Here is a 125,526-nt window from a genome sequence, read left to right as displayed (position 1 = left end):
ATTCAGCAACTCAACAAATATTTATTGAGCGCCTACTCCGCGCCAGTCACACAAAATCACCCTAGCTATATTTAAAGTGTGTGTGTGTGAAGTCGTGGTGGTGACCAGGTTGGTACAATCAGAATGAATTCCAGGAGTTGGATGGGAGTCGCAAAACCTAGAAAAAGCTCTCTTTTCCTGCAGACTTAAACGCAGGAGGCTGTACCTTTGGAGCTACCGAGAGCCATCCTACTATCTCATATCGCCTGAGAATGATGCTTATTGGAATGGCCCATGGAGTCTGGAGGACTGTGTGCTAGTTAGGGGTAACCTGGCTTTGCAGTGTGGGAGCTTATGGGAACATCCCCAGAACCTGTGACGCTAATCAATCAGAAGAAGCTGAATTCAGAAAGATGAAATAAACCGTTATCCAGCACTTGGAGCTTTCATCCTGAGCTGAGTGTACATTATTTCTCCCTACCCATCACCACGTGATAGAAAGTCAATGAAACCATTATATTCGTTCTTCGCTGGCCCAGTATTCCAAGTTTTTGGCCTATAATGTCATAGCTGTAGCCTATTGAAAAGTCTATCTTTCCTTCTTTGAACTACTTTCGCACCTTTCTCAAAAATTAGTTCAGCCTATTTGTGTGATACTACATAGTCCTGGTTACTCTGCTGCTGCTGCTAAGTGACTTCAGTCGTGTCCGACTCTGTGCGGCCCCATAGACGGCAGCCCACCAGGCTCCCCCATCCCTGGGATTCTCCAGGCAAGAGCACTGGAGTGGGTTGCCATTTCCTTCTCCAATGCATGAAAGTGAAAAGTGAAAGTGAAGTCGCTCAGTCATATCCGACTCTACGTGACCCCATGGACTGCAGCCTACCAGGCTCCTCCATCCATGGGATTTTCCAGGCAAGAGTAGTGGAGTGAGGTGCCATCACCTTCTCCCCTGGTTACTCTAGATATACATTAATAATAAGTTTTAAAACAGTGAACTGACTGCTCCCATTTTATTACTTTTTCAAAGTTGTTTTGGCTATTCTATTTCCCTTATCTTTCCATAAAATTTTAGATTAATCTTGTCTATATCTAGGGGAAAAGGCATACTGGGTTTTGATAGGAATTACATTAAATCTATCAATTTGGGAAGAATTGACATTTTACTATGTTTTGTCTTCAAATTCATGACCATAGCATATCTCTGCATTTATTTAGACCTTTGATTTATTTTATTAATGTTGTAGAGTTTTCAGTATACGAGTCCTGGACATACTTTATTAGATTTACACTTGATTATTTTAATTAGTGATTGTAAACGTATTGTAATTTTTGGCATCCACATGTTCATTGCTAGTATCTAGAAATACTGTTGATGGTTGTGTTTGTTTTGTATCCTGTGACATTATTGAACTCAGTTACTTTTTAATAACTTCTTGTGGCATGAGGTCTGCAATTAGAGTTCTATTGTTTTTTCTCCTTTTTGCTGTACCTCACAGCATATAGGACTTCCCTGGTGGCTCAGCTGGTAAAGAATCCGCCTGCAATGTGGGAGACCTGGGGTTTGATCCCTCGGTTGGGAAGATTCCCTGGAGAAGGGAAAGGCTACCCACCCCAGTATTCCAGCCTGGAGAATCCCATGGACTATACGGCCCATGAGGTCACAAAGAGTCAGACACAACTGAACGACTTTCACTCACTCACTCACTCACTCTCACAGCATACAGGATCTTAGCTCCCTGACCAGGGATCAAACCCATGCCCCCTCCTGTAGAAGCTCAGAGACGTAACCACTGGACTGCCAGGGAAGTCCCAAGATTCAACCTTGAGAGCTGTTTTAACATCTAGTAAAGTTGAGAGGGCCTCAAATGGCTAACTGCAATTCTCCACTCCCTCTTCTCCCACAGGTAAAGTTCCCCTAGCCATATTATCCTTCTTAGCATAAGAACCAGACACAGTGCCTGCTCATTCCCAAGTAGCAGACTTCAGTTCTGTTCAGCCTGCTGAATTATTCAAATAGGCAGGAACCAGGGCCCATCCCCATTCTTTGGTATTACAAAGTCTGCCTCCCAAGCCCCTGCTTGTCCATTCTGTTTCCAAGTGCAACCTCCTGTATGGCCCTGCATGATATGTGGTGTCTTCCCCTGGGCTGTAGGTAAATGTGGCTCATAAATTGCTGTCCATCCCGTCTTTTGGGGTCGAGTGTTGAGTGTCAGCCAACCCCATTAACCTAGGGTTGGAGTTCCTCTTTCCCCATGGATTGAAAAAGTAAAACAATTTGCATCACAAATAGGATAGTCTAACTCAATTAAGGATACCTCGTTAGCTTTAACTATGGGTTCCTTTGCTAGTTAACTGGTTTGCAAGGCAGTAGTTACTATCTTGGATGTAAGTGCCAGTTGCTGGCCAGCTTGGGCTTTAGCTCATGTTCTGTTATCTCAAATGGATTTTGCCATCTCCTTCCACTCTGTGGTCTCATGCTGGCCAACTAGGCAGAAACTATTGTTAATTGACTATGTCCCAGAGTGAGGTGCCATCGAGTGTGGCTTGTGTCTGGCAGGTGGTCGCTGAGGCTCCTACTTGAGATCAGAAACAACATAAAGTCCTAACTGATGGATGCTAGAGTTCCACAGCACTTTGCTTACTGTGTCCAGCCTGATGACCATCACTGGCTGCTTAGGGCAGTCATAGGGACTCTGTTTGGGAAAGTAGCGCCTTCCTGGGGCGCTTGTGTTTGTAGTCTTGGGGATGAACCTTTGTTTTGTTTGTAGAAAGGAAGGAGGCCACGACCTCAGGAAGATTTAAGAATGACCACTTGATTGACTCCTGAGTCACTGCTGTTCAGGCAAAGGTAGTGTCTTTGCCCATCTCCTGTGCTGCAACTTCTCTTGGGATTCTTGTGTGCTCTCCTGACCCCTAAGGATTTGGAGGTGCACATCCATGGCAGTTCATGGTCTGAGAACTGATTAGAAAAAAACAAAAGTAGGGGGAAAGGGGCAGTGATACTCAACTGCTCTCTCAGTGCAAAACCCCCAGTTAACACCTGTGAGTTTTGCTTCCCATTGTTACTTACCAGCACACCAAAGGACTGATCAAGATTAGTCTAGGGCTTGAGGCCCCCACCCAGCCCATAGACAAAATGATCTTACTGGATGTGGATTCTAACACTGTGGAGATGTACTGGCATTCTCTGGAGGAAGGGAATAGCCTTCTATAGGGCCTGCCATCCAGCTTTCTTTCCCCATAACCACCCAGATGCTCTGCACCACCTGTGATTGGACAGAGACAGAAACAAAAACCTGTGACGTTAGACGGTTAGAAATCAAAACTGTCCTGAGACACTGTGCTCCAGGGGTTTGGGGAAACAGTGCACATGGGGGAAGAGGTAGGGTTGCAGCAGAAGATGGTTTTGATCCACCAGCTTCAGGGCTGTGATCTTTTTCTGACTCCCTGCTGCCTACCCTGGTGTGGGACAAAATCCATGTCATCAGGGTTATGAGCAAAAACATTCGTGGTGGCCCTGTGTCACAATGAAGGGATTAATTCAAACATGACTTAAGTCCAGGTTGCTAAACTCTATAACCACTGTCATGAGAGAGGCCCTAATCCTGAAAATACTGATCTGAGAGATTCTTTGTAGGAAAAATAATAATAAATGTGAGCAGGGTAAAAAGACCCCCACCCCACCCCAGGACTTCCCTGATGATCCAGTGGTTAGGACTCTGCCCTCCAGCACCATGGAGGCTTCAATCCCTGGTTGGGAAACAGGTTTTGCATGCTGTGGGGTGTGGCCAAAAATTTTTCAAAACAGACCCTCCCCCGTCAAGTATATCCAGTGACAAAAAAAAAAAAAAAAGAATGAATGAAAGAAACCTAGATACAGGGGGAGGTACCAAAAGATTCAATTAAACAAAAGTTCACCATTTGACCCAAATGGGAAACCAAAATTTACTGAAAATACGTTTTATGGCAAAAACATAAAGGGAGCTGATTGGTTTTTGTGCATCTGCAATATAGGCTTGGGACTAATTTTAACATCTGCCAAAATGCAACAGTTGGCAAGCTTTCATGGACTTTATACTAAAGCATCAAATTACAGTTATACCTAGTGTAATAACCATGCTTTCTAGTTCCTGTATTTAATGCTTTGACATCTGAGGCCTTGCTCCTCTTGGAGAAACTGCCCTGCAAGGGTTAGCTAATCCCTAGAGATAGCAAACAACTCACCTGTGAATGTACCTTTCACATGTAAACTGGCCAACCAGAGCCCACACTCACAACCACCTCCTCTATGGGGCTCTTACAATCTGGACCGCTATCCCTCTGCTCTAATTACCCCAGAGATGGGCACCAGACAACTAGGGACACCACTGTGCCCCAGAGCCCACTGAGGTTATTCAAATTAGCCAATCCTAAACCTGCTTGCCCTGCCTCACCTTCTCCCTCCCATGGAAACCATGAGACAGACTCTTGCCCTCTTCTGTTCCTTGCTCCCTCTGCCTCCTTATGGATCCTTGTGTTTCCCCAAGTGGCCCTCCATGGTGAGCTGGGCCTCCTGTTTCTCAGGATCTGTAGGCATAAAAAGCTTCTTTCATTTCTGTATCTCTGTGTCTTACCATACCTGATTAAAATGAATCTCAGATACCCTTAAAACACCTGCTGCTGCTAAGTCACTTCAGTTGTGTCTCACTCTGTGTGACACTGTGGACTGTGTAGCCTGCCAGGCCCCTCTGTCCATGGGATTCTCCAAGGAAGAATAGTGGAGTGGGTTGCCATGCCCTCCTCCAGGGGATCTTCCCAACCCAGGGATCGAACCAGCATCACTTATATTTCCTGCATTAGCAGGTAGGTTCTTTACCACTAGCGCCACCTGGGAAGTCCTAAAACACCTAAATTTAAATATACTAAATATTTTGCTAATTATAGATGTGGCTGCTAGGTTTCATTCAATGCCGATTTCAACATCCTTTCAGCCAGTTTGCCGTCATCTCCAAAGGAGCACAGTACATTTTCACCTTGTTACCCTCAGGGTCCCGAAACAGCTCTGCTATCACACACAGCCTTTGCAGACAGTCTTAACTGCACCCACCTTTCTCCAGGAGTACAAGTATGACATTACCTGTATTTATTTTATTAGTTTTTATTGCAGTATAGTTACTTTACAATATTGTGTTAGTTTCATTATCAAAATGAACCAGTCATCCACATACATATATCTCTTCCCTTTAGGATTTCCCTCCCATTCAGGTCCCCACAGTACCTGAAGTATGTTCCCATCAGTTGTCTATTTTATACATAGTATCAATATGTGAACCCTGAACTTCCTGATGTTCAAGCTGGTTTTAGAAAGGGCAGAGGAACCAGAGATCAAATTGCCAACATCCACTGGATCATGGAAAAAGCAAGAAAGTTCCGAAAAGCATCTATTTCTGCTTTATTGACTATGCCAAAGCCTTTGACTGTGTGGATCACAATAAACTGTGGAAAATTCTGAAAGAGATGGGAAGACCACCTGATCTGCCTCTTGAGAAATTTGTATGCAGGTCAGGAAGCAACAGTTAGAACTGGACATGGAACAACAGACTGGTTCCAAATAGGAAAAGGAGTACATCAAGGCTGTATATTGTCATCCTGTTTATTTAATTTATATGCAGAGTACATCATGAGAAGTGCTGGACTGGAAGAAACACAAGCTGGAATCAAGATTGCCGGGAGAAATATCAATAACCTCAGATATGCAGCTGACAACACCCTTATGGCAGAAAGTGAAGAGGAACTCAAAAGCCTCTTGATGAAAGTGAAAGTGGAGAGTGAAAAAGTTGGCTTAAAGCTCAACATTCAGAACACGAAGATCATGGCATCTGGTCCCACCACTTCATGGGAAATAGATGGGGAAACAGTGGAAACAGTGTCAGACTTTATTTTGGGGGGCTCCAAAATCACTACAGATGTTAACTGCAGCCATGAAATTAAAAGACGCTTACTCCTTGGAAGGAAAGTTATGACCAACCTAGATAGCATATTCAAAAGCAGAGACATTACTTTGCCAACAAAGGTTCGTCTAGTCAAGGCTATGGTTTTTCCTGTGGTCATGTATAGATATGAGAGTTGGACAGTGAAGGAGGCTGAGCGCCGAAGAATTGATGCTTTTGAACTGTGGTGTTGGAGAAGACGCTTGAGAGTCCCTTGGACTGCAAGGAGATCCAACCAGTCCATTCTGAAGGAGATCAGCCCTGGGATTTCTTGGAAAGGAATGATGCTAAAGCTGAAACTCCAGTACTTTGGCCACCTGATGCGAAGAGTTGACTCATTGGAAAAGACTCTGATGCTGGGAGGGATTGGGGGCAGGAAGAGAAGGGGACGACAGAGGATGAGATGGCTGGATGACATCACTGACTCGATGGACGTGAGTCTGAGTGAACTCCGGGAGTTGGTGATGGACAGGGAGGCCTGGCGTGCTGCGATTCATGGGGTCGCAAAGAGTCGGACACGACTGAGCAACTGATCTGATCTGATCTGATCTGATCAACAGTGTGGGCTTCTTAGGTGGCACTCACGGTTAAAAAAAAAAAACAAAAAACCCACCTGCCAATGCAGAAGACAGAAGAATCGGGTTCAGTCCTGGAATCTGGAAGATCCCCTGGAGGAGGAAATGGCAACTCACTCAGGTATTCTTGCCTGGAGAATTCCATGGACAGAGGAGCCTGGTGGGCTATAGTCCATAGGGTCGCAACACACATGCATGTCAATAGTGTATATGTGAAGGACGACATTACCTTTATGACGTCCTCCTTTGCACACATTTGTTTGACACACTTGTTAAGGACACATGAGTCCAACATCTTTTAGTCCTTTTTGGATTCTTGGGAAAACATATCCCTTGTTTACAAATTTTACTTAAGCCCGTTTATGCTGTTACTTTTAAATGAGCCCACCTTGAGTGGAGACCCCTCCAACAACAGGCTCTAGAACCTAAAATCAACAGGCACTCCCTTTAGTGCCCTCAGAGACTCCTTCAGTGAAGAGGCTTTAGCAACTTCCCCTCCTGCCTCATGGAGTCTCTGGACTGCCCATGTTGTCTATAAGTCATCCTTGGGCTTCTGATGCAAGAAATTGCTCTCTTTGGCCCTGTGTCACATACCATCAGAGCAGGAATCTCTGGCCACACATTGAAAACTGTGTCTCTCCCAGATCCCAGGTTTCCATACCCAGCTGCCCATGATTCCTTGACATAGGAGCAAAGGTATGGGTCCCCAAGCTCAGCATGGGTAGCAAGGCCTCCTTGCTACAGGATGGACCCAAACTTGGGCCATCTGGCACATCTTACTTGTAGGTGGGCGTGGCCTCCAGTCATCAGTCCATTGCCAGATGCCCTGGAGCTAGAAGATGTCACCTTTCCCTCCGGCCCTTTGGGATCAACTGAGTGAATATCAGTGAGTTCAGATACTTTATGTCGTAGAGGACCACCTCTTCCTCTTGGTCAAGCACCAACTTCACTGCCTAGGAAAGGGCTTCACCTACTACCTACAAGTTTCATCGTCAGCAAGGTTTAAACTGACATCAAGGGACTTCCCCAGTGGTCCAGCAGTTAAGACTTCACTTTCTAATGCAGGGAGTATGGGGTCAATGCCTGGCTGGGAAACTAAGATCCCACATGACTCACGGCCAAAAACCAAACATAAAACAGAAGCGATATTCCAACAAATTCAATAAGAACTTTAAAAATAGTCCGTATCAAAAAAAAAAAAAATCTTTAAAAAGCAAACAAACTGATGCCAAGGTATCAAATATTCAATTGTGGTATGAAGCCCTGAAATCAAGTATTAAGGGTTTTGCCTTGACATCTGATCAAATCAGAGGGCTTCAAATGACCTGACTTCAAACTCCCCTCCCTTTCTGCCCCCACAGGTAAGGTCCCCTAGCCAAGTCACTCTCCTTATCACAGGGGCCAGGCACAGTTTATCCCCAAGAGCAGCCTCCAGGTCCCTGCCAGCCTGTGAAGTCAAACAACACTCTAGAGGGGGAATTAAAGATACCTCCAATCTCTTGTTCCTCCAAAGTCCTCCCTCTAAAGCCCCTGCTTGTTTTTCATTTCCCAAGTGCAGCCTCTGTGGCCCTACATGGTGTCAGCACGTCCTTCCCTGGGCTATAAGTATATGTGACCAATAAACTGCTGGAGGGCTTATCTGTTCAATGTCGGGCCCTCACCATAACTCTAGAGTGGGAATGCCCTTCCCCACAATGGGTGGAAAGGAAGCAAATGAGACACTTCTTTGATCTGCACTCTTGGGGAGGCATTATCCTGCTATGATCAAGCTCGTGGGCTTGAAGTTATTTGGGTAATTGTCTGTCTGGGTTTGCAAGAAGTCACATATAGCTGGAGGGCGGCCTGTGGGTGGTTGAGGAGTAGGAAGTAAGGTTACTTTGGTAACCTTTGTTTTGGTTACTTCTTTAAAGTTAGGCTACAGGCAGTGGGAACCCCTAAGGTAATTTAAAGCTGGGAAGTATCATCAGATCTTTATGCTGGAAAGTTCAGTTTTACTGACGTCTGCAAAATGGACTCAAGGAGACCCAGGAGTGGCACCAGCAAGACCAGTGAGGAGCCTACTGTACTAGTTCATGGAAGAGACAGGAAAGGAAGGAATTGAGGGCCCTTTGGTAGTTGACTGGATATGGAGCAGGGGAGACAAAAAGATCAATCATGACTCTGATGCCTCTTGTTTGGGTGACAAGATGGACACGGGTTTTAGGAGATGATAAAAGGAACGGAGGAGGATTCTGAAGGAAGATCCTGAGTTCCCTTTTGGACACGTTGATTTTGAGAAGCCCACGGATGTCCTGACAGAGGTGTCCAGCAGACAATCAGATAAGTCAGTATGGAGTCAGGAGAAGGGGGAGGTCAAATATAGCCATTCAGAAGTCATCATCAGCGTCCAGGTGAAAGTAGAGGGGATGAGCTTGCCCTGAGACCACAGGGAGGTGCAGTTAGCTGAAAGCGGTACCTTAGAGAACAAATCCATCACGAAGTTGTCCGAAGAACCTGCTGTAGAGCACAGGGAACTCTGTTCACTGTTAGGTAGCAGCCTGGATGGGAGGAGAGTTTGCGAGAGACTGAATACGTGTATATGTATGGCTGAGTCCCTTTGCTCTTCACCTGAAGCTATAACATTGTTAATCAGCTATACCCCAATGCAATATAAAAAGTTCAAAAAAAAAAAAGTGATCCAAAGAAGAAGTCACAGAAGAAACAGAGATAGAAGATTCTGATGTTAGGAAAGGATCTTAAGGAGAGTAGCATCTCCAAAAGAAAGAAGGTGGAGAGAACTTTTAAGAATGAAGATGGGGCTAACATTTAGAAGATATTACCAAGAGTTTAGGGAAATAAGAAGACTGCTTACTAATGCATTAGAAAGAAATGGCAAACCACTCCAGTATTCTTGCCTGGAAAATCCCATGGACAGAGGAGCCTGGCAGGCTATAGTCCATGGGATAGCGAGAGTCGGACACAAACTAGCGACTAAACCACCACCACCACTGAGAGTTTAGGGAAATAAGAAGACTACTTTCTAATGCATTAGAAAATACCTGGGACATTGGGACAAGATTCTGTGGTGCTTTCAAAAAGAAGTCCGCGAGGACTTCCCTGGTAGCAGAGTGAATAAGAATCCACCCGCCAATGCAAGGGTCCCAGGTTTGATCCCTGGTCTGGGAAGATGCTACATGCTGCAGAGCAATTAACCCGTGCGCCGCAACTACTGAAACCCGCGTGTCCTAGAGCCCTGCTCTGCAACAAGAGAAGCCACCACAATGAGAAGCTCAGTTCAGTTCAGTTCAGTCACTCAGTCGTGTCTGACTCTTTGCGACCCCATGAATCGCAGCATGCCAGGCCTCCCTGTCCAGAACCAACTCCTGGAGTTCACCCAGACTCATGTCCATTGAGTCAGTGATGCCATCCAGCCATCTCATCCTCTGTCGTCCCCTTCTCCTCCTGCCCCCAATCCCTCCCAGCATCAGAGTCTTTTCCAATGAGTCAATTCTTCGCATGAGGTGGCCAAAGTACTGGAGTTTCAGCTTTAGCATCATTCCTTTCCAAGAAATCCCAGGGCTGATCTCCTTCAGAATGGACTGGTTGGATCTCCTTGCAGTCCAAGGGACTCTCAAGCGTCTTCTCCAACACCACAGTTCAAAAGCATCAATTCTTCGGCGCTCAGCCTTCTTCACAGTCCAACTCTCACATCCATACATGACCACAGGAAAAACCATAGCCTTGACTAGACAAACCTTTGTTGGCAAAGTAATGTCTCTGCTTTTGAACATGCTATCTAGGTTGGTCATAACTTTCCTTCCAAGGACTAAGCATCTTTTAATTTCATGGCTGCAGTCACCATCTGCATCTGTGATTTTGGAGCCCCAAAAATAAAGTCTGACACTGTTTGCACTGTTTCCCCATCTATTTCCCATGAAGTGATGGGACTGGATGCCATGATCTTCGTTTTCTGAATGTTGAGCTTTAAGCCAACTTTTTCACTCTCCACTTTCACTTTCATCAAGAGGCTTTTGAGTTCCTCTTCACTTTCTGCCATAAGGGTGGTGTCAGCTGCAGATCTGAGGTTATTGATATTTCTCCCCGCAATCTTGATTCCAGCTTGTGTTTCTTCCAGTCCAGCACTTCTCATGATGTACTCTGCATAGAAGTTAAATAAGCAGGGTGACAATATACAGCCTTGACATACTCCTTCTCCTATTTGGAACCAGTCTGTTGTTCCATGTCCAGTTCTAACTGTTGCTTCCTGACCTGCATACAGATTTCTCAAGAGGCAGGTCAGGTGGTCTGTTATTCCCATCTCTTTCAGAATTTTCCACAGTTTACTGTGATCCACACAGTCAAAGGCTTTGGCATAGTCAATAAAGCAGAAATAGATGTTTTTCTGGAACTCTCTTGCTTTTTCCATGATCCAGCGGATGTTGGCAATTTGATCTCTGGTTCCTCTGCCTTTTCTAAAACCAGCTTGAACATCAGGAAGTTCACGGTTCACATATTGCTGAAGCCTGGCTTGGAGTATTTTGAGCATTACTTTACTAACGTGTGAGATGAGTGCAATTGTGCGGTAATTTGAGCTGGAGCACCTCAACTAGAGAAAGCCCGCACAGCAACAAAGACCAAGGACAGCCACAAACGAAATAATTTTTTAAAAAGTCAGTGAGAAATGAGATGGTGGGGAGGAGTGAACAATTTTTTTTCAGAACCTTTGTTGTGAAAGGTAGAGAGAGATGGTGGTAGCTGAAAGAGCAGAAAGGTAAGGATTGCTTGCTAGAGTGACTTGGACAGGCTCTGAAGCTTAGGGGAAAGAGACAGGCACAAGATAAGGCCGGAAGGAAAATCAATGGAATGAAATCTTTTAACAAGTCTGAGTGGATAGTTTCCGGGGCATAATGGAGCAATTAGACTTCAACTGCAAAGCTGGATCCCTTGTCCTCTACAACAGAAGGGGAAAAGTAGAAGTGGAGGGAAGTGAGTAGATGATTTAATATAGGAAGGGGGTGTGGGAAATTGGGAGTTCCTGACTGCTGGCCTCTAGTGTCTGCAAGAGGACATAAGGCATACTTCAGGAAAGTGATGACAGTTTGGAGCGGTTCTTAAGGAAATGGGCAAGAGAGTTGGTCATGGCCATGATCATTTTGGGGATACAAACTGCGTAAGTGATGATTAATAGGAGCTAGTTAAAAGAATTAGGGTACATCTACACAGCAAATTAACTGCTGCTTTTTAAAAAGGGTAAGAGGGAATTCATTCACACCTGGAAAGATCTCTAAGGTGTAGTGTTTTGTTTTGTTTTTTTTAAAGTCAGAGAATATACACAAATATGCAAATATTTCTAAAAAGCCTGAGAGAACAGTTTACTAATAGAGTAGTTTCCCAGGCAATGAAAGGTTTTCCAGGTGGTACTAATAGTTAAGAACCCACCTGCTAATGCAGGAAATATAAGGGATGCAGGTTTGATTCCTAAGCCAGGAAGATCCTCTGGAGGGGGGCAAGGCAACCCACTCCAGTACTCTTGTGCAGAGAATCCCATGGACAGAGGAGCCTGGCGGGCTGCAGTCCATAGGGTTGCACAGAGTCAGACACGACTGAAGCGACTTAGCACAATAGCACCAGGAAATGAAAAGAGGAGTGGGACTTAGCCAGGAAAAGTAACCTTTCATTCTTAAAAACTTTATTCGTCTTGTACTTTTGGGCTGTCCATGTTTTTTCTTATACAAAGACTGTGCACTTGTATATTCTATCATTTTGAACATTCTGTGTGTATGTGCTTAGTCTTGTCCGACTCTTTGCAACCCCATGGACTGTAGCCTGCCAGGTTCCTCTGTCCATGGGATTTCCCAGGCAAGAATACTGGAGTGTGTTGCCATTTTCTCCTCCAGGAGATCTTCCCAACCCAGGGATTGAAACTGTGTCTCTTGGGTCTCCTGCATCGGCAGGCAGACTCTTTACCACTAGCACCACATGGGAAGTCCCATTTTGAACGTTAACAAAAGATAATATTTTAATTTCCCAAAGTCTACATAAGTATCTGCTTCTTATAAAAACGTGAAAGCATAACAAACACTATTTGAAGCATCCCTTGGCCACAGCCTCCAATCCCACTCATGCCCTTTCTCATAAAAAGTAACTACTGTTGAAGTCTCATAAAAAGTAATTATCTTTGAAGTCCTTAAAATATACACTTTTTTTTAAAGTATTGATATTTTTATTAAACAAAGTGACTCTGAAAAGTCACGCTCTGGTAAGGCACACACAGTGACGTTGGTTTTTTAAAGTGGCTTAGTTTCTTGTCTCTGAAGAATCATCTATGGCTTTGAAAAGTCTTTTGACGCATCTCCAGCCCTCTTGCCAGGTGACAGCACCAAAGGTGGGTATGTAGGCAAAACATCTGTAACAGCATTTAAAAGAAGATGCCCAGACTCAGCACTTTTAGGTCTGGGTGGGTTAGTCCCAGAGATAGCTGTGAATGTTGATTCACATCTGGTTTTGGGGGTGTGGATTCTGAGATAGTTTTAAGACTTGGTGGTACATTTTTAGTTGGTTTTTTCTTTCCTGGTGAACCCAAAGACTTTGGTTTGAGTGGCTGAAGAGTGAGATGAGATTGTGTTTCTAGAAATTTAACAGATTTCCGAGAAAGAATTCTTCGTCCTTGATTGCTGATTTGGTCTCAGAGGTGTGTTGGGGACACTTTTTGTTCCAAGTCAGCCAGTCATCCATAGGGTACCACTGCCTTGCTCTTCATTCACAATCACATCTATTCCTTCCTTTGTGATACCCAGAGTGTTACGCATTATCTGCAACACTTCATGATGTTGTTTTTGGTGTTTGAAAATACCCTATGAAGAGGTTTCTCACGAGGCTCTCGTCAACTTCTTCTGCATTACTTAGTAACTTCATCAATTTCTTCTGTACCTCACCCAGCACTTCCTGTTGGACCTCATTTTGTCTTTTTCAGATCTTTAACTTGTTCTTCCTTTAGATTCCAGGCAGCATTCACTTTCTCCTGATGTCCTTGTGCCGATGTTAATTTTCCTTCTAGGTTTATCTACCTTCGCCATCCATTCTGCAGCTACCACCTTCAGGTTAGCTAGTGCTTGAGCATCCTCCTTTACTTGTTCTCACGACACAGAAAGCTGTCTCAAAGTGTCATCTCTCTGCATTGGGATGATATTCACTTGTTCCTTCAATGACTCTATCTGCAAACTGGCTTGTTGATTTGCACTCTCCATTGCATTAGAAGACAGAAGGAACTTTTCCTCCAATGCGGTGACTTTCATTCTTAGTTTAGCCACTCTGTCTTCTGCAGCCAAAGCCTTGCAGTTATGAGGCACTTCTGCTTCGACAGCCCATCATGCACTCTCTCCTGCACCTGCTTTAAGCGTAGATCTTTGCTGTGTCAATGTTGAACCTCTGTCTGGAGGGCATGGTTTTCCATTTATTTCTGTTTTAGTACCAGTATGGCTTCATTTCTCTCCTGTCGAAGCGTGTCTTTTCTTGCATTGATGTCACTACATTTAAAAAATGACTTATTTCCCGTTTTGCCTTGTTCTGTTTCTTTTAACAGATGCTCAAAAGCAAGTGCCTTCTCCTCCATTGTAAAGTATTCCAATTTTTTCTCTCTCCACATCATAGACAGCTGCATATTTGTCTCTTGCAATGCTTGATTTTCTGTTTCCTTTTCCCTAGATGTTTTTTTTACTATTTTTTCCTCTTCCTCTTCTAGTTGACACATCTCTGATTCAACGCTGACTGCTATCTCCTTCAGGTTGATTACTGCCTGCTTCAAAAGGTCGTTTTCACTAACTTTATTAGTGAAATTTGCACTTAAACAAAGTAATTCATCACTTTTTGCTTGGATTAAAAGCTCCTTTTCCTTAAGTTTTGTAAGTCATCTTGTTTCTCCTGTAGATGCTTAATTTCTGAATCCACTTGTTCACACCGCTTTCTTTCTAGTTCTGAACCATCTGCGATGGAATTGGACAATCTCTGATTATCTTCCTGGAGGGTTCTAACGGTTGCATCTTTTTCCTCCATTAATTTTCTTAACTCTTCAATCTCTTCTTTGAGCATTTTGGAAGAGTCACTCAATTCATCAGCTTTAACTGCCTTAAGAGAGGCTGCTGACGTGGAGCTAAGTGGTTCTTCAGAAGGCTGTGGTAAAATCAGGTCAGACACTCCAAAGAGAAGGCCTTTGGCACTGCTTCTACAAAGCCGCTCTAGGCTGAGATTAATTTGTGCTACCTGCTGCTCCAAGTTTTTTAGTTGGATTTTATCCCTTTCGTCGTTTTGATCAGGTCAGTACAGTTCAACTGTAGTTTAGAATTATTAACCTTGTCAACTGAAACCGGTGCCTGAAATTGTTGAAGTTCTTTCTGAAGACTGGTGGACCCACGCTGCATATTCTGTACCACGGCCATCATGTGCTCTTTGCATTCTTCTAGCATCTTCACCTGCTGTCTCAATTTATCACGTTCCCATAGAAGCTCCTCAAATGGATCCATATGAACGACTCTCACCTACCACCATTGCTGGATGTTTGCACTGTTGCCAGTAAAGTCTGACACTTCTGAGTCAAAGCATCAATTTCAATGTCTTTTTCTCAAACCATGTGGGATGAATTCTGGATTGTTTCTCTAAACATATGCTGATCGTTTCTCTAAACAAATATTCTCTAAACATATTTCAGGATATGTTTGGATATGTTCAGGATATGTTAGAGAAATCTGGTGGAGAGTTCTGTGATGGCATCTTTGAGTTTCAGGAGGTCAGCTTCTTTGGCAACAATTACATCTATCATTCTGAAATTTTCTCTTGTAAGATGATTATTTTCCCTAGTTTTCTCATCTAAAACAGCTAACATTAATTGATGAATCTCTTCATTACCTTGGCCACTGGAAGAAGCTGAAGATACTATCATACAAAGAAACCATATCTCCAAATTTTTTGCCAGATGAGCTGAGTTAGCTTACTATTCTCACCATGGGACAGCTGATCAATCTGTTCAGATAAAAGAGTATACTTTTCAGTTAGAAGTTTAATCTCCAATTTTTGTTATTTCTTGTAATAACCTTTCAGTTTCGGCTTTAGATCAGTCATGCTTTTCACTTCCGTTTTCTATGTGAAGGCTCTGAACTTCTTTCTGTTACTCGAAAAATGTCACAGCGTTCTACTGGCATGTACTGGGATTCTTCAGGCAACTGGGTTTTGATTTGTTCTGCTGCATTTTGCAAATTCCCGATTTCCTCCCCTTGGGCGGAAAAGAGCTGATTGTGTTTAATATTCATTTGCTCTCGTTGGTATCTGAGATCTTTCTATTTCTTTTGATGAGATTTAATTTCAAGATTATCTTCAACTGTGCTCCATGGAGAGTCCTCAGATTCTATTTCTGGAACAGTTTTAGGGTTAATCATTGTTGCGGTTTGACTGTGTTCTTCCCTCAGCTGTTCCAATTCTTCTTTCAGATGATTATTTTCTTCTCTCATGGATGCAAGACTTTTGCTTTTTCCACTATGGTTTGCTGCAAATTTTCCATTTTTCTTAAGGCTTGAGCATACTGATTTAACTCCTCCTGAAGCTGTGAACCTCCTTGAAGTTTTTCAATTAAAAAATGTCTTTCTCCCTTATGTTGTTTCAACTGCTTCTGCTCTTCTAAACTAGACAAAATTTCTTTGGTTTCTTTGTGGTCAGCAATCATCTGCTCAACAGTATTTCTCTTGACCGAGTTTAACCAAACCCTCACACTCCAGCTAATAGGCAGAGCTGTCTGGGTTCTCTGTTCTTGACAGCTCTTTAATAGCTTGCTCAGACTTCCTCCTTTCTTCCAATAGCCTCTGTTCCGCCTGACACAATTCTGCTTCTGTCCTTTTTGCATTTTTTAATGAATTAACTTTTCTTTTTGCCCATCCAACTCTTTAGTAATGTTCATTTTATCATCTTCAAGTTGACGAACGCTCTTTTTTTTCACATTCTAGATCTTGTTTTAGTTTACTGATGATGCTGTCTCCTTCATTTTTTTTTTTTTTTATTTCTGATCTTTCATCAAAACCACACACATTGTCGTTTTTTGTTTCTGCCTGTCCAGCTCTCCTAACTCAGGGATCAGTAATTTCTTTTCAGCAGTGCTCTCACTGAGTTTTTCTCCAAGTTCGTGTGTCCTATAGTTGAGCTTTTAATGGGTTCATATTCATTGCTCAATCTGACAAGTGATAGTTGAAGTTCCTTTTCTCTATTTAATAATGAATTCTCTTTTTCTAAAACTTGGGCTCGTTTTTGAAACTTCAGGTTCTCTTCAATGAGATTTTTATTCTGCTTCAAGCTACTTAATCTCATCATTTCGTTTTCAGCATCAGACAATGGCTCTTGTTGTCTGGATGCTTCTTCCAGGGATGTTCTCTGTGGACGAACTTTTTCCTTTTCTGTCACAGCATCACTATGCTTCTTAGTAGAAGGCTTCAACTCACCTTTTTTAAATCTTTTATTCGTTTCATTTATCTGGTCTTGTTCTCTAACTAAAGCATCCATTTCCTTTTCTACCGAAGATAATTTTTTTTTAAGGTATTTTACTCTAATCTCAAGTCCTTTGATTTTCTTGGTAGATGCTACTTTTTCAGTGGCTAGGACTTGAATAGCTTTTTGCTTATCATGAATCATCTCCTCGTAATCCTTTAATTGTTTTCGATGCCTGCCACTTATTTCTGCCAGTTTCTGCTGATGAATTTCCTGCAGTACTGCCATTTCAAGTTGATGGTCATCAATTTCCTTATTTCGATTCTATTCAAGTTCCTTGATAGTATTTTGCAGTTTATAGATTTCCTTTAGATTAAAACTATCTGCTCCATGTGCTGTAGAAGTTTGAGCAAAATGTCTCCAATGGCTGACATCAGCCTCAAGTCTTAAAACTTCATTTGACAATCTATTTATTTCTTGTTGTGACCAAATTAGATCAGCGAAGTCCATATCATCATTCTGGAAAGCTAAAGCATGCTGACAGACATCTAACCCAGTGAAGAGGGTGCAGGAGTTGAGGGCTGAAAGCTATCCTGAAGATTTACTGAGTGGGTGACTGATTATAGCTTTAGCCACTGATCCTTCATTGCTACCTGTCTTGCTGTCAGAAGTCTGATTTCTATGTCTTTCTGGCATAACTGATGTCTGTACCTAGTAGTTTGCTGCTTCAGCTGAAGCTCTGAGGTTTCATATTTCTCTTCTGTTCAGTTCAGTTCAGTCGCTCAGTCGTGTCTGACTCTTTGCGACCCCATGAATCGCAGCAGGTCAGGCCTCCCTGTCCATCACCAACTCCTGGAGTTTACCCAGACTCACGTCCATTGAGTCAGTGATGCCATCCAGCCATCTCATCCTCTGTCATCCCCTTCTCCTCCTGCCCCCAATCCCTCCCAGCATCAGAGTCTTTCCCAATGAGTCAACTCTTCGCAAATAGCTGTGAAAAGAAGAGAAGCGAAAAGCAAAGGAAAGATAATAAGCATCTAAATGCAGAGTTCCAAAGAATAGCAAGAAGAGTTAAGAAAGCCTTCTTCAGCGATCAATGCAAAGAAATAGAGGAAAACAACAGAATGGGAAAGACTAGAGATCTCTTCAAGAAAATCAGAGATACCAAGGGAACATTTCATGCAAAGATGGGCTCGATAAAGGATAGAAATTGTATGGACCTAACAGAAGCAGAAGATATTAAGAAGAGGTGGCAAGAATACACAGAAGAACTGTACAAAAAGATCTTCACGACCCAGATAATCACGATGGTGTAATCACTGACCTAGAGCCAGACATCCTGGAATGTGAAGTCAAGTGGGCCTTAGAAAGCATCACTATGAACAAAGCTAGTGGAGGTGATGGAATTCCAGTTGAGCTATTCCAAATCCTGAAAGATGATGCTGTGAAAGTGCTGCACTCAATATGCCAGCAAATTTGGAAAACTCAGCAGTGGCCACAGGACTGGAAAAGGTCAGTTTTCATTCCAATCCCAAAGAAAGGCAATGCCAAAGAATGCTCAAACTACCACACAATTGCACTCATCTCACACGCTAGTAAAGTAAGTAATGCTCAAAATTCTCCAAGCCAGGCTTCAGCAGTATGTGAACCGTGAACTTCCTGATGTTCAAGCTGGTTTTAGAAAAGGCAGAGGAACCAGAGATCAAATTGCCAACATCCGTTGGATCATGCAAAAAGCAGGAGAGTTCCAAAAGAACATCTATTTCTGCTTTATTGACTATGCCAAAGCCTTTGACTGTGTGGATCACTTCTCTTCTAGATCGCTACAAAGAATTCGAAGCCTCTCAATCTCTGATTTTAAGACTGATTCAAAGTCGACAACTTCCTCTCTTGCAGAGTAAAGGAGTTCTTCTACCTTTTCAGCTCCCTTCCTCAGCACATTTTTTGTGAAACTAGAAACATAGTCTGTTAAAGAGGCCATAGTACCACCCGCTTGCCCCAGGGAATGGCCTAAGCTGGAACCAAGGCCACCAAACCAGGCCATTGTCACAGGTCGTAGAACTGACCTAATTTGTCCTGCGAAAAGGATTCAGCGGAGTCGGACAGCCTCACTGCTGACCAGCTCGAGGTTAAGAAAAAAATGAGGAGTTTCTAGGCAACGTGGGCTGCGAAGGCCCCTCTGGAGAACCCTCGGAGCCCCAGGTGTGGCCTTGACCTGACAAAGAACTTGTCGGTCCTGTGGACCGGCGACCGTCACCGCAGCTCTGACGGCGCCATCGGTGAGCACGTGTTCATAGAAAGCACACCTTGTCTCTTTCTCTTTTTCTCTTCTTTATGATATGGAGTGACATTCAAGGTAGATTTAAATCAATAAAAGAGAAGCGGCACTACAGTAATAGTATTCAAATGGGAATAAAATATATTTAATTGCCTCTGAGTTTTTTACTAAGTGGCATCTCACATACAGACAGTCCTGCAGCTTGTTTCACGCAACTATTTTTTTTTTCTTAAAAAAGAAAATCGAGGAAACATGTACGTGGGACACGCGTCCGTCTTAAGAGACCAAGTTGCTGTATTTTGACAAACGTCTACACCTGCGCATAAGCACGGCCCTGATAAAGACTTGGACCGTTTCCATCGTCCCAAAGCTCCTTTCCCGTTCCACTTTGCGCACCCCGCCCCCCACCTCCGAGAGCCCTGTCCGGGGGTCTAGTCCCGAGGGTGAATTTTTGGCGGTTCTTGGGGTCTCCACTCTTTGTGTCTGCTTTGCCCACCGCGTGTTTGCGATCTAGTCTGGGAAGTGAGTTAAATATTAATATCACCCGAGCAGGCGATCGCTGAGCGGAAACACAAGCACGCCGAGGTCCGGGTGGACCGCGGGGCTCCGGGTGGCCGCGCGTGGCCGGGCCCAGGGAGCCTCTTGGAGGCGGGGGGACCACACGGTCCCCGGGCGGGCGGGCGGGCGGCGGAGGCCTGGCCGCGAGCCGCCCGGGGCCTGGAGCTCCTCGCCCGGCCCGACCCGGCCCAGCCGGCGGGCGGCGCCGCTGGAAGTGACGCGGCGAGGGCGGGGCCGCGGGCCTGGGGAGCAGTGCCGCCGCCGCGCCTCGGCCGGGAAGCGATGTAGGAGCCGCCAGGCCGTCCCCCGTCCTGTCCGGCCCGAGCCCCGCGGGCCGCCGCCGCCGCCGCCACCATGAAGAAGCAGTTCAACCGCATGAAGCAGCTGGCCAACCAGACCGTGGGGAGGCGAGTGCGCCGCGCCGGGCCGCCGGGGGTCGCGCGGGCCGGGGGTCGCGGTCGTGGGGGGCGGGCCGGCTTCTTCCGCGCGCCCGACCGCTGCGGGCCGGGCTGAGGCTCCGCCCGAGGCCGGCGGGGCCCAGGGTCGGGGTCTGCGCCACGCCGCGGCCTGGAGGCCCGCTCTGGGCCGCCGCCTGGCCCCCGGAGACCGGCCGGGCGGGCAGCGCCTCCCGCTCCTACCCCTCGGGGTCCCCACTGCCCCGCGGAGCATCGCCCTCCTGGGACTGGAACTGCCCCGCGTCCTTCCCTACCCCGGGATCGGGCAGCCCCGGGCCGCCGCCTGGGGCTACAACTCCGATCACTGGTGTGTCGGAGGCTGCCGGGCTTGGGGGCGGCATTCCCAGCCTTCCCGTGTGGCCCCCTGCTGCAAAACCTCACTTGCAAGTGCCTGGGGGCGGGGGATGGCGGGGAGGGCGAGCAGTCAAGAAGCAAGGGTCATAAGCCCAGCGGATCTGCCTAGTGAGTTTCAGAACGCCCTTTGAGGGAGTTACAAGCTGGTGTTGTCTCTAGACCAGAGGCGAATATGAACTGGACAGCTTGACATTTAAAAAAGCTTGGGGGGAAAAAAATTAGAAGAAAAGGATTCTGGAAACGCCTAGCGCCAGTTTAAAAATAAGTATCATTTTAAAAAGTCTTTCTCACTTTGGGTTTGGAAGCAGCTCCTGCTCCCTGCTTCTTTGGGATTCCTTGACTGCTTGACAAGCCCTGATTCTGAAATGACAGGAGAGAACAGAGTTATTAGACGATCCGGCCATTGGGACAGGACTGGTCTGTGGTCTTGAGAGCTTCATGAAGATGACCGTCACGTGCTGTGTTACCTGGGGCAGAATTTTCAAGGTCTATCCAGGGCAAGTTAGCTGTATGGTAGCGATTTTGCTGTTTATTCTGGGAAGAGAGATGAATGCGGGAATTTTTTTTTCACCGCGTTGGCTTCTTTTTTTTCAGCAGTTCAGTCAAAGGGGGAGTTCGGTTTGGCCAAAGCACGTGGGACACTTCTTTTTTGTGTGTGTGTATGAAAATACTTTTACTTCCTCTTGAGTTTTCTAAATGTGCTCTTTACTGTTTCGTTTCCCTCAACTTTTTGCTTAGTTTTGTTGTTTAGGTCTTTTTGGTACCCCACCCTGTTAGCTTGGGGTGCGTTTATCCTTTTTCCAGAGTTCATTCCTGTCTAGGCTAAAGCCTAAATGTGCCTTATTTTCTGTTATTTGTGGGGAAATGATAGAAATAACGTGGAGAGGAAGGTTGACAAAGTATTGTGGTGGTGGCGGTTGAGTCGCTATGTCCTGTCGGATTTGCGACCATGGACTGTAGCCTGCCAGGCTCCTCTGTCCATGGGATTTCCCAGGCCAGAGTACTGGAAAGTGAAGTGGCTCAGTCATGTCTGACTCTTTGCAACCCCATGGACTGTAGCCTACCACGCTTCTCCGTCCATGGGATTTTCCAGGCAAGAGTACTGGAGTGGGGTGCCATTTCCTCCTCTGGGGGAATCTTCCTGACCCAGGATTCAAACCCATGTCTCCTGCATTGCAGGCAGTCTCCTGCATCCCAGGTGAATTCTTCATGGCTAAGCTACCAGGAGAGAGTATTGGTGATGGCTCATGTTTCACTCAAGAATCTGGGAATGAGTTACAAGATAATTCTGTGAATTTTCTACCCCTCTTAGTGTTCTCAAGAACATGCATCAGAGAATCAATATTTAGTGAGTGTCAAGATGCATTTGTCCCAGAGAGTCATTTTGGCCTGCTTATACATTGTATCAGGCAAGTGATTTTTTTTTTAAACAAAGTTCTGAGGCTTTAAAAGCTGCAAAGCTGGTTCAGGGAAACTGTTCAGGGTGTCTTTGGCCCCTGCTTCCTCTGTCGCAGCTTCTCTTTTTATACGTTTAAATTCTAGCCATCTTGCCTACTTTCAGTTTTCAGTGGAGGCTATACTTTTCTTTCATATTAGCCTCTACTTGGAACTATCAGAAAGAAGTCTCTTTTACCACACCTGCCTGGGTCACCTCCCACTTGTTCCTCAGGTCTCCTTGGAAAGCTCTCTGCCTCTAAAAGGGCTTCTCTGGGACAAAGTTTGGATGTCCCTCCTTGGCTCTTTCCTAACCCCATACAGCACCTGTTTTTCCATAATGTAATTGCTTCTTTACTTGCCTGCATTCTTCATCGCGCTAAACATTTAAGAATGTTTACTCTTTCTTCTTTGATTCCCAGGATCTTCTGTGGTTCCTATCACTTGGCAGATCCTCAATAAACATTGTCAAATGAATGTAAATCCAGCTCTCACTAGACTGTTCAAGTGGTATGGGAAAACGAGAACTGGACAGAATGAGTGGAGTGATGTGACTCACCCTAGGACTGTAATTCTGGCTCTGACCTTTGACTCTGTTTGAAAATCTTTATTGCTTGATGCGGTGTAGGCTGCAGCTATACAGTAGTATTAAGGGTGTGGAAATTATGCACCTCAAATCAAAACTGTTTTTACTGGAGAACCTGTTGCTTTACTGCTGTTGATTTCCTATATATGTTTGTCTCTCCCCCCTCTCCCTACTTAAGTAATTGTAAAGGACTAGGGAGGCAAGATGGAGGAGGCAGGAGAGAGCCTGAAATTCTTATTGGGCAGAAGCAGATAGTTGGTGGATACCAGAACCAGGCTTCTGGATGTATTGGGGTCAAAACAAAGGCTACCACACACACACTCACTAGTGAGTGAAGTTGTATGTGTGAATGACTTGCCCACAGTGTGTACAGCCAGTTTGTGGTTCTAGGTGGTGTCTTGCGATGAAGTATTCTCTTTGCAGAATGAGGACCTGTGAGTAACCCCACTGTGAGGTTCCATGGGGCTGACATGTGGGAGAATTAGTAATGGCTGGAAGGAGTGAGTTCTCATGATGCAATTTGTTTGCAATGGGTGGATGAGTCTGTTTCAGAAGGTGGTTCAAATGAGGTGGTCTCCTGAGGTGGGTGTCCCAAAGGAGACAATGAGGATGGTTCTTTTGTGCCCCTTGTCTTTTGTTGATTCATCTATTCAACAATTGTTGGGCCTAAACTGTGTGTGAGTATGTGAGGCATTGGAGTCTGTTTCTGCCTCCCTGTTTCTGCCCTGAAGGAGCTCAATGCATTTGTGGAAGAGATAGGCAAGCAAAGAAATAATTGTTACCCTGAGATACGTGCTTTCAGAGGGCTGGCTAATGCTGGTTCTTATTGGATGGGGGAAGGTAACAAACAACAGAAGAAAGCTTGGGCAAAGCCTTTTGGCTTTGTTTTCATCTCCAAGCACTTTCAGATTTCTTTTGTGTTAATGAGGTCTCCCTTGGTTGTATGAAAACCCATTTCAAGCTGCCATAAGAGAAGATGGGAATTAATTGGCTTATATGTGACCAAAAAATATCCAAAAGGAGTCTGGCTTCAGGCTGGGCTGGATCCAGGGGTTCACTCTCCGGACAAGCTGGGTCCACAGAAGGACCCCTCCCCGTCCCCACCTTCCATCATCCTCAGTTCCATTCCCAGAAGCACGGAAAAACCTTTTCTCCCAGTCACTGTCTCCAAAGATCCACAGTTGACTCAGTGCTTCTGACTGGGTCCCCTGCTTCTCCCTGGAGATGGGTGTGGAGTCAACACCCATCTAAACCTTAGGGACTGAGAGTGGGGGAGCACTGGCTCCCCAAGGGAAACCGGGCTGCTGGTTAGGAAACAAGACACATCATGTCAGGTCTTTCGTAGTCTGATTTCCTGGACAGAGGAGCCTGGCTACAGTGCACGGGGTCGCAAAGAGTCGGACATGACTGAGCACAGCCCAGCACAGCAGCAGCAAGAAGCAGGCATTTTGTTCTTTGAAAATCCTTGGTGCACATAATCCAGTGGACACAGGTGGCGATTTGGAGGAGGTGATGCCCTGCCAGGAGGAAAGTGTACACGGGATGAGGACTTTGAGGAAAGTTTAGTTATGAGGTTGGAGTGTCCAGGAGAAAAGGAATCTGAAGGACTAACCAGGAGAGTTATGACCTAGGTGAGGCTCTGGGAGGGAGTGTCTCATTGGGTGTGGGTTCCTGCCTTGACTGAAGTACTCCCTAGAGGTTCAAAGCTTTTGAGATAAGCCAAGGTTACAAACTCAAATACCTGGAGGGGCCAGACGAGTAAAATAAATGAGTGACTGAAGACAGGTAAGGGTTGGGGACGTGTCCCTCCCTGCCCCCCTCCTACGGTCTCACCAAAAAGGGCACATGAGAATATGCACCCAGAGTGACTCAACCTTTGCAACTTTCTAGAAAAGCCTGAAATCTGGATTTTAATGAAAGTTTGCTGCTGTTAAGTCGCTTCAGTCGTGTCCGACTCTGTGCGACCCCATAGACAGCGGCCCACCAGGCTCCCCTGTCCCTGGGATTCTCCAGGCAAGAACACTAGAGTGGGTTGCCATTTCCTTCTCCAGTGCATGAAAGTGAAAAGTAAAAGTGAAGTCGCTCAGTCATGTCCCGACTCTTAGCGACCCCATGGTCGCTACCCCATGCAGCCTACCAGGCTCCTCCATCCATGGGATTTTCCAGGCAAGAGTACTGAAAGTTTAGGTGGTATTTAATGCAAATGAGACAATCACTGTGATACTGGGACACACAAAATCCATCATTGGCCAGATTTGGCTTGTGGGTCACCAGCCGGCAATTGTTGTCTAGAAGGACCTGGGACTTCAGGATCCCTATTATTATTTTTCTTATTTTTCCTGTACCTTACCCTGATATTATTGGAGAAGGAAATGGCAACCCATTTCAGTATTCTTGCCTGGAGAATCCATGGACAGAGGAGCCTGGTGGGCTACAGTCCATGGGGTCGCAAAGAGTTGGACATGACTGAACAACTAACACATACCCTGATATTATTACATTCTCGGTTCTTTGGATTTGTTGACGAGCTCATTCTTCTCTTTATAGGGGTGGTTTAGTCATTAAGTCATACCTGACTCCTGCAATCTCATGGACTGTAGCCTGCCAGGCTCCTCTGTCCATGAGATTTTCCAGGCAAGAAACTGTAGTGGGTTGCTGTTTTCCTTCTCCAGAGGTTCTTCCTGGCCCAGGAGTAGAACACACATCTCCTGCATTGCAGGTGGTCTCCCTCACTGCAGACGAATTCTTTACGCTGAGCCACCAGGATGGAAATCTTTAAAAGATTTGATAGTATTATTCATCAGCTTCTCTCTAGTTGCTTGGTACCAAGTGCTGTACCAAACCAGGGCTTCCCTGGTGGCTCAAATGATAAAGAATCCGCCCGCTATGCATGAGACCTGGGTTTGATCCCTGGGTTAGGAAGATCCCCTGGAGGAGGGCATGGCAACCCACTCCAGTATTCTTGCCTTGAGAATTGCCATGGACAGAGGAGCCTGACAGACAACAGTCAGTTGGGTCGCAAAGAGTCAGACATGACTGAGCAACTAAGCACACAGCACAGTACCAAACCACCTGGCTTGGTTCTTGCTACTGGCAACGATCATTTCTATTTTAGAAAGAGGGAAATGACTTGCCAGGTTCACACAGCTACTAAGAGGCTGAGGCATGACTTGAGTCCTGGGCTTCTGACTGTGGATCCCACGTGCTTCCCACTATACAATCTGGGCTGCCTTTTCACCAGGGAAGGATTAATGTTTATTAAATGTCCTTGGTGCTTATTAAGCTGCTGGGCTCAGTGCTTTGCATAAATTATCCCGTCGCCCTCTTTCAGTAACTCCAAGAGGTGATTTGTTCCTGATATAATGATAAGGAAGCCAGAACTCAGAGAGGTCATCAAGCTAGTAAATGACAGATTTAAACTCTGGATTCTAGTTCCAAAGCAGCTGTAAATTCATACTTCACGTGGGAACTCTTAGGTAAGAAACCTGTATGAGTCGTGAGTGATGCTTTTGTTAAAATCCTTGAGGCTGAGAGTTGGATATTGCTCTAGTTTAGTGGCTCTTACCAGGTGTCGTTTCACCCCCTGGAGGACATTTGGTGACGTCTGGAGAACCTTTTTTTGATTGTCCTGACTTGGTTGGGGGAGGGGTAGGTGGCGTCCTGAGAGGCTGCTACATATGCTACAATGCACCTGATGTGAGAGCCTCAAAGCCCAGACTTATCTGATCCCAAATTCAAGACTGCTGAGACTGACAAAGCCTGTTCTAGTCCCTCCAGGATCCGGACATGTGAATTATCCAAACCAAGGCACCAATGTGTTCTCTTTGGCTTATTCAGTCCTTTTTTTTTTTTATTTTAACAATCATTGGCTCATATTTTTATCTATTTTTTAAAATATATTTTATTTATTTATTTGGCTGCACCGGGTCTTAGTTGTGGCACTCTGGATCTTAGTTGCAGCATGCGGGATCTGTTTCCCTGACCAGGGATCGAACCCCGGACCCCTGTGTTGGGAGCTTGGAGTCTTTGTTGTGCTGTGCTTAGTCGCTCCGCCGTGTCCTACTCTTTTTGAGGCCATGGACTGTAGCCCGCCAGGCTCCTCTGTCCATGGGGATTCTCCAGGCAAAGAATACTGGAGTCTTCATTGGCTCCTATTCAAAAATGAGAAGTTTTCATATGAAAACCTGGATTTCCAGCGGCTTGTAAAATCTCAGAAGACCTGGCAGTGCCTGCCACCCCTCCCGAGTACAGGAGGCAGGAGCTGAGCTCCTGTTCAGCCCAGTCCCTACCTGGCTTGTTTTAGTCTGTTATTGGGTTGGCCAAAAAGTTCGTTCTAGGTTTTCCTGAAGATATCACGGAAAAATCCGAATGAACTTTTTGGTCACCCCAATACAGTCTTTGCCGACCCTCCCTGAAGGTCACAGATATCTACTGACCTTCTCCCCCGCCCAGGTGGGCAGCGCTAAACTCTCAAGGTGAGTCAGCAATACCCCTCTATCCACACACCCAGAATAGCCCTCTGGAGCCACGCAGACTCCATCTTGTCTTTTCCACGATACAGCCCTTGTTCTTGTCAGCATCACATCCTACATCCCTCACCTGCTCTGGGCTTTCCAGGTGGCCCTGCTGGTAAAGAATCCGCCTGCAAGTGCAGGAGACATGGGAGACTTGGGTTTGAACCCTGGGTTGGCAAGATCCCCTGGAGGAGGGCATGGTAATGCCCTTGGGATTGCCTGGAGTATCTCCCAACAGGAGAGCCTGCTGGGCTATAGTCCACAGGGTCTCAAAGAGTCAGACACAGCTAAAGCGACTGAGGATGCACCCCCTTCTCTGCTGCCTCATTTTACTCACGTTGAGTTTCTCTGAACAGTAATTCTGAGACAGAGGAGGCAGCTGTGCTCTGCTCCAATCCGAGTGGATTCCATCCAGCCTCTGCTTAGAGCATGGGTGGTAAGGAATCTGGTACCTTTGCAGCTTCTTCTGAACCTGATCTTCTGTGGCCTTGTGATGTACTTTACATATTGTGAAATCCTAGAATAGCAAACAGGGTATTTATAGGTGAGTGAAAACCCATTATTCACCAAGAGGGGGAAAACAAAAAAACCCAAAGGATGTGGTCACATAGCATCGTTTTCACATATCATATAGCATATGCAATGCAGGAGACCCCAGTTTGGTTCCTGGGTCAGGAAGATCCTCTGGAGAATGGATATGCTACCCGCTCCAGTATTCTTGAGCTTCGCTTGTGGCTCAGCTGGTAAAGAATCCGCCTGCAATGCAGGAGACCTGGGTTCGATCCCTGGGTTGGGAAGATCCCCTGGAGAAGGGAAAGGCTACCCACTCCAGTATTCTTGGGCTTTGCTGGTGGCTTAGCTGGTAAAGAATCCGCCTGCAATGCAAGAGACCTGGGTTCGATCCCTGGATTGGGAAGATCCCCTGGAGAAGGGAAAGGCTACCCACTCCAGTATTCTGGCCTGGAGAACTCCATGGACTGTCTAGTCCATGCGGTTGCAAAGAGTCAGACACAAAGTGAGTGACTTTCCCTTTCAGTTTGTGCCTGTGATTCCCAGTGTGTACAGGGCCGGCCTCACCAGGGTCAGGTGTAGGGTCCCGTACTCTGGCATAGGGTCCTAGGGTCAGCCTGTGTGCCATGCATTCTTCTCAGACTGTGGATGGTTTTGCATATTGTTCTATTTCTGTTTCTCACATATAGATAAATGCCATTATAATTAATCAAGTATAAATCCATGTAAAAATATTATTATTGCACTCCCATCTGCTTTGTGTGTGTGTATGTGTTCTTAAATGTAGATACCAAAAGTATAATAGGCCCACAGTCCTTTATCCAAAACCTCTGGGGTCAGATGGGCTTCAGAATTCAGAATTTTTAAGATTTTAAAGAAAAGTGCACATATGCGGTTATTATTAAATATAATATCTCCAGTACTGTCTGAGGCACTAGCCCATAATCATACATGTTAATATTTCTATAGCAAAATATATGAATGTATTTCACATTAAATGGAATCCTTAAGATTATAAATAGCTTTGTGTTGGCTTAGGTTAAGTTGTGTCGTCAAATGAGTTGCAAAGAAAAAGTTGTTTGTTTGTTTTTTTTAATTTTAGAGTGATGGATAAGGGATTGTGGACCTGTAATGTTCCTGGTGAGAGAGTCTGAAATTTTGCTTTACATAATGTCTCCTATTTTCCAAAAAGTTGGGAACCACAATTAATACTCTGTAAGGAGGGAGTCACAAACTCAAATGCCGGGCAAGCAAAATTAGTAAGTGAAGTGGTAGACAGGTGTAAGGCATAGGGCATGGTGAGGACTATGAACCTAGTGAGGCATGTTTAAAGAGGGCAGATGGGACCTCCCCGGCAGTCCAGTGGTTAAGACTTGGCCTTCCGGTGCAGGGGCCTGCAGGTTTCATCTCTGGTCAGAGAGCTAAGAACCCACATGCCTGGCATTCAAAAAACCAAAACATGAAACTGAAGCAATATTGTGACAGATTCAATAAAGACTTTAAAAATGGTCCATATCAAAAAGAGAATCTTAAAAAAAAGGGATATCTACTCTCAGCTCCAGCACTTGTTGCTGTGGTGAAATGTGTATACATTGTAATCACATCTCCCCTTTTTAAATAATATTTATATTCCAGAATGCAATTTCTTGGTGTTTAAATGCTCACAACCAAAAAGAAAAAATTAGTGTAAGTCCAAGAAAATATAACTTTAGGCTTTCTCTGGTCTTGGGCTGCCTGCTTTGACCTCTGGTTTTAGAGACTAACTCTTATGGTATGAACGTTGGACAGTAGTATTTTGAGAATGAACTTAATTCGCTTCCTCTTAAGATGGGGGACCAAACATTTGTTCTGTCATCATTCATTATACTTAACACACATGTGATAGATGTTTTGAGTATAAAATTCATAATAAAAATGAAACATTATTGTTTAGGCATTTTATTTTAGAATTGCCTTATTTTCCAGCCAGTGGGAAGTTTTCTTTTTCATCTATGACATTGAAACTCAATCTTGGAAGTCATCAACCTTGGAAAAGGGAAGGAAAGCCCTGTGTTAAAATAGGAGCCTCTTTTTAGGATAAAGGAATTAAGGGAGGTCGGAGAAGGCAATGGCACCCCACTCCAGTACTCTTGCCTGGAGAATCCCATGGACGGAGGAGCCTGGTGGGCTGCAGTCCATGGGGTCGCTAGGAGTCGGGCATGACTGAGCGACTTCACTTTCACTTTTCACTTTCATGCATTGGAGAAGGAAATGGCAACCCACTCCAGTGTTCTTGCCTGGAGAATCCCAGGGACAGGGGAGCCTGGTGGGCTGCCGTCTATGGGGTCGCACAGAGTCGGACACGACTGAAACGACTTAGCAGCAGCAGCGGCAGGTTATAATGCCTCTATCTTTTTCATGGCCATAGTGAGCTGAGGTGACATTGCCCACCTGCCCTGGATTGGGACAGGGAAGCGCCCTTCATCCCTCTCTTCTGAGACCATTTCCCCCCGGTGATCTCAGCCCCATCACTGCCACCACACGACTGACGACTCTCAATCTTATGCGTCTGGCCCTAGCATCTCTTTGTCCCTAGACTGAACATCTCCACTTTAAGTGTCCTGCTAACATTGAACTCATGAACTTCATCCCCAGATTGATCTCCTTTCCTTGGATTCCCTAGTCTCCAGGTCGACAAACTTTGGCCTGCAAGCCAAATCCTGCCCACCACCTGCTTTGTAAAAAAAAAAAAAAAAAGAGCCATGCGCTGATGCAGCGGAGCTAAGTAGTTTTAGCGGTGATCGTCTGGCCCACAGAGCCTATGCTGTTTACCATCTGTTCCCTTTACTGAAGAGCTTGCTGACTCTTGCCCTAGTGTGTGGAATGCCACCACACCTACTCAGTCGCCTGTCAGGCCCGCCCTCCCCCTCCAACCCCCCCTTGTTCATATCCAGGCTGTCACCACCATCTGGCAGTTCTGCCTCCTGAGTATCTTTTGACTTGGTCTCTGCCCCTTGATGACCATTCTTCCAATGACCTTAGTTCAGGCTTTCGTTTTTGTTTTTTTTTTCCACCTGGACCCACAGTGTCCTTCCAGCTGGCTCTGCTGGCTTGAGCCGATTCTTATCCCTTCTGAGAAACATCTAGCTCTCCTCTTACTTTTGACGTGGCCTGTCACTGTTTTAATGATCTTAGCCGTTCCCCTCTAAATTATTATTATTTTTTTCCTGATGAATTTTCTGGAGTTTTGAATCCATACGTTTGTAGGAAATCAGTATTTTTGTGGTCACTGTACTGCAAATTGGGGATTCCCTGGTGGTTCAGTGGTAAAGAATCCACCTGTCAAGCAGTAAATGCAGGTTCGATCCCTGGGTCAGGAAGATCCCCTAGAGAAGGGCATGGGAACCCACTCCAGTATTCTTGCCTGGGAAATCCCATGGACAGAGGAGCCTGGCGGGCTGCACTCCATGGGGTCACAAGAGTTGCACAAAGCTGAGCGACTGAGCAGCAGGCATGTGCTGCAAGTCTCCTGCTAACATGACAGCATGGTCATTTCCTTTGCAGAACATTTACAGCAAGTATGTCCCCCAGCAATGCACAACACCATACAAGACATGACGAGTGCCATGTCTCATCATCACCCTCGTAGCCCTAGACAAGTGGTTATTTTTGGTTGTGCTGGGTCTTTGTTGCTGTGTGCGGGCTTTCTCTAGTTGTGGTGAGTAGGAGCTACTCTTCACTGAGGTCTGTGGGCTTCTCATTGTCGTGGCTTCTTTAATCGAAGAGCACAGGCTTTAGCTGCACGGGCTTCCGTAGTTGTGGCACATTGGCTTAGTTGCTCCTTGGCATGTGGAATTTTCCCAGCCCAGGGATCACAGCTGTGTCCCCTGCATTGGCAGGTGGGCTGCTAACCGCTGGATCACTAGGGAAGTCCAGATGTTGTCTTTTTTTAAATTTACTTCTTATTTTAATTTTTTCCACTAAAGTCGAAATGACCGTTGTCGCTATATTTGTGTTTCCTTGTATGTTCAAGTTTTCTGTATGTCATTTGTGTATTTAATTGCCATGGAATTAATGTTCAGTTGTCAGTTTCACTGTTCAGTTACCAATTCAGCTCAACCAATGTGTATTGTGCATGTGTGCTAAGTTGCTTCAGTTGTGTCCAGCTCTGTGACTCTGTGGACTGAAGCCTGCCAGGTTCCTCTATCTGTAGGATTCTCCAGGCAAGAATACTAGAGTGGGTTGCCATGTCCTCCTCCAGATGATCTTCCCGTCCCAGGGATTGAACTTGTGTCTCCTGCAGTGGAAGATGGATTCTTTACCACTTTGCCACCTGGGAATATCCAATGTATATTGAGAACCTGTCAAATGCTAGGACCTAGGGTAACTGATGCCTAGGAACTTGAGTGGGAAGACAGACACACAAACAGATAATTCAAATACAGCCAAATGTATCTATTCTAGTGGATTTTAGGTGTTAATAAGTAAATATTAATGCCATATCTTGATTTTAAATAGGTAGAGCCTATTTGTAGCAGATGAAATGAAAACATATTCAGTTCACCGCAGCGCTCTGGGTTGTAAGATTTGCTTCCTGTGTCTTGATATTTCACAGCTTGTTATTTGCATAGACCTCTTCCTTTTAATTAGTCTTAAGATGTTTCTCTTCCTCTCCTTTCCCTCAATTCTTTTTTAGGTGTCTTCCTTATCAATAGTCTAATCTAGTAGTCAATTTGATCTCTCTTTTAATGTTTCATCAGCATTTCTTCTATGGTTTCTCAGTGTTCTTCCACATGGGTTAGCCAAGTTTTTGCCTCCTAGAGTTTAAATCATAAATTGTAGACTAAACAAAAGCTGAAATAAATACAAATATTTAAATATATAAATGTTCAGAACTACATGGAAATTCTTGTAGGCAACTACCTGTTACCTGTCAGCGTGAACATTTACACATCTACCAGCTTGGATTTCACATGGTCATTGGATACTTTCAGATGCATTGCCTGGAGTGGCCACTTGAACCCATGCCCAGCTGTACCTTGGGAAAATATACCAGAGTATTTCTGCTTCACTAGCTGTGGTGACTGCTAGGCTAGATGGAGCAGGGGCTCTGGCTTGTGGTCTCTGAAATGTGCTGGGGGCTCAATGAAGCTTTTCTGACATGAGATACTTTAGCAGTGTTGGTAACAGGCAGGAAGAGATGATAGGTGATTAAGAATTCCAAGAGAGAAGAAAAATTCATAGTGGAAAACCTAAAACCCTGAAAATTATCAGATCAGATTGGTCGCTCAGTCATGTCCGACTCTTTGCGACCCCATGAATCGCAGCATGCCAGGCCTCCCTGTCCATCACCAGCTCCCGGAGTTCACTCAGACTCATGTCCATCGAGTCAGTGATGCCATCCAGCCATCTCATCCTCTGTCGTCCCCTTCTCCTCCTGCCCCCAGTCCGTCCCAGCATCAGAGTCTTTTCCAGTGAGTCAACTCTTCACATGAGGTGGCCAAAGTACTGGAGTTTCAGCTTTAGAAGGAAGAAAGAAGGAAACTTTCTTCCTTCCAAAGAAATCCCAGGGCTGATCTTAAGTATGGACTCGTTGGATCTCCTTGCAGTCCAAGGGACTCTCAAGAGTCTTCTCCAACACCACAGTTCCAAAGCATCAATTCTTCGGCGCTTAGCCTTCTTCACAGTCTAACTCTCACATCCATACATGACCACAGGAAAAACCATAGCCTTGACTAGACAAACCTTTGTTGGCAAAGTAATGTCTCTGCTTTTGAATATGCTATCTAGGTTGGTCATAACTTTCCTTCCAAGGACTAAGCATCTTTTAATTTCATGGCTGCAGTCACCATCTGCATCTGTGATTTTGGAGCCCAGAAAAATAAAGTCTGACACTGTTTCCACTGTTTCCCCATCTATTTCCCATGAAGTGATGGGACCGGATGCCATGATCTTAGTTTTCTGAATGTTGAGCTTTAAGTCAACTTTTTCACTCTCCGCTTTCACTTTCATCAAGAGGCTTTTGAGTTCCTCTTCACTTTCTGCCATAAGGGTGGTATCATCTGCATATCTGAGGTTATTGATATTTCTCCCAGCAATCTTGATTCCAGCTTGTGTTTCTTTCAGTCCAGCGTTTCTCATGATGTACTCTGCATAGAAGTTAAATAAACAGGATGACAATATACAGCCTTGACGAACTCCTTTTCCTATTTGGAACCAGTCTGTTGTTCCATGTCCAGTTCTAACTGTTGCTTCCTGACCTGCATACAGATTTCTCAAGAGGCAGATCAGGTGGTCTGGTATTCCCATCTCTTTCAGAATTTTCCACAGTTTATTGTGATCCACACAGTCAAAGGCTTTGGCATAGTCAATAAAGCAGAAATAGATGTTTTTCTGGAACTCTCTTGCTTTTTCCATGATCCAGTAGATGTTGGCAATTTGATCTCTGGTTCCTCTGCCTTTTCTAAAACCAGCTTGAACATCAGGAAGTTCAAGGTTCACGTATTGCTGAAGCCTGGCTTGGAGAATTTTGAGCATTACTTTACTAGCGTGTGAGATGAGTGCAATTGTGCAGTAGTTTGAGCATTCTTTGGCACTGCCTTTCTTTGGGATTGGAATGAAAAGTATATTCTTTACTTAATATTTTTTTGGTCTATAAATTGAAAAAAGACAACTATATCTGACTCTTGAACAGTGGTAAAACTCCACTCAGCTCTTATTTTCAAATTAGCTAATGAAAGGTTGTGTGTAGATCCATATGATCTCAAGTCCAGAATGACTGCGGTATTGCAATTCACAAGTCCCTGGATGCATTTCGATCCAGTAGGAGAAGAAGTAAATGGGTTCTTCAAAGTTTAAGAGGCTTTAAAACCAGTATACTCAGTTTTCTTCACTTCGTGTGAGTGAATGATCATCTACTGCTGAATAGACGGTTGTGCTGCACATGGAAAGTCTACCGAGGCATGATTCCCACAGTGCAGCTTTTAGTTTCTCTACTTTCCGTCATACTTGTTTGTCCTCTCTTATAACCTTTTCGGTACTCTCAGTGCTTTTGCATTTCTGGACATGCTAGGATTAATCATAATTCCCAAACAACCCCAATATGGCAGAACTCAAACACATGATCACCCATGACCACTAACACCCAACTTTTTGAAGTCAGGTAGTATTGACTAGCTTTTGTTCTCCTCTGTGGAAGACCATCATTAGAAAGACTTCTGTTCCAGCTTCGGGGACCATTGCAGTGGATCTGGGGAGCCCTGACATGCAGAAGGTTGAGAAAATTAAGTCGGTTTTCTTTAGGAAGACAATTCTGGCAGCAGGTGGAGGAAGGGAAAGAGGAGAAGGTGAAAGGAGGCTAGCTAGGAAGCTCTGGAACAGACTGAGGGAAGTGGTTGTGGCCAGAGCTAAGACAAGGGCACTGGAAATTGACTTGAAAACACATTTAACAGTATGATGTGTGAGGTGAAGGGAAGAGGTGTACAGTTAGATGTTACTTACAGAAATAGGTAACACCATGATACGTGGCTTTTCCAGTGTTTTACAATACTTCTCTCTTTTTTTAAAACATATAATTCAATGATCTACTTTTTTGACTGTGCTTTCTCTTCCACTGATTTATGGCTTTAGTGTGCCTGTATGTATGTGCACACCAGTTTTACTAACTGTTGATCGGTAGCACGTTTTGAATCTGGTACATATGGTTTCCATGAGCTCTTCTTTTTCAGGTATTCTTTCCTGTTTCTGTCTAAAAATGAATTTTGGTATCACTTTTCTAGTTCCTAGAAAAATTCATTTAGGATTTTGATTGATACGGAGCTCCCTCACTTATCCAAACAATATTTATTGGGTGCCTGCTATGGGCTAGATCCTGAGGAGACAGAAATAACTAAAACCCAGGAATTGTGGTCTAGGACACCTGTGAGCTAGACCTGGGGAGAATTGATATCTTTACAGCGTGAGCATGACACATCTCTTTATGGACCCAGAGCTTTTCTGTGCTTCCTAAATATTTTGTTGCAATAGTTCTTGTTGACAATAGTGCCTGATTAGTGTAATTGGTAAGCATGGGTCATGTTGATGTTTGCATATACTTTACAGCTTCTCTAGCTACAGTTGATAATTTTGTTACTTCTTTGACTTTTCTGTATATATAATATTATCTGTGTTTGTTTCTATTTCTTTTGGTATTATTTTAATGATTTCTTTTTCTTTCCTTATTTAATTAGTTAGACTCCCCAAAATAATGTTTAGCTGTATAATTGTTTATAGCAATATCGTGTAAAGGGCATGTTTTTGCACCTCTGATGGGCATTCCAAAAACATGATAAGGAATGCTGCTGCTAAGTCTCTTCAGTCATGTCCGACTCTGTGTGACCCCATAGACGGCAGCCCACCAGGCTCCCCTGTCCCTGGGATTCTCCAGGCAAGAACACTGGAGTGGGTTGCCATTTCCTTCTCCAAAGGAATGCTTAAATCCTGCTAAAATGCAGATGTCCTAACCCGAATGCTTTCCAGTGGAAATCAGCAAGCATTTCCCTCTACCCTTCTCTCTCTTTTCTGGCCACATCACTTGGCATGTGGGATCTTAGTTCTCCAACCAAGGATCAAACTTTTGCCCCTTGCCTTGGAAGCGTGGAGTCTTAATCACTGGACCACCAGGGAAGTCCTTCTGCTCTTTTCTTTTAGCCTCACACCTTTTAATATGTATGATGAGCCTTTATTCTGTGTCTTAGTCATAAGATTGACAGGTGATCTTCTGGGAAGAATGCTGAACTTGTAGACGTTCACCTGTATGGAGAAAGCAATTGCAATGCACTTAGGCTAAGGAAGGACTTGGAAGAGAAAGTTAGAAATAGAGGAGGTTTTATTTTTTAACTTATTTCTTTTAATTGGAAGATAATTGCTTTAGAGTGTTGTGTTGGTTTCTGCCATACATCAGCATGAATCAGTCATAGGTATACATGTTTCTCTCCCTCTGGAACCTCCCTCCCAGCCCCCAGCCCATCCCACCCCTCTAGGTTGTCTCAGAGCACCAGGCTGAGCTCCCTGTGTTATATAGCAACATCCCACTAGCTATCTGGTTTACATATGGTAATGTATATATTTCAATGCTACTCTCTCAATTTGTCCCATCCTCTCCTGCCCCTACTATGTCCATAAGTCTGTTCTCTACATCTGCGTCTCTGTTCCTGCCCTGCATATAGATTCATCAGTACGATTTTTCTAGATTCCATATATATGCATCAATATTTGATATTTTTCTCTTTCTAACTTATTTCAGTTTGTATAACAGGCTCTAGCTTCATCTACCTCACTAGAATTGATTCCAATTCTTTCTTTTTTTATGGCAGAGTAATATTCCATTGCACTTATGTGCCACAACTTCTTTATCCATTCATCTGTTGACAGACATCTAGGTTGCTTCCATGTCCTGGCTCTTGTAAATAGTGCTGCAGTGAACATAAGGGTACATGTGACTTTTCAATTACGGTTTTCTCAGTACATGCCCAGTAGTGGGATGGCTGGGTCATATGGTAGTTTTTTATTCCTAGTTTTTAAAGAAATGTCCATTCTGTTCTTCATCGTGGTTGTATCAGTTTACATTCCCACCAACAGTGCAAAAGGGTTCCCTTTGCTGCTGCTGCTGCTAAGTCACTTCAGTCGTGTCTGACTCTGTGCGACCCCATAGACGGCAGCCCACTAGGCTCCCGCGTCCCTGGGATTCTCCAGGCAAGAACTCTGGAGTGGGTTGCCATTTCCTTCTCCAATGCATGAAAGTGAAACGTGAAAGTGAAGTCACTCAGTCGTGTCTGACTCTTAGTGACCCCATGAACTGTAGCAGGCTTCCTCCGTCCATGGGATTTTCCAGGCAAGAGTACTGGAGTGGGGTGCCATTGCCTTCTCCCTTTGATGAGAGGAGTTTAAATGGAGCATATGTGATGATATGTTCATAGAACTTGTCAAGTGGTCAATAGGTCACGGATCAACGGACTTAATTGTAGTCTTTGAATCTTAGAATAGTGTTTAGGAACAGATTTGCTAACCCACAGATTTTGATGAATGTTTTAACAATCCTCTCCCCAGAAAAAAAATCTCCACAAATACACACTTGTATATAATTTCATGGACTTCCCAGACATCTTCAAGCCTATGGACAAGAACCCCAGGATTAAAGGAAACCCATTTATATGGTCTGCAGCTCAGGAAGCCTACTGGTGATCAGAGAGATGCTGGGCTGCAGTTTCCAGGCTGTGACCTGGTCTTAATGTACAGATGGGTCCCTCACACATCTGTCTATTGTTCTGCTGGTCTCCAAAATACACACTCGAGGTCTCTCTGAGAGCCCTCCCCTGCCAAAAGCAGAAATCTGGTTCTCTAATTGATGAGATTTGATGAGCACATCAAATTACTGCCCCTTAGTATAAATCAGCTTGTTGGGCAGGTTGTTAATTTAGTTGTTTTTTAAACTTGTAGATGAGGGCATGAGGAAGCTGACATTGCTTTAGGGCAGTGGGGGTATGGTAGGAGGTGAACGCGAGATCCTCTCTGTGCCGCTCACTAGCCAGCTCTCTCTCTGACCTTGGCTGCGTCGGCCTCCCTACTGTGTTTCCACAGTTGTCCGCCAGAGAACAAGCCTGGGTGTGTTTAGGAAGTTGGCAGGTGATAAGGAGACGCTATAAGACAGTAAGGAAACAGTCTGAGACAGCAAGTTAGTACTGGGGAAAAGAGTCAGGTGAGATCCCACCTCGCCACTCCATGCCAAGATAAATCCCAAATGGATTAAGAGTTTTGTGTAAAAATAAAACCATAAAATGAATAGAAGGAAATATGAAAAGAACTTCATGCTCTGCCTTACAAATGCAGAGAATGAACAATAAAAGATAGCCTTTAGATTTAGCCACATAACTAAAATTCTGTCTATCATAGATCATAATTAAAATTATGGTGAATGAGTAACTGTGAAAAATCAAGAGCAGCCACAACAGAGGGTTAATATCCTTAACATATAAAGCGTTCTTACCAATCATTTTAGAGAACTCTACTGGGGCTTCTTTGGTGTCTCAGGCAGTAAAGAATCCACTTGCAATGCAGGAGACTAGTGTTTGAGTCCTGGGTTGGGAAGTTCCCCTGGAGAAGGGAATGGCTACCCACTGCAGTATTCTTGCCTGGAGAATCCCATGGACACAGGGGCCTGGCGGGCCACAGCCCATGGGGTCACAAAGAGTCAGACATGACTGAGCAGCTAATACTTTCACTTTTCACTTTCACTGCCATAAGCAAATACCATGAGCAGAAAGTCACAGAGGAAGTACAGATGAGCAGCAAATGTGTGAGACTCTCCAGAATTCAAGGAACTGAAGAAGCCCCACAGCGCTTTGAGACTCCATTTTTCATTGACCAAATTGGCAGAGTTGAAACTCATGCTGTACTGCTGCCTTGGGAGAGGGGAGGAAGGCTGTGTCACGCACTGCTGGTAGAAGTGCAGAGTGGCTTTCTTTTCCAGAGAGAAATTTGCCATTGTGTTTAAGAACCACTTCCATGTAGGGGAGGAAGGATAAATCGAGACTCTGGAATTGACATATACACACTACTATATTTAAAATAGATAACCATGGGACTTTCCTGGCGGTCCAGTGGCTAAGATTCCACGCTCCCAATGCAGGGGCCCTGGTTCCTTCCCTGGTCAGGGAACTAGACCCCACATGCCACAGCTAAAGATCTCACATGCCACAACTGAGACGTTGTGCGGCCAAATGAATGAAGATAAATAAAATATTTTTTAAAAAAAGAAAATACATTCATTAAAAAAATAAGATAGGTCTAACCAGCAAGGACCTACTGTATAGCACAGGGAACTCTGCTTAATAGTCTGTAATCACCTAAATAGGGAAAGAATTTGAAAAGGAGCAGATATATAGATGGGGGGGGGTTCAGGATGGGGAGCACGTGTACACCCATGGCGGATTCATGTTGATGTATGGCAAAACCAATACAATATTGTAAAGTAATTAGCCTCCAATTAAATACATTTAAATTTAAAAAATATGTATAACCGAATCACTTTGCTGTACACCCAAAACTATCTCAACATTGTAAATCAACCATAGCCCAATATAAAATAAAAATTTTTAAAAAGAGAAAGATCTACTTCAAAAGTCTTAGCCCCAGATTCTCTGTCTGCCACCTGACTGAAGTCTCGTACTCTCAGATTTCTCTGTAATCCAGTTCCTCCTGCCCTCGTTGAAGCCCCGTTCCTCCTCCAACCTCAGTCACCCCGGTGGCCTCCCTTTGACACCACTTTCAGAACTCTGTTCAGCCTGCCTTTTCCTTTGGCCTGTTGTGCAGCCCAGCAGCCTGACGCCTTTATCTTCTTGGCAGCTTCACTCCAATACCTGGGATGCAGGGCGCGGTCCAGAAAGACCATCCAATTGTGCAGGTTAGGGCTGCCAAAAGTTTATGGCCTCCGAGCTCCGCCGGGCTTTTCATACTGCTTTCCTATCCTTGGCCGAGTTTCCCATCCCATTTTCCTAAGTGTCTTCGCCAGACTTTTTACTTTCCTCAAACCTACTCCACCCGGCTCCAGACACACCCACTCTCCTCAGATGACCTGCCTCCTAACTGCCGAGAAGACGGGCTGCTGCCCCCGGTTCTTAGTCCCTGATGCTCAAGGGGTACCATCTTCACACTCGTCCTTGCTTCTCCTCTGCCCACCGCAGGGGCCTTTCTTCATCGGTCTTCCCCAGTCTCTTCTGCATCTTCAGGTCTCCCTCCCTTCGTTGGCTCTTTCTTCTTGACTGCTGACTGTGTTCAGGTTTCTCTCCACTTTCTGAGAAAGCTTTGCCTCTCCCCCCTCCACCCTGCATCTTGGCTTCCAGGAACCATTCTCCTCATACTTTCCTGTCCTCTCTGCCACCGTTTGCATTTTTAACCAGTCTCTCAGCCTCGCTTCCCTCCCCGCCCCTCCCGGGGGACTCGCCTTCTGCTCCCTGCCTTGGCTCCTCTTCTGTTGTGATCACAAGCCTTCCGTCCTCAGCCTCCATCTTCCCATCTTCTCTATAGGATTTGGACTGAACTCCCCTAAATCCATGTTTGCTGCTCGTCCTTACAGCATGATCTGAACTCCCCCCTCCAGACGCCTCTTCTGTGCTTCAGAACCATACAACAAAAAACCACACATGCATCAAACCATATATACATCCATCAAAAAACACACAGGACGGCTCCACCTGAGCGTTCAGCAGAACCCTGAAACTCGGCATTTCTGGAGCTGCCCTCATCGAACTGACCTGCAGATCCTTCCAAATCTCCTCTCTAGGTGAAGAGCCTTGTTATCCAGTCAGCCACTCAAGACAGAAACTTGGCGATCACTCTAGGCTCTTCCTTCTCGCTTCCCATCCACATCACATCACCAGGACCTGATCACTGTCCCTCTGTAAAAACTCCCGTCCTGTCCTCTGCCTGCCCACTGCTTTCTTTTTTTTCTCCCCCCTTGTTTAAACATTTTTTGGTTGTGCCGGGCCTTCGTTGCTGCGTGTGGGCTTTCTGTAGTTGTGGTGCACAGACTTCTGCTGCAGTGGCTTCTCCCGTAGCTAAGCATAGACTGTAGCTCACGGGCTTCAGTAGTTGCAGCACACAGGCTTGGTAGTTTTGGCGCACGGGCTTAGCTGTCCCACAGCGTGGGAGCTTCCTGGCCAAGGATTGAACTGGTGTCCCCTTCATTGCAAGGCAGTTTCGTAACCACTGGATCACCAGGGAAGCCCTGCCCACTGCTTTCTTACCTGGGGTCTGGACCCTCCTCTTCCCTTACTTGGATCTCATATATGTGGGTCTCTCTCCAGTGTGTCTTCCCCTCAGTCACTTTCCACACGGTTGCCAGAAATATCCTTCCAAAGAAAAATCATTGTAATAACGGTAGCTTACATTTATTTGGGTGCTTACTGTATACCAGGCACGATTCCAAGTGCTAGTTGTGTACCGACTCACTTAATACCCAGCTCAATTGTATCGGATTATCTCCTTTTATAGGTGAGAAAACAGAGATTCAGTACCTTGTCTGAGACCACAGAACTTGTAAGTCTGTCTCCAGAGGCTATACTCTCAACATCCTGTGATGAAACAGTAACTGAAACCCTGTGAGAGGGGCATTCTAGGAATTAGCACCTCACATGTATGATCTCTTTCAATCCTTTCAGGTCTCTAACTTCGAAATTCAGTATCTCTGTTTGGGGGTTTCCCGGGTGGCTCAGTGATGAAGAATCCGCCTGCCAATGCAGGAGACATGGGTTCGATCCCTGGGTCAGGAAGATCCTCTGGAGAAGGAAATGGCAACCCACTCCAGTAGTCTTGCTGGGAAATCCCATGGACAGAGGAGCCCTGCGGGCTACAGTTCATGAGGTTGCCAAAGACGTGGAAATGACTGAGCAACTAAACAACAATTTCCATTTTTCCACATGAGGAAACAGAGGCCCAGAAACGTGAAGTAACCTCGTACTTACACAACTCTTAGGTGGTGGATGGGGCCTTGAGCCCTTGCAAACTTAGCCCCCTCATCTACCCACAAGGAGCTGGGGGTGTGTGAGGGGGTACCTTCTGAAATCAATACTTTTGTGAGTGTTTTTCTATTCTCCTTTCAAAGTTATAGGTGGCAAAGGAGGTATGCATGTGTAAGGTGTTCTCACTTATAAGAGCATTTGTAGTGGTAAGGAAAGATTAGCTTCCTGTTTGAATGATATCCAGATGTGATAAAATACCAGATTAGCCCTGTGATGCTGTAGAAATTCCTCTGCTCACTCAATGTGCTCCATTCGGATTGCTCTCTCTCTGCCTTTTAATCTGCTGATTTTTTAGTCAGGAATTTTTATAAATTCTTAGGGACATAGCTGTCATAATAACATACTACAGCACAGCGAATTGGACTGTCGTCCCCTCTAGTAGCTTCCTGAAATCATCCATGGTAGGAAAATTCTCTGCTGAGGAGAGGAACTTAAGACATTATTAGAGATGGTTTCATTTAAGATGATTGGCTAAATACATGTTTATTTCTTCTCTCCCATTAAAATCTATTGAAATGTTAGAAGAGATATTAAAAAATATTTTTTTAAATTAAAAAATAAGTTACTGTAAGCCATTGAAAAAAAGTCCCAAGTGACTTTTTGAGTAGCAGGTAGCTCTACAGATGACTAAAGCAAGTGCAGTTTTATTTGCTCATTCGTTGTCCAAGGCAGAACCATAGTTTGTAAGAAAAGTCCCCAGAAAAGATATTACCTCCACTTTAAAAAAAAAAAAAAAAGAGGGGGTGGCTACAAAAAGATACAGAGTTCTTGGAAGTTAAAAAAAAACAATACAGTGCTGTCACCATTTCATAAAATGTTTCTCAAGGGACTAAAGAAGTAGTCTTCAGAGAAGAAGTAAAGGAAGTTTCTATGTTCTTTTATTTTCCAGAGTACAGGACTCCCCCAGATACATCATCAGGGATAATACTAATAATACTAATAAAACAAAAATAGAGTTATTTACTAGGTCCTTACAAAATTAGAGAAGTATGCTCTGTCTTCCTTCAACCTCCCATCCCATTCATGTGGGTAAATTACATTGATGTTCACACTGAAAAAATGCCATGCTTCTGCCTTTCTGACAGCCGTCAAGGTGCTTTCTATTAACCAAAACTGAGGGCAGTTTTGCCCCCGACCCCAACGTTTGGCAATACACCTAGATGATTTTGGTTTTCATCTCTGGGGTAAAGGGGATACACTCCCACCGGCTTCTAAGCTGAAGGATCCGGGGCCACTGTTAACGTTCTGCTGCCCAGGACAGCACCCCCAGCAAGAAGGAATTATCTAGACCAAAACGCTAGTGGTGCCAAGGTTGAGAAGTCAACTCGAAATTGCCTAGCACACTTGGAGCCCAAAGTTTTACTTTATCTCCTAAGACTTCAGAGATGTGAGCAGTTAAAATCTGAAAGCTAAAAACTGGCAGTCTTCTTTGTGTTAAACTGTCCTCTAATACTTTACTAGAAAGTAGATGAAATCTCTTAACATTTCACTGTGCCTAATCTGCCTGCATGGAGAAACTAGGGTGTGACATTAAATTTGACATTGAATGCCTGGGGCAAACATATCCATGGTTAGAATGACTGGCCCATCTCTCTGCCACTGTGTCACTGTCAGTCTGTCTGGTTCTCTTTCCCAGGGAGTTTGGGTACAGGCTCATAGTGTCTCTCTGATCCAGGTTACAGGCAGCCATGACTAATGGGACTTGGCGTGGGAAGTAAGAGCTCAGAGCTTTCTGCAGTCCAGACTGGATCAGCAGGGATGTCTTATGCCTACACTCTCTCCATCTCCCCGGTCCTGCCCACTGCAGTGTTGTAGTGAGGTCTTCAGAAGATGAAAGCTTTTTAACCTTTGTCTCTCTAATAATGTCTTTATTTCGCCTTCATCTTTGAGGGAAATTTTCATTTGATGTGGAATCACTGGCTGACTTTTTTGCTCTCGCCACTTTAAAGATGTTATTCCACTGTCATCTGGTCCTAGTGTTTCTGATGACAAGTCAGTCGTCATTCTTGTTGTGCCCTTGTCTGTGCAGTCCCCTTCTGTTTGCTTCTTCTTTTTCCTCTCTGCTTTTTAAGATTTTCTCTTTATCCTTGAGTTTTAACGATTTGACCTTGATCTTTCTTTTTTTAGATTTTTTTGTTTTTAGTTTGGCCACACCGTGCAGCATGGGGGAATCTTAGTTCTCAGACCAAGGATCAAACCTGTGCCCCCTGCATTGGAAGTACAGGTGCTTAACCCCTGGACCACAAAGGAAGTCCCTGACCTTAATCTTAAAAAAAAAAAAATTATTTTTATTTATTCATTTATTTCTGGTTGCACTGGGTCTTCATTGTGGTGTTCAGACTTTCTCTAGTTGCAGCAACCAGGATCTACTCTTCACTGCAGTGCTTGGACTTCTCATTGGAGTGGCTTCTGTTGTTGTGGAGTACAGGCTCTAGGTTGCATAGGCTTCAGCAGTGGCGGCATGCGGGCTCAGAAATTGCTACTCTCGGGCTCTAGAGCACAGGTTCAGTAGTTACAGTGCATGAGCTTAGTTGTTCCACAGCATGTGTAATCTTCCCAGATCAGAGTTCAAACCTGTGTCCCCTGCGTGGACAAGTGGATTCCTATCCACTGCACCACCAGAGAATTTATGACCTTGTTTTTTTTAGGTGTGTTTTCCTTTGTATTTATCCCACTAAGAGTTCTCTGAGCTTGGGTTGCTGGTTTGATATTGTTCATTAAATTGGAAGCTTTTCAGCCACTGTTTGTTCAGCCATTTCTTCTGCCTTATGTTCTTTCTTTTTTCCCTTGAGCACTGTATAGTTACATATGTGAGAGACTGATATTGCCCCATAGGCTTTAGATACTTTACATCTTAGCTTGGATAATTAGTTTCATTTTCCAAATCGCCTCTAAAATCCCTCATCTATGCATGCCTTTTCCATTAGCTCCTTTAATATTTTTTATCATAGTTGTTCTAAAGTCCCTGCAAGGTAATTCCAACATCTTGGCTATCTTTGGATCTTGTTCTGTTGACTCTATCACATCTTAATTATGCATGTCTTCTGTTTCTTTCCTGTGGTTAAGTTTTGATTGAATTCCAGATATGTGTAGAAACGGAGAGCATGTGCCTCTTCTGTCAGGCCATTTTTGTGAGGACTCAAATCAGTCTAGTCTGTTGTGTGACTCCAGGCACAGGCTTCAACTTCTTCAAAGGCAGGTTGAAAAATTTCCCTCTGTCAGGGCTCTTTTAGCTCAATTTTCTTGCTTATCCTGTTTAGTAGGACTTGTGTGCCTGCATCAAGAGAGCTTTTGTCAACTCTCCTGTCCCTCCCTGTGGTTCCCTCCCTGTGGTTGAGGACCACTGCCTGATACTCATGTTATGGCCCAAAGTCCTGCAGGTTCTCTGCTCTCCCCTGCCCTTAAGCAGGCTCTGCATACTTGTGCCTTGGGCAGCCTGGAGTGGGAGGTGCCAGCTCTCCCACCCCTTCCCTAAGTGGTGGACTGCCTCTACCTCTCGCTCTGTGTGAGGCCCAGAGTCCTGGAAGGTTTCTCTAGTTCTCCTGCTTTGCCCTCAGACTACAGCAGGTCTGTGCATCTGAGCCAGAGGGGATTCTCTCCTACCTGTATCACCATGTGTCTGTTCCCTCTCATGCTGTCTCTCTTACCTCTGTCCCTCACTGCCTCACTGTCCCCTTGTTCTCTATCCAACACCCATGCTTCAAAGTCCAGTTCACCCAGTGATGGCCGCAAAAGCCATCACTAGTTTCAGAAAACCTTTCTGGTGTCTTTGGTCTGCTTTAGATGCCCTCTCTTTGCTCTGTAACCATTGGCAAGTTAATTAACTTCTCTGTGCCTAGGTTTCTCATCTGTAAGATGTATGTAATACCAGGATTGATCTCATCATTATCTTGAGGATCAAATGAGTTACTATATGTAAAGCACCTGGAACACAGACATTAAGAACAGGATCTCTGGAATAAAATTGCCCAGATTCAGAGCTTAGCTGTGAAAACCTTGAGCAAGTCACTTCTCTGTTCCTCAGTTTCCTTATCTGTAACATGAAGATGATATCAATACTACTCACCCCATGACGTTATTGTTGTGCCTTAAGGGATTAATTCTTTTTTTAAAAAATATTTTATTTATTTATTTGAGTATGCCAAAGCTTGGTTGTGGCATGCGAACTCTGAGTTGCAGCATGTGGGATCTTAGTTCCCCAACCAGGGATCAAACTTAGGTCCCCTGCATCAGGAGCTTGGAATCTTAGCCACTGGACCACTGGGGAAATCCCAGGAATCCCTTCTAATTCTTAGAAGCACCTGGAACAGTGCTAAGCACAACGGTATGAGTTCAGCAAATGTTAACTATGGTGATAATAATGGACAACTACCCCTCTTAGAGGGTCCTGGGCTCCCCATTGAAGCACTCACTGCACAGGGAGTCATCATGTATTTTCCTTGATAGTCCTCCAGCTTGTCAGGGCAGGGGCTGTCTCTCTTACTTGTGATGGCCCTTGGAAGGGAACCCAACAAATATTTGTTCAGTGACTAACCACTTGGGAAGGTTAGTGGCAAAATATACATGACAGCAACTCAGTGTTGGGCTGCAAGCTCCACTCAGTTAACATTTCATTTGGGTAAAAGCCTCTTTTGGAAATATCCATTTTCTGTTTCGAGTCATCCACAGCATCCGTTCATCCATCAAGCTGTGGTGTTGGAACACTCTTCCCTTTGACCTTTAGAAAAGGGCAAGTGAAGATTGATGGTATTCTCCACCCAGAATCTATCCGCCATCCCTCAAAAGCAGCCTCACCCCATTTTTCCAGGTGAATGTTGTTTCCCCTTCATCTTGTGCATCACACTAATCATTGAACTTTCTGTGTTACATCTGTGATGTGCATTCCTTGTAGAAACCTAGAGGGGCCACACTTACCCAGATTCTCAGTATTACCTGCTTTTAAAAAAATTTTGATTGTTGTTTATAGAGATGCAATCCTCAATTTGCAAAGCACGGTTTTACAGGTTTCAAAATATCCTCTCATTTGCTGCTTTATTGTGGCTTTTAAAAATTGTGTAAGATCGTTGATGCAAATATAAATAAAGTGAGATACAGGAAGGTAAAGGATATATTTTTGGATCATACGGTTAGTTTGTGGTGAAGCTAGGACCAGCACCTAGCATGAAAATTAATTCAGAGAGACTCAACTTTGGTTAATGATCTTGAAATTGCTCTCTTTCTGAGGGTCCAAAGAGTTTTCTTTCATTCTGTAATTTATTTAATGGATGTTTGCCACATCCATGAAACAGGGATAATAAAAATTACCCCGTAAGAGTACGTGTAATATAAGAAACTGAAATAATATATGTGAAAGTGCTTTCATTTTTTTTTTTTAAAAAAGAAGGAATAGATGCCAAGTCTTAATTTAATGTTGGAAATACGGTGGTTTAAACAGGTTATAATTCATGAATTTTATTGTATTTATTTTGGGGGGGGCTGCACTGGGTCTTCATTGCTGTGCAGGCTTTTCTCTAAAAGGAGAGCAGGGGCTGCGCGCTCTGCGGTGCACGGGCTTGTCACTGTGGGGACCTCTCGTGGTGCAGCACAGGCGCTAGGCATATCCGATTCAGTATTTGCAGCTCGCAGGGTCAGTAGTTGTGGCTTGTGGGCTTTAGAGCACCTGGGCTCCAGTAGCTGTGGTGCACAGGCTTAGCAGCTCCATGGCACATAGAATCTTCCTGGACCAGGGATCGAACCCATGTCCCTGATTGGCAGGCCTATTCTTATCCACGGTACCACCAGGGAAGTCCAATCCATGAATTTTAGTGTCAGCATTTGATTTATTTCTTGAGCCGAGAGAGCTCCATCCTTTATACATTTTTCTGGAACTTTTAAAACGTGTTTTTGAAGCCATGAGTTTATAGTTTATAAATTCTGCCCTATTATTTCTGTTAAAATAGCGGCGTGTCATTGGCTGGCATGAGACTGTGAGGGGTGGATCTCTCTTCTTATCCTGTCTCCTGGATGATGCCTGGGGTCCTCCAGGTGCTCTTCCTACCTGCGTCCTGCTGTCAGAGTGGTCATTCTAAAGTTCAGACCTGGGCTTCGTCTTGCTACTCCATTGCCGAGACGCCATCAGTGGCTTGCCTTTGCCCTCTGCTTCCTTAGCAGGCAGAGCCTCTGTGTCAGCCAGGTCCCCGCCCCCAGGGCTCTGTGCCCCAGTGCAGCACCCTCTCCAGATCCCTTCCCCCACGCCGTTCGGATGTTCCGTCTTATCTGAGAACTTCTTGGATGGCTTCCCTGTAAAACCTCCCCTGGCCGCGCAGTCCATTAGGCTTCTCTCTGTGCTCCTGCAGCTCCATGCGAACCTGTTTTCTTTTCTGTCTTTCCCATCAGCTCTCCAAGGGTGGGGACTGCGATGCATCTCTCTCCTGTCTTCCCTGCCCAGTTCTTGACATTTAGAGAGAGCTCCGTGAATACAGGCTGAATGAATCAAGATCAGAGACACCTTGTGGCAGGTCCTTCCTCAGGGAATTTCTATCTGCAGAGTTCCTCGGCCCCTCTGTGAGCTCGCACTTGAGAGCCACCGACGCTGGCATGTTTACAGCCTCATTACCGTCCTGTGAGGCTCAGCCACTTAAGACGTTGATCCTTTGATGAGGGTTTTGCTAATTCACCACATATCTGATCTCTAAGTTCTGTGTATTCTCTGCCTGTGCTTCTCTTTGGTGGCCTGCAGCCCACACAGCATTATCACAACCAAGCCTTTGTTGCAAATGACCAGCCTGCCCTGCTCCCGCTGTGTAAGTGTGACATAGCTTTTTGTCTTTGTGTGGTCTGGGCTCAGCCGTGACTTCTCCCAGGAAGAGCTACAACAGCTTGATGACTACGGAAAGCTTTTTCTTAGATGGACTGTCTTGGTTTTATCTGCTGGTGGTGGTTGTTTGCTTTAATTCTCAGAACGACTAACATTCCATGAACTCAGTGCCAGAGACCCAGTTTATGAGAGAGAAGTCAAATGAGATAAATGGCATTTCTAAATATCCACTAAAGTGACAGTATTATGGTTATTCCTATTTGAAGCTTTTAGGATTATTCCCATTTTACAGTGGAGGAAGTGGAGCCTCCTGTCTGCAGCTTGTGTGTGTTAATTGCTCAGTCGTGACTCTTTGCGATCCCATGGACTGTAGCCCTCCAGGCTCCTCTGTCCATGGAATTCTCCAGGCAAGAATACTGGAGTAGGTGGTCATTCCCTCCTCCAGGGGGTTTTCCCAACCCAGGGATCAAACCTGGGTCTCCTGCACTGCAAGCAGATTCTTTACCTTCTGAGCCACCAGGAAAGCCCGGCAGCTTAGCTGACCACAACACTGGGATTCAAAGTCAGGTCTGTCTGACTCCAGAGCCCTGACTCGCAGCTCTTGTCGTGCTGTGTCTCCTTAACCTTGAAACTTAAAATGCAACTTAGAATCTGCCATCCATTAGTTTCTTGTCCCTCAGCGAACTCCGCCTGAGAAGGAAGAGCGTGGACCCAGTTGTGAGTCATTCCTATCAGACCACATCCTGAATGGTCTTGACCTCGAAGGAGGGTGTCTCTGGGCTGTTATCCAGGAACACTGTGGGCTCTCCCCTCTGTCTACATTTACTGCGGGTCCCTCTCTTCACCGTATCCCAGTACTTCCTCTGCCACCGCCTCACACTGTCTAATATAGGGGTTCTCAGCCCTGGCTACACTTTGGGGTGGGCTGGGAGCTTTAAAAAAAAATGCCAGGCCCCACCCTTCAAAGTTCTGATTTAACCTTTCTGGTTTGGGGTCCAGCTATTATTCTTTTTTTTTAAAACAACTTCATTGAGATACACTCTTTTTTTTTTTTTTGGCTTCTCTGGGTCTTTGTTGCTGCGAAAAGGCTTTCTCTAGTTGCGGTGCTCAGGGTTCATTGTGGCGACTTCTCTTGTTGAGGAACATGGGTTCTAGGGCTTCAGCCGTTGTAGCATTTGCTCTGAGGCATGGCAGATCTTCCTGGACCAGGGATTGAACCCATGTCCCTTGCATTGATTGGCAAGTGAATTCTTAACCAATGGACCACCAGGGAAATCTGAAATACACTTTGTATGTCATAAAATTCACCCATCACTCATCTTAAGTGTCCAATTTGATGATTTTTAGCAAATCTGCAAAGTCGGGTAGCCATCACCACCATCTGATTTTAGAACAGTGGCATCGCCCAGGAAGATTCCCTCGTTCCCTTCTCTGGCTAATCCACATTTCCACCCTTACCTTCAGGTGGCCACTGGGCGTCTTTCTGCCTCTCTAGATTTGCTTTTTCTGGTCATTTTATGTAGACAGAATTGCTTGCATTATTTCAAAAGCCCCCTGCATTATTCTGAAAGAATTGTAATGTGTAGCCATGGTTGAGAACCGCAGTTATCTCCTGGTTTTTCTTTCTTTTACTGCTGTTCCCTGGGTTCAGCCAACGCCCGCCCACGAGGGCTGTCGTTTAGATAAGCTGTAAGCGAAGTAGGTCCGTCTAAGCTGGGCTGAGGACGTAATGATCATTTATAACCTGCTTTCTATGGGAACATGCTTTCCAAAGTCCAAATGTGCTGACTTAGGAAGAAGCCTTCGGACGGGAGCCAGCACAACCTGTCTTCAGACGCGGAGTGCCTCCACCAGCGGCCCGGCCCTGAGTCAGAGCTGAGCCCTTGACTTTGTGTGGCTTTGCCTTTGGCACTTTCGATTTAGATTTTTTGCGTGGCTTCGCAGTTGCTGCTGGCCTCTTGCCTTGCTTGGCAGTGAACAAGACCCGACCCCCGCTTCCTGGTCCTCCTCCTCGCTTCCCACCAGAGGCCTCCGCTCCGCGTGCACTGTTTGCAGTGTTTGCAAAATATTCCTCACGTATTTTTTACCTGTTTGAGGAAGCTTTGAGAGGAAGTTTTGAGATGGCAAACTCAGGTGCCCCCAGGCACGAGCAGGTACTGTGAGTGACTAGAGCAGGCCTGGGAGGGAGGCATTTGGACGCCCGACCACTGAAAGGAGTCGGACAGTGTGCTGGTGGCCATGAACTTTCTTTCTCACTTTGCCATAAGCAGAAGTCCTCGGTGGAGCTTTTAGGCTGATCTCATGGTTAGAGCAGGGATGGCAAATAGATTCCATTCCAGGTGCCAGAGGGGCGAAAAACCCAACTGACCAAGCAAAAAGCTGCAGGACAAGCTTATGTATGTAGGAAAATGATAAAACTCAATTCAACGTATTTTAAAATGTAACAATTCAGCTCGGTCATTGATTCAAATTCAAATAATATTACAGAGATTCAGTTAAGATTTATAGGGTTTGTTGTTATTTAAAGTAAAAAAAAATGTATATATTACTTAGAGCAGCTGTAAATATGTAGGTAAAATCCCATCATTTGGGGAAACAAATCAAAGTAGAGAACTATGAGATGTTTGTTGCCCGTACTATTCCCAAAATTCTCCTTAATCATTTTCCCTCTGATTTCTTTAAACTTTTTATTTTGTATTGAGGTATAGCCGATTAGTACCCAGTTTCTTTTCAGCATTATGTATGGAGATTTTTTTCCTCCATACTATCCCTTTAGAGTTCTATAAATGCTCCTTTAAGGCTTTTAAAATTACTTTGTGGAATGTGTTGCAAATTGATTCATTTATAAAGTGTCAGAGGGGCCTTTATTTTTGAAATCCAATTAGGTAGATTTGCAATTCCTTCCCAGGAACTTAAGAAGACAGCTAATCTAATGAGATAAAACAGGAAAAACTCACTCAGTAGTCCCCTGACTCACTGTGAAATCAGATGAGTGAGCCCAAACTCAGAGCCCAGGCTCAAGGGGATTTTGTAAACACTTGTAACAGGAGATGACAGCGTTGCACAAAATCTGGTTCCCAGCAGAATGAAATAGACCACTTAGCCGTGGGTCTGGCTGCTGTAATTCCTCTGAGAATATAAATCCCGGTGCATGCAGTGACCATGAGGTGCTGTTGCCCCACGTATGATATTGAGAATCCTCAAAAGATTGATCAGAGTTTATCTTGTTCATCAAAGATGGGTTTAGGTATTTGCAGACAATCAGAATTTAAAATCAGTTTATTAAAACTTCTCTCCATGTCCCATTTCTTCCCCCCACCGCCTTTAATTGGCGTATCAAAGTGAAAGTGTAAGTGAAAAACCTACAGAACTCGGATCTCTTGTGAATTTCTAAACCAAAAAATGGCAGCACTGTGATCTTGGAGGCAATGGAAGCCCTCAATGTTAGATGATAGTTCTGGCTCCCGTACCACTGATTTGCATCCCTGGGTAGAGAGGGTACTGGGTGAGTAGAAAGATGAGCCCTCAGAGTGGCTGAAGGGACCAAAGAAGAATAATCTAATGGTGTCCTGAAAAGCCAGTGTCTGAAATGCAAGTTGGGAAAGTGCAGAAATCCCCCTTCAAAGTCAGAAGAATTTGGAAGCGATTAAAAAGGATTGGAGTTTCATGGGAAACCGTATTTCACTTGTACATGGATCAGGAGTCAGCAAACTGTGGCCTGTGGACCAAATCCAGCTGCAGCAGGCTCACGATGGTTTTTGCATATTTAAATGGTTGAAAAAAAATCAAAAGAAGAATAATATTTCCTGACATATGAAGATTGTGTGAATTCAAATTTCAGTGTCCATAAATAAAGTTTATTGGAACCCAGCCGGGTTCATTCATTTTTATGTTGTCCCTGGCTGCTTTTGTGTTACATGGCAGTGCTGAGTAATTGCAGCAGAGACGATGTGGCCTGCAAGCCTAAAATATTTATTATCCAGTCTTTCCAGAAAAAGTGAGATGCCTGACCAGACAATTATTTCTCATCCTGCAATCTGTTTACAAGCAGAAATCTAGGAGAAAATCATTGTTATAATACGTGTTTTGGGAGGGACATGGGTGGGTGGAAGTGGGTAGGCGGAGCGGAAGCTTAATTTCTGATTTTTCATTGTCACCGCATGACCAGCCCTGGGCTGTGCCTCCACTTTTGAACGATATTGTCAGAGCCAGCAACCCATATTCATTTTAGCAGCTGCTTCTCGAACACGAGGTGGAGAAAATACACCTCCAGACCAGCCTCACATACCAGTCTGCAAAGTGGTTCTCAGAAGCCTGTGGGCGTGGTTTGCACCACACACTGTAACCATCACTGCCGCAGCCCCCGGGTCAGCAAACTTTTCCTGTGAACCGCCAGCTGGTGTTCTGAGCTCTGCAGACCACACGGTCTCTGTTGCAGCAATTCAGTTCTGTTGCTCTAATGAATGCAACCATAGATAATACATCAACAGATCAGCCAGGCCACGCCCTAAGAAACCTTGACTTGTGCACACCGAAACCTGAATTTCATAATTTTCACATGTGATAAAATATTGTTTATTGCTCTTTTGAGTTCTTTCAACCATTGAAAAATAGAAACTCTTTTTAGCTTGCTGTCCATACAAAAATATTCGGTGAACTGGTGTGTTTTGACCTATAGGCCATAGTTTGCTGAACCCTGGTCATAGGGATGGTTTACGGTTGTTTTTTTTTTTTTTCATGAAAGAAAGATGAATTTCAGAAGAAAGTATCACATTTTAATTATAGTCATTGTGGATTTTACAGTGGAAGGCAAATCTGTATTTATGTGTGGCTGTTTTTCTGCCTTAGTGTGACTGAGTGTTTTCCTCGCTATCTCTTTTGAAATCTAGAATATTCTTTATTGCATCTCTTTCTCTGTCATTGTGACAGTCATTTTGTCATTCATTCATTCAGTATATATTTACTAAGCGTTTGGGGTTTCGCGATGGCTTAGTGGTAAAGAATCCACCTGAAGTGTAGGAGATGCAGGTTTGATCCCTGGGTCAGAAAGATCCCCTGGAGGAAGAAATGGCAACCCAATCCAGTATTCTTGCCTGGCACAGAGGAGCCTGGCAGACTACAGTTCATTGGGTCACAAAGAGTCATAATACGATTAAGTACGCACACATTCAAGTGCTTTCTGTGTGACAGGCAGGGCTAAGCGAAGTGCTGGGGAAGGGTTGATGCTAAGATCACCTGGTCCCCGCCCCCAGGGAGCGTTCTGTCGTGCTGGGATGAGGTCAGTAACGCTCGATAAGTGCTTGGAAGATCACAGTGCGCATTGAAGGTGTGGACTTGAGCATTTATGTCCATGGCTCCCATGGTACGTGCTTTAAGCTGATGTCTGTTCCCCAGGAAGTAGAATGGCAGTTCATGATATGCTAGCAACATCTGGGATTGAGTGTAGTGATGGCAGAAACTCCTCCAGAAATCAGTCCACGGTTAGAGGTGGAAATTATCAAGGCCAATTGGAAATCTTCCTTTGGCCCTTTTCCTCACGTGAGCTTTTCTGGAAAAGGTGACTACGTTATGGCCCACACAGCGTGGCTGCTTTTAGACTTTGGGAATTAGAAGAGGGGAATCTTATGCTTTATCAGAAAGTGATAAGTAAATTAAAAATTGTGCCTGATGAAAGCCTTGTCTGAATGACTAGAGAAATTGTGCAGCAGCTTGCATAGGAAAAAACAACCCCCAGAGTAAAATGGCGAGTGGGAGGTACCTTCCTGCTCTGTATTGTTTTTCCAGTTACAGACAGGAAACATCAAGTGTGTTTTCAAGCATGGAACACTGGACACAAGGAAGGGCCAGACAAAGCAGGAAAAAAAAAAAGAAACAACCCTCATATGCAAAGAGTTTAGGTCTGTGTAGCAAAATGCTTGATTGAAAACAATCCGATTTAGCAAGTATTATTTTTATAATTGGATCACTTTGTCTTGATAAATTCAGTCTCAGTAAAACTAAGGTTCTTTGGCTTAGGTAAATGGGTTTTAAATGGGGTCCTTGGACAGTACTCTGAATGCTAATCGCCACACTTTTTTTAGGGTAAAAATTCCACATCTGTGGTAAAGATGAATGTTTCAAAGCACTTCAGCATAGAAAGGGCTGAGTCTTAGACTGGTCACAGTGATGAGGGAGGTCAGGTCATTTGGACCACATATGGGGGGAGGTGGAAACATTGGTGGTTCCCTAAAGTTAAGATGGGGATAGCACCATCCATCAGGGAGTTTCTGTGAAAAGGAGGCATCCTACTTTGTATATTACATTCTATAGTTGTGATTTAGAAGTAGTCTTTCAGGGGGTTCAGGATGGCGAACACGTGTGCACCCGTGGCGGATTCATGTTGATGTATGGCAAAACCAATACAATATTGTAAAGTAATTAGCCTCCAATTAAAATAAATAAATTTATATTAAAAAAATTTTTTTAAATAGAAGTACTCTTTCCTAGATAACCCATATTCATGGATTGGAAGAATTAGTATTGTTAAAATTCTATACTACTCAAAGCAATCCAAAGATTCAGTATAGTCCCATCCAAATTCCAATGGCATTTTTCACAGAAATAGAAAAAAAAATCCTAAAATTCATATGGAACCACAAAAGACCTTGAAATAGCTGCAGTATTACTGAGCAGGAACAAACCTAGAGGCAAACCTAGAGGCATCGCATTTCCTGATTTCAAACTATATTATGAAGCTACAGTAATCAAAGCAGTATGACACTGGGGTGAGACCAGACACATAGACCAACAGACCGAAATAAAGAGCCCCAAAATAAACCCACATGTGTACAGTTACCTAGTCTTTGACAAGAGCGCCAGGAATGCACAGTAGGGAAATGATGGTCTGTTTGAAATGCTGTTGGGAAATACACATATCCATATGCAAAAAAATTAAACTGGACTCCTACCTTACACCACGCACAAAAGTTAACTTGAAATGGATTAAAGACTTAAATACAAGACCTGAAACCATAGAGGTCCTAGAAGAAAATGAGGGGAAAGCTACTTGATATTGGTCTTGGCAATAATTTCATATGTATAACACTCAAAACACTGGCAACAAAACTGAAAATAAACAAGTGGGACTACATCAAATTAAAAAACTTCAGCCCAGCTAAGGAAACAATCTACAAAATGGAAAGGCAACTTTTGGAATGAGAGAAAATATTTGCAAACCATCTATCTGATAAGGAGTTCAGTTCAGTTCAGTCGCTCAGTCGTGTCCAACTCTTTGCGACCCCATGAATCGCAGCACGCCAGGCCTCCCTGTCCATCACCAACTCACAGAGTTCACTCAGACTCACGTCCATCAAATCAGTGATGCCATCCAGCCATCTCATCCTTTGTTGTCCCCTTCTCCTCTTGCCCCCAATCCCTCCCAGCATCAGAGTCTTTTCCAATGAGTCAACTCTTTGCATGAGGTGGCCAAAGTACTGGAGTTTCAGCTTTAGCATCATTCCTTCCAAAGAAATCCCAGGGCTGATCTCCTTCAGAATGGACTGGTGATAAGGAGTTAGTATCAAACAACAACAAAAAAACAAATAACCTGATTAAAAAATGGTCAAAAGATCTAAACAGACATTTATCCAATGAAGGCATTTTTCCATATGGCCAAAATGCAACTGAAACCCTTTTACACTGTCGGTGGTGTAAATTGGTATAGCCATTAAAGAAAACAGTATGGAGGTTCCTCAAAAAAAGAAGTACCATATGATCCAGGAATCCTATTTCTGGGTGTATATCCGAAAGAAGTGAAATCAGTATTTCTAAGAGATAGTTACACGTCCAGGGTCATTGTAGCATAGGTACAATAACTAAGGTGTAAAAACAAAGTGTCTATCAGTGATGGATGAACAGATAAAGAAGTTGCATACACACAGGCACACAGGAACATTATTCAGCCATGAGAAAGAAGGAAATGGGGAAATCCTGCCATTCGCAACACGTGGATGAACCAGAAGGACCTTATGCTAAGTGAAATAAACCAGAGAAAGACCCATACTGTATGATCTCAATTATATGTGAAGTCTTAAATAAAGTTGAACTCAAAGAAACAGAGTGGTGGTTACCAGGGAATGGGGCATCAGGGAAATGGTGGGGATACTAGTCAGAAGGTAAATGCCCTCAATTATAAGATGAATAAATTCTGGGGCTCTCAGTTGGTAAAGAATCTGCCTGCAATGCAGGAGACCTGGGTTCAATCCCTGGATTGGGAAGATCCCCTGGAGAAGGGTAAGGCTACCCACTCCAGTATTCTGGCCTGCAGAATTCCATGGACTATATATAGTCCATGGGGTCGCAGAGAGTCAGACATGAGTGAGTGACTTTCACCTTCACTACAGCATGGTCACTATACTTAATAATACATACTTGACATCTGCTGAGAGTGGATCTCAAGCATTCTCACAACTATAACAAAAAAAGGTAATGGGATGTGTTCATTAACCACTTCACATTGTGTGTGTAAATCAAATCATCACATTGTATACTTTAAATATATGGAGTTTTGTCAATTATACTTCAGTAAAGCTAGGGGGGAAATAATCTTTCCTGGTTATAGGCAATTTTAATTAATTTCATTGAACACAAAAACCTGATTGAGAAGATGCACTGGATCTCTTTCTAAAGTTCGCTTCATCAGTGTGGTATACCGAGTGTCCACAAAGGAGGAAAACAGAGGATAAACTCATCTTTAAGCTGTCTGTTAACATTTTCATGTAGTATGTTCCGTGTGTTTTTCAGTCTGTAGATACCTTTGCAAGTAAAATGCCTCTAAATTTAAAGGAAAGGATCACAGTTGTCAGTTTGAAGAAAGGACAACAAATATACCAATTTGCCTTGTATTTCAGATACTCTAATGTCTGTGTTCTGATGTTCTTTTGTACAGATTGGCAGTTGGACCCATCACTTTACAGTTATGCTTCACTTAAGTTTATACATCGCTTGAAACCATATCAAGCATGTTGCTGAAAAAAGTAACGAACTATTGTTACTTTTTAACTGTTTAAAAAAGTGCTTTTTTTTTTTTTTGAAATTTGTTGTAATTTTAAAAGTCAATAACAGGAAAAGGCTTATGCACAAATTACAGTGGATTCTCTCCTCACTCACTGCACTTTCCAGTTGAGATTCCCTCACTGAAGAGGCAACTGCTTTCAAATTTGTGCTGTTTATTTTGGCATTAACTCCTATCTATATTTATAGATAATATATATAAACCACTGTCTTTTGAGTTATCAAGTTTAGGTATTATTTATTGACTTCCTGTTATGATAAATGAGGGTTTAGGGCTCTCTACTTCTGCTTTCCCATCCTTCCAATACAGTTACATTACAACTTTTGCATATATTGCTATTTGATATATATAATACTATGTTCAATCAGTTATTTGCATCAAAGCATAGAAGTAAACTAGGACTGTCTTGCCAATAGACTTTTGATTTTTCTGAAGTTAATTCTTGTTTTCTTTTTACATTAGCTTTATTTTCTTTGTGGCTATAGCAGTGCTATGCTCATGTAGCTGACTCTCAAAAAAAAAAACAAAAACCCTGATTTGTATTATGTGTATTTGTTTGTATTGTATTTGATTTTTTTTTTTAAATTCATTTCAAGTTACCAATGTGAGGTCACTGAACAAGCAGCAGGGACAAGATGCATAGTTTATTCTCTCAAACCACTGAGCTGTTACTAACTCTCTCATACCTACTAAACACCTGCATTGGAATTTTATCTTATTAATTATTTTTTAAATTGAAGTATTCTTATTGCCAAATTCAGACTTAAATTGAAGAAAATAGGGAAAACCACTAGACCATTCAGGTATGACCTAAATCAAATCCCTTATGATTATACAGTGGAAGTGAGAAATAGATTTAAGGGTCTAGATCTGATAGATAGAGTGCCTGATGAACTATGGAATAAGGTTCGTGACATTGTACAGGAGACAGGGATCAAGACCATTCCCATGGAAAAGAAATGCAAAAAAGCAAAATGGCTGTCTGGGGAGGCCTTACAGATAGCTGTGAAAAGAAGAGAAGCGAAAAGCAAAGGAGAAAAGGAAAGATACAAACATCTGAATGCAGAGTTCCAAAGAATAGCAAGAAGAGATAAGAAAGCCTTCTTCAGCAATCAATTCAAAGAAATAGAGGAAAACAACAGAATGGAAAAGACTAGGGATCTCTTCAAGAAAATCAGAAATACCAAAGGAACATTTCATGCAAAGATGGGCTCGATAAAGGACAGAAATGGTATGGACCTAACAGAAGCAGAAGATATTAAGAAGAGATGGCAAGATTACACAGAAGAACTGTACAAAAAAGATCTTCACGACCCAGATAATCACGATGGTGTGATCACTGACCTAGAGCCAGACATCCTGGAATGTGAAGTCAAGTGGGCCTTAGAAAGCATCACTACGAACAAAGCTAATGGAGGTGATGGAATTCCAGTTTAGCTATTCCAAATCCTGAAAGATGATGCTGTGAAAGTGCTGCACTCAATATGCCAGCAAATTTGGAAAACTCAGCAGTGGCCACAGGACTGGAAAAGGGCAGTTTTCATTCCAATCCCAAAGAAAGGCAATGCCAAAGAATGCTCAAACTACCACAGAATTGCACTCATCTCACACGCTAGTAAAGTAATGCTCAAAATTCTCCAAGCCAGGCTTCAGCAATATGTGAACCATGAACTTCCTGATGTTCAAGCTGGTTTTAGAAAGGGCAGAGGAACCAGAGATCAAATTGCCAACATCTGCTGGATCATGGAAAAAGCAAGAGAGTTCCAGAAAACATCTATTTTTGCTTTATTGACTATGCCAAAGCCTTTGACTGTGTGGATCACCGTAAACTGTGGAAAATTCTGAAAGAGATGGGAATACCAGACCACCTGATCTGCCTCTTGAGAAATTTGTATGCAGGTCAGGAAGCAACAGTTAGAACTGGACATGGAACAACAGACTGGTTCCAAATAGGAAAAGGAGTTCGTCAAGGCTGTATATTGTCACCCTGTTTATTTAACTTACATGCAGAGTACATCATGAGAAACGCTGGACTGGAAGAAACACAAGCTGGAATCAAGATTGCCAGGAGAAATATCATCAATAACCTCAGATCTGCAGCTGACACCACCCTTATGGCAGAAAGTGAAGAGGAACTCAAAAGCCTCTTGATGAAAGTGAAAGTGGAGAGTGAAAAAGTTGGCTTAAAGCTCAACATTCAGAAAACGAAGATCATGGCATCTGGTCCCATCACTTCATGAGAAATAGATGGGGAAACGGTGGAAACAGTGTCACACTTTATTTTTCTGGGCTCCAAAATCACTACACATGGTGACTGCAACCATGAAATTAAAAGACACTTACTCCTTGGAAGGAAAGTTATGACCAACCTAGATAGCATATTCAAAAGCAGAGACATTACTGTGCCAACAAAGGTCCATCTAGTCAAGGCTATGGTTTTTCCTGTGGTCATGTATGGATGTGAGAGTTGGACTGTGAAGAAGGCTGAGCGCTGAAGAATTGATGCTTTTGAACTGTGGTGTTGGAGAAGACTCTTGAGAGTCCCTTGGACTGCAAGGAGATCAGCCCTGGGATTTCTTTGGAAGGAATGATGCTAAAGCTGAAACTCTAGTACTTTGGCCACCTCATGCGAAGAGTTGACTCATTGGAAAAGACTCTGATGCTGGGAGGGATTGGGGGCAGGAGGAGAAGGGACAACAGAGGACAAGATGGCTGGATGGCATCACTGACTCGATGGACATGAGTCTGAGTGAACTCCGGGAGTTGGTGATGGACAGGGAGGCCTGGCGTGCTGTGATTCATGGGGTCACAAAGAGTCGGACACGACTGAGCGACTGATCTGATCTGATCTGATCTGATAGTTGCTTTACAATGTTGTGCTAATTTCTGGTGTACAGCAAAGTGATTTAGTTACACATGCATACATATATATTTTTTTCATATTCTTTTCCATTATGGTTTATTATGAGATATTGAGTATCATTCCCTGTGCCATGCAGTATGACCTTATTGTTTATCTGTTTTATTTATAGTAGTTTTTATCTGTTAATCCCAAACTCCTACTAACTTATCCCTCATCTCAGCTTCCCTTTCTGTAACCATAAGTTTGTTTTTCATGTCTGTGAGTCTGTTTCTGTTTTGTAAATAGGTTCATTTGTATCATATTCTAGATTCCATATATATTGATATCATATGATATTTGTCTTTCTCTGACTTACTTAAGTTGGTATGATAATCTTCAGGTACATCTGTTTTGCTGCAAGTGACATTATTTCATTCTTTTTTATGGCTGAGTAATATTCCAGTGTGTGTGTGTGTGTGTGTGTGTGTGTGTATACACATACCACATCATCTTTATCTGTTCATCTGTCAACACTTACGTTGCTTCTGTATGTTGCCTATTGTAAATAGTGCTGCAGTGAATATTGGAGTCCATGTATCATTTTGAGTTATAATTTTGTTTGGAATATATGCTGAAGAATGGAGTTGCCAGGTCATACAATAACTCTACGTTTAGTTTTTTTTAAGGAGGAAACTCCATACTGTTTTCCATGGTGACTGCACCAATGTACATTCCTACCAACAGTATAATTAACCTGTGTGGCTCAGCTGGTAAAGAATCCTCCTGCAATGCAGGAGACCTGGGTCCCATCCAGGTTTGATCCCTTAGAGAAGGGAATGGCTACCCATTCGAGTATTCAGGCCTGGAGAATTCCATGGACTGTATAGTCCATGTGGTCACAAAGAGTCGGACATGACTGAGCGACTTTAACTTCACTTCACCAACAATATAGGAGGGTTCCCTTTTTCCCATAACCTCTCCCACATAAATTATTTATAGGCTTTTTACTGCTGGCCGTTCTGACCAGTGAAGTGTACTACATTGTCGTTTTAATTTGTATTTCTCTAATAATTAGCAATGTTGAGCCTCTTTTCATGTGCCCATTGGCCATCTGTACCACAATGGGAGTTTTAAACTTAAGTTTTCCTCTTCTATTTTTAAAATTTTGTTTCATAAGTAGACATACATGCTCTGAATCTTCTCTTTTGAACTTATGAATATTTTAATAGGCCTTGGGACTTTTCTCTGCATATACTTAGAGAAGGAGATATACTCTGCATATACTTTTCTCTGCATATACTTTTCTCTACTTATACTTCGAGAAGGAGATATCAGCATGCTCTCAGAGTCGTCCAGGGCCCTATCCAGAACTCTGGGTTCTGGCCAGTGAAGACAAATGAAAGCTACGTTGTCTTGAGGTGATATTTTGCTCGAGGAGCGGCAAGCCTGGGATGAATGGTGAAGCTATGGTGGTCTCATGCCAGGTTTGTCCCTGCGAGGCCGACTCACAGGCTTCTCTCCGAGGCCGCTTGCTTGAGATCATAGTCAGCTGGGGTCCTGCTCCACTTCCCTAACTGGCATGACTACCTATGTTTGGCGCTTCAGCAATGCCTGGCACCACGCGTGCCAAGCGAGGGCTAGGATGACATATTTTGGCCGGCTGCTTCCAGAACTTGTTCATAGAGTTGAGTTGGCCGCTTTGGGAACCTGGGGCCTTGGCCTGATCTCCAGGCTCTCTCCTCTGGACCTGGGAGGATTGAATCAGGTCAGAGTTCTAGTTTCCTGCAGAAACCGCAAGTGAGCCACTCCTGTAGGCATCTCCAGGTTAACTGGGGCACTGCTGTTGATGACTGATACTGGAGCTCTCCGTGCCAATGGCTGGGTTTCGCTTGATGTGCCATCTCCCAAGCATGGGATTGGGGTTGTGGGCCACCATCCTCCTTGCATCTAGTGCCCTTCTGAGCCTAGCAGTGTTTTGCGGTCATTCTTGGGGATCCCACCGGTTTTTCTGGCCAGATGCCTTCTTCTTCTCTTGTGTTGGTACGTGGGCAAGACCAAGGTCATGCAGCCTTCCGTTCTGCAGTGTATCTTATAAAAAGGCTTCAAATTTTCTGATTCATCAGTGGTCTTGCCTCCTCCCTCCTACAGCGTGATCAGAACTGAATTTTTTTTTTTTTCATTTTCCTTTAAAAATGTCCCAGTTTGTTTCAATGGGAATTTGGTAGGGATGTTAAATGATTGGGCTTAAATCGCTATTTGAACCAGAAGTCCAGAATGTAGTGATTTGTAGTGACTCTGGGTACACCAACAATGCTGCTGTTTCGGACTGCAGAGAAAAATCTTCTTGGAAAAAGATGGTGGCCTGGCACGTGAGGTTCCAGCAGCTCACATTCTCTGCTGATTGTCAGCTGCTGTATCAGTCCTCTAGAAAGGTCAGCAGGAGTTCTGAAGCATAGATAAGGGTGAAAATATTTTGTCTCTTTTGAAAGTAAAGATGAGATAGCTGAAGGAAGGAAGACTTAAGTGTTGTTACCCTGTGTGTATGATTGCGTAACCTTTCTGGATCTGTGGCACACTTGTTCGCTGTGAAACTCAGAAGTGATCATTTTAAGAACTAAAGTTTAATTTTCTCCAGAGCAGTCTTTTCTCAAAGTGTGGTCTACAGGCCTCCTGCCAGGGAGTTCTGGGCAGGGAGGGGCTTGTTACAAATTCAGGATCTCACTACAATTCTGGACTATGGCATTTTAAGGCCACACCTCCTCCCCCACCCCCGCTTGCTGGGTCTGTGCATGCCCAAGTTTGAGAACCACTGATCTCAATCATTTGGTCTTGAGGGTTGCTAGTTTCTGCAGACTTTCATTTGTTTGTTTCTTTGTGGCTTTGCTAAAGTCGCCCTCTAATATAAAAACTGGTAAAAATTCCCCCCTTGTGATCATTCATTTCTACCTGTTGTGTTTTAAATGCCAGGATACTAATTACTCAGTTTCATGGGTTGCTTTTTATTTCCAGACGTCTAACTCTGAACTTTGAATTTTTCCCACAGGGCCGAGAAAACAGAAGTCCTCAGTGAAGATCTGTTACAGGTAACAAAAGAAAGACTTTTTAAAGTGCTCCATTTAAATAAGAACAACAACAAAAAAGCCCATAGGTAGAAAAAACCAAACAAATTAAAAAACCCATAGGGGAGAACTGAACCTTATGGTTCTTTGTTTTGGGGGGATTTTTCCCGAAACAGAATTAGCATGGTTTTGAGCAGGAAAAGAAAAGCAGTTGAGTTGCACGGTGATAAAAGGGGATCTGAAACTTTGGTGTCATATTATGAAGTTCAGATGGGGCTAGTCCCGAGTTCAAGTGCCAGGTGTTGGGGTGGGGACAGGGGGCGGAGCCTGGCTGGGCTGTCTGGGCAGTTGGCACAGTGGCCTGGTCACAGGTCCCTGCAGGCCGCTGCGTGGTGCCCTTGATGCAACAGGCCCCACCAGCTGCAGCAGTGACCCCACTAGCTCCAACAGAGTTTGGATTTTTTGCTCCATTATATGCTTCTTTTCCCCCAAACTGAGCTAAGTTGGGTCCTGCAGGACTCAGAGTCTCAGTGACAGTGACCAGGTCTCTCAAAACCACCCAGGGGCTCTAGGGTGGCCTCACATGGCTAGGCCAGACTTTCCTCTTTGAACAGGAAGGGGCATTTCCTGCCGGGGACCTTAATTACGGCTACTCCATGCTATCTCTCAGTAGGCTTCCCTAACTGTGGGGCTGGGTGTTTCTCCCAGGAGGGCTGGGACCCTTATATACACATCACTTCACCCAACCCCACTCGATCCCCACGCACACTGAATACTTCGAGAAAGACAGGACCCCTTCCACATGCAGGTTTTGTTAAGACTTCTCCACCTGTCTCCTAGCCTCTTATTTTCATAACCTGCCTCAGGTGTGCTCCAAGGAGTCCCTGGAGACCAGAGGTCTGCTCCCAGATGGCTTTCTGTCTCTTCCTGTGGAGAGAAGGAGCTGCATAATTTAGAAAAACACCGCCTGTGCTCTGCTCCCACCCCATGCCAAAACAGTCTCCTAAATTATGACAGTCTTCTGCAGGTAGAAGATTTTAAGAGCACTTTTTTCTTTTCTATTTTTAAGGACTAGAAATTTTTATCAAGGACTAGGTTTTTAAAAAAAGATTTATTAAAGAATCATAATCTTTAAAATAAATTTTTTATTGAGGTATAGTTGATGTACAATATTATAGTTTAGGGCTTCCCGGGTGGCTCAGATGGTAAATAATCTGGAAACCCGGATTCGATCCTTGGGTCAGGAAACTCCCCTGGAGAAGAGAATGGCTACCCACCCCAGTATTTTTGCATGGAGAATACCATGGACAGAGGAGCCTGGCGGGCTACAGTCCATGGGGTCACAAAGAGTCGGACATGACTGAGCAACTAACACACATATTATAGCTTAAGAATCAGATTCTTAACACTATTTCCCCACTAACTTTTATCAGATATTTCAAATCCATTTTCAGACTTTTAGAAATATTGTTTGTTCTAGTTCCACTAGGTTTTCCTGTGAGCATTCTCATTCCCACATCTCATGTCAGTAATTTCATCCCAAAGCCCTGAGGAGAGACCAGAGCTCTTGCTGGCAGGTGGAGGATTGCAGAGATCGTACGGGACTCAGACAGTGGCTGTCTGTTCTTGTCTCTTTGCTCAAACACCCACTGGGGCCTGAGGAGTTTGCTAGTTTCTATAAATCCTTATTATTTTTTTTAAATTTATTAAAGTTTAGTTGATTTGCAGGGTTGTGTTAATTTCTGCTGTACAGCACAATGATTCAGTTACAACTATCTCTATATCCTTTTTCGTATTCTTTTCCATTGCGGTTTATCACAGGATATAGGAACTCCTTATAACACAGATACTCCACGTCTGCAGCGGTTGTTTTCCTGCTCTTATTTCTGTGATCTTTAGCCATGAAGAAGGTGTGTCGTGGTTCAAAGTGCTGAGTCTGGCGACCAGCCACCTGTATTCCATGCCAGGTCTGCCCCTAACTAGTTCGGTGCCCTCAAGAATTCTCTGAACCTCCCTCTGCCTCAGTTTCCACTTCTCTAGAAGGAAGGTAATCGACATATCACCCTGTGGGGTTGTTAGGATGGGCTCATGGGTTAAACATGGTCAGCCCTGGGAGCAAAGCCTGGCCCGTAGTAAGGGGTAAATATTAGTGACTTGTTGATATGATTGCCACCGTCACAAGCCACAGAAGTTATTTTGTTTCTGGTGTGAGACTTCCCTTAATTTGCTCTTTCTCCAGCCTCTTTTCTTAGATCTCAGTTAGAGCAGTTCAAGAGGCCGCCCTTTTATCTTGTTTGTATGGATGTTACTCTTGTTTTTCTAATACCGTGTACAGGGATTCAGTATATACTTGTTCCTTCAACACATACTACCTTCCATTCATGGGCCAGGCAGTGATCAAAGCACTCGGGATAAATCAGTGAACATAAGAGACCAAGGCCCTGTCCTTGTGGACTTGATAAAAGTGAAGTCGCTCAGTCGTGTCTGACTCTTCGTGACCCCATGGACTGTAGCCTGCAAGGCTCCTATGTCCATGGAATTCTCCAGACAAGAATCCTGGAGTGGGTAGCCATTCCCTTCTCCAGGGGATCTTCCCGACCCACAGATCCAACCTGGGTCTCCTGCACTGCAGGTGAATTCTTTACTGTCTGAGTCATCAAGGAATTCTAGAGGAAATTGGGGCTTCCTTCGGAGCTCAGTCAGTAAAGGATCTGCCTCCAATGCAGGAGACCTGGGTTTAATTCCTGGGTTGGGAAGAACTCCTGGAGACGGAAATGGCAACCCACCCTGTTATTCTTGCCTGAAGAATCCCATGGACAGAGGAGCCCGGCAGTCTACAGTCCACGGGGTCGCAAAAATCGGACACAACTTAGCAACTAAACCACCACCAGTGGAAAATGGAATCAAGTAAAAATGGACTTTTCTGGGTTCCCCCCCGCCCCGCCCCTGCTTTTATGGCCGATGGAGAATATGTATTAATTTTCCAATGCCTTACAATCAGGTCATTATAAAATTTGGGGCAAGTGATGTGGCATCTGGTCCTAAATAAGTGAGGCTGCAGATCAGGGTCCTGGGAGGGGCCCCCAGTCTGAAGAAGGGCTGCTTGAGAAGGAAGCCCAAAACCATTTCCTTGGGTAAAATATTTTGGGGTAAAAATGTATTCTGCTTGAAATCTGTTGATTTTTCTTTAAAATAGAAAGCATCCCTAAGGGCCTGCCCTCATTCTTAATGAGTCATCAGAATACACATTTTTGGCATTCCTTCCTGTAAAAAGCAGCTCTCTTTGCCATAAACAGCCATATCCCAGCAATAATATTTTGGGAAGCTAATGATGATGAGTGGGCCCCCGGAGTCAGACTTTCTTACTGTTGGCTGTCCATTTTGCTTTAGAGGTTCTAAAACAATAAATAAATAGGCAAAAACACCCCCACCCTCCTCCATCCCAAGCCCAATAAGGAACAATAAGGAATAATTTTGAAAACACTGATCTCAAGTGTCAGTTGCAGAGCACATCTTTTGACTCTTCTGTCTGATGTACTGCGTGTGGAGGACTCCATTGCCACAATCTAGAGAAAGCTGAATGTCCCCATGGCTTTCCCACTTGGCAGTGGGCCTGCACTGGCCTCAGCTTGTTCATCTGCAGTGTTGCTGGTTGGACCCGGGACTTTGCTGGTGCTGTAGTGTGTGGCTTGGCCACCACTCATCAAAAAGCAAGCTCTAGTCAGGACTGTCCCCTCCTCCTGCACATGGAGTCAGCCTTTAAGGGATCTGAAGCTTCACTGCAAAACCAGGGGCCATTTTGGCAATATCCAGGGACAATTTTGGTTGTTAGAAAGGGGGCAGTTGGGTGCTACCAGCATCTAGTGGGTGGAAGCCAGAGATGATGCTAAACACACCGATAATGCACAGGACAGCTGCCCCTAGCCCAGAATTATCCAGTCCAGCTGTCAGTAGTGAGAAGCCGTGGTGTAGGTGCATGGGAACCTTTTCCATTTACACCTGAGAGCTGAAAAATTCGACGGCAGGACACTTTTCCCTGCCTACATGCAAACACTGCAGGAGAGGAGGCTGAGCCGGTTCCTGAGCCCTGCCAACCACTCATCCGTCTTTGTGTTTTCAGATTGAGCGGCGCCTGGACACAGTGCGCTCCATGTGTCACCATTCCCACAAGCGTCTCATGGCCTGCTTCCAGGGCCAGCATGGCACCGACGCAGAGAGGAGACACGTGAGTACCGGGTGGGACTCGGAGCCCTGATTCTTGTGTCCCTGAGAAGGGGACTTGCCCTTTATCAGGCGATTTTTCCCAAGTGGCATCAGAAGGTTTGGCTGCAGACATGAACCTTGTATCGCCATTCACGCTCGTGACTCGTGCCTGACCACAGCATTCTTTCATGCTTCCCTGAGCTGAAGGTCCTGCTCACACTGAATTCTCTGCAGGTGCTTTTAGAGATTGAAAGTGAATGTGAAAGTCACTCACTCGTGTCCGACTCTTTGCAACCCCCTGGAATTCTCCAGGGGGTTCTCCATGGGATTCTCCAGGCCAGAATACTGGAGTGGGTAGCCTTTCCCTTCTCCAGGGGATCTTCCCAACCCAGGGATTGAACCCAGGTCTCCCACATTGCAGGCAGATTCTTTACCAGCTGAGCCACAAGGGAAGCCCTGTAGAGATTGCACCGTCAATTAGAAATCCTTTGACAGCAGAAAGCTGAAAGCCTCTCTTGAATTATCTGAGAAAGTAGAATTAACTGACTTACTCATAAGTCCAGTAGTTGGGATGACTGCAGGTAGGGCTTGGTCTAGCTTTTCAGTGGTGTAACCAGGACCCCGGTTTCTTTCCTTCTCTCCTCTTAGCTATTTCAGCGTCTGCTTTATCCCTCATGGTGCAGGCTGGCTACCAGCAGCTTCCATGGGCTGCCTGCTTCTTTGTGCATGTCCAGCTGGAGTAGAGAGCATGGCTTCTAGTAGTGTCCTTAATGGTGTGAGGAAACTTTTTTCGCATACCATTCGCAGATAGAAGTCCCTTCCCATTGCACTGATGTGCGTTGGGTCACGTTCTCCATTCCTGAACAAACTCCTCCCAACCCCCACCAGTTACAGTGGGTGGGGGTGAGTTTGGGTGCGGAGACGGGACGTGCTGGTTAGCTTAAGTTAATCACGGCTCATCCCAGAGTTTGGGCTGTGGTCTTACCTCCAGCTTGTAGGCTCCATCAAAACCAGAATAGATCCTCAGCAGGATTTAGGATGCTGTTATAGGCAGGAGGAAGAATGGGCTCTAGGAAATAATCCGATGTCTATTTCAGGGTACGTTTGCTCAAAGCGTCCCAGTCCCCATATCCCTTGAGCAGAGCACAGCATCTTTGTTCATCAGGCAGTTCCCTCCTTAGTGTTACAAGTTCCCAGCCTGTGAGCGTACTCTGACCCTTAGAAATCCATGTGACTCTATAAAGTGGGAGTTTCGATGGCTTTCAGGGAAGCTATGATTCCCCATATTGTTTTGTCAGTAGATATTGCATAAGAATTGATGGCAGACGATCTGTGTCATCTCCTTTGATATCTCCTACACATGTTTCTGGCCAGCTTGCCATCAGAGCCAGGCCCAACTCACTGGTCCTGCCGCCACTGTTCCTTCACATTTTCTTGCCATGGCCTCTGCTCTGCTCCCCTGTTAATATCATTCCCTAAGGGTCTTCCATTCATCTCTTTATTCTCACCTTCATACTCCTTGGGGCCCCTCCTCTCCTCATGGCTCCTAACTAATGTGTTTATTCAGGCACCTGTAAACCATGTTGTCTATTTTTTTTTTTAATTAAACTTTTGATTTTGTATTGGAGTATAGCTGATTAACAATGTTGTGATAGATCAGGTGAACAGCGAAGGGACTCGGCTATACATATACATGTATCCATTCTCCCCCAAACTCACCTCCCATCCAGGCTGCTGTATAACAGTGAGCAGAGTTCCTGGTGCTCTACAAGTAGGACCTTGTTGGCTCTTGTAAACCATCTTCAATCAGCAAAATACTGCCTCCCCTAGTTATCTATTTTAGCACGCATAACCTATTCTTCCTTCTGTGTTGACTTGTGAATTCCATGCACCCTACTATGCAGACCAGGTTATCTTATTTTCCTGCTTGTCTTGTCCTCTCCCTCCCATAGCTGCTTGATTTGCAAGTCCCGTGATTCTGTCTGTGACTATGTCTTGAATTCCTCACCTCCACTCCATCTTTACCACCTTCGCCTAAATGCAAGACCCAGTTACTTCTCATATGGACTATTCAGTCACTTCTTGAGCTACATTGTCTGCCTTTAATTTCCTTCTTTTTCTAGCCTTTCTTCAGTGTGATCACCAGAGTTGGTTTCCTCAAATACAAATTGATCCTGGACTTCCCTGGCGGTCCAGGGATTAAGACTGCACTTCCAATGCAGAGGGCACAGGTTTGATCATGGCACCCCACTCCAGTACTCTTGCCTGGAAAATCCCGTGGACGGAGGAGCCTGGTTGGCTGCAGTTCATGGGATCGCTAGGAGTCGGACACGACTGAGCGACTTCACTTTCACTTTTCACTTTCCTGCATTGGAGAAAGAAATGGCAACCCAATCCAGTGTTCTTGCCTGGAGAATCCCAGGGACGGGGGAGCCTGGTGGGCTGCCATCTATGGGGTTGCACAGAGTCGGACACGACTGAAGCGACTTAGCAGCAGTAGCAGCAGCAGCAGGAAACTAAGAGCCCACATTCCATGCAGAGAGGCCAAAAAACAAACAGAAACAACAGAAAAGTTGATCCTGTTATCCTTCTGTATTAAAAAAAATCTTAAGCTTAATTATTCTCAACAGGGACCAGAACTACACTCCTGATATTTAGAAGGGCGTAGAGACTTTTTTGGTTGCCATAAGGTCAGGGGGACACTCCTGACATTTGGAGGGCAGGGACCAAGATACTAAGCATTCTGCAGTGTCTGAAGGTATAGATCCACAGAAGGAAGTATCCCATAAGGCCAGCAGTGTTGTGTCGGGACAGTGCCTGGTTCTCATTGCCTCGGTTAAAGTTCAAGCTTTCTTTCCCTTTTAATTGAAGTATAGTGAGCTTACAATATGGTATTAGTTTCATGATTTAATATTTTTATAGATTACACTCCATTTAAAATTGTTATAAAATATTGGCCATTTTCTCTGTGCTGTAACAAAATATCCTAAAGTCCAAGCTCTTTAGAGGACATGTGTGTGTTCAGTCACTCAGTTGTGTCCAACTCTTTGAGACCCTATGAAGTGTAGCCCCCCAGGCTTCTCTGCCCCTGGGATTATCCAAACAAGAATACTGGAGTGTGTTGCCATTTCCTTCTCCAGGGGATCTTCCTGACCTAGGGATTAAACCTGCATCTCCTGTATTGCAGGAAGATTCTTTACCACTGAGCCACCTGGGGAAGATGACTTGAGCCCATTATAATCTGATCAAATTTTCCTTATCAGTCTCAGTATTTCCTGCTTCCTCCCATTCATGCTATAGGTCATTGCCCTTCACACAGAGCTGTCTTCTTGTTCCTTTGGTCTACTTTGAGACACAGCCTAGGACCAAGAATGGACACCAGAGGAGGAGAGGGGTAGTTAAGGGAGGATTCCTGGAGGAGGCAGTGGCCTAGCTGTAAAGGAGAGAGAATGTCAGGTGATGGGCCTCTTCAGGCAGCAGGAGCAAAGGTGTATCACCCTCATTTCTGAAACCTAATGTCTTAGCCTTCGTTTTCCAACCTCAAATCAAAGTGCCCAAGACAGGCTCTGAGAATGTCTACAGTCTGCACGTGGGAAGAGGAGTCACCATGGAAATGACAGGTAATAGGTGGCCATCAGATGTCAGTCATGTTGAGAAAATCACAGCAGTCTCTCAGGCTCAAGGAAATACCAGAGGAGCCTCCCCCAGGCCCCATCAAAAGCTTACACTCTTGGAGAGAGGCAAGAATTGGAGGGAAGAGAGACGTAGCAGGTGGCCTTCTCAACCCAAACTTCTCAGCTTATATTGTGGGTCATACATGTTAGATCTGAAATTATTTTTGTGTAACTGGCATGCCTTTTGTAAATTAGGACATCCTCAGTCATCTCTGTGGAGGCGTCTGATGTGAGTAGACAGCATCTTCATTAACCAGTGTCCAATGAGTGGAAGGTCTGTAATCTGGACATTAGGAAATGGGATTGTTGTGCTTGGGAGTCAGGGCATGGAAACCACAGCTTAGTTACAGCTGGGTACTTGAATGATACTTGTCAAAATAAACTCTTCTCTTTATGATTTGTTTCCCCATTGACCTCCATCTAGAGTTGCACAAAGTGTATTTCTCTTCCTTATTGCATTGAGCATACATTAAGTTCCCTTAGAAAGGCAGCATCACCAAAAGGTATAAAGTATCCTCTGTTGTGATCCAAGTGTACTGCCCATTTTCTTATAGCTTCCTAGTCTAGAAATGTGGAAGCCAGAAGCGTCTCCTGTGGGGCAGATAAAGCCTGTTGTTTGTTTATTTGAAAATAACCTGACAGGGAAGGGAGATGGATAAATATATTTGTTATTTATTTTTATTTATTTTTTATGTTATTTTGTTTTATTTTTGCTGCACCATGCCCCATGTGGGAACTTAGTTCCCTGACCAGGGATCGAACCCATGACCCCTGCATGGAAGTGCACTGGACAGCCAGGGAAGTCCCCATTGTTATTTATTTTTAAATTTAAATATGCCATTTTGAATGGGCTGTCCATTTACATGGTCAAAATCCATAATAAGTGAACGTAACATGATGTCTCTCCCAGCTCTGTTCCGGGGCCTCCAGTCCCCCTCTCCAGGACCACCAGTAGTAGGAGCTTCTTGTATAGCCTTCCAGAGAAATTCTATAAGTGTATCGAGTGGACCCGTTTGAAAGCAGGAAAGGCAGGTGCCGTGCGTGAGGTCGAGGCAGAGCTATGCCACGGCAAGGTGAACCCTGGGTTTTAAACATGAGTGTTGTTCCTACTTGGAAGGCGAAATGACATGGGGTACTGCAGCATTGAAAGCATTTTTTGTTAGCAGGTTATGGTGTTGTGACCAACGTGTGTGCAGCTGTCCTGGCATCTTCTGCCCATATTCTGAGATAAACCACCAGCCAGGTGTGGACAGACTCTGAACCGGGGCTCGGGCCGTCAGCACTAAGGTCTGGCTCCGTGCCCTCACCAGGGTGCCTGGTCAGGCCACGTAAGCGCCCTGGGCTTCCTATTTCCCAGCCACACTATGCGAACATTAATCAGATGACCCTTATGGTCATTTCCAGCTGAAAAACCAATCTCTGATAGGAACAGGAATGGTTTTATGCTTAAAAACCTTAAAAATCTCTTTTGGATATTTAGCTTGGTATTTTCAAATTTTTAACTGAAGCAAAATCTTTCTGATTACAGCCAATGTAAGAGTAAGTTTAAGAATGAGTATTCTAGCAGTTTTTGAAATTTGAGCAGTTCGTGGCATTTATTTGCCATGATAATCAGAGGGCATGATCTGTGTCTTACGTCCCATGTCCCTAGTGCATGGGACATAGTATGCTCTTGATTAATCAGTAATTATAGAAATGGCAACAACAACAGTAATAATAGCAGCTTACATCTTCTAAGTACTTACCATGTAGGGGGTTGCTTGACCTTGATATCTCTCCTTTAGTCAACAGACAGCCCTAGGACCTGTGTACTGTTAGCCCGAATTTCCAGGCATGAGGAAACGAACAGAGGTTAAGTCAGACTATTGATACCTTTGAGACCAGGATCTAAACCTAAACAAGTATCTCTTACCTGTGCAGTGGACCTGGAGGAGAAACCAATGACTGATGATCTGACGCAGGTAATTAAGAACGGGTGTCAACTCTAATGAAAAAAACAAAACCCCATTGTCTTCTGCCTTCCAGAAAAAACTCCCTCTGACAGCTCTCGCTCAGAATATGCTGGAAGCATCAACTCAGCTAGAAGACTCTCTCCTGGGGTAAGAATTGACTGCTATCAGAAAGAGAGCCGAGCGCCCTGTGGGTTGGTGGAAGTGGGTGGCCGGGGGGCGGCCTCCTGTGTGACCAGAGGGACCGTGAGCATGATGGCATGGCCCATCTGCCAGGGGAATGGCTCAGGCGCCAGGGGAGGCCCCTGGGATGCTAGAGAATCTTTCTTTTAATAGAAGCAGGGATTGACGCTACAGAGGGCCGATGATGAAGTAATTGATAGGTCAGTGTTTATTCTGCTGAGCCTGGGTATAAAGAGCTCAGTCCCTTCCCTGGTTCAGGTGTTGACTCAGACTTATTGGAAGGCCCTGACCAGTTTCTTCCAAGGCCCTGTCCAGTCTCTTCCAATCCTTAAGAGTCACTTCTTTAAAGATGATCACCGTAATGGCAGTGGAGGTCTTCTCAAAATAGGGCCTTTGCTGAATTATGTGGCTCTTTTTTTTTTTTTTTTACAGTGATCATGTATTATATAGTTTTAAAATCTAATAGTAAAGCTGTTTTCATTGTAAAAGAGAAGGCTGACCTTTCCTTCCACCTGCTTCTCTACGAGGCTAGTGTTCTTGGATCCTGTCAGCTCTCTCTCCTGCTGTAACACGGGCCCTCCTTTCCCAGCTGGGTATGACCTTTGGACTTTTCAGCCCATTTCCAGGGTCTGCCATGTTCTGCGCCCTGTAGTTCTCTGTCGTTCTTTGAAGGGCACTGCCTAGGCCGTGAAGACAGAAAACAGATACAGTATAATGAACTTTATTATTATTTTCTAGCAGACAAAAAAAACAGAATAGAATAATGAACTTGATGTATGTTTTAAACGATTTTCAGAGATATTGAGAATTCTTGGTCGTCCCCTGATCCAAGGACCTAACCTTTCAGTGAGTTGTCACCTCACTGTTTACACACATCCCACCCGTGCACACACACAGTGTACCTAAGATAGTCTTGTTCATTTTAAAGAACAAGCCTGTAGACTCACGCCCTAATAAATTTATAACATTTTTAAGGCTCTATTGTGTAGCGCCCTAAGGTGTTCCCATCGTGGGGAGTGTGAAACTGGCTTAGTGTGGGTTTTGGGGGCCAGATTTAATGGATGTACGTGTGTTGTCGGGGTATATTGTTTTTTAAAGGAAGATGCTGGAGACGTGTGGAGATGCTGAGAATCAGCTGGCTCTGGAACTCTCTCAGCACGAAGTCTTTGTCGAGAAGGAGATTGTGGACCCTCTGTACGGCATCGCAGAGGTGGGGGCTTCAGTGGGGGCTTCGGTGGGGGCTGGACAGGGAAGGTTCACTTGTATCTGAAATTTTAACAATCAGTGCTTTTGACATTTACGCTTCTTTTTGGAAGTAAGGGGAGTAAGCAGAGGGTACAAAATCCTTTGCCTAAAGAGAAAAAAATTTGTAAATAAAGACTACACTTTCAAATGTTAAACTGAAAACCCTGGAGCTCGTCCCACGTGGTGTATTGGTGTGTTCTTTGCAGGTTGAGATTCCCAACATCCAGAAGCAGAGGAAGCAGCTCGCCAAACTGGTGTTAGACTGGGACTCGGTCAGAGCCAGGTAAGATAAAGCGGAAAAATAACCCACAATGCTGTCTTCCATGACATCCCCAGCAACCACCCCCCTCCTCAATACAGACAAAGACCGCTGGGTGGACAAAGCGAAAGTCACTGCAGACTCACACACCTGACTCACAGACCAAGTCACAGCCCACTGACACCTGCTTTCCGGCCTCATTCTCCCAGCGGGACGGTGTTAGAAAACCCTGCTGTTAATCAACCAACAGTGAAAGGAGACAGGAAAAAAAAAAAAAAAAAACCTAAGTGTATTCAGGGAAGAAGAGATAGTTCTAAGAAAAACTAAGAGCGTTGCTCTTGGAGTAGTGGAGTGTAGGAATAAATAGATCTGTGATCTTAGCAACCGCGAAGGGTCCCACTGTGTCAAGATACACTCGTGTGGTTTTGATTATTTTTCATAGTCAAGGGATTCTGTGCTCCACTCCATCCTAGAACAGGCGTTCCTTCACGTTTCACGTGCTTGTGGAGAACAGACAGGACTCAAGGAAGGGAGTAAATCGTCCTTCCTTCTCAGAGCATAGTTAGTTTCATTTTTTAGTTGTAACATTTTATTGAACCTCTCTTCCCCTCTGACCTTCTTCTCATCTGCACTTTCCTGTGGTCTCTTTTCCACAAGATGAAAGGACTGTGGAAAGGGGAACTCAGTTTCCTTCCAGATAAAGGGAAAGAGCCTGACTGTAAATTTTAAAAACATATAAGAAACTGCTTATGTTCTGCCAACAACCAGAAACAGGAAGAACTATATCTGAAGCTGTGTCTGCAAATAGATTAAAAAGCACTTTTATCTTTAATTCATCACTGCAGACCTTGTAATCTATTGTATACTCAAATGTTTTACTGTATCAGAGAAAACATCATGCGATACATTCAGAAAAGCTGGGAAAATAATTCAAAATACAATATTATTAACTCAAAAATAGAAAGAAAGAAATGCTGTGCTCAACAGGGAGGAACTGAGTAAAACCAAGTAACCATCCCAGAGGGCTGATGTCAAGTGACCTGTCTGTTAGCGCTCCGGGCTCCAGCCTCAGCTCCTTCCGTAAGGGCATTTGTATCGATGATTCATATGAGAAGCATGGGGATAAGGGAGATGGCCCCCATACGCCCGATCATTTCTCATACCTTATACAGGGATTGACAAGCTTTTTCTGTAAAGGGCCAGATAAATGTTTTCAGCTTTGCCGCCCAGATGCTCCCTGTTCCGGCTACTCAGCTCTGCTGTTGTAGCATAAAAGTAGCCCTGGGCATTGTATAAATGCATGAGCAAGGCTGTGTTTGAATAAAACTTTATTTGCAAAACAGGTGGCTTTGCTGAGCCCTGCTTTGTTAATAGTCGTCATTGTGCTCTTGTGAAATAGATGTGGTTATTTCTGTTTGGCAAATAAATGGAGACACAGCCACCATTTACTGACTTTCTATGTGTCAGATGCTTTTATCGCAGATTGAGAAAGTCTGTAACAGGGCTGCGTTTCCTTGTTTCTAAGATGTCATTGAGTGTCAGATGCACGACTGATTTAATACCTGATTTCAAGAGGGAAATGAAATAGAAACACCACTGTATTAAATGTACAAATCAATTGGTAAGACACACCCTGATATAATAAATGTTGAGATGATAAAAGAGACATCTAGGAATTAACACGTGGTGAAAATGGAAATTGCCACCACCTACCCGGGTGCTTGCCGCGTGCCAGATACACATACGTGGTATGTCAGTTCTTCGATTCTCCCACCAATCCCTATCAGTTTGCCTGTTCATGTTTTCAACAGACATGAAGTAGGTCTTTACTGTGAATCAGACTCTGCTGCTGCTGCTAAATGCAGAGACCCTTCAGTGAGGGTTGTCGGGGGACGGGGGTTAGGAGGTTCTGTGATATCTCCTACTTTGAGAGGAGACTTGTATTGCGGAGACAGGAGGCACCTGCACATGGCGTGTCTGTGACTCGCTTTGGCCCTGAGACATAGTGAACAGCAGAGCTAGGATTCTGAATGCAAAGTCCATCATCATCTTGCCATCTGTGTACGTGGGATTAGAATCTTGTGGCCAGAACCAGGATCGGGCAGTGCAGGCTGCCCAGTGGTAGATTTTTGCTGAAGAAAAGGAAGAATGTTTTTATGGTTAATTAAACAAAGCTATGAGTCACTCTTGCTGGAGCTGGTTGAGCAATATTATAGATGCCTACCTGCCCGGAATTTACATCTGCAACACACATATCCCATAGGAGATTTCAGCACAGATTCTTCATCCTGCGTTCATGGCTCTGTTCATTTAATGATCAGAGAAACTGAAATAGATGAATATTTCCTTGTTACTTTTACTTATTCCTGTCGTTTTTCCCTGGAGGAAAATGGTAGCAGCTAATATCAAGTGGGACTCCATCACGTGCACACGCATATACATATATGTTTGTTCTCTCCTTTGTTGCTTAGGACAGTTCTGCCGTGCAAACGGTATTTGTTTTCTTAGTTTTGCAGATGAGACAACCTGAGGCACAGAGAGGTTAGACCATTGCCCAAGGTCACACAGCTCATGAAGGCAGAGCTGACCTTTAGACTTGAGCCCATCAGACTTCAAAGTCAATGCTTTTTCCATTGCCAGCTTTGCTTCAGCACATTTACTGAAGCCTTGTTGTGGAGGAGTGCAGCATATCAGGAGCATGAAAGAGTGGAGCAGAGCCTTTTGAGGGCAATGCAGTCATCTGGGAAGCTTGATAAGTTGCTAACATGGGTTCTCATCTGCACCCATATAACATCCATGTTTAAATTTGAAGTGCTAGAACTTTCCACAATAGCAGGTATGTCCATATTTAAAAAGAAGTCAAAACACACTTGAAAACCAAAGAGAAGTTGTTTTAGAGTGTTATTCCCTATGCACCGCCCCCCTGCCATGACTATTGCTGTATAATTTGGGGGAAGGGAGTCCTTTTGACTTTCTGTGAAAGGAATGTAAACATTCCACATTATGTTTCAGATTTGCTGTAGCTGTTGTCTTTGGAATATTAATCCTTACAAGTGATTTTAATTCTTAAAGTGCTTTCACTGCTATCGATTACTAGTTCCGTGACTGAAGTTCTGGCTTTCACTTGCTAAAAGTAGTCACAGGTCAGGACAGTTGTTGGCAGTGTTATAAGGGGTCCTGAAGAGCAGCAGCTGACCCCCAGTGGCACAGGGACCATTCTAGATCAAAGAGCACAAGGGGGTGTTTCATGGCGACGATCCCAAGATTGAACTCTAGAGGAAGAAGTTCCATGGACTGATCTCCAGCAGTGGGGCTTGCGTGAGACAAGACGTGTCAGTTCCGCTCGGAGCGGACAGCTCCTCCCAGCACTATGAGAGTCTGGTCCCGGCGGGAAGGCTGTGTCACTTTCACTTTCCTTTCTTAGAGGATAAACTCCAGAGAAGCTGGCATCCTAGGTACTGACACCTGTCCCAGGTAGAATCAGTTTTGGGAAAGGAATCTGTCTCTGTTAGATCCTTGACTCCATAAGATTGCGTATATAGAGTGGATTCTCAGATAATACCTACCCCTGTGCTTCTGCAGGTGGAACCAGGCTCACAAATCTTCAGGAACCAACTTTCAGGGGCTTCCATCAAAAATAGATACCCTAAAGGAGGAGATGGATGAAGCTGGAAATAAAGTAGAACAGTGCAAGGTAGGAAAATTCCCTAATGAATGTGTACTTAAATCAGTCTTTTGGTTTTTGCAAGTGATGGATGAAAGGTCAAATATTGCAAATTATTTAATGTCTTCTATAATTCCTATTAGAATTCCCTGAATGATGTTCAAGGTGGTTTCTATTTTCTTCTTCCTTCCTTGTTTTCCAAGGCTCTACATTGCTTTATAATCAGAATAAAACATTATTTTTAAAATTCAAGTAGGATTTTTTTTTTACCAAACTTGATTAAAATGTCTAAGCTTATTTAAAACAAAGATTTTAATAGGTATACCTATGGCTGATTCATGTTGATGTATGGCAGAAACTAATACAACATTGTAAAGCAATTGTCCTCCAACTAAAAAGAAATAAAATAAAGAATGGGGGGAGATAAAGGGAGAAAACTATAGAAAAACATATCATAAAAGTTATAGACATTAAAATAATGCAGAGCAAGCACAACAACAGAATCGTATAGATTTTCTAGAATGAATGCTATTATGTTTAAGGGTTGGATATATAGTAATGGGTTTCATAATATGTCCATAAGAAAGGGAAGGATTAGTTTTAAGATGTTGCTAGGACAATTGGTTTCTCACTTGGGGAGAAATATAAAATTTGTATCTCATAAATTAAATTCCAGGCTAGGTGGTTAAGTGATCTTATTCTCTATGCATTTATCGATGAAAATAGATGTTTATTCCAAATGTTACTTGAGGTGGTAAAGAAACAAGTCTTTCGTGACTCTTAGAATCATGGCCTGAAACTTTTCCTCCTCTTATTATTCACCATTTTCCAAAACTGGCATTAGGACTGGATAGTTTGGTTTATTCAGGTTACGCTATAATTCACTTTTCAAGATAGGAAACCTTGGACAATTTGCAGCAAAACGACTTGTTGAAAATAGTACAGTGGGTAAGAATTAATACTGAAGTCATGCCATAGCCTTTGCATTTAAAAAGATGGTAACCACACAAATGCTTCTGGTAAAAGTCTCACATTGGCTTTTTCTTGTTCAGAGAGTTGTAGCTTTGCCATTGTCATTCATATCTGGTCTAACCTAGCTCTCAGCTGCTGGCTCCTTATTGGATATAAATTTGACTAGCAGTTTGGAGAAGGAAATGGCAACCCACTCCAGTATTCTTGCCTGGAGAATCCCATGGACAGAGGAGCTTGGTGGGCTACAGTCCACGGGTCTACAGTCCAAAGAGTTGGACACAACTTCACTTTCACTTTCACTTTGGGTGTCTGAACTGGTGCGTTATGGGCTGATGTCTCTTCTCTGAACTTCTACACCATGGCTTGTGGGAAAGTCAAATGGTGAAAACGTACGAAAATATTTTCTCCTCCTCTCTTTATGTTAACTTCTAGTTCCCTAAGGTAGTTAGGAAACTATCTTAGCTACTATGAAACTACCTACCATAAGGTAGTTTCCTAAGATCTAAGTTTTGGTTCACTGATTCTCTCTTTCACTGTGTATGATCTGATGTTTAATTAACGAGTTTTGAATTCCACTGACTATATTTTTCATTTTAAAGTTCTAATTCTTCAAGCCTGCCCTTTTTGATATTGCATTATTCTTTTTTAATGTTTTCAGTCATTTATGTATGCTTAAGTCTTTGTTCATTTTGTTTTCTTAAATTTTCTGGGAGAGTTACCTTTATGGTAGACTGTTTCTCCTTTATGGTGGACTGTTCTGCAGTTTTGTATCATGAGCTTATTTTAAGAGGGACTTTATCTGTGGGCCTTCTTGCAATTAGGAGTCAGTCTCCCAGAGAGTATTGCCAGTCCAGGGCAATTTTAAACTAAACTTTCTCATCTTAAGGATTTCTAGACCATATGTATAATCAACTCAAACTCCAAACCCTCATGAAAGTAGATCTATATTTGAGAACTCTCAGGGAAATGTTTTACTCTCCCAGATCTAGAACCCTATCCAAAACAGAAAGTAGTACACTAAAAAAAAGAATATATATATATGAAATTCTATACATATGTATATGAAATTTTGAAATATGGGTATATCCAATTGCCCAACTTATCAGTTTTAAACAAATTATTTAATTTTTATGTAAGTAATTCATTTAGTTGTTGTTCAGTCACTAAGTTGTGTCCAACTCTTTGTGACCCCATGGACTGCAGCACACCAGGCTTCCCTGTCCTTCACTGTCTCCCAGAGTTTGCCTCAAACTCATATCCATTGAGTCGGTGATGCCATCCAACCATCTCATCTTCTGTCACCCCCTTCTCCTGTCTTCTCTTCCAGTGAGTTGGCTCTTCACATCAGGTGGCCAAAGTATTGGAGCTTCAGCTTCAGCATCAGTTCTTCCAATATTATTCAGGGTTGATTTCCTTTAGTATTGACTGATTTGATCTCCTTGCTGTCCAAGGGACTCTCAAGAGTCTTGTCCAGCTCCATAGTTCAAAAGTATCGATTCTTTGGTGCTCGCCTTCTTTATGGCCCAGCTCTTACATCTGTACATGACTAATGGAAAAACCACAGCTTTGACTATGCAGACCTTTGTTGGCAAAGTAATGTCTCTGCTTTTTAATATGCTGTCTGGGTTTGTCATAGCTTTTCTTTCAAGAATTCCATGAATTCTTTTAATTTCATGGTTGTAGTCACCATCTGCAGTGATTTTAGAGCCCAAGAAAATAAAATCTGTCACTGTTTCCACTTTTCCCCCATCTGTTTGCCATGAAATGATGGGATCAGATGCCATGATCTTAGTTTTTTAAATGTTGAGTTTTAGGCCAGCTTTTTCATTCTCTTTCACCCTCATCAAGCAACTCTTTAGTTTCTCTTCACTTTCTGCCATTAAGGTGGTATCACCTGCATTATTATTGATATTTCTCTGAGGTTATTGATATTTCTCCCAGCAATCTTGATTCCAGCTTGTGAGTCATCCATCTCAACATTCCGCATTATGTACTCTGCATATAAATTAAATAAACAGGTTGACAATATACAGCCTTGACGAATTCCTTTCCCAATTTTGAACCAGTTTGTTGTACATTAATTCAAATATCAAAAGTATAAAACAGTATAAAGTCTTCCTTCCACCCTTGTCCTTCTCCTCCTAATTCCCACTGCTCCCAACAGGTAACCCCTGTTATTAAGCAAACCCTCTTGCTTTTTTTCCTAGAGGTATTTTTATACAAACATGGTGGTAAAAATCTTTCCTCTCCCTCTTTTACACTGGTAGTAACATACTATACCAGAAGTAATGTTCTGTTTCATATCTTAACAAGGCATTTTGATAATAAACCTTAGAGGTTTATTATCAGGCCATACCTAATAAGATCAGGCCATAATAAGCTTGCTTATTCTTTTCATCATCCCTATGTATGAGTATACCAATCAGTTGATGGACATTTAGTCTGTGGCTGTTTCATCACGTTTTGCTCTTGGAGTTCATGGATATCAATTCTCAGATGCTATTTGCTTTCACTTCTCTTTTCTTCAATGACACATGTCCTCTTCCACTTACCCAGGATCAACTTGCAGCGGACATGTACAACTTTATGGCCAAAGAAGGGGAGTACGGCAAATTCTTTATTACGGTAAGCACTTTGCCCTGGCGAGACATGAAAGCACTGTAAAAGTTGAGTCATTTTAGCTTTTTTTGCAAAAGATGTCATTTTTGGTTTTGCTCAGCCATTGTGTGTATGTCCATCCAATGCTAACGTTACTTTTGTTTTTGAATGTGGGTCTGTTCTCAGTTATTAGAAGCTCAAGCAGATTACCATAGAAAAGCATTAGCAGTCTTAGAAAAGGCCCTTCCCGAGTTGCGAGCCCATCAAGGTAACGTAACCTGCGTGCTGGCCTGATGCCTCCTTCTCGCCTCTGCCACTTCCGCCTCTGTTCTTCTTCACCCAGCTCCTTTGCATGCGTTTCCTCTGGACAAAGCTGCTCTGCCTCGGCGGACACTGTTCCCCAGCACACTTTCATCTTCCCTTGCTGCATTCTCTACTTTCTTCCAAGCCCAAATTAACATACTAACGGAGCATTCGCAGTTCTTCTGAAACCTTCAGTTGAAGAGAAAGCTGCACCCTTTGGGGGAGCGCCTGTTCTTCTGTCTTCTAAATAGGCTCAAAACCTTCTAGTCTCTAATTACCTTCTCCCAAATCAGTTACTTGTTCCATAGGGCGTTATTCTGGCTCTGGGATTCCAGGAGCATACACTCTAGGAAGAAAGTTGGGGGCTTCCCAAAAGAAACTTTAGAAGCCAGTACCTGATACCGCAGCATTAGGCATGTAATCAGTGTGATCGGGTCATGAGAATGTGACCATCTCGTTCAGATCTTGTTCTCGTCAGCACTCACTTTGCCCACCGTGTTCAGGCACATTGCTGATCCTACCCTTGAGTTATGAGCAGTCCAAACTTTCCCTTGATGCTTAGTTTTGATTCTAATCCTCTCTGATTTGCTATCAGAGCATCTCCCAGCAGAGATCAGTAGATGATCAGACACTGCTGTCCCCTTTAGACATGTTACATGCTTTGCCTTAAGGTATGGTCCTTACATTTGGAACTTAAATGCCCCCGACAGAAGCCTTGGTCTTGAGCTGAAAGAGGATTAAGCCAGGTGCTGAGTGTGACAACTCCATGATTGTGAAACATACACATGTGTGCATGGGTGTGGCTGTGCTCACACACTGGCCCCTCAAGAATACCACTCCTCTCTCCTAAATATTAATAGTAGGCAATCCCAACAGATAGTCTTTGTGCCTGAGAGTTGTTAGATTTCAGAATTAGAAAATTCTGTGTCTTGCCTGACTCTCTAGCCCATCTCCCATCTGATCCCATCTCCTAACTCTTGGGTAATGGGGTTGAGTCACAGTGCAGAGGAACGAAGCAGCCGGCGAACACTCAGCCTTGCAAGGGGCCAGCTCTTGCTGGCCAAGGTCAGAGTGCCAAGAGCCTGTAGTTACGGGATACCTCCTATGCTCAGTGCCCTACACAGGACAAAATAGTAAACTTCACCATCTTAGCCTTTGAAGCCTAGTCTGGAAGGGTTGGCTAAAGGACACAAAAAAGAAATTTCTTTAGCAGCTCCACTCCCCGCTTTTGAAAAGCTCCTGTTCTATTTTTACCCAAGGCTCTTTTCCCTGGAGAAGCATGTCAGAAAGTCATGGGGAATGGGCAGGGGCAGGCAGGCGTTTTAGGAGGGACAAGCCGGCATGTGGCAGGAGCAGCCGTCGAAAGAAATGAGATTCTTTCTCTCTTTCTGAGGCTGCTGCCTTCGCCCAAGCCTTGCAGTTCAGCCCCTTCCACCTCTGCCTCCAATCTGCCTTTTATCTTAGTTCTGTCTTCCTCTTCCTTCTTCTCTATTTCTAGAAAGACTCAGAGTGTCCTTATGGTAGGCAAAAAGCTCAACCTCCCACCCAGCGCCCTGGTCTTCCACTCTGGTCGTCTGACCTTTGTTCAGTACCTGCTTGTCCTCAGCATGGAGCCTCCTTTCATCACATTCTCCTTGGTTTTTCTGGGAGGCTCTTCAAATGACTCGTTTCTATTGACGACCTCAATTTTCTAACCACCTTCCCACCCGTGTGCTTTGTGGTTTGATTTCCACTTCCAATCACTTTACTATTAAAACCAAAAATGGAAGACAAAAGGCACTGCAAGTTCCATTGGGCCAGTGAATCTGGATTGTCAGATTCTGGCATGCAACGTGGCTTGAATGGGCTCTTCTTTGCTGGTTCCCCCACTCATTTTGTGTTTTCCACCACTGTTGGGGCTGTGTTTTCTCCACATCAGAAATTGAGCCTTTTCTGCGATCCAGTCCTTGCTCCTGTGTTCTTCTGCCTCCCCTCTTCCCCAGCTTTTCTTTCCAGGCCTCCACTCTCACCCGCATCTTGATCCACACAGCCTCAGTTTCAGGCGATGACTGGCTGTTGTCTTAAACTCAGCATATCTCAAGCAGCAAACTGATGCTCTCCCACACCAGCTGACCTTTCCTCCACCTGGGCTCCTCAGGACCTCCTTTCCTTCAGACAATCCAGGTTTCAAACCTCAGAGCCCTCTTTTCCTTCCTTTCTGATGCCTCCTCTCCATTCCCACTCATGCCCCCATCACCTAGAGCAAGAGTGTGGACGAAAGTGTCCGTTCCCAGACTCAAGATCCCTGCTCTCTTCTCAGCCCAAGTCCTCCTGGTCTACTTAATTCCTATCCATCTTCTAAGACTTTCACCAAGCTCCCTTCCTTGAGAAGCCTTCTCTGACAACTGAAGCCAACAGTGAACACTTGCGTCTCCCAAATCGCTCTAGCGTTTATGGTCTACACCAGAAGTCGCAAACAGCCGTTTATCATTTAAAAAAAAATTTTTTTTAAACTAATTGCCATCACTTAAAAACCCTAACAGTCCTAATCTCTGGCTTGTCTTGGAAGTTCAGAGGGTCTGGTGATGCTGGACGTGCTTTCCCGCACAGTAACACGGGTCTAGCTCCCAGGAGTGGCTGCTGCCTTGGGACAGACCACGCACACGCTCCCCACCGGATGGAGCTCCTACGGTGCCCCTGCACAGTCATGTTTGCGACCCTCGTCTATACCATTTTCTGCAGTGACTTAGCAAACACGTCTCATCTTGTTAATTTCTGTTGTCTGTTTACATGTGTGTCTTGTGCTCTCTTCACATTCTGATTGCTCTCGTCCTGGGGAGTGGGGCTGGGGGGTGAACTCTGACCCAGCACTGCAGATCTGTCACTTGAGGGGTCTGTTGTTGTGGGGGCAGCCCTGGTGGTAAAGTCTGCCTCCAGAGTGGTCTCTAAGCCAAGGGCTCTCACACCCATCCTCTGCCAACGTTATACCAACGTGGGGGTGAGACACCCTGTCCAGTGTTGACCTGAAAGTTCCGGCCAGGGTCTGGAGTGTGCCGGCCCCTCAGCATCGCAGGGTCAGGCACAGGGAGGTGATGGCAGGAATCATTTTCAGAAGTCCCTGGGTGATTCTGATGTGTCCCCCACCCCCTCAGGGGAAGGTCAGCTGGCCCTCTTCTGCCTGTGTTGAGAATCATTGCTTTAAATAAAGGGATGAAGTGTTTGAGGTAAGATCTGGCCTTTGAGTGGACTGTCCCAGAGCTCTGTCTTCTGAGAAGGGCCAGGCCCCTGGGTGCGGGTTGTGTTCAGAGTTCCACGGACCAGGGCTGGGGCCCTCAGCAGGGGCGAGGGGCCTCCTGACAGTTCTGAGAGTGGCCACTGCCCTCCGCCCCCTCACCCTGTCCTTTAAGGTCCTAGGGTAGGAATTTACGTTGGCCCTTTCCAGTCCTGTATGATAATGCTAGGCTTGTGTTTACATTTTTAAGAAATTATTTCCTTTTTCAACTGAAGGAGTCGATTTCTTGTACCCTACTTGCTCTTTCCACCAAAGAAAAGCAGCCTTTGACCTCTGACTTCCCAGGAGCGCCCAGGTCTCCGGGTTCGTGGGATTTCCCTTTCTTTCTTGCAGTGGGCCCCTCCTGCCATCACATGCGGAGCGGTGTCAGAGCCATGCTGGGGTAACACTGCCCATCTGGCATTCAAGATTCGAATAGCAAAGTGGCTGAAGGACACGTGTCCACATGCCGAGAGGAACCCTTCCTGAACCACGTGTCCCGGTGGAGTCCCTCCCACCAGCCGACTTGCTCTCTTTGGCTTCTGCATGCATCTCCATCAGTACTGGGTCTCCACGGGCCCCCAGGCAGCCCGGGTCCCACCACCAGTTCCTAGTCTCCCTTGGGCATCCCCATCGTAAATGCCTGTTTCTGTGTGCCCGCTCTCTCGTTTGTCTTTCTGCTAAGCCGCCTCACCTCTCTCGTGGAATGAAGCAGCGCATATGACCGGAAAATAATACACAGCGTTGCTTTGCTGCTGTCCGCACAGCCTCCAGCCTAAGCTGCCTTGTGGGGGCTGCGTTCTCTCCACTCAGAATCCTGGGCAGTCTGGGGGTCTGGCACCGAGAGGTGCTGCAGGTCTGGGGGTAGGAGTTTATGGTGGCCCTCTCCAGTCCTGTTTAGTAATACTTGGCTGGTGTTTACATCTTTAAGAAATTACTTCCTTTTTCAATGGAAGGAGTCGATTTCTTGTCCTCCGGATAGAAAACCAGTGCTGCTCTGCACGGCTAGGTCAATTTCTTCTCAGTGGAACCTCTGTGCTCAGACAGGCCATTGGTTTTGGCCCAAGGCAGCCCACCCATCTCGGGTGCATGTTGGGCCAGAAGCCCCATTGCAGCTTCCGCTGGGCATCTCACGTCGGGCACCATGGCGTGTTGGGCTCTGCTCCACAGGCCACCTTCCCAGCCTGGCACATATGTAAACAGGAAAGGACACGAGCAAAGAGGACACGTTTCCCCCTTTCCCAAAGCCTCAGCTACAGGCTGCTAAAGAAAAAAAGAAAAATCCCTCCTGGTAGTCTGGGGGAGGAAATAACTTGGTGACGCCCACGAGGTGGTCGAGTGTCTCACTGGACAGTTTGCTGCTCTAGATAAGTGGGCGGAGAAGCCCGCCTTTGGGACGCCTTTGGAAGAACACCTGAAGCGGAGCGGCCGCGAGATCGCACTGCCCATCGAGGCCTGCGTGATGCTCCTGCTGGAGACGGGCATGAAGGAGGAGGTGAGGGGCCCCGCCGTCCCGGGCCGGTCTCCCCGGACCAGTGACTCTTGAACCGCGTTCACTGTGACCACATTTCACACTGAAACCCTGTCCATGTTACCTTCTGTAGACATGGAATGAAAGAGAGCTTTCACAGAGCAATATTTACCTTGCCTACCTGCAGTACACTCTGCCTTTTTTTTTTTTTTTCTTTTGGCCCCATTTGATTATTTCATTTTATACTGTGGTCATGATTTGTGAAAGTGAATTTCATGATGTACTACTGAACCAGAGCTTATGTGAGCTTTGGTTTCCAATAGCAAGATGCTTACATTTGTGTAGTACTCTGTGAGGTGGGGGAGGGTGGTATTTACATACTTTTATTTTATGAAATCCTTACCCCAGGTGGCGCTAGTGGTTAAAAAACAAAACCCACCTGCCAATGCAGGAGGCGTAGTGTTCCCACCTTGGTCAGGAAGATCCCCTGGAGGAGGGGATGACAACCCACCCCTGTGTCTTTGCCTGGGAAAGTCCATGGACAGAGAAGCCTAGCAGGCTAGAGTCCATGGGGTCGCAAAGAGCTGGACACAACTTAGCAACTGAACAACAAAAGCAAATAGCTGATGAACAACATTGTGGTAGTCTCAGGTGAACAGTGAGGGGACTCAGCTGTACAGATACGTGTATCCAGTCTCCCCCAAACTCCCGTCTCCTCCAGGCTGCCGCATAACCTCGAGCAGAGTTCCAGGTGCTGTATATACAGGAGGTGATACTAATGGCTTTGTGTTGTCTTTAGGGCCTTTTCCGAATTGGGGCTGGGGCCTCCAAGTTAAAGAAACTGAAAGCTGCTCTAGACTGTTCTACTTCTCACCTGGATGAGTTCTACTCTGACCCCCACGCCGTAGCAGGTGAGCTCCATGGAAGAAGGCGCCTCGAGGTGACATAGCATCAGCTGAACGTTCAACATGAAGTTTAAGTAACAGATGAAACTGAAATGGTCTCCTTAATAGATTTAAGTGACAAAACTGAAATGACAAAACTCAAAAGTGTGCGTACTTACACATACATATCTTTTCTGTTCCTGTTTTGGGGGTTTTGTTTTATTTTCCTGATTATTAAGTAAAGGTGAAAGAAGCTTATAATCCAAATGTTTGGAGGCATGCTTGTATTCTCTTCCTTTCTTTTACCCCCAAATCTCCATCTGCGCAGAGAAATGATGCCTATTAATTTGACTTTGAAGCTAATTTTACTTTCTATTGATCTCTCAATATATTTTACAAGGGACAGAAATCGTCTTGTGAATATTTCATTCTCTAACCACTCCTGCCAGTTCATGATTTGTTCTATGTATTGTGAGTGGTTATAATTGAAGTCATTTGAATTTGCAAAATAATATATCCTAAGAGTCCCAGCCTTGCCCCTTGTCACACTCAAAGAGGGTGTTACTAATTTCAGGTGCTTTGAAGTCCTATTTACGGGAGCTGCCTGAACCTTTGATGACTTTTAATCTGTATGAAGAATGGACACAGGTTGCGAGGTAAGTGTAAAGAACACCAAGTTGTTTTTTTCTTAATTGATTTACTTTTAACTGAAGGATAATTGCTGTACAGTATTGTGTTGGCTTCTGCCATACATCAACAGGAATCAGCTATAGGTATACATGTCCCCTCCCTCTTGACCCTCCCTCCCACCTCCCACCCCATCCCACCCCTCTAGGTTGCCACAGAGCACCGGTTTGAGGTCCCTGAGTCATACAGCAAATTCCCACTGGCTGTGTATTTTACATATGGTAGTGTGTATGTAAAGAACACCGAATTTTAAAAGTTAAAGAAAACAATGTAATACTCTGTCTTGTTTGTAAATCACCTTACTCTTGGGGACCACAAAACAACATTAAAATAAGGTATTTTGAGCTGTGTGGGAACTCAGCTGTGCAATAATATAATGTTGACATAATCAGTAACAACAGTTGATGCTTACTGAGCATTTACTGCAGGCTAAGTACTGTACTAATCTTTATGCCCGTGAATTCCTGCAGCCGATAATTAATAACATGAAAGGCAGAAATGGCTGTTATCCTCACTGTTCAGATGAGGAAACGGAGGCTTACGAAAGACTGGTGTCACTTAACTGACAGAGCTTGGAATCCACACCCAGAACTCTGCCCCGGAGCCTGAGTCCCTGCTGTTTATCTCTTCCCCTCCAACCCCGGCTTCTGTCTGTCCAGAAGTAGTTGGTTTTAGGCAAGGCAGAACTCATTGCAAAAGTTCTAGAGGCTTCTTCCTGGCCGCCTCCTGGTCAACGTGTCCCTCCCAATTGACTCGCCTCCTCTCAGAATGCCTAATTCCTCACCTACAAGGGGAGGGGAATATACCTCCCCTCCCCTCCTCTCCCCTCCCTGCATCTTCAAATACTCACCTGTTCCCATCAAACGAGCGGTGATTAGAAATAAGCCATGTGTTCTGATGAGTCATTCATCATCAGTTGAACCAGGCATTTGGGCTTTTTTTTTTTTTATGGTGTTGACTTTTTTTTTCTTTAAATATTTAGTTATTTTTGGTTGTATCAGGTCTTAGTTGCAGCATGTGGGGTCTTAGTGCCCTGACCAGGGATCGAATCCATATCCCCTGCACTGGAAGGCAAATTATTAACCACTGGACCACCAGGGAAGTCCGTGAGCTTTTCTGTGCAGCTATGGCACAAGGCTTTCTCCCTGGCAGATAGTCAGGATTTTAAAGTAAGAGTGACCTCTTAGGCCAGTTGTGTCCTTGGAAGCAGCACGGGGCACTGCCTGCTCTGGGTACTCACATGTGTGGGGCTGGAGGAACCCACCGAGCACTGTCAGGTCAGGGGTTCTAGAGTCTCGTATTGGGTGGGCTCCTTCCCTCCTCCTAGGCCTTGACTTTTCTCTGTTCTGAGATTCCCAGATTTGTCCCTGTGAGGAAATAAGCGGTAAAAGAGGGAATCTGTCTACTGGTGTGTTGATTCTATACTTGAGAAATGTCATCCCCTCCCAGTGACACATTCACTGGCCTCTAGAGTTGTCACTGTGTTTAACCCCTACCCACAGCTCTCCAGGCTGGTTCAGCTGTCGAGGAGGTTTTAAGTCCGAAGGTGTGCTGCGTGAGCAACTTCTAATGCCTTCTTTTGCTGGTGGGCAGAGTTGATTCTTGCCCTGCGGGCTCTGATCTAACCCTTTCTGGGTCTGTGAAAGCTCACACATTGAAACTCTGCAGCAGGAAAATTCCTGTAATTGCTTCAAAACAGAAAGGGCTTCTTGGCCCGGAGCCTTTGGGCAGTACTGAGCACAGGGAGAGCCCTGGGGATTGGGGTGCTAGGAGCTTGGCCCGCTCATCTGCTGCTGGGCCACCCTTGGGACAACAGACCTGAGCCCCGGACGCTGTACAGGAATATACACATTGTCTAGATAGAATTTTCAGAATGCCTCCTGTGTGCCAAACGTTGATCTAGGTGGTTTCTCATTGTTCTGTCTCTGAAAGCTCACAGTCACTTGGCAGAATTAACATTCTTATCCCCAGTTTGGCACTTTAGGAGATTGAGTCTTAATGAGGTTGACTAACTGCTCAGCATATGTTAGTTAGTATTTGACTCCATATTCATTTCTTTCCAAAATCTGTGCTTTCTAATTAAAAATTTTTTTAATTTAATTTTTTATTTTTTGGCTACACCACCTAGCATGTTGGATCCTAGTTCCCCAACCAAGAATCGATCTTGCACACCCCCACCGCTGCCCCATGCATTGGAAGCTCAGAGTCTTAACCACTTGACCACCAGGGAAGCCCCTTTAATTCTTTTTTTAATCTTGGCTGTGCCACACGGCTCGCGGAATCTCAGGTCCCTGACTAGGGATTGAACCTGGGCCACGGCAGTGAAAAGTGCCGAATCCGAACCACTAGAAATTGCTGTGCTGTTTTCCAACTGTGCTTTCTCTGTCAGTGGGGGCATCGCTGCTAATATAGCAGATGAACACAGGTATTCCTAAAATGAGTATTAATAAACGGTTATAAATAATTTTTTTTCTCAGCGTACAGGATCAAGACAAAAAACTTCAGGATTTATGGAGAACATGTCAGAAGTTGCCACCACAAAATTTTGTTAACTTTAGGTATGTATGATTGGCATTCTGCAAATTAAGCCACCGAGCTGCAATGAAGAAAGGTTTAATCCGCAGCGGAGATTCAAGCTGGATTCAAGCATGTTTGGCACAATCATGCCAAAAAAATGCTCTGGAGGGTAACTCGGGGTTGCTGGGAGTGGGGCTTGATATATATTACTGTGATGTGTCTGGAGCACGGGCATCATGTCTGCCATCGACAGGTACGTCTCCTGACCATCTCATCACTGCAGCTGTTGGGAAAAAATTCTTATGAAAAGTTTGATTGACAGTATGTTGGATTTGGAGTCCAAAAGGCAAAAATTCAACAATAGTTGTCCTTTCTGTAATGTGTTTCACATATGCTACATAATTTAAGCAGAGTACAAATCATCCTGCTCAATAAAACTTCAAGAAATGGAGATTATGTATTAGTTTGTGGGATGGCTGTGTTTGTAGGAAAATTAGCCATGGAATAAATTTCTAGTATTTAACTTCAGTTTTCTCTTTGACTTAAAATGTAACTTTGAAGAAGCACAGAGAGAGGGTAAAAAAGGTAGCCTGAGGTAATAAAGTTGTTTAAAACCAAAGAAAACTTTGTAAGAAGATATGATCTGAAATGACAGATACTTTACTGGTGAAAGTTCTGGTATGTCGCCTGACCTTTAATTTCAGTCTTAGATCCTGTTACTAAGCTAAAGCTAAATATTCTAATATTTAGCTAATATTTTGAAATCTAAATATTTTAATATCTTAGCTATCAACCATGCCTTATGAATGTGTTAAATTTATAATCCCTTATTTGATTTGTTTAACACACCCAGCTTGTAATTGCAGGTACTCTTTCTTCAGTGTCTTATGGTGGAAACTAAATTACAGTGCTTGGTACTTTGGGATCTGAGCTTTTATTTTGTTTAACTTACTCATTATAATTTTTACTAATTATTTTTTGACTAGGGAGGACATTTCCATGGTTCAAAATTCAAAGATGTACAATGGAAAAAATCTCTTTCCTCTTCTTGTCTCTCAGCCACCTACTTCCTCTCCTGAGAAACAACTCGTGTTTTCAGTTTCTTGTATATCCTCTCAGCAAGAGTTGATAGATGTAGAATCAAATATATATACATATATATATGTCTACATACATATCTACAAACGTTTCTGTCACACCTTTCACTTTTTTTTTTTAAACCAAATGGCACTGTATATTAGGTACATCATTCTTCTCCTTGCCTTCTTTGCTATAATGCACGTCCTGGAGGTCTGTCCATATCAGTGTGTAATAAATTTTTATGGCTACATAGTACTCTACTGTATGGATATGCTATGATTTATTTAATCAGCCCCCTCTTGGTAAATAGGTGGGTTTGTGCTTAATTTTTTGCTTTTATAGTGCTATTTTTGTACCTGAGAGTATATGATAAATTGGACATTTTCATAATTAGGGCCTAAAGCATTCTCATATACAGTTTCTTTTAAGCAATAAACCTATACTTGTATTTTTAAAATCATGTTTGTAAAAAAGAAATTATGTTCACATTAAGAATATCTTGACCCCACTGTTAATCAAATTGTAATCTATTTCAGGGTAGAGAGATAGGTCATAAAGGAAAAACAGATTAGAAATATATAGCACATAGAGATTGAATCATTGAGGTTTGCATTTGAGCTGTTTTCCCATTCCAAGCTCTGAACTATCTATTCCCTGGAACAAAGAACATGTACTTATGGAGAATGAAATGGCAACCCACTCCAGTATTCTTGCCTAGAGAATTCCATGGACAGAGGAGCTTGGCGGGCTAGTCCATGGGGTCACAAAGAGTGGGACAATAAAGGTTACTTCAATAACAACAAAAAAAGAAAACACACTTAACCCAAGGCAGCTTCGGGTTAAGTCACACCCTGCAGTTAGCATCTGTGGGATCTGGGGTTGAGCACCCCATGGGCAGGAAGGTACTGCTCCTCCAAGTATTTCAGAGTAGATGCTTTTCTTCTCTCTTTTGTTCCGTAGGTATTTAATCAAGTTCCTTGCGAAGCTTGCTCAGACCAGCGACATTAATAAAATGACCCCCAGCAACATTGCAATCGTGTTAGGCCCTAACTTGTTATGGGCCAAAAATGAAGGGTGAGTAACCGTTCCCTGTATCCTGTTATCTAAGTTCTGCTTTCCACCTGATGCGAAGGGTAGACATGAAATTCACTTCTGAAGTCGATATTTCCCTGATAGCCGACTTTCTCAGACCTTACTATGCGCTGGGTCCTGTCCCACACGCTGGTCACACAAAGGTGTAAGAGACTTTGTCCCTGTCCTCCAAGGACCCCAGTCCTGGGCAGCCAGGCAGGTGAATGGTGATCGTGCAGTGATAAGCTCCACACACACATCTGTGCATCATAGACGTTATGAAGGAGGAACACAGCTCGGGCTGAGTCATTCAGGAGGAGACGGCACTTGACTGATGATGGATGAGCGGTTTTCCATGGGTAGGACCTGAATGAGCCGTGGCACAGAGGGCATAAAAAGGCCCTGGTCTCTGTGTTTGGGGGTGAGGGGTGGGGTGCATCATGTGGTCTCATATAGCTTGAGCACAGGGGTCATGAGGCTATGGGTGAAATTTATGAAGCCACTTTATGAAGGGCCTCATGCATCTTGCTGAGATGTTAGCAACTTATTTTATGGGTCATGCTGGGAAGAGGGCATCAAGATTTCTCAGCAGAAGAATCACTTGAGCAAATTGGATTTAGAAAGATTATTTGTTGGCTCTGAGAATTGTAGATTGACTGGAGGAGAGGTATCTAAGAGGTCAACTAGGAAGCGTCTCAGAAACCACTCATGTTGACGTCTGCCACATAACCTTTTGAAATCGGTGATCTGTCCTCATTTTTACAGATGAGGATGCTGAGGCTTAGAGAGGACAAATAATTTGCTTATTGCACAGCAGGGAAGTGGTGGGGCCCATAGGATCTGTCCTTAGCTTTTACCACTCTTCCCTGCCTCCCCTCACTTCTCTTCAGCTTTGTAAAATCATGAATGGTTCAAGTTACCATTCAAAAAATATAAGGACTTTCTGAATCAAATTTTTTCTATCTTTAATTCATCCATTTCCTTGTGTTATGCCCACTCTTGTTTTGGAAAGTATTTATAAAATTATTTACAAAGATCCAACGTTATAAAGCAAAAGATAAGTGAATATAAAGGCTAACTACATAGTGAATTGTATCCTACAGCAAATAAATTCCAAGGTAGACCAAAGAGGTAATTATAAAGAGTGATGTTGTAAACATAGCAAGTTAAAAAAAAATAAGTAAATAAACATAAATGCGTCAGGTAAATATTTATTAGCTTTGAGCATATAATGTAAGAGGATTTTATAAGCATAAAAGCAGTTTAGGAAACAGATAAGTCAAAAAGCTCCTTAAATAAATAGCAATTCACAAATGGGGAGGGAGTTCCTCTAAAAATATCCAGATACATAAAAAGGTCTTGAAATCAATAGGTAAACAATATCTCCTCAAAAAGAAAGATTGGCCAAGAATACCAGTGAATCGTTCCTCCCCTGTGCTGAGGTTCTAAGGCAGGAGAATCAGAATCCAGGTGGGTGGAAGGGAAGCATGAACCAGAGGGGAGGGTGATTTTCAAGCAGAATTTGGATTCAGATTCCAACTAATCTGGAATTTGAAAGGAGCTAGAACTTTCACATGGTTGGAAATCAGAGCAAAAGTATTCTTCCCAGTGGAAAGACAGGTTCTAGTGATAAAAGGAGGGAGGAAGTAGGTTTGGGACAGTCGGATGTGGGATCCAGTCTGTCAGAGATCCGTGTCCTCCTTTATCTGAAAAACCTCAGAACAGTCATGATGCTGTAAAAATTAAGTGCAGTGAAGAATCTGAGGCTCTGAGCATGGTTGGTGCCCAATAAATGTCAGGCCCTTGCAGCCCGTCTGCCGTCCTGTGTTCTGACTCTGGACTGGATGTGAGCTCCTTAACTGCAGGGACAACAATTCTTCTTTATTTTCTTTCTTGTGAGCCCTGGCATTCAGACACTGTCAACTTCTGAACACGCACCTTGGGACCAGTCCACATCTGTATGTGACAGCCTTAGTTAACATGTGTAAACGCAGAGCCCAGGTCTTCTGTGTGATAAGAGACACCCCGAAACACCGCATACGCTTGGCTGCATCATAGCCATGATCACCATTGTGTATGTGATCCGGGGTCTTAGACAGTGTGACTCCCACAGGCAAGAGTATGGAGTGGGAAAATGCAGGCCTGTCCCCAAACAACTGAAAACCAGCATTCTGAGACATCATTGGGGACTGACTTACGTCATACTTGTTAGCACAGACTAAGGAGTGACGGCCAAGTTAGGGTAATTTTTCTTCCTGGGTGATCACTGCCACACTCCTTGGCCAGAGCCTGATGGATCTCATTTTTGCCTTTGTACTTAAATGTTTTATCCTTTCAATATAACTGAATTGCCCTGACTCAACCTGCAGAAATTAGAAGCTGACCTGGGGAGGTGGTTTAACTTTGTCAACTTCCTTTGCAGAACGCTCGCCGAGATGGCAGCTGCCACATCTGTCCACGTGGTTGCGGTCATCGAACCCATCATCCAGCACGCCAACTGGTTCTTCCCCGAAGGTGACTGCCGCTCCAATTTCATCGACACACTGATACACAACAGTAGTATAAACAGTCTTTCTTTGTTGTTTATCTTTGAAGTTTTCATTGCGGTAAAATACACATAATATGAAATTACCGTTTTAAGTGTACAATTCAGAGGGTTAACTGCATTCCCAGTGTTGTGCCACCACCATCATCTATTTCCAAAGCTTCTTCATCATTCCAAACTGAAACCCTGCCCACTGAACGATAAGTGTACATTATCTCTGCCCCTCAGTCTCTGTAACTGTTAATACTGTCCTGCTTTCTGTCTCTGGGAGTTGGTGATGGACAGGGAAGCCTGGCGTGCTACAGTCCTTGGGGTCACAAAGGGTTGGACACAACTGAGCAACTGAACTTTCTGTCTCTGTGAATTTGCCTGTTCTATGCATGTCCTATAAGTAGAATCATAGAATGTTTAACCCTGTGTGTCTGGCCTGTTTCATTTAGCATAACAATTTCAAGGGTCATTCATCCATGTTGTAGCATGTGTCAGAATTTCATTCCGTTTTAAAAATCTGAATAATATTCCTTGTATGTATAAACAACATTTTGTTTATCTGTTAGCCGATTGGTGGGCGTTTAGGCTGTTTGCACCTTTTTGACTATTGGTAATTGGCCGCTCTAAACATCGGTATAGGGGTATCTGTTTAATTCCCAGATTTATTTTGGGTACAGATCCAGGAGTGGCATTGCTGAGCTATATGAGAATTCTATGTATAAACAATCTTTTTAAGGAAGCAAATGCATAAGTAATCCCATCACATTGCCTTTACTTTTTCATGCTTCTTTTTAGACCCTTGGCATTCCTGTTTTCACACAGTAGTAGCCTCACTGTTGGGTATTTCACTTTGTTTCATGGCACATGCAGTCATCCATTCAGCCAGTGTGTGCTGAGTACTCGCTAGGTGCATGTTTGCTGGTGAGATGTGCTGTCTTCCCTGGAGAAGGAGACCTGATCGTCAGAGAAACTCTAACACATGACACCTTTGAAGGAAGGTGGAGGGAGGATTTGACAGACTCAGGTGTCAGGCACCAAGGGCCAGGGATGACTCTGTAGAAGAGGTGACACTGACATGCAGGGATCCTCAGGGGTGCAGGGCCCCCTTTCGGGTACTGGTTGGGAGTCTGGCCCTTCCGCCCCAGCTTTGCCCAGAGCAGCCCGGCTGTCATCCTCTGGAGTGTAAGCTCCTTGAAGCCTGGTCAAGCACATCTCTTCTCCTCTGTCTTTTTTCTTCATAGTCATCTTTCTTCTCATCTGTCTCTTCCCCTGAGTTCCCACCATCCAGAATCACACCCCACTCATGTAAGGATGCATAGTGAATGTGTGATGGATAGGTGATAATTGGCATTCTGCCCAGGGTTTCCTTTTTTTTTTTGGAGGGGGTCAGTGTTCATTGAGGTGCAATTTGCATAAATTAACAACTGACTGTACAGTGTAATGATTTTTAACAAATACATCCAGTGTGTACCTGCCACAATGATTTACATAGAGTGTTTCCATCATCCCAGAGAGTTCTTTCATGACCCTTTTCAGTCATGCCTATCATTCAGCCGGTGGCCATCACTCATCTGCTTTCCGTGTCTACAGTCTGTCTTTTAAACATTTTTATATAAATAAGAGTATGGAGTGTAGTCTTTTGTATCTGGCTTCTTTCATTTAGCATCATGCTTTTCAATAAGTTGAATCGCTCAGTCGTGTCCGACTCTTTGCAACCCCGCGGACTGCAGCACCCCAGGCTCCCTGATCACGCTTTTGAGAGCCAAGATTTCTTTTGAGAAAACGAGTCTTCAGAACCTGCTATAGACAGTATGAAGTTGATACCGCCCTTTTTATCTATTTAATATCAAGCTGTAAATATCTTAGTTTTTTCTGCTTCCAATAAGTAGTCATCCATGCTCAGTATCCTCTTCCATATTCCATGTTTTCTTTTTTTTTTTTTTAAGAAAAGAGAAAGTGGGGGAGTTGTGTAACTTGGATGCTGAATCATACCCTTCCCTTAGCTCTAGTTTTCTTACCTTACCCCCCTACCTTGGTTTGGGAAACTGTCGTTAAGAAGATGAGGTGCCTGGGGCTTCCCCTTGTGAAATAGTGAGGGCTCGTGGACGAGAGGAGTCTCCTGTCCCAGTGGGGTGTCCTCCAGCTCTCTTGGCCACTGTGCGCTGTGTCTCACGTACACGCTTCTTTTTCTTCCGGCAGAGGTGGAATTCAACGTGTCAGAAGCGTTCGTACCTCTCACCACCCCAAATTCCAATCACTCATCCCACACTGGAAACGACCCTGTCGACTCGGGGACCCTGGAGAGGAAGCGGCCTGCCAGCATGGCGGTGATGGAGGGGGACCTGGTGAAGAAGGAGAGGTGCGTTCAGAGCTATGATCTTCACGGTGGTGGGAGCTGGCACGGGGAGAGGCAGCGACCCATGGTCCCTGGTCCTGCCTCAGTGGACCTGTCCCTCGGGAGAGACTCAGTGAGCACCCAGGCCTGTCAGAGTCCAGACAGTTTCAGGAACTCGGCTCTAGTTCGTTGCAAACATTAATCCGTCCCGACAGGAGGTGTGTAGCCACCAGTTAACACTCGTACCTGGCGCATCCAAGCTTTGCTTGGTGGTCTGTGATGAGCCCTACACAGTAGCATCACACACATGTTACTAAATGTTACTAAATGTACTTGATTGGAGAAAAAGAAAAAAAAGAGTTAAATATTGAGGATGTCTGTCCAGGAGTGAATATGAGAACAACCCACCTCTCATGGTGATCTGTGTGAGCTGGTGTCTAAAGACACACGTTTTTGGTATAACTTGGTTCCTCACTGGATGCCAACCATAGGAGCCTCAGTTTTTGCCAGTTCTGGAAGAAAAAAAACTGTGTCGGACTTAGTAAGAGGCAGTACTAGTCTCTATACTAGGCTCCTTGGGTGATCTGTGGGATTTTCAAACGTTATTAAGACTATTTGTGGTTTTTGCCTTCAGATGCCAATCTGTCCAACATGTATGCTGAAATGCTACTGTGTTTACCAGTAACGCTGAGTTAGGAGTCGCGTGCTTTTCTCATGTACATGCAATAATCTTACTGGAAATAGTTTTACATGAAAACTAAACAACAAGCTCTTATTCTAACTGCCCGCTCTTAAAGTGAGGTCTGTTTTTTTGTTTTGCCTTTTTGTTGTTTCTTTGTTTTTAAAACCCATAGCAAAAGAAAAGGCTTTACTCTTCTGTTCCGTCACTCTGGAGGCCACATTTACAATGTGCAGAAGCTTCACTCCTCTGAACCCACATTCACACACGCAGAAGAGCTCCCTGATGACAAACTGTCCTTCACAGAATTAGCCTTTGTGTATCTGAAGTTACAGACTGCAGTGTTAGGGTCTACTTAGCACATGCTAAAGAGTTCCCAGCCATCTTCCTGGATGGATTCTCCCCACCAGCTGACTCAGTAACCACAAGCTCAGGCAGCCATATACCTTTCTAATCTTTTGAACTGGCCAAAAGGGTTAAAGTTCATACACCAGTGGCTTCAGTAGAAAGTGAATCTTCCTTCTAACCTATCGTCCAACCACCATCTCCTTTCCCAGAGCAACTATTTTTCCAGTCCTACACATCTGCTCAGATATATTCTTTGCATATTTACCATCATTTCTGGGCTTCCCTGGTGGCTCAGTGATAAAGAATCTGCCTGCCAATGCAAGAGACGCAGGAGATGTGGGGTCAGAAAGATCCCTTGGAGTAGGAAATGGCAACCCACTCCAGTATTCTTGTCTGGAGAATCCCATGCACAGAGGAACCTGGTGGGCCACAGTCCATGGGGTCGCAAAAGAGTCGGACATGACTTAGCAGCTAAACAACAAACAGCGCGTCCTTTTGGATATATTCTTTGCATACGCATAGACCTAAATTGGAGAAGGCAATGGCACCCCACTCCAGTACTCTTGCCTGGAAAATCCCATGGATGGAGGAGCCTGGTGGGCTGCAGTCCATGGGGTCGCTAAGAGTCAGACTTGACTGAGCGACTTCACTTTCACTTTAATCTTTCATGCATTGGAGAAGGAAATGGCAACCCACTCCAGTGGTCTTGCCTGGAGAATCCCAGGGACAGGGGAGCCTGGTGGACTGCCATGTATGGGGTCGCACAGAGTCGGACACGACTGAAGCGACTTAGCAGCAGCAGCAGACCTAAGTTTCTACATCTCAGCCTAAGAGGTGACGTAAGGCTGTCTGACTTTGCTGCTGGTGGCACTTCTGCACTCAGCTTCCACCTTGATGGGGAAACACACAGATTCCAGGTGATGGCCTCGTGGAAATAAACTATGGAAATAAACACGCTGTTATGATGGCGCTCACTCAGGATGAGGCCTGCGTGTTTGCTTTCAGCTGCTCACACCCACTTTCAGAAAGGACGTTGGTCAGTACCAGGTCCAGATTTAGAGCCCTGTTACTCCGTGCCTGAGTAACAGGAGCGACCATTCATCTGGTCCTTGCTGCTTCATTGCATGCTGGGCAACTGGGGTGGCTGTCCCCGCGTGTGGGGTTTAACATGCGGGGACCGACGGGCGTCTGTGTCAGTGGTCGGCTCGCATGGTGTGTTGCTCACTTTTCTTCTCTCTGTGTAGCTTTGGTGTGAAGCTTATGGACTTCCAGGCCCACCGGCGGGGTGGCACCCTAAATAGAAAGCACGTATCCCCTGCTTTCCAGCCACCACTCCCGCCCACAGATGGCAGCACCTTGGCTCCGGCGGGCCCAGAGCCCCCTCCTCAGAGCTCTAGGGCCGAGAGCAGCACAGGGGGTGGGACTGGCCCCTCCTCTGCAGGCATTCTGGAGCAGGGGCCCAGCCCGGGCGACAGCAGGTAAGGAGGCCAGCTTCTGCTGGCAGTGGGTGCCAGACACCCCAGCCTTCTTGCAGGTGCTGGCCTGCGGGCATGGCCTCCATGTCCCAAGGATCATTTGGCACAGCATGAACCATCTTTGCCTTCACTCCTCCTGGCAAAGGATGGAAAAAAAGACTGCAAATTGCTTGCTTCCTTTCCTGTTTTCAAAAGAAAGCAACATTTGTTTGCATTCTTTACCATACTGCTTTAGGGGTGGGAAGCTAGAAGCCAGTGAGTGTCTCACAGTCATAAGCCTCTCCTACCTGTTTGATGTATACTCGTTATTCACGTAGCACTTGCTTGTTGTCATCCAGAACGCTAACTAGTAAATGCTGGCCTGTAACAAGTTAGTAAGATAATTATATTCCTCGCATTCCTTCACTCATCCATTCAGCCATCCATCCAATCAGATGTAGTGAATAACTGTGCTGGCCACTATACTGAGCATCCCCCCAGCCCCCTGACTTTAAGTCTTGTAGGGGAGGGGATACATGAGTACAAAGTAGAAAGTAATGGTAGATTTTCTTCGGAGGCTCTTTGGTTACTTCACCTTTTGATTAGCCACCTGGAGTGGACTGTGAATTTATAGCAGCTTTAGGGAAAAATACCTTTGACCTGGAGACCTTTATTGAATTGGCGTGAATTCAGTTCTCCACTCTGACCTGGGCAGATAGCCACGAGAAGCCACTTGAGGTGGTATGTTGGGTGGTTCAGAGCTGGCAGCTGCTATAAAAGATGAGCCCCTCTTGGACATGCTAACATTTTTACTGTATTTGGTCTACCTTGGCCACCTATAAAGCACTGAACGGTCATATATCAAGTAAAATAAAAGGTAAAACAAGGATGGCCACCTGTGAATCGTGCACTTTTTTCCTGCCCAGAGGTGACTTTGCCTTGGGGGAGCTCCCTCAGGTCTTCTCCTGTGGTGGGGAGAGACTGCTTGTCATGTGCAAAGCATAATGAGATGAGAATCTCATTAAATTCTCATAGCTAACTGAGGGCTTTGTACATTCCTACATTCCTTTCTACCAGCATAATTGAAGGAAATATACCTCCTGGTTAAAAATAACTAAGGCCTCAAACTCCCTGGTGCTTCAAACACGCATTGTAAGCTCCACCTTGGCCTGTCCATAACTCCTGCCACACAGGTGTTCATTTGGGCCTAAATCTTTTGCTTGGAGAAAAAGTCTTAGCAGACTCACACATTTTCATTTACCTGCAGCGTTCAATTTGTTTCAATCAGGCAAAATATTTTATTTAAGACAGAAATTAGTCTTCACCGCAGAAGGACAAATAGGATCTCCGTCATCAATTTGCTCTTTGTTTTTTGTGCTCTGTAGATATCTTGGGGTACATCTCATCAATGGCATTTACCTTGACAAATTGTAGCTGTAAAGTTCAGTATACAAAGTTCTGAGCCAGGGATTAGTGGAACCTCAGATCTGATCTCTACGCCACTATTAACCCACCCTGGACCTTGAGTAATCATTTAGCCTCTCAGAGTTTCTCTTTCCTGCAGGCCAAATTATTGATAATAATTGAGCACTTGATCATTTAGCATAGCATTAGTGTTTTGCTACTCCATTTGCTTAGTTTTGTCCAACGTGTATGTCAAAATGGTATTATTTTGAAGTCCAAAAACCCTTTCATGTATTTAAATGTTGCCCAATTTAAGTACAAGCTCATTAGAACTTGAAATTTCTTATTGATTGCTGCAAAATGGCCTCTCATGATTTTTAAGTGACAGAGTAGTTGGAAGACCATCTGGTGCCATGAATCTCAAAATCTGTGGTCCTGGCTGGCACCAAATAGATACCAGCTTCAGAGACCCTGAGTGAGCTATTTAAAAGTTCAGACCACCCCCTTGCCTGCTATGGGGAAAACTAGTGGGAATCCCATACTTTACAGCATGTTTAGCTTTTCTAGCTGGAAATGCTTGACATCTAACGTGGCTTCTGCTCCCCATAGTCCTCCAAAGCCCAAGGACTCTGTAGCTGCCCCCGCGCCCGGGAGGAACAGCAGTCAGGCGGCCCCCGGCCCAAGCCAGGCCCAGGCAGCTGCCGGCTCCCATCAGCTCTCTGTGGGCCCCGCGCACAATTCCGCCGGCCCGAGCCCTCACACTGTGCGCCGAGGTAAGTCCCCGCCACCTTCACTCGTGCCCTCGGGGAGGGACACGCACCCCTCCCTGGGTCAGCGTAGCGGTCAGGCTGAGAAGCTCTCCGGCTGATGGTTCCACATCTGTTGTAAAGTGGCAAGCAGAAATACCAGTCGTTAAGGAAAAGAATCCCTAAGGGCAGTGGAAAAATGGGGAGCAGGCAAACAGACCTTTCAGAATATGTTTGAGCTACCAAGCCTGAGAGACAGTCGTTTCTCTAGAAATGCTCCCTGTTTTCCAGGAACCTGGTGTTCCAAGCCCTCACTCTGTTTTCAGAACCACAGCCTCTGTCCCAGCCAGGCTTCCTGGGCCTGGGAGCCCCCAGGCTCTCTGGATTGGGCTCTGGGCCTCTGGGTCCCCATTCACATGTAATCTGACCTGCTCCCACCTGTGCCACTGTGGTCCTCACCCCCGCAGGCAGGGACATGGCTTTTTTTTTTTTTTTTTAATGAAAAATTCTTTAAATTCTATAGTGCTTTACAGTTTTTTCAAAAGTTTTGCACACGTGATTTAATATAATCCCATAATAACACCCCCTTTTTTCCATACCCCTTTCTTGCCCCTCCCCGCATCCCTCTCCCTAGTGGTAACCACTGTTTTGTTCTATATATCTTTGAGTCTGCTGTTTTTTTGTTTTATTCACCACTCCGTTGTATCTTAGATTCCATGTAGAAGAGATATCATACAGGATTTCTCTTTCTGACCTATTTTGCTCAGCATAATGCCCATCAGGAGGGGGATGGCTTTAAGCCACAAAGCTGAGTGAGTCATCCTGGCTGGAACTCTCCATTCCTTCCATGCAGACCTCCCACCAGGCACCCTGCATGGCCTGGCCACGTGGTCTAGGTTGGCCCCTCTGAGCCCAGCTCTTCCCTTGTCCCTTTACTGACTTCAGCCTCACTGGTCCACTCTCTGTTCCTCAGATGCACTAAGCTTACTCCCTCTTTAGAGCTTCTGCACATGTTTTCTCTTCTAGAACATTCTGTCCCACATCTTCACATGGTTCCTTCTTTTTTATTTTATTGGGGTAGGAGCACATGAGATCTACCCTTTTAAATATTTGTGTATAATAGACAGTACTGCACTCTTCAGTGCATAATACAATCCTGTATTGTAGACACAGTGATATACAAGAGATCTCCAGAAGCTGCCTAACATGACTGATACCTTATGCCTGTTGAATACCAGCTCTCCATCACTCCCCGTCTTTACTCCTGCCCCCAGTCCCTGGCAACGCCCATTCCACTCCTGGTTCCAAGAGTTTGACTGTTCTTGATACCTCATGTAAGTGGAATCAGTTAGAATAGGTCTTTCTGTGACTAGGTTGTTTCACTTCGCATCATGTCTTTAAAGTTCATCTGCATTGTTATATATGACAGAATTTCCTACTTTTTGAGGCTATTCCATTTTATATATATACCAACTTTTTTAAAATCCAGTCATCCCTTCTCAGTGTAAGAAAAAAATTTGGAAGTAATTTTTGATGCAAATAAAGTATAGAAGATCCATATCCAATATACTGAATACTAAATTTAAAAAATCAGGAGCCACTTAAGGGGCTGATATCCTGTTCATCATAAAATTGAGATAAAAATTAGTTGTACTAAGAAATACCTTTTCACCTCCTTGGGAAAAATGACCATTTTTCTTTAAAGAAAAAAAAAAATCCAGTTATCCATCAATGGGCAATAGATTGTTTCCACATCCTGGCTATTGTGAATCATGCTTCAGTGGACATGGATGTGCAAACAGTCTCTTCAAAATCCTGATTTCAGTTCTTTTGGATAAATACTCAGAAGTGAGATTCTTCAATCAATGTGGTAGTTTTATTTTTAATTTTTTTTAGGAGACTTCATTCTGTTTTCCATAATGGCTGTCAGATCAGATCAGTCACTCAGTCGTGTCCGACTCTTTGCGACCCCATGAATCGCAGCACGCCAGGCCTCCCTGTCCATCACCAACTCCCCGAGTTCACCCAGACTCACGTCCATCGAGTCAGTGATGCCATCCAGCCATCTCATCCTCTGTCGTCCCCTTCTCCTCCTGCCCCCAATCCCTCCCAGCATCAGAGTCTTTTCCAATGAGTCAACTCTTCACATGAGGTGGCCAAAGAACTGGAGTTTCAGCTTTAGCATCATTCCTTCCCAAGAAATCCCAGGGCTGATCTCCTTCAGAATGGACTGGTTGGATATCCTTGCAGTCCAAGGGACTCTCAAGAGTCTTCTCCAACACCACAGTTCAAAAGCATCAATTCTTTGGCGCTCAGCCTTCTTCACAGTCCAACTCTCACATCCATACATGACTACAGGAAAAACCATAGCCTTGACTAGACGAACCTTTGTTGGCAAAGTAATGTCTCTGCTTTTGAATATGCTATCTAGGTTGGTCATAGCTTTCCTTCCAAGGAGTAAGAATCTTTTAATTTCATGGCTGCAGTCACCATCTGTAGTGATTTTGGAGCCCAGAAAAATAAAGTCTGACACTGTTTCCACCGTTTCCCCATCTATTTCCCATGAAGTGATGGGACCAGATGCCATGATCTTCGTTTTCTGAATGTTGAGCTTTAAGCCAACTTTTTCACTCTCCACTTTCACTTTCATCAAGAGGCTTTTGAGTTCCTCTTCACTTTCTGCCATAAGGGTGGTGTCATCTGCATATCTGAGGTTATTAATATTTCTCCCGGCAGTCTTGATTCCAGCTTGTGTTTCTTCCAGTCCGGCGTTTCTCATGATGTACTCTGCCTATAAGTTAAATAAACAGGGTGACAATATACAGCCTGATGAACTCCTTTTCCTATTTGGAACCAGTCTGTTGTTCCATGTCCAGTTCTAACTGTTGCTTCCTGACCTGCATACAAATTTCTCAAGAGGCAGATCAGGAGGTCTGGTATTCCCATCTCTTTCAGAATTTTCCACAGTTTATTGTGATCCACACAGTCAAAGGCTTTGGCATAGTCAGTAAAGCAGAAATAGATGTTTTTCTGGAACTCTCTTGCTTTTTCCATGATCCAGCGGATGTTGGCAATTTGATCTTTGGTTCCTCTGCCTTTTCTAAAACCAGCTTGAACATCAGGAAGTTCATGGTTCACATATTGCTGAAGCCTGGCTTGGAGAATTTTGAGCATTACTTTACTAGTGTGTGAGATGAGTGCAATTGTGCGGTAGTTTGAGCATTCTTTGGCATAATGGCTGTACTTATCTACATTCCCACTAATAATGTATAAGAGTTCCAGTTTTTCCATATTCTCACCAATGCTTGCTGTCTGTTGTTTTTTGATATTAGCCATTCTAGCAGGTGTGAGGTAATATGTCGTTTTGGTTTTGATTTGCATTTTCCTGATTGTTACAATGTTGAGCACCTTTTCATATGTCTGTTGGCCATTTTTATGTCATCTTTAGAGAAATGCCTAATCAAGTCTTGAGTCTATTTTAAAATCAGGTTATTACTTATTTTGCTGTTGAGTTGTAGGAGTTCTTTATATATTGGGGGAACTAACACCTTTTCCGATACATGATTTTGAAATTTTTCTCCCATTCTGTAAGTCGCCTTTTCATTCTGCCGACTGTTTCTTTTGTTGCTTTACCAAAGCTTAGTAGTTTGATATAATCCCACACATCTATTTTTGCTTTTGTTGCCTATGCATTTGATGTCATATCCATGAAACCGCTGCCAACACCAGTGTTATGAAGCTTTCCCCTTGTGTTTTCTTCAAAGAGTTTTACAGTTTCGGGTCTTACATTTAAGTCTTCAGTCCATTTTGAGTTGACCTCTGTGTTTTGTGTAAGATAAGGGTGTCATTTCATTCTTTCACATGTGAGTATCCAGTTTTGCCAGCATCGTCTGTTGGAAAAACTATCCTTTTCCACTGTGTATTCTTGGTACCCTGTTGAAGATCAGTTGGCAGTACAGACACAGATTTATTTCTGTGCTGTCTGTTCTCTCCATGCTTCAGGTCTCAGCTCAAAGACTTCCCCAGTGAACCCTCGCTGACCACCCAGTCTGAACTGAGGCCCACCACTCACACAAGTCATTCTCTTATCACATCACTCTGTTTCTTTCAGAGCCTTTTTCTCCATCTGAAATTTTTAAATTTGTGTTTTAACATATTGCTCGTCTCCCCTCATAGCTCACAGAACTGGGATCTTGCCTGTCTCACGCACTCCTATATTCCTAGTCCTGGTCCCGTGCCTGTTAGAGAGAGGATACTCAAATATGTATGGTTTGGGAGCTAGAGAAGCTTGAATGATTCAGATCTCGGGATGATTTTGCTCTCTTCCCACCATCTGGGACATTTGGCAATGTCTGGAGACTTGGAGCAGTATTGGCATCTAGTGTGTGGAGGACCAAGATGCTGGTAAACATCCTACCATGTGCGAGACAGCCCCCCGCAACAGAGAACCATCTAGCTCCACATGTCAGTAATGCTGAGGCTGAGAAACTGGTCTACAAAGAGACATGATTCACTGAAGATGTTTCTAAAGCCAGTTAAATTCCACATGAACCAGGGCACCCTATGTCTTAACTCCAAACTGCATTTATCGGAGTATGGATGATCTTCAATATAAAATGACATATATATAACAAAAAAATATATTTTTTAATATTAAATTTGATATAACTTTAGACTTAAAGGAGAGTTGCAGAGATAGTGTAGAACATGTACACATAGTCTTCACTGAACCTCTCTTAAATTTTTATACTTTTATGGAACAACTATAGACATCAGGAAATAACACTGAAACAGTGTTATTAGCTGAACTTCAGGCTTTGACCACATTTCCCCAGTTTTTCCAGTAAAGTTCTCTTTCTGTTCCAGTATCAATCCAGAATCCCACATTTTTAAGGTGTACAGTGTGATGATTTAATACATGTATTCACTGTGAAGTTATTACCCCAATCACAAGAGGTTAATATCCAAGATATATAAGAAACTCATACAATTCAATAGCAAAACAGAATATCCCATTTAAAAATGGGCAAAGAGTATATTTCTGAGTTCATTTTCTTGTGTTATCATCTCAGTAACCAAGACTGGGGAAACAATAAATAACAGTTTTGCTATTAAAAAACAGTTTTGCTATTACGGAGGCTCTCCTATAAGCCACCGTCATCTTTGTCTGCATCCTAACTGATGCTCGAGGGAAGTTAGGTCTTTTCTACCTGGATTCCGGGTATAGCCCTGGAAGCGAGGTTGAGATTCCTTCATAGCCCCTTTAGGAGTTTTTCCTGCATCACAGATCTCAGGTTTCCTCACAAGAAGAGTCTGAGCCTTTGTGCACCATCCACCTACCCTGGCTCAGCCTCCCAGCACCTGCGGGGTGGGCTTAGACGAGGCTTTCCTCCCAGCCTGGCCTCCACGCGGGACTCGGACCTTGTTGTGCTACTCTCGTGCTTTCTCTCTGGATTCCCGCTACACCCTTAAATGTCAGGAATGATCTTTTATTCAGCATGAATTTGTACTTAATATTGTTTAGAACAGAATGCTGGAAATTTTTCTTTTTAAGTTGCTTATGATAAAGAGAGTGCAGCTAATGTTCCAGATTCCTTTGTCAGTGGGTTAGTTGTTTCTGTGGGAAAAGATCTTCCCATTTCCAAGGTCAAAAGTTCTATCAAGCCAGCAGAGCAGACTTTATTCCTTTTTTATTCCTGAATTCTGGACCTTATGAGCAGGGAGCCAGGCAGCGTAGGAAGGAAGAAGAGAGAGAAAAAGAGTCCAAGGAGGCCACAGGACATGGTGTGAGCCTCTGCTCTGCTCTGTACTGGCTGTGTGACCCTTTACAAACACTTGACCTCTCTGAGCCTCGGTTTTCTGCACATGAAATGGATATGATAATGCCTGTCTTGCAGTGGGCTTATGAGACTTAAATGAGACAGTCTGTGTAAAGGGCCTAACTTGGTGCCAGTCACGTATTAGGTGAATGATACACCTTCATTTCTTCCCTTTGTTTCCCTCTTCCTTTCTTGCAGGATTAGAAGGATCTCAGCAGAATTTGAAAAAATGCTAAAGTTTCTCCTTTCCACTTATTTCTCCCAACCCCACACCAGCTCCAGACTTGTTTTTTTCTCCTACCCTGCCATCCTTGGTACCCAATTCCCACCCCCAGTGATACTGATCTTAGCTGACGTAGGGAGTAGAGTGATGCAGTTCAACTCTTGGAACTGAATCCAAGGCCATCATCCAGATTTATACTTTTATCTAGAATATATCTATTAGCACAAATGATTCTGGAATTTGTAGAATTTCTTTCAATAATAAAAAAATATCATGCCCTCTAGGAGATGATACCTCAGGGCAAGGGGTCCATGGTTACGTACAGGCGGCCCAGTCATGCTTAGAGACCTCCTTAGCTATTCTTGGAGAAGGAAACGGCAACCTACTCCAGTATTCTTGCCTGGAAAATTCCATGGATGGAGAAGCCTGGCAGGCTATAGTCCATGGGGTCGCAAAGAATCGGACACGACTGAGCGAATAATACTTAGCTGGTCTTAAGGTGCTTGACTCCATGTAAGTGGGTCAGCCTCTGTTAACTGAGTTTTCTAATCATTCAGCTTTTAAAATGACAGGTTTTTAAAGACCTATATGTGTACAATGTACTTTTTAAAAAAATAGCCTTTTTATTTTGGAATAATTTTAGATTTACAGAAAAGTTGCAAAGGTAGTCTAAGAGTTTCGGTGTACTTCTCACTCACTTTCCCCTATGGGTAACATCTCCCATCACCAGGGTACTTTATCACCAGAGTTGGCTGTGAAACCAACCCTGGTACATTACTACTAACCAAACTCTGTATTTTGTTCAGATCTCACCAATATTTCCTCTACTGGCCCTCTTCTGACCCCAGCTTGATCCCCGACCCCCAGGACAGCATGTAGCATTTAGTCAACACCACCTCTCCTTACCGTTTCTGGACTGTGACAGTTTCTTAGTCTTCCCTTAGTTTTTCGTGGCCTTGACAGTTCTGGGGAGTCCTGGCATTTTGAAGACAGTCTGTCAATTTGCGTGTGTCAGACGCTTTTCTCATGGTTAGGCTGAGACTGTGGGGTTGGGCGAGGAGGACCACGGAGGGGGGTGCCCCTGGCTGACATGGGGTTGGGAGTGGGGGCAGGTCCGGATCTCACCTGGCTTACATGGTGAGATTAAGCTCGGTACCCTGGTCCAGGGGGTGTTGGCCATCCCCAGCGCTCCGCTTCCTGAGAGATGTTTTTCCTTTGCGCAGCTGTTAAAAAACCTGCTCCAGCACCCCCGAAACCAGGAAACCCGCCTCCCGGCCACCCCGGGGGCCAGAGTTCTCCAGGAACATCTCAGCACCCACCCAGCCTGTCGCCAAAGCCGTCCACCCGCAGCCCTTCTCCCCCCACCCAGCCCCCGGGCCAGGCCCCGGGCCAGCCCTGCGCCACGTCGCAGCTCTCGGCACCGCGGAGGTACTCCAGCAGCCTGCCTCCGATCCAAGCCCCCAGCCACCCGCCGCCGCAGCCCCCCACGCAGGCCGCATCGCCGTCGGCGCTCACCAAGCCGGGCAGCCAGGGCCCACCGGCGCCCGGTGAGCCTGGACTCGAGCAGTCGTCCCACACCCCTCCCCAGACTCCGACGCCCCCCAGCACTCCGCCCCTCGGAAAACAGAACCCCGGCCAGGCGGTGAGTAACCCCGAGACCGCACAGCCACACGCTGGAACCTTACCGAGACCGAGACCAGTACCAAAGCCAAGGAACCGGCCCAACGTGCCCCCGCCCCCTCATCCTCCCGGCGCGCACGCCGCCGGGGACGGCAACCTCAGCATCGCAGCTCCCACCGCCTCCAAAATAGTCACAGGTAAGTGGGAAATGGATTCAGACAGTTCCCCTTGCCAACTCTACCTTGCTTTATTACTATTCTCCTTCATTTAGGCTTCGATTTTACATCAGGGGTTGGCAAACCAGGACTGCGGGCCAAATCTGGCCCCCAGCTTGTTTTCATAAATAAAGCCTTCCGTTTGTTGACATGTTCTTTCTAGACGCTTCTATGCTAAAACAGCAGAGTTGTGTCGGCCTTTGGAAAGTCCTATACTCCCAGAGCCTTCAGAGTTCCTACCTGGCCCTCAGGTTTGCCAGCCCCTGATGTATAGGGTCACTATGTTTGAGAACCATCTACGTTTACATTTTCTAGGTATAATGACCTCATCCAAGTGGAAGGTATTGTCCAACTCGAGCATGATATTCATTTCTTAGTGAACTCATTAAAATGCTTGTTTTCTTTTCAAGAGTAATTTACAGTAAGTGAAGCATTTCAGGTATAATCTTAAAAACTATGTTTTGTGCTAACTGGATGCTCTCAGCAGGGAGATTTGAGACGCATGAGAATGCCAGCCTTTAATGGCAAAGAACAGAAGAATTGAGATTTCCTTTTAATTCTATGAAAACCTGTTTTAGGTATTGATGATTGTACAGATTTTACCTGTCTCATGGGATATTTTTTATTGGCAGTCTGGAACATAACCATTTATTTAATTGTGATTTTTTTTTTTAATTTCCATCTCAAGTGCTCCAATTTACTGTTTAAGGATGAGATGGATGGATTTTTTTTTAATGTTTTTAAAAATGGTAATTAGGAGCTTTGAATAATTTCTTAGAACAGCCTAGTTTTACATTTTTCCTAAGTGGAGCTGTTTTTAGAGAAGTAGCTGAAATATATCTCTGGGCCCTCCAGCCATGTTGAATAACATCTCTGCTAAAAATGAGCAAAGGATACATCCCACCCTAAGTGACGAGGGTTAACCGACTAGTTTCTCTTTTGATAACTTTTTTCCCCCAGGAATATATTGCGTGATTTACATGTGTTATAAATTGTGAGCTTTTTTTTTCTGATGACACCTCAGCTTTTATTTAAAAAACAAAGCCACACTGGTTTGTTTGTTTGTTTGTTTCCCAATAGATGCCCTTCCTAGCGCCCTCACAGGTGGGGAAGGTTTCCAGGAGTAAGGTCTGTAACCCTCCCCAAGCAGCTTGCCCGCAGCCCCAAATGCTCCTGCTTAGCCATGTTTTGTATACGTGTTTTTGACTTTGCGCTCAAGAGCAGCCGTCCGACCCCCTGCCATCCATTCTCTAGCAGGTAGACATCACTCTTGTTTATATCAGAAGCACTTGGAGCTGCAGTGCTCCAAATTCGAGATGTAGGTGTCAATAGATCTCGAGCCCAATTTCAAGCCGCTCAGATAAGAATACTAAGAAATGTTTCCTTTCTTTTTGGTAAGCTTTTCCCAAGCGTCTGCTCTGCTCAGCGTGATTTCCCTGTCATTGATTGGCTCCTCAGCGTCCAACCAAAGAGAACTGGGGTGCAGTTAGCCCAGAAAATGGCATCCCTTATGTCTTGAGCTTTAATTTTGAATTAACTGCATGGAGCTTCTTAATTTGGTGTTTAAAATTCTCAGGATCCCCCATCCCCTCCAAAAAAGTTCTTTCTCCAAAGATCCCACACTAAATTTCTTTGCATTCTGGCATGCTTACATTTTGCTTTCTTAAACCACATGAGCTTTTTGAAAGGTACTGTGAGGCTCATCTGAATCTAGCCTTTAGGTCCACGCTTGGACAGCATAAGGCTCTTGTCATGTGTCCAACTCAGTTCTAATCAGCTGACCTGAGCCTTAAGCCTTCAGTGGGCTACTTAGAGTTTTCCCAGCTTTGGCCTGAGGAAGACTTTCTGTAAAAACCAGAAAGGGAAAACAAGAACTCAATCTTTACAACCAGTGGAGGGCTCAGGTCTTATTCTACCTTCCTGACTCCTGGGTAATGAACCCAGAAGTCTGCAGTTACCCAATTGGGTGTGGAAATCACAGAGTGAAAAGACTAAACCCTAATTAAGGCTGAGCCTTTTAACACTTTAATTCTTGTGATACATCAGAATTTTATTTCCAGATCTTCCCTTTTCTTTAGAGGAAAGACTACAATCAGAATTGTATCTGCTCTTCACTACCATTGTTATCCGGGTGTTTTTATTCCAGAAACTTATTTTATTGATGTGCTATGACACTGTAATGTTCTGTACTTTAACAACTGTCAGATAAGTGAAATTTGATATTATAAATACTTTTCCTAGGATATTAGCTAAATATTGTAAAAACCAATCTGTACTTTGAATTCTCCTAACTCAAGAAATTCCAGGTCACCATATCTTTGTTTTACAGAATTAATTTTTAATTTCTTCAAATCCCCTGAATTGCCATTAGAAGTACATAAAAGGCCAGCATCTAGAATTTACGAATATGCTTGTGTTGATCATGCTGCTGTTAACCAATCTGGAATACAGTCATTGGGTTTTTCAAGAAGAAGAAAATGTTTTAACTTCCCTAGACAGGTAGTCCTTTATTATGAAATCATGTTTTCACTTGGAAAACTCTAGACAGATGAATTCCTGAAAACAGGTTATTCACTGAGAGCATTTAATCTTAAAAACTTATGGCCTGGGGATTAAGATAAGCTCTCAGGAGAGATTCCTGATACCAAACAGGTTTGGCAGTCAATTTCTGGCAGCTCAGCACCAGAGAAAGGAGGGATTCTGCTGTCCTTCTGAATCCCTTCTTAATTGTTAACTCTAGAAGGCAGTAGGAAAAAAGAGCCGTAGGATTTTAGCTTTGCAAGGAAAAGAGTTTACATCTTGCTGTTTTTAAAGTAATAGATTTTAGAGTGTTCTAATCTAAACATTTCATTAAATAATTTAGATGTATGACCTGCCATATTCAGTAAGAACTGAAATTGGAATATTTAATGGTAAGGAAAAGGCACCTGATTGGCCAAAGCATTGTTGCTACTTGATGATCATGTCCGCGCACTAATGCCCGATGTTAACCGTTCACTCTAACCCTGCCTGCTCGCACCCCCACTAACCGTGCATGCACTGAGGGAGGCTGGCTTTGTTCATGCTTGCTGCCAAGGACTGTGAGTACTGTGTTCACACTCCCGTGTCACCGGGCTGGCCTTGTCACCTCCTCAACTTCTAGTCTTTTCTGTTCCGGGCAGGCTTGAGGGGTAGTGAAAAACCACACTAGAACCAGACATGCCTGAATTCGAATTTCAGCTTTCTGTGGAACAGCGGCACCGCATCACCGGGTTGCTCTGTAAAATGGTGACATTTGCGAGAGTAACTATCCAAGGCGTTACAGTAGATAAAATAAGGAAAGGACCTTACAGTTCTTAATATACAGGGGGTCTGAGTCAGTGGTAGCTATTTATTATCATTTTTATCGAGAAAAAATAGATAATCAGAGTTAGGTATTAGATTCGTATGTCACCATTTTAAAGACTCACATGCCCAGATCCAGACATGTCAGGTCTGGAGCCCAGTATTTTGATTCCAATGTGCCACTTGGTAGTGGGTTGAAAAGACAGTGCTCTGGACTAGAAGATACATATATTTTTTTATCGGAGTATAATTGCTTTACAGTGTTGTGTTAGTTTCTGCTGTACAAGAGCATGAATCAATTATATGTATACATATATCCCCTCTGTCTTGAGCCTCCCTTCCACCACCTACCCCCTCACCCACCCTACCACCCCTCTAGGTCATCAGAGAGCCCTGTGCTGAGCTCCCTGTGCAGGAATGGAGTAGAAGATATTCTTAATTTAGTGAGCCTGAAAGTTAATTTAGTAAATCATTCGTCCACTGCACAGTGGTAGAAACCAGTCACAATAATCGTATCAAACAGTCGACATTTTGCTGGTTCTCATAGCTTTTGCTTTTTAAAATTAAGCATTTTTTTAATAAAATGAAAGTAACGTATTGGGACTTCCCTTGTGGTTCAGTGGTTGAGAATTCACCTTCCAATGTAGGGGGTGCAGGTTCGATCCCTGGCTGGGGAGCTAAGATGCCACAGGCCTGGTGGCCAAAAAACCAAAATATAAAACAGAAGCAATATTGTAACAAATTCAATAAAGACCATAAAAATGGTCCATACTAAAAAAAAAAAATTTTCCAAAAAAGTAATATATTAAAAAAATAAATATGGATACTAAAGCAAATTGGGAAATTAGAAACAATAAGAAATCACCCTTCCATAATTGAAGAAGTCCACTATTCATATTTTATTTTTTCCTTCTAGTTTTTTTTTCCTAAAAGGCAAAGGGATGCATGATCATAATTGTTTGGCATATACAGAGTTTGATTTTACGTTTTTATTTTACTTTACATCATGTGCTCTTTCTTATATTATGATATAATTTTTATAACTTTATATGATATGCTATTTCCCATGTTATAATGTAGTTTTTCAGTGACTACATGATATTTCATTAAGCAGATGTTTATTGCTCACAGTTGGACATGTAAGTGGCTTCTGCTTGTAGTTGCATTGTATTTTTAATAAGTGGATGTCAGGATCATGTCAAGATAAACATCCAGTGAGACCAGAACAGGCGCTCTCCTTTGACTGAAATAATAAAAAGTTGACTCAAAGTCGCTTGCAGATGAGTAAGCCTCTCCCAACCCTAGAAAACTGATGAGGATTATAAGGAAGTCATTTCCTCAGACTCTAGCTTAGAGAAGGGTTTAATGGTTGAGAGGGGGGTGGTTCACCCTGCACTTGTGCCTGAAATGTTTAATTTCAGGTCTGTGTTTGGACCCCTTAACGTGTCAGAGTGGCTATCAGAATAACCTTGGCCTTTCTGAAGGGTAGGCTTACCACCTAAATCACTACTAAATATTGTTGGCGTGACAGACTTCCTAGGACTGTACCCTAACTGTAGAATGCCAGTTCCCACCCTCAGAAGGCCCACCCTTCGATGTGTGTGTGCGTGCTCAGTATCTCAGTCGTGTCCAACTCTTTGAAGCCCCATGGACTGTAGCCCACCAGGCTCCTCTGTTCGTGGAACTGGAGGATCCAGGGTATGTTAGCCAGAGCCCCAGAGCAATGGTGAACCACATGGCATTCTACCAGCAAGCAGAGGCTGTGACTTGGCCCTCTTGCTCAGCCTTCTTATAATACTTTTCATATGAACTTAACTCCAAGAAATATGCTCAAAGACCAGCCCATCTTGGAGTGCGTATAATGAAAAATGATGCCTTGCGTAAGTAAATCCATAGCCAGAAAGTTTTGAAGATGTTTTTTTAAAAAACATTGAAGGGCTCCTATAGGCATCTTCCTAAAAGAACCTTTATCTCCTTTGCAAATAATGAGCCGAAAGTCTTTAAGTCACTAAAGGGACTAGTGACACTTTAAGTCACTAAAATGAGGCCAAGAGTCTAAGCCTCAAGCCATTATCTGCTCAGGTGCTGTCTTCTCTCCCAGGCCCCTCTTCCAGGGGCATCTAGACTCCTCTAGGGAGGTGGAGAGGCCTTCTGCAAATTAAGAACCAGGCTCCAGAGCCCAGCCAGTCTGGCTTAGCTCCTCCTTCCAGTGCTGGCTGTGTCCCCTGGATCAGAGAGCCGAGCCCCGCCCAAGACTCCCCCCCTTGCTTGTCTTATGGCGGTGCCAGTGCCGCCTTGGGGTGATTTCACGAGGGTTCAGTGTGATGCTGTGATGTGGTGACGTGTGTGGCGCACTCAGCACCACACCTGGAAAGTAGCAGCTGCTCAGTAGCTTTGGCCACTGGGATAAAAATCTGTCTCTTTCTGAAAGCTGGCTCTGCACACATGCCGTGATTCTTACTGCTTTTTGTGTGTAAACAGATTTGTAGTTTTCTTTCAAGAAATGGTTCATATAAAAGTGAGATGGGAGAAATCCACCAGCCTCAGGCAAACCAGGCAATGTGAAGTAAAGGAATTTCCTCTATGTCCCACCACACATTTTTCTTCTAAGTATGTAAGTAATGTGTGTTCATCATAAATAGCTAGAGAAATTCAGAAAAGTCAAGTCCAGAAATTATTGGTGATGTTAAAAAAAGAAAAAGAAGAAAAATAACAAGTTTGTACTCTGAAAAGGATCTGTTACTGATAGTGTTACGTTTACATGTAAATAGATACTGATCAGTAGAAATCTAACTCATATGCACACTCCCTTTGCATCATGCATGTCAGTTCCATGGTTCTGTGTAAAGTCTATGAGCCAGGGAGCGGCACTGGCTGATTGTCCCATCTGTCTTGCTGGGTTGGGATAATGGTAAAGGGGTTGAATGTGCATTGAGTTTCTTGTATCAGTGTTGTCTTCAAGACATGGCCACTTCTTTACATGAGGCTGTCGGCAAAGAGGATTAGAAAGATGGCTGGACTAGATGACTTTTTATCTATTCTTCTGTCCAGACAGACACAAACAGCCACAATGTTTATTGAATATCTGCTATTAACTCATCACTGTTCTGGGCACCAAGGACGCACTGTAAGTAGGACAGACGTGGTCCCTGCCCTCGTTGACCTTCATTCTGCTGAGGACAAATCTGAGACATTGTATTCTGTGTACATAGACACCCTTTCCTGTACCTTTAGACAGTGCCGTTCAGCACACTCAGTTGACGTTATGATTACCATAAGACCTGAGCTATCTGAAATGACACGCAGCACCTCAGCTCTTTGACACCTTGGCACCTCCATAAATTCGGATATTCACCTGAGTTATGGTGCATAGCAAATCTCAAGGGATGGTCTGCCAACCCAGGAGTGACTGAGAGAAAAGGGACACCCCAGGAAGTAAGTAGATCTCACACCTCAGAGCTGTAGGGATGTGTCAGAGCAGGAGTCTCAAAGAAGTGAGCCTCTCAGGATACAACTGCATTTGCCAGTTCTGCCTATGTGGATCAGGAGTGGCTAAAACAGAAGTACTGTTTAGTACTGTTTTAGTACCGTTGAAAGCAGCTTCTAGCAAGGGCATACTGCACCACAGCCAGTACAGAAAAGCAGCTCTAAGCATAACAGGAAAACCCCACCACACGTCCCCCCTGCCGCCCCACCACCCACTTCCTGCTCCCTACATGACTAGCTCTAACCTGGCAAAAGGAAACTACAACACATCTAAACATCTCCCGCCTCTCTTCCACTGCCCTAAAATCCCTAACAAGGCTCATCATTTGCTAGAATTCACATCTACTAGAGAAACAAGTTTTTCAAGACCAGAAGGCCTGTCTCCCCAACTTGGCCATGGGCTTCAACTAAAGCTGTGTCTGACTTGTTCACTATTGCGTCTTCACAGCTAGAATGTGGTAGGTGCTGAGCAAGTATTTGTTCATGATGAAGGAATCTGAGACCCACCATCTCACTAGGAAGAGGGCTGTGATTGGTTCAGGTGTCCTGTGAGCAATCATGGCTTGAGGACCATGTATTTGCCATCTCACTGAAGGAGTTCCAGCCATCGTAATAAGACACGAAAAAGGAATTGGAGGTATATAAGTCTTAGAAACGGGCTTCCCAGGTGGTGCTAGTGGTAAAGAACCCACCTGCCAGTGCAGGAGATGTAGGAGACACGGGTTCAATCCCTGGGTCAGGAAATCCCTTGAAGGAGGGCATGGCAACCCACTCCAGGATTCTTGCCTGGAGAGTCCCATGGACAGAGGAGCCTGGTGAGCTACAATCCACAGGGTCACACAGAGTCGGACATGACTGAAGCAATTTAGCACGTGCTTGCACAAGTATTAGAAATAGATGTGAAAATTAATATTTGTAGGAGATTTGGTGCTCTGCCTCAGTGATTGCCAGCCAGGGGTGATTGTGCCATCCCACCCTCTTCCCAAGGACATTTGGCAGTGACTAGAGATATCTTTGGTTGTCAGCTGCGGGAAGGAGAGCTGTGTGCCATTAGCATCTCATGGGTTAAGGGCAGGGATGCTGCTGCTCAGCATCCTACAGTGCATAAGACAGCCCCACACCCAGGGTGATCTGGCCCCACATGTCACTAATGCCGAGGTTGAGGCCACAGCATTCATTAGTATCAGGAGGAAACTCACCAGCCTCAGAAGAGGGAACCCTTTCCAGTGAAGCTCAGCCCTTCCCGCAGCCCAGATGTTGTCAGCAGATTTCAGTTAATGCTTTAGAGCTATTGGTAGGAATAAGGTCTCTCTTCCTCAGTCACAGCAAGCAGATCCTCCAAGGGTTGTATCTCTGAGGATTGCCATGGGCTCCCAGAAAGGACCACCAGAGCCAGGTGGTCTGTGCCACGTGGCTGTCCCTGGGGTCTCCAAGGCTTGACTCAACTTCTTAGGGCTAATGGTGCCTGCAGTAGGGGAGTGTGCGTGCATGGGCTGACCCTCAAACTCTCCAGCTTCTCTCCTTCTCAGAGAACCTCGGTGGCCTCTTCGGCATTTCCACACCACTGATACCATGTCTCCTCATGTTTTTGTCCAGACGCCAATTCTAGGGTTTCAGAACCGCTTCGCAGCATCTTTCCTGAAATGCATTCAGACTCAGCCAGCAAAGACCTGCCCGGCCGCATTCTGTTGGATATGGACAATGATACAGAAAGCACCGCCCTGTGAAGAAAGCCACGCCCCACCCTTGACCCCTTCCGCCCTGGCGAGTGGAGCAGGGGCAGGCAGATGTTAATCTTCATAGACCAAACAGTGAGAAGCTTTCAGTGAAGGGGAAGAAGAAAGGCCTCACCATGCTGGATGTGGCCTTCTCACAGCCCCAGGAGAGAGCAGAGGCTGACACTTAAAGCTGGATGACCTGTGTCTTGAAGAAGTTGGCTTTCTCTACATGGGAAAGAATCATGCCAAAAAAAATTTTTTTTCTTTTTTAAAGAGAGATACCTACAGTGGAAGGTGTATCATTGCCGAGACATGTGTTGGAAGCTTTTGTCTCTGCTGTTCACACAGGCAGCACCATGGGCAACTTGGAATGAACAAAGAGCCATGCATTAACACTCTATTTAATGAAGTACATCCATTATGCTCACCTACTTCCTGCTGCTTGGACTTTGCTTCTCATCTATCACAAGGGAGTTTCCTCTCCTTCAGACATGCTGCAGAATCATTTTGTATGAAGTATGGTCTGTGTCTCCCCGACCCCTCAGAACCACGAGCATTGGGGGTGACTGCTGGATCCGTCACCTCAGCAAACTGGATCGCCTTGTGCCTTGTTGGATTGCCAGAATGTAGACAGAAATGTACTGTTCTTTTTTTTTTTTAAACAATGTAATTGCTACTTGATAAGGACCGAACGTTACTCTAGTTTCATGTTTAATTTGAATTAAATATATTCTGTGGTTTATATGAAAACTATCATTCTTGCAGGCAAAACTGTGGATTGTGTGTGTGCATGTGTCATCTGTCACTTAACTACAGAGAACTGTGGATGGGGGACTTCCCTGGCAGTCCAGTGGTTAGGAGCCTGTGCTTTCACTGGAGGAGGCGTGGATTCCGTCCCTGGTCAGGGAAACTGAGATCTCACACATCAAAAAAATTTTTTAAATTAAAAAAAAGACTTGTGGATGGGACAGCCGAAAGTCTTAACTGTGAACGTAGAAGTTTGAAAGGGTCAAGAGCAAGGTCACAGAAGTGAGACCCGCCCCCAGGGGACCCAGAGACCTCCCAGACTGGTTCTCTCTCATTGAATGTTCCAGGGGCTGGGCTCTTCCTTTGCTCTTCTTACCAATCCTGATTCTTTTTCTTGTCTGGAGACACTTGTCCAGCGACACTTAGACACTTGGAGGCCAACTCTCAGTATCTCAGCCCCACAGGCTCAGTGCAGGAGGCAGAGCCATTCATTACCTTCCAGGGAAATCCCTCTTCTAGTGACCGGAAAGCACTTCTTTCCCAGGATTGAAATAACCTGGGAAGAGTGGATGTGGGACTGGAGCAAAGTGAGGCCGATTGGCTGGACACCTATTGTGTTGGTAGTGCCTCCCTGTGGCCCAGGTTTGGCATCGTCTCTTGGGACACAGGCTGCCATGCTGGCTGCCCCAAGTGGCTCCACTGATAGAATCCATGACCCGACCCCTGCTCAGAAGCCACTGGACCTCCTTCCCCTGTTGTCGTTGTTTTTCAGTTGCTCAGTCATGTCCGACTCTTTGCAACCCCATGGACTACAGCACACCGGGCTTCCCTGCCCTTCACTATCTCCAGGAACTTGCTCAAACTCATGTCCATTGGATCAGTGGTGGCCATCCAACCAATCTCATCCTCTGTCACCCCCTTCTCCTGCCTTCAGTCTTTCCCAGCATCAGGGTCTTTCCCAATAAGTCGGCTCTTCGCATCAGGTGGCCAAAGACTGGGGCTTCAGTTTCAGCATCAGTCCTTCCAATGAATATTTAGGACTGATTTCCTTTAGGATTGACTGGTTTGATCTCCTTGCAGTCCAAGAGACTCTCAAGAGTCTTCTCCAGCACCACAGTTATATGAATTGACTGAAACTTAACTTGCAAAAGACAATCACTTTTTTCTCTTAACTCAAAGTTTAACTCCCTGCACTTTTAAATTACATTGAAAATATGTACCTGTAAACCTGTTTACCCCCTATCTTAAATTTGTGTTTACTGAAGGCTCACTCTTTCCTTCCTCATACACCACCTCTGTTCTTTTTCTCTGCTCCCTCCCATCCCTGTTTAGCACTATAGTAAAAAACCTCTAGAGAAAGCAAAAGTCTCCGTGTATTGATATGTTGCTCCTAAGTATTGACCCCTCTCCAGAAGCTCAGCCATCCAGTCAGGCATCTCTGCAGACCTTGGAGATACTTCTTCCAGAATGCCTGAACTCACACTCCAGAGGGAGCTGGGATGCGGTGCTTGCCCAGGAGACGGTGTGGGTGCCTGGGGAGGAGGAAGGGCCATGGCAAACATTCTCCCCAGAATGTATGCTGAGGTTTGTTATTTGAACAAAATGATTCTGAAATACACCAAACCCTACCTCTTTACTTTAGGAACAGTGTTCACGTTTCCCTCTCCAGTTGTTTGTAGCTATCACCCTACCACAGCGGCTCCCATCTAAAGAAAGATGAAGCTTGCTTGCCCCTGTGTGTGTCAGCAGCCGCTGTCCTTCCTGAATGGCCGAGTCATGGTGTGGGACATGCTGGCTCAGCTTGTAGTCAGAGCTGTCATTGCATCACCACGGGAGCACCTCCAAGGTGCTGCAGAGACAGAATCACCCCTGTGTGGGGGGCAGGGGTCGCCATGTGACTGTCACCTTGCCCAGAGTATACTACACATGACAAGAGTCTTTTCACCATACCCACCATCAGAGAGGTGGAGAGGTCTGTAATACAAACTCACATGGCCTTCCCTGACCATCAAGGGAGGTGCTGGGATCTGCCCTTCAAACTGTTCCCTTCCCTTCTCCATACAAATATTCCTCATGGCAGCATCAGTCCTGGGTGCCCAGGCCTTCTGTTCCTGCTTCCCTGCCCACAGCGACACCAGAGTCAAGGACCTGGGCCTCTCACCATGCACCCCTTGCAGGCAGCACCCATCTGCCTGTTCTTGGTCTAGCCCTTTGGAGGCTACAGGGGGTCAGGGTGTACCCTGGTTACCTTGATTGTACTGGGCTCTACCCTGTGAACTCCCTACAGGTCAGAAGCACGTGGAATGACTGAATCCCTGAACCTGTTTAATACCCTGGTTCCCTTGGGGGCTCCGTGGAGCCCCTTGGTCCCCTTCTTGGGGCTTCAGCTTCCAGTACTGTCCTGAGCCCAGTGAGTCCTTAAAGTGCTCATATTTGCAGGACTTAAGACAAACCCTCTTTCTAGTTTCTCTACCTGTGGTCTAGTCCCACCATTCTGCCACCTGCACCCTGAGCCTGATGGTCTGTGAGTGCATTTCAGAGCCCTAAGTAGTCTCTGACTCACAGTATAGGGTCTTGCATGAGACCGGGCGGCACACCACTGACAGATATTTCTAGACCAAAGGCATCCATTTTGCTAATAGCCTAGTGATGGAGCTGAAGATAAAGATCTGTGAACATGGTGAGGCCACTGGCTCTGATGCAACCAAAAGGCAAAAAGCGGTTCAAACTGCCTGAGTCGCCAGCTTAGGGAAAAGGCATGAAGTGGTGCAGAGTTGAGGCACCTTCTCTGGCATCACTTTTAGAGGTGTCTCTGCAGTTCACTCTCCCATTAACCCATCTCCATCACTGAGGCCATTCTGCATTTCTTGCCCTGGTACCCTCACCACAAATTCTCCCCCCTCCCCCGCCTCACCTTTATTTTTTATTGTTTTTTTGCCTGAACTTTGTAGGGTTTGTCTCTGTTACTTGCAAGCAAATGACTCCTACTTGATACACTCTTCAAAAGAGAGTGTAGCACTACATGCTATAATACAACCAGAGATGATATCTCATCACCCCAGCCGGCAGAGGCTGCCCTCTTCTGCTCACTCTCTGGCACGTAGCTGTACAAACCCCTGGCAACCCCACAGGCAAGCTCTCCCCACATCACCCCACCCTTCTTATCCACACAGGTATCCATAAATGGTACACACTGTCAGTTATCGCTGAGCAACAAATGACCACTAACTTAAGCAGCTTAGAACAATGCACGTTTATTATCTCATTGTTTCTGTGGGTCACAAGTCCAGACAGAACTTAGCTAGCCCCTCTGCCTGGGTCTCACAAGGCTGCAGTCAAGGGTCACGTGGGTCTGGGGTGTCATCTGGAGGTCCGACTGGGGAAGGACCCACTCCTAAGCTCCCTCGGGATGTTGTCAGACGTCACGTGCTTGTGCTTGTAGGACCACAGGTCTGAGAGCCTATGCTGATTGCTGACCGTGATCTAAGTGCTGCCTGCAGTTCTGATCATATGGGCTTCCGCAGGGAGGCTGCTACTTCAAGTCAACAAGGAGACCCCTAGAGTGAGTCTGCTGGCAAGACCGTGTCTGCGTGCTGTAATGCAATCCCAAACAGCATCTCATCACCCCTGCCATATTGTGTTGGTTAGAAGCCAATCACAGGCTCTGTCCACACTCAAGAGGAGGGGATTACACAAGAGCAAGACACCAGGAGGTGGGGATCACTGAGGGTCACCTTGGGGTCTACCCATCACCTACGTCAAAATGTCACCACAAATGACCCATCAGGATATACTTGAGCCAAATATATTTTGAGAAGAACAAAAACAAAAATTCATCAGAATTCTGTTTTTACCTTCTGTATTTGTATTTGAATGCAGTTTTCATACATATGAATAAATTATATTTGGATGACCCAAAGTGTTTTTCATGTTATTTCATGGTAGAAACAGAATTCTTGCTTTCACCTAAGGATGTTTCGAATTGAAGCTGTGTCTTATAATGATTTCTATGTCTTCTTTAGGTGAATACCATGGGCTTACTCTTCCATACACTGACCTAGACCCTGGGGAACCAAGCTGAGCCACACAAACGTAGTCTTGGCCTGCAGGAAGCTTGCAAACAGATACCTGGCAGCAGGGAGAGGCTGGGGGATGGGGAGGGGTGGACCATGGAAACATACGGGAGGAAGGTCCCTGTTGGTAGAGAGAGGAGTGGAGAAGTGGGCTCTCCAGGTGCTAGGAATGGCCTGTGAGGTAAGAGATAGCTCAGAAGTAGAGAGGGAGGTGGGCCACGGGCAAGGAGTGAGCCTGGCGAGGGAAGCAGGAGCTGGGGTGTAAAGGGCCTTAGAGTCAACCGGGGAGCAGCGGGCTGTGGATGGAGGAGCAGAGTGACTGTCGGATTTGTACTTTAGATCCTTGTGGCTGTGGTGCTTGTTGGGAACAGCATTGTGGTGAGTCAAGCAGAAAGCCCCAAGCTAAGGCAGAACTTGGGACGTGCAGCCGATCCCCTGATTTTCTTATGGCACAAGATTCCAGGGCACCAACTCAGGTCTGTTTCCCGGAGATCATAGAAAGGTGCAAACTTCAAAGTGAGAAAACCTTTGGTTTGGGGACCAGCTATTTCTTCACCCAAAGCCATCAACAGTGAAAGGCAGGAGACAGAAGGCAGGTCCCATTCCTCCTGCTTGGAAGATGAGCTGGGGAAGAGTTCACCCAGCCCAGGAGATGTGTTTCCTGGAGGGCTGGGAGTCTCTGCTTGTCTCACCTTTTGGATTTGGCTGTTGATGTTACTTGATGGACAGAAAGAGTGAATGACTGCCTTTTGAGACAAGGAAGCCTTTACTCTTCTCTCTTTTTCCAGCTTCTAACCTTCATTCCCTTGTAAGAAGGGCTAGGGACTTCCCTGGTGGTCCAATGGTTGCG

At 44.6% G+C, this 125,526-nt stretch overlaps 1 protein-coding gene and 1 long non-coding RNA gene across 8 annotated transcripts; one reads left to right on the top strand and one right to left on the bottom strand.

The window, feature by feature from the left end:
- Positions 1–20,045: 20,045 nt before the first annotated feature.
- ARHGAP17 (Rho GTPase activating protein 17) lies at positions 20,046–120,598 on the top strand. 7 transcript variants are annotated; one of them, XR_009733521.1, is made up of 22 exons: positions 20,046–20,210; positions 63,924–63,963; positions 68,060–68,164; positions 73,842–73,915; positions 75,047–75,158; positions 75,400–75,476; positions 79,035–79,146; positions 82,645–82,713; positions 82,873–82,954; positions 87,607–87,734; positions 88,510–88,621; positions 89,169–89,250; positions 91,759–91,839; positions 93,839–93,952; positions 96,372–96,463; positions 98,685–98,844; positions 101,092–101,325; positions 103,315–103,478; positions 110,717–111,310; positions 112,409–112,456; positions 114,192–114,240; positions 119,735–119,823. XR_009733521.1 is itself a non-coding variant. In XM_061401462.1 (21 exons), the coding sequence occupies exons 1-20, from the start codon at positions 20,158–20,160 to the stop codon at positions 112,453–112,455; spliced, it is 2,532 nt and encodes an 843-aa protein (XP_061257446.1). In that variant the 5' UTR covers positions 20,046–20,157; the 3' UTR covers position 112,456; positions 119,735–119,825. The 7 variants fall into 7 exon arrangements, 5 of the variants coding, with proteins under 5 accessions (XP_061257446.1, XP_061257447.1, XP_061257445.1 ...); XM_061401462.1 differs by lacking the exon at positions 114,192–114,240 and having other exon boundaries at positions 119,735–119,825; XM_061401463.1 differs by lacking the exon at positions 112,409–112,456 and having other exon boundaries at positions 20,047–20,210.
- LOC133238408 (uncharacterized) lies at positions 103,468–111,098 on the bottom strand. The gene is made up of 4 exons (XR_009733523.1): positions 111,009–111,098; positions 110,619–110,716; positions 110,400–110,468; positions 103,468–103,584 (listed from the first exon to the last, which is right to left on the bottom strand). It is a non-coding gene; the product is annotated as an uncharacterized LOC133238408 (long non-coding RNA).
- Positions 120,599–125,526: the final 4,928 nt, after the last annotated feature.

Source organism: Bos javanicus, chromosome 25 (genome assembly GCF_032452875.1).
Source record: "Bos javanicus breed banteng chromosome 25, ARS-OSU_banteng_1.0, whole genome shotgun sequence".
Lineage (NCBI taxonomy): Eukaryota > Metazoa > Chordata > Mammalia > Artiodactyla > Bovidae > Bos > Bos javanicus.
The sequence above is the reverse complement of the archived record's forward strand: the minus strand, read 5'-3'. Positions and strand labels throughout refer to the sequence as shown.

Coding starts and splice junctions, on each gene's coding strand:
- ARHGAP17 (XM_061401461.1), top strand. CDS start 20,158: ATGAAGAAGCAGTTCAACCGCATGAAGCAGCTGGCCAACCAGACCGTG. Junction 96,464..98,684: donor CAACTGGTTCTTCCCCGAAG/GTGACTGCCGCT, acceptor TTCTTCCGGCAG/AGGTGGAATTCAACGTGTCA. Junction 98,845..101,091: donor GACCTGGTGAAGAAGGAGAG/GTGCGTTCAGAG, acceptor CTCTCTGTGTAG/CTTTGGTGTGAAGCTTATGG.